General features: G+C 40.5%; 1 protein-coding gene across 1 annotated transcript; it reads right to left on the bottom strand.

Annotated features, from left to right (window-relative positions):
- Positions 1-35,654: 35,654 nt before the first annotated feature.
- On the bottom strand, positions 35,655-114,865 carry LOC124789284 (tRNA pseudouridine synthase Pus10). Its single transcript, XM_047256590.1, has 9 exons — positions 114,618-114,865; positions 114,429-114,548; positions 114,017-114,327; positions 104,414-104,625; positions 104,178-104,303; positions 101,653-101,845; positions 73,406-73,638; positions 54,329-54,468; positions 35,655-35,870 (listed from the first exon to the last, which is right to left on the bottom strand). The coding sequence occupies exons 1-9, from the start codon at positions 114,777-114,779 to the stop codon at positions 35,832-35,834; spliced, it is 1,536 nt and encodes a 511-aa protein (XP_047112546.1). The 5' UTR covers positions 114,780-114,865; the 3' UTR covers positions 35,655-35,831.
- Between the last annotated feature and the right edge of the window lie 29,314 nt (positions 114,866-144,179).

Genomic DNA, 144,179 nt, shown 5'->3' with positions numbered 1-144,179 from the left:
TAAATGACACGATTGGCCTCCTGTGGACGGAGACGTGCGAGGGGAAATGCTGACGTAAGCGACGCTGGGCGGTACCAACAGAAACTGCAATGTTTAGATTCATCATGCAATTTTGAAACTACAACTGCTAGGTCACTGGCGTTGCAGAAATGAAAAAATAGAGAAGTCGACATGAAGTGTTCTGGACAAATAGGATATATGACGAAACCGAACGGTGGACTCCTCAGACACCTTTTATTGTGCCACTTACATACAGTTACCATTGTTAGTAATGTGGTTATCGCCAAGCTTGAACGTGCATCGTTTTCCGTTCAATTCTTGCTCTAAGGGAGATAGGCAGGCTGCTAGCTTGTGGATGTACAGAATATCTTATAATAAATCAATACTTAAATATACAGCTCTAAAACTGACACTATAATCTGCACCCGATATTTTTATAGGCAGGTACGTCGATACCTCTTCCGTCGATATATCGATACTTTTTCAGATATATTAACGGTCGATAATGATATCTTTTTAAATATCGATATATCGGATTCCCCATATTTTTAAAAATACCAACAGTCCTACAATGAGGTTCCTTTCAAACTCGGCCAGGTGCTGATAACGCTGTCTCACACGTTAAACATTGTCTCCGTATCCCTCACGGTGATCACTCGCCATCTGACGCTGTTCATGTCCGTTGTACTCCCTACCAGATCTGGTAACAACAGTAAATACGAACACCAATAACGAACGCACTCTGGTAGCCGTTCTACCTGTCACAGAAAATTGCAACTCTGATCATTTACGTGACCGCTGTGTTGTGTAGCCCCACTTGTACGAAGTTACACTGATATCAGTCATCCATTCAGCGTGCTTCACTTTTTTTCAGGCAGTGTAGTTCTTAAATAAATTGTACGATATATCAACATCTCAAATTTTCGGACTCAAACCTTTTAAAATAATGAATTTTTCCGAAATGCAATTTCTTCTAAGTTTTGGTAAAGCGATAACTAAGCTACAATGTAAATTAACCATTATTATTATTATAGTACAATATTTATTCTATAATTTATTGTCAATATTACTAAAATTCTATGCACGTAAGGTATGTTAAAGTCAGGGATAACAACAACTATATTTGGGCGGGGGGCAGAGAATGTAATAAACGTGACCCCCCCCCCCCCTCCCAGAATCCAACACTAGTTCCGTGTCTGTTTGCCATTGCCTTTTATAAACAGGAGGTGAGCAACAATTCCCTTGTGGTTTGCTTGTGTGTTTTAGATGTATACCTCGTAGCAGAGAGGTGATTCTGATCGTATGTCGATCACAGGATGTTGCAGGTGTTGTTCAGTACTGAACTAAGGAGTGATAAGCTGCACTCTTGAGCCACTACCTACTTTAACAATTTATCATTGTTGACGGTGATCCCTGTCACCAATATGTTGTTGGTTACGGCAGTTGATTCTGGCGGACGGAGTATCTGCCCGATTCGAGGTGCACACAGTAAACCAACCGCATCGGGTTCTGCGGCGAAGTCCCGCAATGGTATTTGCAGTCCTGCATTGGAAGATTTAACAAGTCCCTCAAAATGCCTAATACGTTCCGCATTCCGGTAATTTTCACATTTCACCAATCACATCTTACTTCCATACATCGTAGGAAGAATCATTCAACTAATCAGGACAGAATCTCTGTGTGACTTTGTGCAATAGCATTCGTTGTCAGGTGCAAATGAAAAAGAAAGAAATATAGCATAAGAATATGTTAGGCAAGGTGAGAAAGCGCCAGTACAGCTTCCGTGAAAAGTTGGCCTTTTAATCCGTTACTCGTGGGATGCGAAGGGGAAGTTACCTGGTTTTGCTTGGAACGGCAACGTGAGAAGGAAAATGCTTACACAGGCACCAACCAGCAATCAAGGCAGCGGCTATCGAATAAATTTCACGCAGGTGTAACATGTATTGTTGAAAGCGGATTATGAAGGTCTTCATGTGATACTCATTCGTAAAAGAGAAAATGAAATTGAATTAAGAGTGTTTTAGCACAACGCAATTCGAATAAGAAAAATTGCGACCACTGTTAGATCACAGAGGTTGGCAGCTATCCGAAAAACAATCGGTCTGAAAAATAAGCGATTGTTTGGAGCGACACGACATTGTTAACTTTTGTGTGTGTGTCTGTCTCGCCCAATTTCGTGAAGTACTCTGCTTGTTTTACTTAGCAATGACGCCGACTACAAAAACAGAAGTTGTAAATTCACGCAAGACTTGTAAAAAGAGCTGACTCTTTTAAAAGAAGAGTTCAACAGATGTTCAGACTTTCACACCACAAGGACATGAAAATATTTCCATTGCTAGTCCGGTACTTTCACCCTACAACTGGATTTACAAGTGTAACGTCAAAATATTAGACATCCTGAATTTACCTGGTGAAATTTCAGTCACTATACCGTATGTGATTCTTCAATGGACATTCTTCAAAAGCACGACCTTAAAGAGAAAGTGACTGGAATTTGAGCTCATAATGTAACACAAATTTTGGTGGGGTTCAACGTGAAGGGTTACTTCAAGACGGCTTAGGAAGAAAAATTTGGTGTGGGGTGCGCAGCACACATTGCACACAACACTTTACAGACATCAGCAGATCTGTTAACAGAGGACGTCGAATATGTCGTTACAAAGTATATTCGTACTTTTATCTATACACAGAGCGTGTAGGAGCTCTCAAAGATTTTTGCGAAGGGCAAAGATGCAGTACAAAAGAATTTCGGAATTTAGTAAACCAAGATGGCTTTCACTTTTGCCTGCATTTGAGAGAATCTTGCAAATGTATGTACCATTGAAAACTTACTTTTTATTACAAGAAAAGTGTCCAGCTGTATTACATGCAGTCTTCTCTAATGAATGCTCAGAGGTGTGGCAAAAATTCGTACAGGTTCAAGCGGCATTATTTAACGATTCCGAGAAAATGATGGAAGGAGGCAAAATTACCTTGACGGAAGTTTCTCAGTTGTTCATGGATCTGAAAAACACGTACACAGACCGCTTAGAAAACTATCATATTTCTCTGAGCATACGGAATAAGTTAGAAAAGCGTGTGGAGAGTGGGCAAATCGACATAAATTATTTTACGGCATGTACGTAACTTCTATCACAGCTGCATCCAGTACCTTCACCGATATATTAATCGGTACAGCGAATTCGAAACATACAATTAGACTGAGCTAAAACCGTGCTAAAATGGGCTGGCGTAGGTCAGACTTACCAATAGTTAACGCAGCGGATGACTACATGGGCAACGACAATAGCAGAAGGCAACCTATTCGATGAAGTACGCTGTGTATCCAATCACGTAGACCACTATGTTCTGAAGAGATGGGAAGAGATGAAGAGCAGTATGGAACAACGGTGGTTAGTGGTGTTCGGAAAACTTAATGAACAGCAAATACTACATAAAACCTGTCTGACCATCGTCCAGTACCTATTTTCATTGATGAATGCCGTGTGGACGCGTAAAAATCGCCACTTAAAGGCGGAACGCTAACTGCAATGCTCATTATAAAATTTAATGTGGGAACTTGTGAAAATTTTTATGATATTCTAAATCAAAACCCAGAATTAATCCAAAAATGTCACTCACGTCAGAAATATGAATTTAAGAATAAATACTCATATGTTTGATTAGAGTAAACTTGTAAAATCTACAGGCAGTTCCGAAGTACTTCACCTTTTCCTGCTCCTACTCGCGTCCTTCACTCTCGGCCTATTTTGCAGAAGCAGTTCACAGGAGCAGATCCACGCGCCGTCTACCCAGGCGGGATACAAAAATCAAAATACATGGTAACAGCGTTACTAACAAGACAGAGCCGCCCTAGCCGGCCGAAGTGGCCGTGCGGTTAAAGGCGCTGCAGTCTGGAACCGCAAGACCGCTACGGTCGCAGGTTCGAATCCTACCTCGAGCATGGATGTTTGTGATGTCCTTAGGTTAGTTAGGTTTAACTAGTTCTAAGTTCTAGGGGACTAATGACCTCAGCAGTTGAGTCCCATAGTGCTCAGAGCCATTTTTTTTAGAGCCGCCCGATGGCCTTGTGCGTTAAACCACCGCTTCCGGGACTGGGAGGTGCGTCGGTACCAAATCTAATTCTCTCGGCGCATTAACGACGAGAGCCGGTCTGCCAAGCAGCCTGGGTGTGGTTTTTAGGAGGGGCACCCTACATCCCATTAGGCGAATACCAAGCTGGTAGCCAAGTCCTGCCTCAGGTACACGATTCGCAAATGTTTAGAAAACTTTCGATAACTTTCACATGAAAAACATTACACGCAGACAGTTGTGGTCCACATTTTCCATTCGGGGGGAGAGGGGTTGGGTAAAGGGCTGGCGACAGGAAGGGCATCCGACCATTCCTTAAATTAATCATAACAAATCCGTATATAACCTTGCCGACACGGCGCCGGTGCAAGACAAAGGCACACAAAAATGAAGATTTACTGACAAGACACATGCAGGAAATTTGTTATTTGAAAATTTCACAATGTCTTACTTGCACGTAACGCTTCACTGCTCAAGATTTAAGACTTTGCACGAGCAGTGCTAGATTTAGTCTACTCTTTTCTTTTCTTTTTTTTTTATAGTGAACAGTTCTGCAATCCATTTTAGCCTATCAATTGGTGGTATACCTCATTCCAAAGGCAATCATTTCAGTTGGGACGTGGGCTCGCTTCAGATCATTTGACTTCGGCTATTACCATTACGATATACAGCTCGGTTACGAACAGAGGCACTGTGATGCTGAAACTTAAAAAGGGCAATTTCACATTTTTATAAGAGCATGGATACTACATAAGGAGATAGTTCTTACAAAACCCTTGTTCGACCGATACTTGAGTATTGCTCGTCTGCCTGGGATCCTTACCAGATGGAATAGATACATGAAGTAGAGAAGATTCAAAGAAGAACATCGCGTTTCGTCATATGATCGTCCAGTAAGCGCAAAAGCGATACTGGGATGCTGATCTAACTCCATTGAGAGACGCTACAAGGAAGGCTATCGTTCCCTGTTAAAATTGCGACAGGATACATTCCTAGCACAATCAACGAATATATTACTCTCTCCAACCTCCCTCTCATGAAATGACCATGAACGTAATATGACAGAGCTTCAAGTCCGCATGGAGGCCTACCAGGAATAGCTCTTCCAGCGCAGCATTCGTGGGAGAGGGAGGGGGGCGGGGGGAGGGGTGTATGGGGGTGGAGTGACAGTACGTGGTACATAACATACTTTCCACCACACACTATCAGCTGACTTCCAGAATGTAAATGTAGAATTCTCTGATATTGGCTAATAGGATTCGACAATCATGACTTCTCGAACCAAAGCAGTCAGATCGAGACTAAATTAGGACAAATAGGTTTCCATCGTCAAATATCGCAATGAGAACAAAGAATTACGGTCAGGCATTCATCAGGTTCCACTTGTCCACACAATGTTGATGATTTGTGGCCACACTCGAATACCCCTAGAGTTATTAGAACTGTATTATACATTTGTAGCGAGAGGACGTCATTCATCCCTTTGATTCGCAGTCTGTTCGTTGAACTTCTTTGGTTGTTCGAATACTACACGCGCACTTTCTCCTGACTGCCTTAAGAGGGAGATGCGAGAAATGGAAGTTCCGCTCTCACAAGGACTGTTGCAAGGATTCAGCAAATGCGGTGGGGATAAAGTCCTCCTTCCTCAAGTTTATGGCCATGCCTCACGTTTCTTAAAAAGAAACCCTTCCTTTTGTAGTTTTCTTCGTGGATTTATACACTGGACAAAACCAGACCATGCAAATGAAGAGCAAGACGAAAGACATATGTCTCTGGCTTTTCTACCTTACTTGCGAAATATTTCTTCAAAAATTGCCATAATAATGAAGAAGCACTTAGTGGGTGCAATCTACGACCAGCCTAAACGGCAGCTCTTTTGGTATCTGTGAAAGATGATCTGGTTTACGTGAGGAGAGTATATATGAAATTCCTTATCATTGTGATAAAAGGTATATGGGACAAACAATACGCAGACGGAGCGTCGAACAACAGCGACACATATGCCGTCTGCAACCCAACAAATCTGAAGTGGTTGAACATTATATTTCCTCTACCTATTCCATTAACTACGGCAAAGTCAATATACTGGTCACAGCCTAATACTGTTGGGATTCTGTGGCCAAGGAAGCTGTGGAAATACTATTAGCAGACAACCAGCTGGACAAATCATAGAAACAACTCGTTTCACATCTGCGCTCTCAGAGGAACTGTTGTTCTGAGACTTCACTGCCTGGCATTTCAGCACTTGCGATCCATTTTATTACTGAACCACATAATTGGTAAGCACTGTGGATTTGCTGATTCTGCGCTTGCTTCATCTTACTCCTAGGCGGATCAAGTGTAACCATGACTGACGCTCTTGTTGCCGACATCGTTATCTCTGACGCACGCGTCTTTACTCACAGTACTGTGTCAAGTGGTTTAAATTCGACAGTGACTCGCCTTGAAGATGGCTGCAAGCTTATCAGCCGAAATAACGAAAGAAGAAGTAATACTGTCCCGGACGCACGCCCGAAAGACGATGGAATAAGCTTCTCACCAAGTCTTCAGCAACTTTTTTGGAAAAAAGAGCAGGCTCCTTGAATCCGTAGCGTATGGGTGACAGCCAAGGCAAATGCTTGTTCCAAGGATCTTTGAGACAGTGACCGGTTTGGAAGTTTTCACTGAAATCTCAGGCGTTTCTTAACGCACATGCTCACTGTTAACTCAAGTGCCACTTGGTGGCCCACTGGGCTCCCAGATTTCACGCTTGCTTGGTGTTTTTGGTAGTCAGTTCTAGCTCGCTGAACTTTTGTTTTATTCGACAAACAAATCGTGAATCGTAGAGGCCAATATTCCTTACACTTGCCGTGGCCAGACAGTAGGGAAGGTCGGGGCAAATTTCCGTGGATTTCTTTTCGGAATTTATTAATTTTTTTGTAAGGTTTACCCTTTTCAAAGCTGTTTAGTCTTATAACATGGTTGTTCAAGTATAACTTGATTTATTTACTTCTAACTCACCATCAAAATTTAAAAATTTAAAATAATTTTATCTACGCTCAAGTCGAGTGAGTAAATATGACCCGGGTTTACGCACCTCGCTCCTATGTAGGTACGTTTACACATATCATAAAACAACAATAATGAGCAAAAAAACTACCAAACTCTTCAAAAAATATTTTTTTTTTTTGGCAGTAACCAAAAGTACAGTCTTACTTAGGCCAAGTAACGTGGTAAAACACAACAGTTTTACTGACAGTAAACAATTTTTTTTGGCGAACTCCCACCTGTTAGCATAATATTTGAAAGTTAATTAAGAGTTCATTGATCATCATTGTCCGAACTGCAATTTACTTTTATGTTTACTGTAGCACAATCGTCGTGAACCGACCTTTTACCTCTAAGACACCGGGCACATTGTTGATTTCTTTTTAATTGGTTGTATAGTTTTAAGCAGTAAATAGAAAGGCAATTTTCATCCTCATCGTTACATTGGTACAGGTAATGAGAGAGATGAGGAAGAACAGGGTGGGACATTCTTTGAGATAGTAGTGCTTGTTAACAGACGCTTTGAAAGGACCAGCTTGTGGGAGCAGGTTGAGGGGAAGCGGGAGATACAAGGTGATAGGCGACGTAAAGAGAGGTAGAAGTTAAGTGGACCTGAAAAGAATGATAAAAAACAGGAGAACACGTGGAATTACCACGTGGAAATCTGTTTTCGGCAGAATAGTAATGACGACATCGGAAGCAGGCCTGTCCACATATTTCTTGGTTTTTGCATTTAGCAATTCACTACCCTTATCAGTGATAGAATTAATTCATTCTGCCTAAGTTTCATTTAGTTCAAATACTTTGTTAGCAATTTCTGCGTTTTATTTCCCCATGCCTTTTTTTTTTAGATTAAATTTCCATCTGCTGCTACCTTAAAGTTTCCTTGACTGGCGTGGCAATGCAAAATAGTGCATAAATGTGCCCTTACAGAGTTGCGTAAACGTGCCCCATCGCCATGTTTGAATTAGTTAAGAGACTACAGTAGTACCTTTCAGGCTTTCAAATTGTACAAATGTTCCTTGGAAAGTAGAATAACCTCCTGTAAACTGAACATACATTTATCTATTCTCAACTTTGAAAGGTATGCTCCATAGAAGGTTCGATATTTAAGTAACAAATTTACTCATCTAGCACAATAACAAAAATGTGTTCTTCGCGCTAAGACATTAAATCAGATGGCGCTTTGGAGTTTGTGAGAGCCCTAAGAAGATGGCAGTACTAATCTGCCTTCGTCGGTAGCGGTCTGGCTTGACTGGTTCACGAGGACAGTGCTCCATGTGCAAGTGTGCCCCGGTCTCCCCTAGTCTTTCTTATTCCTATTGAAGCATTATTATAAGCTTCTTTCATTTGAACCCAGCTCATTCAGAAGATTATAGTGACTGTAGAACTTTCCATGTAAATACTCGCAATGCGAATAAGACTAGGGATTATTCTTTTGCCGTTACATAGCTACACTATTGGCCATTAAAATTGCTACACCAAAAAGAAATGCAGATGATAAACGGGTATTCATTGGACAAATATATTATACTAGAATCGACATGTGATTATATTTGTGTGCATAGATCCTGAGAAATCAGTACTCAGAACAACCACTCCCGCCGTAATAACGGCCTTGATACGCCTAGGCATTGAGTCAGACAGAGCTTGGATGGCGTGTACAAGTACAGCTGCCCATGCAGCTTCAACACGATACCACAGTTCATCACGAGTAGTGACTGGCGTATTGTGACGAGCTTGTTGCTCGGCCACCATTGACCAGACGTTTTCAATTGGTGAGAGATTTGGAGAATGTGCTGGCCAGGGCAGCAGTCGAACATTTTCTGTATCCAAAAAGGCTCGTACGGGACCTGCAACATGCGGTCGTGCATTATCCTGCTGAAATGTAAGGTTTTGCAGGTATCGAATGAAGGGTAGAGCCACGGGTCGAAACACATCTGAAATGTAACGTCCACTGTTCAAAGTGCCGTCAATGCGAACAAGGGGTGACCGAGACGTGTAACCAGTGGCACCCCATACCATCACGCCGGGTGATACGCCAGTATGGCGATGACGAATACACGCTTCCAATGTCCGTTCACCGCCATGTCGCCAAACACGGATGCGACCATCACGATGCTGTAAACACAACCTGGATTCATCCGAAAAAATTACGCTTTGCCATTCGTGCACCCAGGTTCGTCGTTGAGTACACCATCGCAGGCGCTCCTGTCTGTGATGCAGCGTCAAGGGTAACAGCAGCCGTGGTCTCCGAGCTGATAGTCCATGCTACTGCAAACATCGTCGAACTGTTCGTGCAGATGGTTGTTGTCTTGCAAACGTCTCCATCTGTTGACTCAGGAATCGAGACGTAGCTGCAGGATCCGTTACAGCCATGCGGATAAGATGCCTGTCATCTCGACTGCTAGTGATACGAGGCCGTTGGGATCCAGCACGTCGTTCCGTATTACCCTCCTGAACCCACCGATTACATATTCTGCTAACAGTCATTGGATCTCGACCAACGCGAGCAGCAATGTCGCGATACGATAAACCGCAATCGCGATAGGCTACAATTCGACCTTTATCAAAGTCGGAAACGTGATGGTACGCATTTCTCCTCCTTACATGAGGCATCACAACAACGTTTCACCAGGCAACGCCGGTCAACTGCTGCTTGTGTATGAAAAATCGGTTGGAAACGTTTCTCATGTCAGCACGTTGTAGGTGTCGCCAACGGCGCCAAACTTGCGTAAATGCTCTGAAAAGCTAATCATTTGCATATCACAGCATCTTCTTCCTGTCGGTTAAATTTCGCATCTGTAGCACGTATGCAATTTGGTGCTAACTACAGTTAGTAATCATGCTTTCGTTGCTTGCTGTAACTGCAGAAAGCATACTGCAGATGAATGGCACATTTCAGGAAAATTGACAAGGAAGTGTGGTAAGGTCTGATTGACGCAGCCCTGTCATGTCTTCAGTAGCCTTCACGCGCCTTGTCACTTTTCTTTCTCTGTTTTCCTTACTATGATGGATGCTCCCACTATCAAGTGTCAGTCTTAGTTTTGAAGAGCGTGCTCTTTTCCGAGAAATGTCGTAGGTAGTTATCAATAAGAGCAATAAATTTCTGAAATGTGCCCTCGTTAATTATGAAATTTTGCGACTAATGGCTTCCAAACCAGAGATATAGCTTCAGAAATAGATAAACGGAAAGACGATTACAACAAGATTTAGAGAACGCTACTACGACGGGAGCGGTAATACATCGACGACTCCCTTAAAAACGCATAAGTACAAGTTTGGTCAACTACAGGAGTCGGACAAAAAAATGGAAAAACCGGGAGAAATGTATGCTTGAACATGAATTCAGACACTTACCGAGCTTGCAGCTTGTGCTGTTGTATTTGACCACGAACGGCACCTGCGCAACGTCCTCGATAGTTGCGTCAGTCGTGGTCAGAACAATGTCCTCTGCATCAAAGTACCTCCCATTAAGAATGTGGATTCACTCAACGACTGTGATATGTCTTCCAAAATGATGGAGCACAGCAATCCGTTGTTCTTTCCTTTCAGGTTTTACGAGGGTAATCCCAAAAGTAAGGTATCCTTTTTTTATATAAGTACAGAATTCTGTTTGTGTAGCAGTTGGTCACACTGTTATGAATGAGTGCTTCACGCGCTGTGTGTTAACATGGGCACGCCGCGCTCAGGCGCTCAGTCTTGGGTTGGCAACCGTTGAGAATGGAGCTCCCGTTGGATGTTACCACTAAGTGCGAATTGCGCGCAGTTATTAGATTTTTGAACGCAAAGGGCACTGCGCCGATTGAAATCCACCGCCAATTGACGGAAGTGTATGGTAAGTCGTGCATGGATGTCAAAAATGTTCGTAAGTGGTGTAGAGAGTTCGCAGCTGGTCGGATCGAAATTCACGACGAACAAAGAAGCGGGAGACCGTCAGTTTTTGAGGACACAATGTTGAAGGTTGAGCAAAGCATGCGTGAAGATCGGCGGATCAGACTGGATGATCTCTGCACGTTGGTTCCTGAGGTTCCCCGAAGCACCGCTCACAGAATTTTAACGGAAACATTGGACTATCGGAAGGTGTGCGCAAGATGGGTGCCACGCATGCTGACTGAAGACCACATGCGGTAACGAGTTGATGCTTCCCGCGCATTTCTTCATCGCCTTGCAGCCGAACAGGACAACTTTCTGGACTGGTTAAAAGAACATTTGGCCGGAAAGCGATTCAGTTCCAACGACGAGGTGAAAGAAGAGGTTCATAACTTTCTGAACAGCATGGCGGCGAGCTGGTATGACATGGGCAAACAAAAACCGCCACAGCGTCTACAAAAATGCATCGACAGAAATGGTGATAATGCCGAAAAATAGCTAAATGTTCAAGCTGTAAACTGATATAAACCGTTGTAGAAATAAACAGGTCTATGTGCTTATAAAAAAATAGGAGACCTTACTTTTGGGATTACCCTCGTATTAGGCAAATACTGATTTCGGATAGTGCCTAGACATTATCAGTGCACTATTTCATAGTATCAATGCATGTCCTAGTATGTCAGTCCCCTGTTGTACGGGCCTCTGTCGACAGGACATGAACTGATACTATGAAATAGTGCATTGGTAATGGCTAGGCACTATCCGAGTTCTATATTTGCTTAATAAAACCTGAAAGGAAAGGACAACTGATTGCTGTGCTCCATCATTTTGAAAGTGTTCTCTACAGTTATGGGTGCATTATGTTGAAGACAGGTGGATTCGAGCGTGGGAAAAGTGTTAATGCTTGTGTGGTGGGTGCTTCCGCAACCAAGATAGCCGAAATGTTAGGTGTTTCAACAGGCACTGCATCGAACATTTATACTGCAAACAGGGAAAGTGGAAGACCATTCTCTGTTAAGTGACAACGCGGACGAAGGTGTGTGTTGAGTAATCGTAACAGATGGTCGGTGAAGATGACTGGCGAAAAATAAGAGAACGGCAGCTGCAAGTCACTACAGAAGTGAATGTCACACTCGCGAACCCTGTTAGTACCAAAACAAGAAGAAGAAGAAGAAGGAATTGCAGAATGGATTGGAATTCCAAACACTCATCAATGATGCAAATGCCTGTAACAGGGAGACATGGTGCCGAAGCGATGAAACGAGGGCTGTGGAGCAACGGAAAAAAATGATTTGGTTGGATGACTCTTGTTTCACTCTGTTTCCAACTTATGGCCAAGTTTGAGTCTAGCATACGCTATCCTAAGCCTTGGATGCAGACTGCTAGCTGCCTACAGTGAAACATGGCGGAGCTTTGGTGATGGTTCAAATGGCTCTGAGCACTATGCGACTTAACTTCTGAAGTCATCAGTCGCCTAGAACTTAGAACTAATTAAACCTAACTAACCTAAGGACATCACACACATCCACGCCCCAGGCAGGATTCGTACCTGCGACCGTAGCAGTCGCTCGGTTCCAGACTGCATTTGGTGATGGTTTTGGCGCGTTATTCTATGGGTCTCAGGGGTAGTCTACTCTGCGAGGTCTCATCACTGTTCAGGATTACGTGAGTAGTGTGCCTGATCAGTTCCATCCCATGGTACAGTTATTTGTTCCACGACGACAGGGCCCCTATTCACACAGCACGCATCGTCCAGGAATTAGGTTGAGGGAAACAGTATTACAGTTCTGTAGAACCACAACCATATACCATGTAACTAAAAAATATAATCGAGCCACACAGCAACTCGTCGCCTCTGTGGTTGATCCACAGGGCCATGTTCATAATACACAAAAGGCAATTAAAGATTACATAACAGGCCGCCATGCACTGTTGCCATTTTTTGGGGTGCACTCAGCCGTGTGATGCCAATTGATGAGCTACTTGACCGAATAGTAGAGGCTTCGGTCAAGAATACCATCACAACGACCTGGAGAGCGGTGTGCTGACCCCACGCCCCTCCTATCTGAATCCTCTTCTGAGGAGGATGACACGGCGGTCGGATGGTCCACGTAGGCCACTCGTGGCCTGAAGACGGAGTATATATATATATATATATATATATATATATATATATATATATATATATAACCCAGAGTCTTCAAGAACTCCACACCAGAGTAGAAGCCCCTGCTATAAAAGTTCCAGCACGGCATGCCCATACTGCTGACCATTTGCAGAAGATGAAGGATGCAAACCCCTGACATTCTCAACCCTCTGACCCAGAAGAACCAACGCAAATCTTAGAACAAGGTCTGGTTAATAACGCGCCTGAAGCACACGGTATTCTCACGAGCTTTTATAAGAGGTTTCGTCTTTTGTAGATCTATAACGAATTTTTAAATAGTATACCGTTACCGAAGACTTCCACTGAGGGAATCACTGTCCTTATAGCCAAGCAAGCCAAATCAACTATGTCAAAGAATTATCGATCTATCACGTGCCATAGCGTTGACATCAGGCTGTATACCTGTAGCTTAATGTAGGAATGCGGACAGCCCCCCCCCCTCCCCACCCTTCCCTCATCTCTGCCCCCTCTAATATTGGGAGAGTATCAGTCCAGTGCAGTACTGGGGCGATCCAAGAGGGAGGTTCTTTCACTATATAGAGATGCTGTGTCAACAGTGTGCCATGTGAACATTTTCTTGCTCTTCACATTTTTAGACTTTAAAAGTATTCTTACCTAAGACAATATCTACTGACTCACAGATGAGAGACCCAATTTGTTCAGACTATAATGGATGCATCTTGCACATCAAAACCAGAATCAGGGTCAATAAGTCCCACACATCTCATGTAACCTTCCACTGATGTCTGAGACAAGGCTGAGGTCTGGCTCCGTAGGCAACTGGGTTTATACATCTCAGCCAACCCTAAGGATACAAAATTCCACCATTTTGGATAACCTTACGATAACACTGACTGTGGTATTTTGACAGATTGCAAATGGTCTATTTAACAAACACCTATGCTTTACCTAAACTCCACCACATTTCATGAGGATTTCCCATCTCAGTCAGTCTAGTGGAAGAAATTCTGTGCCGGCCGCGGTGGCCGTGCGGTTCTAGGCGCTGCAGTCCGGCACTGCCTCGGGCATGGATGTGTGTGATGCCCTTAGGTTAGTTAGGTTTAAGTAGTTCTAAGTTCTAGGGGACTGATGACCTGAGATATTAAGCCCCATAGTGCGCAGAGCCATTTGAACCATTTTTGAACAAATTCTGTCAGTAATTTTTTGGCCAATCTGGTCCTCTAAACACCTTCAAGTTACCCTTTCTAACAATAGCCACATCCATTTCCAAAGGCAATTCGGATTTGCGTAATCCTCTACTGCATTTTAATATTATTTACGTCAAACTATTTTCAGTTTCTTATCAGCTACTAGGTAGTCTGTAACTAACACCCTGTTCAACACCTCCAGGCCAGTCGCCAAGTCTCTGCCAAAATTCATACCTGAAACAGAACCCCCGCCGCTTTATCTGTAGTGGTACTTCATTGTGGCAAGTTACATGGGGGAGGAATCTCTGCAGCGTTTCACAGATTTTTTTCATTTCAGTACTAACCAGTACATCCATTTTACAGGAGTTATCTGTCGACAGACTGGAGAGCCCGCATCTCGTGGTCGTGCGGTAGCGTTCTCGCTTCCCACGCCCGGGTTCCCGGGTTCGATTCCCGGCGGGGTCAGGGATTTTCTCTGCCTCGTGATGGCTGGGTGTTGTGTGCTGTTCTTAGGTTAGTTAGGTTTAAGTAGTTCTAAGTTCCAGGGGACTGATGACCATAGCTGTTAAGTCCCATAGTGTTCAGAGCCATTTGACAGACAGGAGCAGAATTTGGTGAAATGTTCTTCGAAAATCAGATGTCAAATCCACCTGGTTGTATATAATCTATGGCAAGATTCCAGCCGGATAGAAGTTACGCAACATCACTCTACTACCTAATCCTCGCGCAGATAGTTTCAGTTGGGGGATATACGTAGATTCACGTGCTCACATGAAAATGCAGTTTGGTCGAGGATAAAGAAGAAATTGTCTTTAATTACCAGAACAAAACCTACCTCATAGACTTGAACGTCATTATCTAGCCGGAAAGGCGCACGTTCCCGGTCGTATATTTGGTATGTGGTTCATATCACTCACTATCCGATAACCAAAGTCACTCCGAACAAACAGGCTTTCAACCTTGTCCGCAACAGTAACACTGGATCATGCGACAAAGGTGCAGGGAAGATACAGTGAGTGGTTCCGAAAATTTTTAATAAACTTTCTTGATTTACACTGACAGGGAATAGATACAAATTGGAATTCAATGAGGAGCAAGGACACTCTTTGGAGTTATGATGGACTTTACTGGACCAGAAAGAATATCCTAATCCTGAAGAAGGAACTTTTTTCCACTTTAACATGTACATATTTAATATCAAGAATTAAAATTAAAAAAGATAAAGTAGAGGAGGAAAAAAAGAAAACGTTATGAAATACGTAAAAAAGACATTAAGCGATCTATACGCTGTTATTCGCAAACGTGGAAGGCAGAGCCCAAGATTGCTTCATTATTGATTCTAACACTAGCAGAAGTCAGCTTATCTAGAAGAACCATAGACTTCGCAAATGAGTGCTACTTCACTGCGACTGCACAGAGTATTTTTGATCTCTACCGTTGGCAGTGACAGGACGCAGAACACCAGCAACGAAAGTCTTCCAATCGGTAGCGATGAAGAACTAGTGTGAGCACTCATATGTCTGCCATGTGCCAACCACAATTCTGTGGACATTCTTCGTATTGAAGCTAGCCGGTTCCAACGTTTGAAAATGCGTCAGAAGCATCGGCGTTCCCTACACATCAATGTTGGCCCCTTGGACGGTCGAGGTTGAGGAGCGAAATGGCATTTTTCTTATCACTTCACTACACCATTCCATGTCGAATGTGCTGTTTGAAAATTGCCTTTTATCTAGAAGATGGAACGACAATGGTTGGCACTAATCATCAGGACACAACCAGTTGCACTCAGCATCTACAATCATTTTCCGATCTTATCATTCTCATCAAAAACTGTCTTGTCCTATTTTTTTCTGTCATGTGCTGGAAAAGCTGAAGCAGACCAATAAAACAGTTCAGTGCAAACACAAAACAAGAGTGAACAGTGCCACAAGTAATAAACAACTTTTGGCAAGCACAGTACTGCAAAAGTAGCACAAACTGACATGAGTTACTCGTGTAGAACTGCTAAGGAACCTTCAGGTGGAAATGATGAAACAGACGCTGGTGTAGCATTCGAACTAAATTAATTTTCTGAATCTCCCCTCCCCAGTACTGCCACAAATTCAGACAAAGGCATTCCACAGCACCTTCTCGGTTTTTTCTTTTTTTTTCAGCGTTTGGATGACCCTTTCCTCATTCGGGTTTTCCAATAGCAACAGTTTCCAGTCAAGCAGCTCGTGCAAATACGTACATTCATTGTTCGTCTATATATGTGCTGGAGATTAGGAGTCCTTTCGGCTTAAGATCTGAAAAAGCGTTTAGCACTTGTATTACGGTCACCTTAATCAGCTATAGGCATTGATATTTTCCTTGTTCGGAGACGTCACGTAGTTATTGTCCTACTACTCCAGATTACATTATCTGTAGATAACAATAATTGTACATTGGTGCTGACATCTGTCAGAAATTTATTTTGCTATCTGAGCAGAAAATCTGACCGGCAGCTACATTGATAGTTACGAACACAATGTGGAGTGTATTATAATAATAGGGCGAAATCTCGGACCCCTTTGAAACCCACACTGACCTAAGACAAGGAGATGGACTATCCCCGCTATTGTTCAACATCGTCCTGGACAAAGTAATGAGCGAATGGGAAGCTGAAGTCAGGAGACAAAACACCTGGAGACCAGTCACATTAGGAAGGAAAAGACTGGAAATCCCTTCCCTAGCATTCGCAGACGACCTAGCGATACTGACCTATGACCCAACATCAGCAAAAACACAGATCGAAATCCTGAAAGAATGCGCCGAGAAAGTCGGCCTACAAATCTCTTTTGAAAAAACGCAAGTCCTAACAAGAGAAGGCGACGACATCACAACCAAGTACGGCAAAATTAAAGGGGTCACACACTTCAGATACCTAGGCGAAATCATCGAACCGACCGGAACAGAGAAACTGGCTTACGAAGACAGACAACAGAAGACACGGAAATCACTAGGCATGGTACGAAACGTCTACAACAAACAATGCATTTCCAGAAACACCAAGATCAGACACTATAACACAGTGATCAAACCCGCCGTACTGTATGCCAGCGAAACACTAGCACTCAACAGGAAAATCGAAATTGAAGAAATCAAAAAAGAAGAACGCAAAATCATGAGGAAAATTTTAGGAGGAAGACCCACACCAGATGGCTACAGACTACAGAAGAACTCAACAGTAGAAGCATATTCGAACATCGAGAACGATATGAGAAAAAGGCGCCTTAAATTCTACGGACATTTAGATAGACTCCCTGAAACAAGACTCACCAAGAAAATTCTAGAACACATCAAGACACTTAAAGTCTCGACACCCTGGATGGAAGGAGTCCGAAAAGACCTACAAGCAATTGGCACCACAAACACTACAGACAGAAGCACCTTCCGAAAACACATAGACAATTGGGAAGTAAAGTCAGAAGCGCTAAAACAGCGGACCAAACAAGAATGGTCTGAGGAGAGAAAAGAGGCCCTCTCCAAGAGAATGAAGGAGTACTGGAAGGACAAGAAGAACAAGCCTTCAAAGTCATAAGCTTAACGATTTCCTTTTAGGGAAAATTCGTCAACAATAATAATAATAATAATAATAATAATAGTGAAAACTGGCACGGCTGAAAGTGTAGAACAACAGAAGCAAAAAGTCAGTAAAGTTGTGTCTGAAACGACAGGTTTACGAGATAACGGCGAATATATGCTTATTTCAGTATTAAATATTGTTCTGTTTACGCAACATCACTCTAATACCTAATCCTCGTGCAGATAGTTTCAGTTGGGGGATATACGTAGATTCACGTGCTCACATGAAAATGCAGTTTGGCCGAGGAAATGGGCAAAACTTAATCCACGATCACATGAGGGTATCGAGCGAAATTTCTGACTGGATTAATAATTTATTGGTAAGGAGGATGCCGTACATTATCTTGGATGGAACGTCATCGACAAAAGTAGAAGTAACTCAATGCGAACCCCTGGGAGTTATGTTGGGACCCTTGCTGTCAATGTCGGATATTAATGACCCAACAGAATGTAATAACAGCAACATCAGACTTTTTCCACATGACGTGGTTGTCTGCAAAGAAGTGCTGCCGGAAAAAACTGTACTTACATCCTTTCAGGTCTTGATAAGATTTCAGAGTGGTGCAAAGACCGGATACTTGTTTTAAATACTGAGAAATGTAGAACTGTGCAATTCAGAAAACGAAAAAACGTAATATTTTATGATTACACTCTTAATGAACCACAACTGGCATCAGTAAAAATAACTAGGTGTAACAACTGAGAAGCATATCGAATGATCACATCGGTAACACAAGTGGTAGACTTCGATACATTGTTAGGATACTGGAAAACGCAGTGAGTCTAGAAAGAAGGTTGCTTACAAAATACTCGTAGAGTCCATCCTAGAGTTGTTCAAGTGTGCTGGAGCTGGAATGATATCAAACAGGAATAATCGGGGATAATGAATGTCTACAAAGAAGGGCAGCATGAAATGACACAGAATTGCTTGACCCGTGGAAGAGCGTCAAGCAAGCAAACAAATAAACACCGTCCGAACACGCCTTGAGGGCCCACTGGTACCGACCGACCGCCGTGTTATCCTCACCCTTAGGCATCACCGGATGCAGATACGGAAGGGCATGTGGTTAGCACACTGTTCTCCCAGCTGTTGTGTTTTCGTAACCAGCGTCACTACTACTCAATTAAGTAGCTCCTCAATTGGCCTCATAAGAGCTGAGTGCACCGCGCTTGCCAACAGCACTTGGCAGACCCGGATGGTGACACATCCAAGTGCTAGCCAAGCCTGACAGCGTTTAACTTCGGTGGTCTTATGGAAACCAGTGTTACCACTGCGGCAAGGCTTTTGGCCGAAAGAGCGGCAAGGCGATGTTATAAAACCTTAACTGGCAGACGTTTGAAGACAACGCCAACTATCCTGCGAAAGCTTCCTTATAACTCATCAGTAAACGAAGAATCTAGGAATATACAACTCCCTTCGTATCTGGCACAGACCGTAAAACAAGTTACACTAATTAACAAATGCACAGAGACATTTAGGCAGACATTCTTTCCGCTCTCCATATGCGAATGAAATGGGAAGAAGCTGTGGTACATATGGAAGTACCCCCTGCACTTTAAAGTGGTTTCATTCGTATACAGGGCGAGTCACCTAACATTACCGCTGGATATATTTCGTAAACCACATCAAATACTGACGAACCGATTCCACAGACCGAACGTGAGGAGAGGCGCTAGTGTAATTGTTTAATACAAACCATACAAAAATACACGGAAGTATGTTTAACACAAACCTACTTTTTTAAAAAAATGGAACCACGTTAGTTTTGTTAGCACATCTGAACGTATAAACAAATACGTAATCAGTGCCGTTTGTTGCATTGTAAAATGTTAATTAAATCCGGAGATATTGTATCCTAAAGTTGACGCTTGAAACCTCCGACGTTCAGTTGCGTGTTGCAACAAACACGGGCCACGGACGGCGAGCAGCATCTGCAGGGACATGTTTACGATGACGACCGTGTTTACGAGTGTGGCTGTAGTGCACTGTTGTGGTTTGGTCTAGCTGTCGCAGTGTGCGCATGTAGCGCTTGCTGCTATTGTTATTCTGCATTCGTCTCCGCACGCAGACCAACTGTAGTACACCGTGCTACCAGACCTCTTCGATAGTGTAGTGTTGTAGGAACTGTGACCATGGTGTATTCGAACTCTGAAAAGGCGGAAATGATACTCATCTATGGCGAGTGTCGACGAAATGCAGCTGAAGCCTGCAGGGTGTATGCAGAACGGTACTCGGACAGAGAGCATCCAACGTGCCGCACACTGCAAAGCATCCACCGCCAACTGTATGCAACAGGTATGGTCGTAGCACGCAAACGGGTCCGTAACAGGCCCGTCACAGGAGAAGCGGGTGCAGTTGGTGTGTTAGCTGCTGTTGCCGTGAACCCACACATCAGTACACGGCACATTGCGAGAGCCGGTGGACTGAGTCAAAGTAGTGTCATGCGCATACTGCATCGTCACCGCTTTCACCCGTTTCATGTGTCGCTACATTAGCAACTACATGGTGATGACTTTAATCATCGAGTGCAATTCTGTCAATGGGCATTAATAGAGAATGCGTTGCAGTTCTACCTGTTTACCGATGAAGCGGGTTTCACAAACCACGGGACAGTGAATATACGGAACATGCATTACTGGTCCGTGGACAATCCTCGCTGGCTCAGACAGGTAGAGCGACAGCGACCGTGGACTGTAAATGTATGGTGCGGAATCACTGGTGACCACCTCATTGGTCCTCACTTCATTGCAGGGGCCCAAACAGCTGCAACATACATCGCGTTTCTACAGAATGATCTGCCAACGTTGCTCGAAAATGTCCCACTTGAAACGCGTCGACGTATGTGATGTCAGCATGATGATGCAAGCCGGCCGGTGTGGCCGTGCGGTTAAAGGCGCTTCAGTCTGGAACCGCGTGATCGCTCCGGTCGCAGGTTCGAATCCTGCCTCGGGCATGGATGTGTGTGATGTCCTTAGGTTAGTTAGGTTTACTTAGTTCTAAGTTCTAGGCGACTGATGACCTCAGAAGTTGAGTCGCATAGTGCTCAGAGCCATTTGAACCATGATGGTGCACCTGCACATTCCGCAATTAACACTAGGCTGACCCTTGACAGGATGTTCGACGGGCGTTCCATAGGACGTGGAGGATGCATAAATTGGCCAGCCTGTTCTCCTGATCTTACACCTCTGGACTTCTTTCTGTGGGGTACGTTAAAGGAGAATGTGTACCGTGATGTGCCTACAACCCCAGAGGATATGAAACAACGTATTGTGGCAGCCTGCGGCGACACTACACCAGATGTACTGCGGCGTGTACGACATTCATTACGCCAGAGATTGCAGTTGTGTGCAGCAAATGATGGCCACCACATTGAACATCTATTGGCCTGACATGTCGGGACACACTCTATTCCACTCCGTAATTGAAAACGGAAACCACGTGTGTACGTGTACCTCACCCGTCATGGTAATGTACATGTGCGTCAGTGAAAAAGACCAATAAAAAGGTGTTAGCATGTGGACGTAATGTGCTGTTCCAGTCTCTTCTGTACCTAAGGTCCATCACCGTTCCCTTTGGACCCCTACGTAATTCGGTGCTCTCCGATACACACGATCGATCAGCGGAGGAGTGGTACTCAAGCGTCAACTTTAGGTTACAATATCTCCAGATGTAATTAACATTTTACAATGCAACAAACGGCACTGATTACGTATTTGTTTATATGTTCAGATATGCTAATAAAACTAACGGGGTTCCATTTTAAAAAAACGTAGGTTTGTGTTCAAAAACATACTTACGTGCATTTTTTTATGGTTTGTATTAACCAATTACACTAGCCCCTCTCCTCACGTTCGGTCTGTGGAATCGATTCGTCAGTATTTGATGTGGTTTACGAAATATATTGAGCGGTAATGTTAGGTGACTCACCCTGTATATGTGGATAGATATATTCACATTACGTGAAACACACCTGATACCAAGGGAATAATTTAAATGTTACCACAGTTTGTGAAGCAATGTGACTGTGTAATTCAAAGGACTCAGATAAAGATAAAACGGTTATATAAATTAGATTTTTTGTTTACAATTTTATTCACAAGCATTGGTTTGAGACTCTTATGATCTTTCACACTGTATATAGTATTTTGAAGCACTAAATTTGAATTAGCACACGGTATATCTGATGTACTTGTAGTTTGTGTAAGAAAATCCATAAAATCTTTCTAATCCCTGAATAACGAATGTGCAATGTTCTCCAGGGAAGGTGGTACGATTATGAATATCATACACAATGCCGGAAAAAATTAGCACATCTGAAAAGACGACATAGATTTTGATCTGATGATGGCAAATGGATGTACTGATAATGGTTTCAATGTCGTCTGCCAACAGACAGCATAGTAACATAGCTACCAGAGAGCCATCTGTTCAAATGGTTCAAATGGCTCTGAGCACTATGGGACTTAACATCTGAGGTCATCAGTCCCCTAGAACTTAGAACTACTCAAACCTAACTAAGGACATCACACACATCCATGCAGGATTCAACCTGCGACCGTAGCAGTCGCGCGGTTCCAGACTGTAGCGCCTAGAACCACTCGACCACTCCGACTGGCCCCATAGGTGAGGTCCTGGATGTCCACACAGCACGGACGCCAGAAAGGATTGTCATACTGTAAGGGCAGCAGTGACAGATTGTACAGCTACCACAAGCACAGAAAAGAGGGCTTGTGAGCCCAGAAGTATCTACATGAACTGCTGTGAAACAGCTATTAGCAGTGGGACTATGGTCATGCGCACCTCTAGCCGGTCTTCTGTTCACGCCACAGCATCGATGTACACAGCTCGACTGCTGACATCAGAGGATCACTTAGAAGATGGAATGGCACGGCACGATCTCCAGCGATGAAAGCAGATTCTGCCTGCAAGCAAGTAATCGCCGCTTGTGCACATGATGTAGACCTGGAGCCTGCTGTCTCGCAGAGTGTATTTGTTCAACATACTCTAGCCCCACCCGAAGTCAGGCAATAAGGTACAACTCTCGTTCGTCTTTGGTGTTTCTTTGGGGGGGGGGGGGGGGGGGGAGGACGCTAACCAGCGTTTGGTACATCCAGAATGTTGTTAGACCTGTTATTCTGCTGTTCTTGCAACAGGAAGGTGACATGTTGCTCCTATGGGATAATGCTCGCCCACACAATGCCAGTGAAACAATGTGCTCTGTAAGACGTGCAGCAACATCCCTGGCTAAGAAGATCTTCAGGTTTGCCTCCAATGGAGCACATGTAGGATATGATGGGTCGAGAAGTGACTTGTGTGACTCGTCAACCAACAACACTTGTAGAACTGCCGGCCGAAGTGGCCGCGCGGTTATGGCGCTGCAGTCTGGAACCGCGAGACCGCTACGGTCGCAGGTTCGAATCCTGCCTCGGGCATGGATGTGTGTGATGTCATTAGGTTAGTTAGATTTAACTAGGTCTACGTTCTAGGGGACTAGTGACCTCCGCAGTTGAGTCCCATAGTGCTCAGAGCCATTTGAACTTGTAGAACTACGTGAACAGGTCGAGCAGGCGTGGCATAATGTATCCCAGGACAGTATTCGCTATCTGTATGATCGACTTGATGCAAGAGTCAGTGTATTTATTGTCACGTGAGGAGGCTACACTACGAACTAAAATGGGTGTTTCAGCATGGGTCAGAACCTAGTACCTCAGAAAAGCTTGTGCTATTGATAACTGTAATCAGTTCATGTACTCTATATGCACTGTTGCAACAATAGATCTTGTGTGAATTGGAAACCTGTAAAAGGATGTACTAATTTTTGCGGTGGTGTACGTGCAGTAATAATTGAGTCCAGGGATCTCCAATATACAGCCCATTGGTCACTCCTGGCCACGCTTGAGCTAAAGTTTTTCAAAACTGTGTGCGATTCTTCCCACTCATTTCTGACTATTGTTATTTGAAGTTTTCTTCCTTTTGGGTACGTGTGAAATACATCCATTCAAGCTAAAAACATAAAAGGGGATAATGAGCGCCTTATATGCAACACAACGTGGGGAGTGAAATATTTCGTTATAAACACAATAAACCAATGAGTATTATCTATAACGTAGTTATTGCTGTTCTTAAGGAATACGATACTCGTCTCCCCTAAGAAAAACTGCAAGGGGCACAGTTTGATAATGAGGTCCATTTTAATTACAGCTTAAGAACTGTTTCCTGACAAGGCCAAATGCTGTAAACCAGTCACTATTTCCGCAAATGCAGAGGCGGTTTGAACTAAAGATATTGTTTGTAATTTATCCAGACAGTCAAGAAAAAGGGTATCTAGATGTTCTTGGTACTATATAGCCCTAGACAAACCTACAGGCTTCTCCGATACTGCTCAAGTCTTCCTTTTTTTTTTTTAATATATATACACTCCTGGAAATTGAAATAAGAACACCGTGAATTCATTGTCCCAGGAAGGGGAAACTTTATTGACACATTCCTGGGGTCAGATACATCACATGATCACACTGACAGAACCACAGGCACATAGACACAGGCAACAGAGCATGCACAATGTCGGCACTAGTACAGTGTATATCCACCTTTCGCAGCAATGCAGGCTGCTATTCTCCCATGGAGACAATCGTAGAGATGCTGGATGTAGTCCTGTGGAACGGCTTGCCATGCCATTTCCACCTGGCGCCTCAGTTGGACCAGCGTTCGTGCTGGACGTGCAGACCGCGTGAGACGACGCTTCATCCAGTCCCAAACATGCTCAATGGGGGACAGATCCGGAGATCTTGCTGGCCAGGGTAGTTGACTTACACCTTCTAGAGCACGTTGGGTGGCACGGGATACATGCGGACGTGCATTGTCCTGTTGGAACAGCAAGTTCCCTTGCCGGTCTAGGAATGGTAGAACGATGGGTTCGATGACGGTTTGGATGTACCGTGCACTATTCAGTGTCCCCTCGACGATCACCAGTGGTGTACGGCCAGTGTAGGAGATCGCTCCCCACACCATGATGCCGGGTGTTGGCCCTGTGTGCCTCGGTCGTATGCAGTCCTGATTGTGGCGCTCACCTGCACGGCGCCAAACACGCATACGACCATCATTGGCACCAAGGCAGAAGCGACTCTCATCGCTGAAGACGACACGTCTCCATTCGTCCCTCCATTCACGCCTGTCGCGACACCACTGGAGGCGGGCTGCACGATGTTGGGGCGTGAGCGGAAGACGGCCTAACGGTGTGCGGGACCGTAGCCCAGCTTCATGGAGACGGTTGCGAATGGTCCTCGCCGATACCCCAGGAGCAACAGTGTCCCTAATTTGCTGGGAAGTGGCGGTGCGGTCCCCTACGGCACTGCGTAGGATCCTACGGTCTTGGCGTGCATCCGTGCGTCGCTGCGGTCCGGTCCCAGGTCGACGGGCACGTGCACCTTCCACCGACCACTGGCGACAACATCGATGTACTGTGGAGACCGCACGCCCCACGTGTTGAGCAATTCGGCGGTACGTCCACCCGGCCTCCCGCATGCCCACTATACGCCCTCGCTCAAAGTCCGTCAACTGCACATACGGTTCACGTCCACGCTGTCGCGGCATGCTACCAGTGTTAAAGACTGCGATGGAGCTCCGTATGCCACGGCAAACTGGCTGACACCTACGGCGGCGGTGCACAAATGCTGCGCAGCTAGCGCCATTCGACGGCCAACAGCGCGGTTCCTGGTGCGTCCGCTGTGCCTTGCGTGTGATCATTGCTGGTACAGCCCTCTCGCAGTGTCCGGAGCAAGTATGGTGGGTCTGACACACCGGTGTCAATGTGTTCTTTTTTCCATTTCCAGTAGTGTATATTAACACAGATTTCAAAGGTACCAGAGTACAGATGGGGGCCGATATATAGAGATTGTAGAAAATTACGGAAACGCCGCGAGAAACGCATGCTTCAACATAAATGCAGATGCTAGCGAAGCCTGCATGCTGTGCTGCTTATTTGATCAAGAACAGCCCCTGTGAAATGTCCTCAATACGTCGGAAATGTCAGTTATGGTCGGAACAGTGTTCTATGTAGTCACGGCTACATTATATCGGAGGTAAGCGAACTTGAACTTGGGCAAATCGTTGGTGGTCGTTTGGTGAGTACTTCCTTACTCAAAGTAGTTGAAGTGTTTGGTGTTTCAAGAGAAATCGTAAGTGGTGCATATAGCGAAAGCGAAAATGTTCATCCACTAAGTCACAACGCTGACACTAGTGTCTGTCGAGTGATAGCATCAGAGAGTATTGTGACGAAAAATAAGAGGATGACAGCTACAAAAGTAACAGCAGAACTGTATGTTGTACTCGATAACTGTCACCATCCAAACAGCATGAAGGAAGCTCTATAAGAGGGAATTATAAAGCGGGCTGGAATTTCAAAACCACTCATCAGTGATGCAAATGCCTGTAAGATTAAAACCTAGTGCTGAAGCTGTAAAATCTGCACTATAGAGCAATGAGAGAACGTCATTTTGTCAGTTGAGTCTTGTTTCACATTGTTTCCAGTTTGTGGATATTCATGTTACGAGAGTGAAACATGGTGGGATTTAGTGATCTGGTCATCCATATTACAGTATTCCATGGGCCCCATGCATACTACAACTACATAAATACTCCGCAATCCACCATATGGTGCGTGGCGGAGGGTAACTTGTACCACAACTAGCATCTTCTCTCCCTGCTCCACTCCCAAACAAAACAAGGGAAAAATGACTGCCTATATGCCTCTGTACGAGCCCTAATCTCTCTTATCTTATCTTTGTGGTCTTTCCGCGAAATGTAAGTTGGCGGCAGTAAAATTGTACTGCAGTCAGCCTCAAATGCTTGTTCTCTAAATTTCCTCAGTAGCGATTCACGAAAAGAACGCCTCCTTTCCTCTAGAGACTCCCCCCGAGTTCCTGAAGCATTTCCGTAACACTCGCGTGATCAAACCTACCAGTAACAAATCTAGCAGCCCGCCTCTGAATTGCTTCTATGTCCTCCCTCAATCCGACCTGATAGGGATCCCAAACGCTCGAGCAGTACTCTACAAGGTGGCACTATTGCCTGGGATTATGTGACCATTTTAGCTGATCAGGACCATCACGTGGTACAACATTTGTTTCCCTGTGGTGATGCTGTATTTCAAGACGGTAGGCCTCTGTTCACACAGCTCACATCGTCCAGGACTGTTTTTGTGACCCTGAGGATGAATTGTCACATCTCCCCTGGCCACCACTATCACCAAATGTCAACGTTACTGAGCCTCTGTGTCCTACTATGGACAAAATGGTGAGTGATCGATGTCCACCTCCATCACTGTTATCTGTAGTTGCAACTATTTAGCAGGAAAAACTTTATAAGTTACCCTTCAAAACCATACACGACCTGTACTAGAATGCCAATGGTTTTCCTGGCAATACATGCAGCAAATATGAAGGTTTCACTGGGAGACCAAGTCATAATGTGAGGCAAGTGGTATTACCAGATTACCAGTGCTTTTTTGCTTAAATAAAAAAAAGGTTAAGGGAACTCCGACATTGGATATAATGCAGCGAAAATTACTTATAACGGAAGCATGGGATACCACCCGTCTGCATTTAGCCATGACCTCATCAACATATCGAAAAAAAAAAGTATCGGACTCTTCAGTTGACCTATAATACACCTCAAATGAAACAGTTGAGTCCAATCAACCCTCAACAGTCAATGACATCGCTTTTCCCACCAAAAACTGCACAAGTATTGTTCGTATTGCAATTACCAACACGAGAAAATGAAATAAAAAATTTACGTCCGTGAAATAAATCTTTGGCACTCGTCCAAGTTCTCAACATTGTAAAAAAATTACTTGGTAGACGAAAAAGTTTAGGGGTACGCATGCCTCAGCGTTCCCCCAGAAAAACAGCACTGGGTATTGCCAAACCATTTAACGTAAGATACACTACAAGGGTGGTTATAAAAGTTCTCGGAATCACCACGAGAGGTCAGTGCTAGTGCAACGAGTTGTTCACGTGATATTCATTGAACTGTTGCCTGTAAACACATGCCACGTCAGTGCTCTAGGAAAAGAGCCGTGGGAGTGACGTGGCTCTTTTGTTGTTCCTGCATAGTGATTTGCGAAGATGGAAAAAAATCGAGATTCGAGCAGTGATTAAGTAATTCGTAAAGAAAGGTATGAAAGCAAAGGACATTCATGCTGATTTCCAGAATACACTGGGGGGCTCTGCTCCTTAATTATTCAACTGTTGCCAAGTGGACAGTTGAATTTAAATTTGGTCGAGAGAGCTTAGATGATGATCCGCGCAGTGGTCGGCCAAGGTGTGTCAGTACTCCAGAAAACATTGCAAAAGTGCACAAAATGGTCATGGAGCATCGCCGATTGAAAGTGCGTGAAATTGCTCACGCTTGCCAGATGTCATCTGAAAGGGTATATCACATTTTAACTGAAGAATTAGAAATTAAAAAATTATCTGCAAGATGAGCGGCGCGACTCTTGATGCTGGATCAAAAACGCATGAGAATTAACATATCGGAACAATGTTTGGCGCATTTTAGGAGAAACGGACAAGATTTTTTGCGCTGGTTTGTGACCACAGAGGAAACTTTGATGCACTACTATACCCCAGAGACAAAACAACATTCAAAGCAGTGAAAACATGCTGATTCGTCTCTCCACTGGGTAAACAATTACTGGAGAATACTATGCTGACCTCCTGGACTGACTGCAACAAAAGTTACGCGAAGAAAGGCCATGTTTAGCAAGGAAAGAAAGTCATCTGCTATCAAGAGAATACGTGCCCGCATATGTGCCGTCGCCATGGCAGAATTACACAAACTAAGGCATGAATTGTTGCCACACCCGCCTTATTCACCTGATATGTCTCCGACAGACTTCAATCTCGTCCCAAAACCAAAAAATTTTCTTGGTGGGCGAAGATTCACGTCAATCGAAGAATTGATAGCTGGAGTTGACAACTATTTTGCAGGCCTGGAGGAAACTCATTTTCTGGGATCAAGGCACTGGAACATCGTTTGACCAAGTGCATTAATCTACAAGGAGACTACATTGAAAAATTTAAAAAAATGTTTCAGTGATGTAAGAACTTTCTTTTTCTGTTCTGTTAAAAGAACTTTCCAAACTACCCTCATATGTTGCTCATCGGGAAGACCTTCGTGAAAAGTCAGTGGATGTGTTCTGTTTTGTGAAGACTGTAATTTATGCTGTCAATTTCACTTGATCTCATGGACTCGAACGCTGTCAATTGAAGTCTTTTCTAAAAGAGGTAGAATCTTTGTCAAGTGATAGCTCATACCACATGGCAGTAATGTGGTTGACATGTGGTAAAATTTTGCCAAGCTCAGTTTCTTTGAGAATAAAGATTGAAATATTTCTCAATGAGAAAAGCAGTCCTTTGGAAGTCCTGTCGGACAAAGAATGGCTATGGAAACTAGCTCTCTTGGCTGATGTTACACTGTGTTTCAATGAAATGGATAAAAAACTTCAAGGAGAGGAGAATATTACTTCTGATTTTTACACACACCTTATAGCTTCCAGACAGAAATTGATACTTTTTGAACACAATCTCAGGCACAAAATTTTCTCATACTTCATCAATTTCCAGTCGTTGAATGTTCAACATGGTTCATGTTTTCCACTTTTGTTCACAATGAAATTTGTTGGTTATCTGAAGAAAGATTTATCTTCCATGTTCTCAGATTTCGGTGCTCACTCCAAGTTATTGAAACTGCCAGAATCTCCTTCCTTGCTAAGTGGAAAATGTTCAGGTAGCACTGCAAATGGAAATCATTGTTCTGCTAACTGATGACACCAGGAAGGGCAGGTTTAAAGAAGGAAATACTTTTAACATCACAAGTTTCTTCTGGAAGAAAAAAAACTACAAACTCAATGACCTTGTATGATATATGTTATCTGTAATTGGTACTACCTACCTGCTAAAATTTACAACATCTAAATACATACCTAACCTCAATGATGGGACATTTGATACTGTACTCATACAACCGACTAAGTTGGAGCCTCAGTTTGAGAAAATTTTGAGTGCGAATGATAAATTTCACACCTCTCACTGGGTATAGGTGAGAGTGTTGTAGGCCTACCTAGAGGGTAGCGTACCTAAGAACACTTGGTGTACTTCAGCCACTGATTTTGTCTAGTGTCTGATGGTAGAATCACATGAAGGAATGTGCACTAGAGACCACCATAAGCAGTTTTCACCATTTTCTACTGTTCTTGTTGCTGCTAGACATTGTGAAAGGTTGCTGAGACACTGAAGATAGGAGTGTGGTTAGGGACAATATGGTGTTTACTGACTCTGTTGCTAAAAGTGGGAAATGGATTGTGTAGTGTAGCCAAGGTGGTGAGGAGATGGAACCTTTTGATTCTTACCCCTCCTGCCACAAGGTAGATTAACAGGACACGTCACAAGGCCGTGACGTAAACAACACTTGGCTAAAAACTATTTTCCCCTTTATAAATCAGGTTGATTTGGTTTACAAACATAACACATACTAGAGCACGTGAGCATTGTTTCCTGTGCAAATGGAAACAAACAACATTATCAGATCTTACATTGCTTTGTGGTAGGAAGTTAAATACTGGAAGTAACTCAAAGAACCTTCATTTGAAAGTGAAGCCATTCATTACTGTCAAAATTTTCTTTATGAAGCAGCTGACTGTGGTAGAAAGACATTTGGTAGTTTGGTTCCTCGGGTTCTATTTTTTCCAATGCCTTTAAAATCCTCTAATCTACTTTGTCCTTTGTGACCAAGTATTGGAAAGAAGGTCTGCTTACCTCCATGTTACTGCCAGCATTTCTACTGACTAAATACAATTCTCCACTTTGGTATTTTTATGCTGAATGGTGTCTTTCAACTTCCCATGGAGTCTGTCAAAGGAAGTCACCAACGTTCTGAAGTAATTGAAGAATTGCAGATAGTAAGTACTGTTTTGTTTAGAAGAATATTGGTAGCTATGGAAAAGATTATGAATTGCTGATTTCTAACACAATCCGCTGAGGAAATCACTAGAAAGTATTTGAAAAAACTACTTGACAAAAAATGCCTACCACATACAGGAAGTCCAAAAGTGCCACATTTTTTTTGTTGGTAATGCAGCATTTGGTTTACATAAACATCCACTATGGCCTTATGTGGAGTCACATCCAACGATCAATGGTGCTGACCAAGAAGGAATACCGAGTGCACTTCATCATCCTCAGCAACAAATGAAGAATATTCCATTGACCATTAAATGTCCAACCACAATTTGATAATGACATTATTACAGCCAAACAATGGAAAATCCAGGATGGAATGTAACAATATTATGATAAGGAAAGTTGCTACTCATCATATAGCGGAGATGCTGAGTCGCAGAGGCTACAGTTGCCTGAGAGTGCAGTTGTGTGTGTGTGTGTGTGTGTGTGTGTGTGTGTGTGTGTGTGTTCTATTTTTCACAAAGGCCTTACTGGCTGCTACAGTAGGAAGCCTCAAAGCAAACAATGTGAGAAACATTCCATGTAAATATTTTGTTTTGAGGCACTTCCTTGAATTGAAATACAACACTTCACTGATGTTTGGAACAGAGAAAGACAATCAAACACATCTGCAATGTCTGAATACTGTCTCTGAAGTCTAGCAATTAGAGAAAGGTGTCACTGGTAGACATCCCAGGGTTCAGTTGCTGATGGTCAACTCAGATGCTTCTGGAATAGGGTCCACTAAGCCCCATAAAATAGAGCCTTGCACAGTAGTACAGTGTTCCTCAAATAATTCTGTGCAATCTTCAACAAGTAGCTTCACTGTGGAGATGGCTTAAAGCCAAGTTTTAGCTCTCAACCGACATGTGCCATAACTGTAGATGAGATCATACAATACTGATATCTCAGTCAGTTCGAGACCCAAAAATACCATCAGGATATTACGACCCAAATAGATGTGTTCAGTGGTTACAGATACTCTGGGCTGTGGAGGGCATGTACAGTATATACAAGGAGATGCCAACTAAGTTGTTAATTTTACACATTTCCAAACTTGTGGAACATATTCAAACTAAGTATTTAGTATTTGATGATTGACTGGTTAATTGTATGTATAGGGGTTTCAAAATTGTAGTAAAAGTGATTTGAGGCAAATATTGCTAGAATGTGTAAAACTACAGATTAAAAGGTAAAAAATGAAATAGAAATCTAATCTGCTCTGCTGCATTCTTACTCACCTGCACTCACTTTTTAGCACGGAAAACCAAAATACTTAAGACAGTCTTTAGTCACTATGTGAAATACATTGTTAAAATACACATTCTATAACAGCCCAATAGTTCAACGTACTTAAGAAGGAATTGTGACTGGTGGTCAATGGGGAAAAAACAGCATGACCCATTCATCCCAAAAGCAAATTAAAATCTTCTACCTAATAACACACATAGAAGGTACAAACTGCACAGAATCTTATAACACAGACTGCTCCTGTTTCATCACTTCTCAAAATAGGTGAAAGATCAGTTGGTAAGAAAGCTGCAGCCCCCTTTCTTAATAAGCTTAAATTAAGCTTACAGGAAATACATCCTGTTGCAATGTGGTGAGCAGATATCGGTAAACTACAAGAAATGCATTCTCATGGGTCCTCTCCCCCAGAATAAAATCACTGCATCACAGAAAAGTGTTCTCTCAGAATCACATTAAAAGTACTTCCTCCTGCCTTCGTGGTCAGAAGAAGGAATGCAAACACATTTCTCTGAGAAATTTTAATACCTGTGCTATCTGCCCTCTCCTCCAACTGTCTTATCTGTCACAGCTCTCAAATAGTGACTGAGATTGGAGGAGAAACACAATATGGTACAGTTTTTCATTAACAATGAATATTGAATAGGAGACTTAACTATGAATGTACCACTTATTGGTAAGGAAAGCAGGCAAGCTTGAAATATATCTCTTATGGAAACCATTCTCCTGCTCAAATTGCCGCGCGGGGTAGCCATGCGGTCTGAGGTGTCCTGTCACAGTCCGTGTGGCTCACCCTGTTGGAGGTTCGAGTCCTCCCTCAGGCATGAATGTGTGTGCTGTCCACAGCGTAAGTTAGTTTAAGTTAGATTAAGTAGTGTGTAAGTTTAGGGACCGAAGACCTCAGCAGTTTGGTCCCATAAGACCTTACCACAAATTTCCAACTTTCTTTCCTGCTCAAATTATTCTGAGAAAGCATCACCAACCAGGGTAGACATTCTCAGAAGCCAAATTTGTGGAGCTGCCGGTACTCCTGTACTCCTGGCAGTACAGCACATAACTTCAGAAACATATGTGACAGTTTACTGTCTCATAGACTGTATTGACTAAGCTGTTCAGATTTTACAATCCACACAGCTGTTTTCTAGTCACCGAAGAGCAAACATTTACCAAATTTCAAGAGATAAGCTGTTAGCATGCAGAAGAAATCAACAACTACTAATTTACATAAACATAAACTAATACCATGTTGTAATTATTTCTCAAATCACACAATAATAGACAGGAAAAAGTACACATGGTTGGAGGTGCATTGCTTGCTTTGTACAAGATAAACATGATGCAACTTCTGGTAACAACCTGAGCTTGTCTACTAATGTAATGTCATTCAGACTTGTATGATCCAATCCTTGTGGACCTGCGTAAATCGGCTTAAGTGGTCTTCAGTGAGAAGGTCTGACTTGCTCAGCCAGGCATAACAGGCTAACAATTTAATGTGGAATGCAAACCACACAGCAATTAGTCATCTGTCACATACACAGAGCACTGCCAGAAATGAACATAATGATAAGTGATATTCATTGTCTGATATTTTGTCACTCAGCACAGAGTCACAAATTAAGCTTACAGCAACTCAAAAAATATTGTGATTTTCTACTAAAGTAAGAGAAGATTTCAGCTGGACAACTCAAATGTGATGGCATTTGAACAGCACATTTAATAGGGCTGCAAAAATTTAAGAACATTTCTGAGCAAATTTATAAATATTAAATTTCTCCCAAGTGTTGCTTAATGTAAGACAGCATCCTGTACTCGATCGATGCCATGTTTGTTCAACATACAATGTTTAATAATTGACCAGTATCATTAAATTGCTTGTAAACAGGAAAATGAGAGCTACTGAATATGAATCCTGTGTTGGAAACTAAAAACACAGTGCAAGAGATTTCATACATTTAATGTTATATTAGTACCAACTTCAGATGGACCTGGACCTCCCTTGCAGTCAGGAGACACCTGTCCCCTTCACTGCTTAATCAAGATGTATATTGATAACAACAGTCCTTCACCAATTTTTATTCATTTTCAAAGGTAACTATTTCTCTGTTGACTTTCTTGTCTCTCATTATCACAATGCATGCTAGATTTTTGTTAGTTGGAGCAAGTTTATCATTCTTAATCATTCTCTAATTTGATGGATAACTAGCATATTGTCATGAAAATTCCTCAATAGATTTGCAGTAACATTGTGATTGATGCTTCTGAGTTTCAACCTGCAATCAGATACAAAGTCTCCAGTTTCTTCCGTATAAACAGCCAAGAGCTACATCTATGATAACCATAAACACAGAACTTCTGGAAAGGCAAACTGAAACCCTATGTTTCTCACTTTACATAGTTGAAAAGGTAGTCAATTTTAATCTAGAGTGCAGATCGAGATTGCTGCCTCCAAGAACTGCCAGCGCTATGTTTTGGAGGCATTTGAGTCATTCTTTATGAATCAGTTGCCTGCCTTAATGCATGTGCAGAAGATAAGTTTTCAGAAACACTACTTTCCTTTTAAAATTAGTACAGCTTGACCATGAGACTACTAACTCAGTCTATACTGGAGAGAAATGCACAAGTTGGATGACATGTCAGCAGAAAAGAAGCACCACACTCCCTTAGTTATGCAGAAGCTGAGACTGAGTATAAAATTCATTCTTCATGTTAAACTAGTTTCAATATAAACTTTTCAGACAATAATTTAAATTGATCCCTTTTTACGCCTTCCTCTCGCTTATTTATTTTACTTTATAACCCTTTAATGTTATATGATTTTTCTCTTAGTTACTGCATTACACTGAGTATTTAATTTTACACACAGTGCATAAAATGTAGATTAGTCGTGACCAGTCTTTTCAAAAGAAGGAAAAAATTGTTGCCCAATAGAGATACTAGTGTGGGGGGGCGAACTAGTTATATTCATTTTATTGGTAACTTTCTGCAATTACTTTGTCAATTGCTTCAGAAAGTAAGCCACGTAATAAGTAACACGTAATTATACATTTATTTTTCTATTAGTTTATGAGAGTGCTGTTCATTATATTTCACATCGTACTTACATTCCATTTTGCTACGACAGCAACAGAAACAAGCGTCACACCAGAACCACCTCACAAAGATAAATCAACAAAAAACACTTTCAGCTTTCTTTGCAACTACACATGTCAAAAGCAGATAAACCACTGTTGGTACCTTGTTAACATGGAAGTCAAACAGATAAATCTCAAATGATAAGAGCTTTCTTAATGCACCTCTCACAAACTGATAACTACTCAAGTGTCACTTGGCTTAAGATAATGTCAGTCTGGATCATAACTGTCTGCTTTGATTTATGCCATTCCTAATTTCTTTGTTGTACGTTTTCCTCGGCTTACAAAAAATGACTGGTAGAAACGTCAACACACAATAAACTTACTTGGTCCCCAGGAAAAGGCTTAATGTTGTATATAAAGAAATAACCAAAACTCCACTAATGAGGATATACATATAAATTTTAGTTGGCCAGCAAACATTTCACAAAGATACCACAATAAATACAATACCATCATTGATGTTCAATATGTCTAATAAAATTTTCATGAAAATAGTACCCTTTTCTCAAAACAAATTTCACCATTACAATAGAAATGCAGACCTATATTTCTGCACTATCAGCTGTTGATTTGTGGTGGCCAGTCCACCATTATATCCTAAAAAAAAGAAAGAAAATACCATTTAATGTCATTAATAAAATTTCAGCACACACAAGCCTTTTTTTCTATGAACATCTAACACAAAAGTTTTTAAACATTTACATTCACCCATACGACTGACAGAAACATAATGAGAAAGTTATGGCAGAATGTAAATGATTTATAAGTAAAGGAGACCAGTTAGAGTACAAGTGTGAGTGCACACGCCCCCCCCCCCCACACACACACCCCTATGCCTTGACATTATCCCAGCTCGACATACAATGCCAGGATTGCATTTTGGTAGATGGTCTAGGACGGGATGGGGGATTTGTCGGGTGGAGGGTGAGAGAGGTGAGAGGAAGGAAGAAGAGCTAAGGTGAGTAGCTAGTGGCTCAGAGGGCAGCACCAGGTTTGCTGGCCAGGAATGTGGGAGGGAGGGGTGACAAGTGCCCGCACTAGGCATGTTATGCAAGGGTGCCCGAGCCACGCAGTGGGGTGCAGAGCATGACGACGATGATGTGGACTGGGAGGGGTGACCGGACAGAGGAAGGGGAAACTCTTGGGTGGAGTAAATTTATAGCCTGAATTGGACACTTGAATCAGCCTCTACTGAGATCGGATGATGGTAACCCTGTTTTACCAAAACTGGCCATTGTAAATAAAGGATTTACAAATGTGATTTTCTCTGAGTTGTCTTCCTTGAAGTTGAATATTTACAGAGTGGCCCTATTTATTTTCCTGTCCTCGATATGCCAACATTGGTTGATTTGCCTTGGAATCTGATTTCTGTTGTTTTCTCAGACTGGTTAGCTGAAGCTATGTTTATAGTTCCTAATGCAGTTGATTGCATTTTTGCAAACAAGATGGAATCCTCAATTCAGTTAAAAAGTGAAAAAACACATGGTGTTCTTGTAGTTCTTACTAATTATCTTTTCTGGTTATGGGAATTACTGCTTGAAATCTTTCTGTGATTTATTTAGTAATATTGTGTTTAACAATGTTGTATCTACCAATTTCTGTTAATTGTGATGTACTGGGAGGCCAAGATGTCCTTAGAATTTTCAAAGCAAGATTATATTGTTAGCCTGGGAACTGGTAGTTTTGATCCTCTCTGCGTATTTGTTTGGCTCAGTATATGGAAGACAACCTACTGTAGCCCAATTGGGGAGGTGCCTGATGGGGGACCAACTACTACACGTAGGCCTCCATCTTCTAAAAGTAAAGGAACTTTTGTGTTCCAAGTTTCATATGAGTTCTATTATCTGTCAAAATATAAACACTGGAATTGTTTCTACAAAATTCCATATTTAAATACAAATACACAGTTAAAGATACAGCAAATCAGCCTGTTAAATTACAAACTTTACAAAATTAGCTGAATAATGAGTTATTTATTTAGTTCCCTATCACAGTTGTACATATATTCCATATTCCTTAATGTAAATTTCTTAATGTAGACTATTTTTGAACTACTCATTATTGAACCACTCTGTACCCCAAAAAGTACATCATCAATGAAAAATATGAACGTGCCTCTTTATCATGTGGTTGTAATATAATTCCAGTGTAATATATAAAAGTTTTGTTCTGTCTTTATGGTACACATTTCAACAGTCTGTCCTTGGCACAACTGGCTTCCTTACAGTAGGTCAACTTAGCAAATATGGTTGAGTGTACTTGATAGGCACCATCAGTGTTCAATACGTGTTCATGTATCGGTGTGACTCTTCTTATTTCAAATAGTACCTCTCAGTGTGTGCCTCTTAATTTCACAATTACATTTGCATAGAGACATCACAAATTTTCCTATTGTAAAAGCTTTTAATATTATTCCAATTCTCATAAAGAGTAACTGTGAAAACTCCAGGCTGGAATATCAACAATATAAGTAAGAGATAAGATTAGTATTGACCGTAAAGATGACGTGTTAAGTTGCAGACAGGCACAACGAAAAGACACTTACACATTAGCTTTCGACTACAGCCTCTGTCAGGAAATAAAATGCACATTCATTCACACAAGCAAGCACACCTCACACACACATGACTGCCATCTCCTGCAGCTCGGACCGGAATGCATTCTGGAAGCTAAAGTGTAAGTGTCTTTTCATTGTGCCTGTCTGCTACTTAACATGTCATAGAGGAGGAGATCAGCATTTGACATACTGTCAACAACAAGGTCATTAAAAATGGACCTCAACCTCAAATTAGGGAAGGATGGAGAAAGAAAGCAGCCATGTCCTTTCGAAGGAACCATACCAGCACTTGCCTTAAGCAATTTAAGGAAATAATGGAAAACCTAAATCAGGATAGCCGGACACAGGTTTGAGCCATCGTCCTCCCGAACGCAAGTCCACTGTGCTAACCACTGCACTACCTCAGTCATCTTAACAGCAAATAGGAATCTATGTTTCCCTTATATTGTTTAACAGAAATTGTAACATTAAATATTTGATTAAAAATTAAAATATTATCTGTAGCATTATAGTACTGGCAACAGCCCCAGGCACTGCCAGAATTGAAAATTTTATAATTTCTATTTTGAAAACCCTTGAATCACTCCAAATTTTGTAGAAAAACAGCACTGTATAATTGGAAAAAATATTAAAACTTTGCACTGTGTTAACAACAGCATCATGTATTGCCGCAAAAATACTTGCAGCCTTCAGATCACTGTGCTTTTGCGCTATGACTGTCAGTTGACTGGTGTACTGCCCAAAAGTTTCAAATTTCATAAAATCTTCCATTATTTGAAACAGAAATACAAAGAGATTTATGTATTCTCAAACAAATGCCAGTACTGAATCATTTAAACAGAAGTTTAGACAGATTATCAAAATATAATAAACACTACATGAAGCCACTTAAGGGTAAAAAATTTTATGAGCTGATGTATTGTGCCTGTATGAAAGAAAAATTAGCACACATTTTCCCTGAGCAGTACTAAGAAGCATTGCATTTCAGACAACAGGCCATTTGAGGTATAGATTACAACGTCGATCATGTCCTAATTTTAACACTGGATTTAAGGAACGTATCAGTCTGAACAACAAGACTGTTTTTGGGCTTCATTAGAGAAACACACAGTCCATAGTTTTGAAAATACTACGAAAATTTTACTCACAGTGCCTAAGGGGTTGAAATTAGACATATTATCGGAATGGGAGATGTATAAATGGAAGGTGAAGGACCTGGTCAAATTAATAAATAAGTAGTCCTTATTTAAATACGATAGTTTCTTTACTTTATTTAATGAGGTCAGGGTGTATAAGCAGACAATAAAAAAGTTCCCAGATCTCATAGTTAAAAATGCATTTTTTTCCATGTGAAAATACACTTTTCCCCAAGTGAAAATACACTTTTTCCACGTTAAGCAATAATATATATTCCCTCAGAGCTGTAAAACCTATAAATCCTTTGAACGGTAAACGTATAATATAATGGCATAGAACTTCCCGGCACTTTAGGATATGAAAGCCAGCAAAAAACAACACAGTTTGTATAGCACTTTGATGTGCAGCAGTAAGTACATTGCAAATTTTTGTATTACAAAAGTATAAATATGAATTCCACCAATTACAGCATGGTAACTTTGAAAGCACTGAAACTGAGAATGTGACACCCTTTTGTGAGTCAATTATAGCTCATGTTATGTGATTCACCAGCCAATGACAGCAGATATTCAGAACATAGGACTTGTAATGTAGTCCGCCATTAGCAACATCACTGTTAAGTAGTGCGAACACACAAGTTAATGGTTTAAATTAATATACATTTAGTATAGCTACATGACAGGCCAAGTTTTTAACTACAATACTGGATGTCTGAGGGTGTGGTTATGCAGGATTCTAATAGCACAGCTTAAATTGCTGCAGCTAAATACTTCTGACAAGCACAATTATAAATTTCACTGCTCTGCACTGATCATTTTGTATATTATCTGTCTGAATAAATGTTCCGACGAGCACTTCATCGTTTCCATAGAAAAGTCAAGTATGTGTGGAATTGCTCAAAGATTCACCTCACCTTTTTGAAGGATAATTATAATTTTTGCCATTGGTCACACAATATTTAATCTATGAAAGAACCAAAATAAATATGAAAAACTACCCTTCAAGCTTGGTCTTTTTTAGCATGTTACCCTTTCAGATATATCAGACACAAATATACCAATAAATTTTAAATAATGGCATAAATGGTTGGTCTTCTGAGTGCAAAATTTTTCTCAGCGGCTGGTCCTCACAGTGTTATGTTTTGAATGAGAGTCAAATGCTCTATCATTTAAGAAACTAACTGCACATTCTCACTCATAACATAATTCGTCTTTCGTAAAAAGGAAATTTACTTTGAAAGTAATGCTTCTCAAAAGACTAATCTCAATACTCTTCCTGCAACTTGTTATAAATGTAAACAGTTGTGACATGACGCTCATCAAAAGCAGTTTATTGTTACAAAGTATTGCACAGGCTTCATCCTAAAGCCTTTGACATATTTTGCTGTTGGCAGTGGCTTGTGTGTGCAGGTTGTTTTGTTGTAAATGGCACATTTTCTCTGCAACTACAATTTTATTTTGTTATTTTCCTCTCATTTATGTTATCTTGCTGCAGTATTTTTTGGCAGTAGTGTGACAAAGTAAATTTTTTTGTTGGAGTATCTGATATTACCAGTCAAAATTACAAAAATTTAAATGTAAATGAAATCAATAAAAAATTCCCAGAATTCTAAAAAATGCTTGTGTTTTTCTCAGATTAAAAAATTCCCAGATTTTTCGCAGATTTCCTGACGCATACACATCCTGGAGGTGAAATAATTTAATATAGCACCCAGCTGCTGGCCGTAAATAGAGATGGGCAAAACTGTTCTTTTCAGAGATCAGATCACAAGTGGTCACTCACTGCAATGAACTAATTCTTTTTCATGATTCAGCACTCACTATTCACTAACAGAAATAAGTAAAAGGAAGATGCATTGCCTTTTCAACTCAGGTCACTAATCCTGTATTTTTATCTGATTTGGTCCTATTTTGAAAGAACATATAAAAAGGAGAAATAATTGTTCTGGTGTAACCAGAAGCGCCTGAATGAAGGTGAAGAATGCAAGAGAAGACAAGGCAGTGGAACATTGGTGGCCAATAGTGTGCTGATTAGGACTGCACCATGACAGAAGTTGCCTCTACAAGAGGAGAATATAAGCAGCACTCCTGCCAGCCTTGGCTGCTCAGTATTTGCTCAGCATCAGCTCAGTACTGGGACAGTATTCAGAGAGTATTAGTGTGGCCTAGCAGAGAGTGCTACAATAGAAGTTATTAGTGATTTACAAACTGTGTCAAACTAGCATAAACATTATATGTAGCAGAAGGCTGGGATTTATGATGCATGTCGCTCACTGCTTGCAACACTATTGTTATTTCAAAGTCAAATATTGTCAATGTGTTTTATTGAAATAAAACTACTAACGTTACTTGCTTGAATTGTTGTATAGCATTCCGAGAAAGCAGCATCCCTCAGGCATGCTATATGAAACGAGTGGGCAAGTCCCCACTTTTGGTGATGAGTATCCTCCAAACCCAGTGCCCGATGGCCACGAACTTTTCGTTTATATAGTGCTGGCACCTTAATTCTCTCTTGTCTTTACTTTGCAGTGGCACTTAATTGCTTTAAAAGTTTCTTGTCATTTTTTCTAACCAGTATTTTCAGATGGGCATTGCAGAAATTTTCTTTTCTTGTCCTTATTTTACTTGCTCGCCATATCTGTTTTTGCATTTGTCACTTCCAACATGCCGACATCACCTGTCTCGCCCCATGCTGAGACACCACAGATGCAAGCATTAGATGCAACACAGCTAATGCAGATGTTTCAGTTCCAGACGCAGTAGATTTCTGCATTACTCAACACGGAGCAACAGCTACTGGCCAATGCTGCGCGCCTGCCGGAACAAGCACCGCCTACTACAGCTTCTATACCACCTTTCAGACAATTTCTTGAGTGGTTGTCCCAGTTTGAAGCCCATACCCTCGCTCAGCAAAATGTACTAGGTACTGTGAAACTTCCATATCTATTATCCACCATAGGAAGTGCACTGTTCAGATTAATTAAAAACCTTTGGGTGAACTGTCTTATGAGCAAGTAATCGCTTCATTAACTAACTTGGGAACGAGGGTGGAGGGGGGGGAGGAATGTTCTGGTGTAACCACAAGTGCCTGAATGAAGATGAAGAATGCAAGAGAAGACAAGGCAGTGAAACATCAGTGGCCAATGGTGTGCTGATTAGGACTGCACCATGACAGGAGCAGCCTCTACCAGAGGAGAATATAAGTGCTGCTCCTGCCAGCCTCGGCTGCCCAGTAATCGCTCAGTATCGGCTCACTATTGGGACAGTATTTGCAGATATTAGTATGGCCTAGCAGAGAGTGCTATGATATAAGTTATTAGTGATCCACAAACTGTCTGTAAAACTTGCATGAACATTATATAGCAGAGGACTCGGATTTATGTTCCATGTCACCCATCGCTTGCTACGCCATTGTTATTTCAAACTTAAGTATTGTCAATCTGCTTTACTGAAATAAAACTACTAATTTTATTTGCTTGAATTGTTGTAAAGCATTCTGAGAATGCAGCACCCCTTAGGCACCCTATACGAGACAAATGGGCAAGACCCCACAATAATTTTGTGGTATGTCCCTAGTAATTTTCAGATACAAAAGTTTTAAATTTTGTCTGCTGCAAAAATTATTAACATTACAACAAAATCCTAAATATTTTTTATCAAGTAGAAAAATTTTAAGAATAGAGACTGAGTCCTGTTACATTTTAATACTTTTATTGAAAAAACAACTTCAAAATAATACCCACTATAAATGAAATGTACCTGTACTCATCATTTACAGTCATTATTAACATGTATTTTCCCACAAAGGAAAAATTAATCAGTCTTGTTATTTATAAATAAAATTTAACCCATTTTAGTCAATGAGAGTCTCTTTCTCTTGTCAGTGCACATTTGTCTTGCTTTTGAAAATATTAGTTCACAGGCCACTGACGTTGCTGTGATACACAACACTTTTAGAACCAGTTGATGCAGTGCTGGCCACAGCAATTTTCTTGTTTCCCATCAGTTTAAGGAATTGCTTTCTAGGCAAATATCTCTCCACTAAATATTTGTCCAGTCTGACAATTGCACACTTTCTGGGACATGACTTGCTTGCAGCTGACTAATAGTTTCATTACTCTCCTCCGAGATTGAAGAAGTCGCATGTGTCACAGTGTTAACTGGTTGAGAAATGAGCTCTGTTTTTTCTTGTTGAACAGCCAACACTTTCATTTCTGCATTATCCTTCATGTAGCAGCCCTGGCACGTTTTGCCCTCTGAAAATCCTTGCCTATGAATGGGGGGTCCAGTAACGTTGCCTGACTAATCAGTTCATTGGAGGAGGTAACCCCAAATCAATCAGATAACTCTTTAAGCAAGTTATCAACCAATGACTATTTCTTGAGGATATTCTGTATTTTTGTCTTTAAAAGATTTTAGCTGCCATTCCATTAATCTTGGCAAGATTTTCATCTTTAAAAGTGAGACTGTTTGAGGACACTTCTTTGGTTACATCATTGAAAACTTTCAAAATCCTTAAAGCCTGTTGCATTATCTCCCAGTCTGTACCTTTTTTAAGTTTAAGGTGATTGATTTTCCATGTAAAATAGCGAGGCAAGAAATTATATGATCTTTATTTAGAGTAAATCTTGCAACATTTCGTGAGTAACAGTTCCATCTAGTTGGGACATCTTATTTCAGTTTCAGTAGGTCTTTTTTAAAATTTTCTTGCATTTCAGCAACTTTGCTTAAAGCAAAGAGTCTCTTCTTGAGAAACATAACAACTCATTCAGCCTCATCAGTGGTTTTCTGTATGGACTTCTGAACTGCGTGTTGTGCAGTGTGGTTTAAAGAATGTGCAAAGCATGGGGTATGTGGAAGTTTCAGAAGCATGGCAATTAATTTGAGTACAGTAGTGATTTTAAAACTGATATTATATTTGGGATACCAGACATAACCCAGTTTGTGATGTTTTCTGCAGTGTGTCTGTCTTAGAATTGTAAGCACTCTAAAAGTATGACTTTAGTTCACTCTTCCCATCTATGAAATGTGCAGTGAGTGGATAGAAATTAATGTTATTTACACTCACTCATGCATTGGAAGAAAGGCAGATTGCCTTTGCGGTGGTCAAATAATTTTTAAGTTTATAAAATAACTCATGATAATAAACTGGACATTGGAGAGTTTGACAACTTTTTTGACTTGGTTAATTATAATTTGGGCAATGCACATTAAATTCTGTATCCTCTGTCAATCATTTTTAAAAGCTCTATATCTAATGCTTTACTTTTATTCAATGTGAACGGCTTTATAACACAGTAAAACTTTCTCAAATTGGCACGTATATAATTCAGAAATCTGCCCAAACCATAGAAGTATTTCAGTCCCAATGCGTTCAGTCCACTTTTATTTGCAGATTTTTTGTATGAAGTGGAACATGCCTAATGCAGGAACAGAAAGCAAATCTCAGAACAAACTTAATAATTCATAGTATAATGCAGAAAAGAGCCTATACAGTACTACTGTATTGCATTTCGTCAGTTATTCATGACTCTACAGGGACGTTACTTATAACACCTCTGTTAAGCGGCGCAAAACCGAGAACGAGGTTCAGTGCAGGGGCAGTGCTGCTGGTGTGGACCTAAAACCACGCTGCTCCGTGTGATGACGAATAAGTTACACTCAGTGTCAGTACAGTACATCAAAGGAAACAGTTCGTTTGTCAGCGCTCTGTTTGTCAGCTTTCTCATTTTCCTCATTATTGACATACAGTGCATACAGGAACATTGTTGCACATCTGCCCACACACTGCTGAAATGTGCTTGCAGTGAAAGAGGTGGGTATTATTCCATTAAACAGTGGTTCAACCCAGCAAAGTCATCATTTTCTGCCAGTTTCAGTTGATTAGTACCACTTTATGAGATACAGTAATATGATGTCGAACAAATGGTATGTGTCGTTAACACTAAACGAAAAGATTAATTTAATCGAGGCGAGTGAAAAAGACAAATTGTCTGTGCACAAAATTATGCTGCATTTCAAATGCGGTAAAACGCAAATTTACGAGACTTTAAGAAATAATGATAAGATTCAGGATGAACGGATGAAAGGGAACGGGCAGATGAAAAGAGAGGTGAAGAAGACCGGAAATGAAGAAATTAACGAAACAGAGTGGGAATGCTTCGTAAGGGCGCGGCCAAAAAACTGATCTTTATCTCAACCCATGTGGAGTGAGGCTCTGAAGGTCGCTAAAGAGCTTGGATTAAGGAGTTCAAGGCATCCACAGGATGGCTGGACAATTTAGTTCTAAAGTTAGGCACAATATCGTGTGGAATGAAATGTGTGGGGAAGATAAGGATGTGCAGGAAGGTGTAGCAACAGAATGGAAGACAATACTGTCCAACTTCATTGTGGATTATGACCCGAAAGACGTGTTCAGTGCTGATCAAATGGGGCTGTTTTATCGTGGGCTGCCTTCAAAATCACTAGCAACTCGAGGGGAAAAGTGCACTGCAGAAAAATGTCCAAGGAAAGGCTGACTATACTGCCATGTGGAAACATGTTAGGTGAAATGGAGAAGCCACTGGTGGTCAGAAAGATCGCAAAACGAAGATGTCAGTAAGCTTCCAGTCAAATGGCTAAGCAATAAAAAGGTGTAGATGGTGAGTGGTCTTATGGAAGAATGGCTGGGCTCTTTAAATGCCAAAATGAAAAAAGGAAATCACCAAGTTCTCCTTTTCCTAGACAATGCAAGCTGCCACACAAAAGTACCGTTATCGAATGTTAAATTGGCTTGGTTCCATCCAGGATCAACCAGCCTCACAAAACCCATTGACCGGGAGGTTATGTACACATTCAAGTGTCATTATATATGATTACTGATGCAGTCTCTTATTATTAGTGTTGAAGATGCAGAAAGTTTGTTTGCTCTTGCACGGTCAGTTTCTGTCCTGGATGCAGTAAATTGGATTGGCTTGGCAGTGAAGGAAATAAAACCCAAAACTGTCACCAAGTGCTTCAACAAAGCAGGGTTTGGGGGAGGGGGGGGGGGGGGGGGTTTAAGAACAAAATGCTTTTGTGGCCATCGAAGTTCGAGAAAATAAAGCAGCAATTGCCGAATTAATGAAAATGCGAAACATTTCATGTAGTGCAGATGATTACATTTGAAGTGATGACTCTCTGTAAACTCACTCCACTTTCACTTCAGCAATGGATTAATGGATTTAATAGAAATCTGCAACACAGAGGATGAGGAAGAAGAAACAAAGGAAGAAGAAGAGGAGCAAAATTATGTACCTAAAGAAATTAATATACCTGAAGAAGTCATTGCATGCATAAACGATGTTATCCAATTGGCTGCACACACAAATTCTCCCAACTTTTTGGAACTATTGTATGGAGCAAAAAATTGCCTAGAAAAAAACAATTTTGAACTGGAAGTTAAAACAAGTTTCCCTCCTTGATATGTGGCAAAAAAGAGAAACATAAAGCAAATAAACATGGGAATAATATGTATGTACATACCATAATAAACTAATTTAAAGTTTGAGTAAAAATATAGAAATGGCGTGTTATTTATCAATCAGTGTAATAGTCCAGTGTTCTATTGTCCAATATACAGCAACTGAATATCTACTGTGCTGGAGTGAAGGTACATAAATACAGTATATGCATAATTAAAAATTTTTACTTACTTTTGTCATAAATGATACCTAACAAATTTTACATAGCCCAGTGAGTTTTGTGTAATCCGGAAACTTGCCCTATTTCAAAAATTATTTTAGTCCCAGGCAATTCCGTTTTGAGCAAGTTTTACTGTATTAAAAAAAAAAAATTCTTATTGGTTGTTGTAAATGAAAAGCAGTAGAGGGTGAGGCACCACAAAAGGAAATAAATCAGGACTCGATCCAGAATGTGACGACACGCATGGGCTAGATACAGCTTGAGACACAATTTGCCTTTCTGGGAAGACACCTTCACCCAAAGTGGAAGCAGACATCAGTGAGGACGGTTCACAAGAAATGATTTCTCACATTTCTGCATCAATTGATGGTGATCTTGATCTGTTTCCTGACCCACATCGTTCCAGAGGTACTGTACAATGCTTTGATTTTAGATGGCTCTTCAGGTTTCATGACGAGCCAGAAGCCATGGCAGTTATTTCCTGAGAGTAGCAGCATTTTCCTTTTTCTTCAATTTTGGTAAAATGGTACCGAACATCACTCATAATTCTTCTACACAAAGACAATGTGGATGACATACTGTTGTGCAGCAGTGAAAAGTACACTGGTAAAATTAAAATATTTACTATTAAGATACTCATTTTAAATTGCAAAATTTTAAAGTGAGAACAAACATACATGCAGTACATCCTACAATCAGAAGTTATAGAGTAGGATGTAGAATGTTACGATCTGCAAAATCTAGACCTACAATCATGAAGTTCGTATCATATATGAAATGGTCTGAAACAGTCATAGTGATTAAGAAACTCGTGAAGACAAGCCTGATAATATGAGAAGATTTCACTGAGCAGAGACAAAAATTTTGAATAATATGATATCCAAATTTGAGCTACATAGTGTGTGGACAAGAACTGGCAGGATAATGGTGAGGATAAAGGCTGCAACAAACCAGTGCAACTCTAAGCCTGTGCTTTAGGAACTACAAACTTTTCTACTCATGCAGCCACTAGTTCTACTAGTGTATGTGAACTGTTAATGTAGAGCATATGTGATCATCACTTTAAACTCATTTTGACGAGCTCCAACACATATTTCAGAGTATCAGCATCCATGTCTTTCACCTAATGAATGTGGACACTTAGCTCAAGCCAAGCATGTTCTCCGGTTACCTAAATATAGACTGCACTGTCCTAAGTCACTACAGAAAGCAGGTGAAGTAGTGGCATACAAACACTTTGACTTATTACCAACCGTGCTACTCACATCCGTTAGTAATGAAGACAAACAAACCAAACACATGTTCATAGATATCAAATCCCTTAAGAAAATTTGACTAATGGGCATTCTCTACAGACCTCTGAAAGTAGGCGTGATAGTCTGTTTCAAAACTGCCTTTTTCGAAATTCAATTTGACTTAGGAGCATATAAATAATGCTAGGAACACTAACATAAATGCTCTGCCCCTTCATTGTGAATTTCAAGTGTGTAGTTTCTTCTTCAAATCTAATAGTATTTCAGCTTGCACCTACCCACAACGCAGCCTATAGTCTGGCCCCCATACATATATTTGCCATGAAATCCACAAGCAAAGCAATTCGTACCTGGAATATCAGCACACAATATCATATTTATGACTTACTCTTAAAATATGTAAGGAATAAACTGTGCCAACATACAGAAACTTTAAGTGTATCAGCGCACCTGAACTTGCAGCAAGACACAAGACATAATTTGGGAGACGACTTCCATACAATTCCTGAGCGTGAAAGACCAACTCCATCAATTTACTACCAAACTGACTCTATTACACAATAAATATGTTCCTCCAAAGACTGGAAACCAGAAGGGAAAACCTGAACCTTGGCTAACAGAAGAGCTAAAACAGTTCATGAATCTTGGAGACACTGCACATTGGACCTACAAACAACCTCCTAACCTTGAAAATAAAACTAGAAAGCAAACAGTCAATCAATCTGAGAGAAATGATAACTAAGACATGCCAATACATTAACCTGAAACATAAAGACCCGTTGCTCTATGGAAAAGCTTGTGTGGTCTAGGGAATAGTAGGCATAGTAGAAGCTGCAGCTGATCCCATTGTCCCAACCAAGAAACTAAACCAGTACTTGACTTTAGCGACAACCTTCACTGAACTGTAAACAAAATACACACTTACTGATTATTTCACGGAGCTACATGATGGTAATCACGAAAAATTCTTTCTTGAATTGACAACACAGTTGAAAAATCCTTCAGCTCAGCATTACTGTACAGGACGATATCACAGTCCAAATGATCAAGCTTAATGTTGACCCACTACTGCTTATAATAACTACTGCTCCCTAGACCCTGAATCTCTTGCTTGGACAACACAGCAGAAACACTCATCCCCATCAGAATACAAGTACTATGGATCCGGTTGTTAAGAAGAGTAGCTGAGTACATTCTGTCTGACAGGAGAGTGAATGTAGACATCAGAAAAGAACTAAAAGTGAAAACATAAATGAGCAGGTTAAAGAATACAGAAACAACTGAAAGGATTATGTCACAAGAATGGAAGATGACCAGGGTGTATACATGGACAAGGAAAAAATAATCCCGGATTTCCCGGTTAAAAATACACTTTCTCCCGGGTGAAAATACACTTTTTCCATGTTAAGTGACAGTATACTCTTCCTCGGCACTGTAAAACTCATCAATTCTTTGAATGTTTATGTTTTTATATACGGATGTTTTGAAAGACCTTTGATGGCAGCAACATGTACACTGCATATTTCCGTGTTACGAAGGTATAAGTTTGAATACCACCAAACACTACATGTCGCTTTCCGAAGCATTGCAATTGAGACTGCGAGGTGCTTTTGTATGCCAGTCATAGCTCATTGTCACGTGATCTCGCCAGCTGATGACAGCATGGACATGTGATATAGTAAGCAAATAGCAAGATCACTCTTTAGTAGCGCGAGCACACAAATAAGAAAAGATAATGGTTTAAATTAATATACATAGCATTCACATATAATATTGGTCTCTAAGATTAATAAGCTGGAAGAGAAGCTGAGCTTCCACATATAATGTTGATCTTTTTCGAGTGTGTTACACTTTAAGATACATCACATAAATGTGCCAGTAAAATTTTTAATAACGACGTAAATGTTTGATCTTCTGGGCTCGAAATTCTTCTAAATGGTTGTCCTCAGAAAGAGCTGATTTTTAAATGAGAGTCAAACATTTTGTGATTTAAGTAATTCATCGTACATTCTCGTGCATAGTTCATATTGCGTAAAAGGAAATTTGGTTTGAATGTAATGCTTTTCAAACCACCATTCGCAATATTTTCCTGTGACCTGTTAGAAATAGGTTCGTTTCAGCAGTTGGAAGAGAGCGCCAGATAATAGGCATCACCGCGCATACGCAGCTATGATGACGCAGAATGCCCATATGTTCATACTGTAAAACACTAAAAGATTTTACATTATGTCATAAAAGAGATAAGACATCAGAGGATACTTCAAGAGCATCGAAATTTCGTGAACCATGCGAAAATGCATAATTCGGCTAATAATGCACATTCATATGTCCAGATTCGTACGTAAATTTTCTTGCCGTACCAGTACTGTATTATCTCATGTTTGGTTCTTTATTATGGCTCAATGCCATATATGACTTGAAAGGAGTGAAATTAAACACTTCATTTCAAATAAAACAGAAAAAATTAATGAAAGCCAAATCTCTTTAGCAAACCGACAATAATAACTTCATTGTTCTGCAAGGCGATTAATGCTTGACTGTCAGGAAGGTGGAAATAAAATCTAAAACTAATAACATATTTTAGCCTTTCGTAATTATGCGAACGTATTTTAATTCATTTGATAAGTCCCGACCGCAAAAATCCGTTTGTTATCATTTAACGTGAGAGCAATAAACTAAGAGAAAACAACAAAATCACTGAACGTAAACACAGGTCACGAGCAGACGATTCATCTCCCCACCACAACTCAGACTGTTCTGAGCATCAGCGCCAGATTTACTATATTTCCTAACCGGGGCAATATTAAGTAGTGGCGCCCAGCCATACTTCTGTAACCAGAAGCGAAAGAAGGTACTACTCATATGCTACTCAACTGCGCATGCACAAGAGCCCGCCCGCCACTGCTCAAACGAATCTAATTTCAACAGTTGTCACGTCACGGTCATCGGAGGCAATTTATTGTTAGGAAGCATTGCATAGTCTTCCTAAAGCCTTTGACACACTTTGCTGTTGGCAGACACTTGTACGAGCACTGTGTTTTGTTGTTCTATACGGTGCATTTCCTTTGCAACTTAAGTTTTATTTTCATTTTTTTTCTCTTGTACATGTTTTGTTGCTGCAGTATTATTCTGCAACAGTGGGATACAGTAATATCCTTTGTTAGAGTGTTGGTTCTTACCAGTCAAAATGACAAAAATTTAGCTGAAAACTAAAACAATGAAAAATTTCCGGAATTCTAAAAAATTCCCGGGTTTTTCCTGGTTTTCTCCCGGATGAAAAAATTCTCGGGTTTTTCCCGGATCTCCCGGTTGTCCTGGGTCGTATACACCCTGATGACAGACTGCCAAAACTGATTATAATTATTACCCAGTGGGCAGAAGATATTTAGGAAGACCAAGGAAAATCAACAATTTCAACCAAGAGGGCATAACAGGCAAATGACTGATACATGCAGAGAGAAGAAGAAGAGACACCATATTAAAAATATTATGATTTTTTTAAGTAACTGTGATTTTAATACGTTTTGTAATTATACATAAAACCCTGGTCTGATGTAAGAAGACTCCTGTTCAGATTAAATGAATGAATAAAAAATTAAACATAATATACAGGTTGTCTCAGGATGAATGGTCAATATTCAGGGGTATGACAGGAACAATCATTTGAAGCACAAGACTTCCTGTGGACATATGCACTATTCTGAATTGTTTCCGAGACAGAACATATTTAATGTACATTGTTACTTATTTTGTTTATTGTTCAGTACATTGTCACTGTCTACAATGTACCATAGTAGTGTAGGACATGTGGTCTATCAAGTTGGGAAACTACCGCAAGTTGGCTTACCTACACCTCCACACATGCTCGTCACACAAGATTTTCTGTTTTCTCTCGCTCGCTTGACACAACCTGTAAGTCCTTGAGTAATGAATAGGAGCTTTTTAAAGGAAATATAATATAGTTTAATTTTATACTGTGACAAGTTTTCGCTAGAGGTCACAGATTTCGTTTTATTCAAGAAAAACATACAACGGTAACTTTAAATATGTTCCATCTCAGAAAACAACTGGGAATAGGGTATATTTTCAGATATAGTTTTTGCTTCAAATGATTGTTCCTGTCAGATCTCTGAATATTGACCATGGCTCCTGAGACAGCCTTTATACATGGACTACCACTTACGCTAAAATAACTGTGTGTTATACGTACCATTACATTTAGTATCCTGTCCACCCACAGTAATTAAAACCTACATAAATGCTAACAACACACCAACAACAGCAACTATAAATGCAAGGGACATAGAAGAAGACATAATAATACACCTAACAAGAACGCTCGCAACAACAAATCAGAGGAGCGACATCACAATACGATAACTAGAACAAATCAAATAAGCTTACAGAGAATAAAGAGCTGAATTTGGATGGAGAGGCGCTCAGTCAAGAAAGTGAGATGCAAGCTGTATCACTTTGCCAAGAGCGTAGACAACAGAGTGATGCCGCAAGTCACCGTGTGGTCTGCTCCATGCGGTCTCATCCATTAGAGCAGCGTGGAGCAATGAGCTAGCTTGCGATCCGATCCATGAGAGTGGTGAGGAGTAGTAAGCTAGAGAGTTACCCAGCAATCTAATTCTTGAGAATGGTGGGGAGTAGTGAGCTAGTGAGTTAGCCTAGTGTCTGACTGGTGAGAGTGGTAGGGAGCCTGAGCTGCTGGGAGGGGAGTGACGCCTGGATTGCTTCGCCCGAACAACGGTTGAAGACAGCAGCTTTTATGATCACTGGCAGTGCTAAGTCAAAGGATAAGAAGTAACAACTCACTCAGAAGTATGTAAACCTTTATTTAGCTTCTGAAATCTGAGATATTCTTTTGAAATCAAGAGCAGAACATGATGCTGGAAGTGTTTTCTGCCTTAAAGTATCGTAGTGAAGCACTTCTGTCTCGTTTTCCCCGGTAGCTGTGCAGTCAGTACAGCAGATCGTGAAGCGAAGGGGCCCACATTCCATTCCTGATTTGGTCAAAGAGGTTTTTTCCACTCGGAGACTGGATGTACCATTGTGTTATATTTACTTACATATCATCATAATTAGTATTACTATTCAGTTTGTTCTATGATTACCACCCGACAGCAAGTATATTGAAAGAAAAAATGAGCTTTCTTTATTTTCTGTTTTCATGAAAGAGAAGAGCATCATGTACTAGTAAGGTACGCGAATCCACATGTGTATAACACACTTTTTCTAGCTTGGGAAATGTTTTCTTAAGGATGTGAGGTGTGGCACCATTGCAGCAGCCTAGCGTAGAATTTTCACCCCCCTCATTACAGCCACCATAGACACACTTTGAAATCATTCATTTGTTCTGAATCATCCAGTAGCCACTCTTTAGAAAGATCTGGCTTGCTGAATGAATTCAGCAGCAGACTGCCCATCTCTAGCCATACGACGACACAGCAATCTGCAGAGTATAAAGAATTGTGGTAGTGATTGGGACTGTTGTCAGTACAATGTGAACACAATTTTATTTCAATTAAGCATGCAATGTTACTAATATTTTTTTATGAAATTTGGAATATTTTTAAAAGTACAGCAGTCAACTAATGGCCATAGTACAACAGCTCAATTGCCTGTGGTCACTACAACATAAGGTTCCTAATTTTTTAATCAAATATACAATTTTCTTTACAAAAGTTTGGAATGACTTAATAGTTCTTAAAATAAAAATTGTAAAATTTAAAATTACAGATGCACCTGCGGCTGTTGTCAGTACACTAGCGTTATGGATAAAATTTTAATTTTTTACCAAATGTGTAATGTTACAACTGCTTCTTATCAAGATTGGAATAATTTTAAAAGTTTTTAAAAAATGAAAATTTGTAATGTTTGTATCAAATATAATTGTGAAATTGATAGGCACACAACAATGAGAGGTACTATTTGAAATAAGTGAAATCATATTGGTGCTGTGGCATGACAAGAGTGTGCAGGAGCACAAATTAAACACTGGTGGCACCTATCAAGTATACTCAACTACATTTGCCAAGATGACCTACTGTATGGAAACCAACTGTACCAAGGACAGATTGTTCGAATGTATACTATTAGAACAGAACAAATCTTTTATATATCACACTGGAACTGTTTTACAAACACATGATAAATACACACATATGTCACAGCTGTTGTAATGAACTTCTGTGACCTGTACACATAGCGCATACTTGAAAATGTTTATATATTTCAACCTTCTGTATTTATAGTTTTCATCACTGATGTACTTTTTGGCATGGGCAACAGTTCAAAACTAAATGGACCATTAAGAAATATGTATGCAGCTGTGACAGGAAACTAAATAAGTAATAAAATATACTTGCTGCTCCTTCATGCCACCACAATGTCATTACTAAACGAATAATGTTTTTGTGAAGATTTCATTGTGAAACTTACCAAGACATCAAGGGCCAGTATGTCGACTTGCACACCACCAAGTAACTGGCCTAGGTCAGGTGTTGTTCGACCAAAATCGCCATGCACAAACTCCTTAATGTATGTTCCAGCCTGTGCCATCACCTCCAGTTTGAAAAGGCCTAAACAGAACCAGAAACCATTTTGTAGATTATCTTACTACCAAATAGTTACAGAGATTGGTAAGGTACAGTGACAAACTGAGTACCAGTCCTTCTCATTGTTAATTATGCTTCAAATGATACCAATTATTTGTGGTGACACATCAACAGAATGAAATTTCAGAAGCTAGCAGCAGCTAATTCAAGTAAAGTCAAACTGGCCACATTTATTTTATAATGAGTAACAACAGAGACAGTTGCTCTTGTAAAAGATTCTCCTGACACAGTGTGCACAATTAAAATACAGATTGAAGTAGTTGTGTGAGTATACTCATCTTCTACCATGATTATCAGCAATTAAAGTGTATGAAACTTTCTGGCAGATTAAAACTGTGTGTCAGACCGAGACTCAAACTCGGGACCTTTGCCTTTTGCGGGCAAGTGCTCTACCAACTGAGCTACCCAAGCTTGGGTAGTTCAATTGGTAGAGCACTTGCCCGCGAAAGGCAAAGGTCTCGAGTTCGAGTCTCGGTCCGAAACACAGTTTTAATCTGCCAGAAAGTTTCATATCAGCACACACTCCGCTGCAGAGTGAAAATGTCATTCTGGCATTAAAGTGTATGTTTCCAAATTTTTGATACTCATAAGCCTATAAAGAAAATACTGCCCCCTTCTCAATAGTTTCTTCCACAAATATTAGGAGCACCAGAAAAAGCACAAAATATTTGTAAAACTATACAAGCGAATAGCTGCTTTTCATTTATTCCTCTTTATGCACTATAAGAAATACAAAAGTCACACTTCAACCCTTGATTTTCACATAGTATCCATGTAATATTGTGAACCCTCCCCCTTTCTTCCTTGTATCAAGAATGCTACTTTACAACAGCGGAAAATGTCCATAACTTATTGTAACACTGTCAATTATGATACTGCAATGCCTGTGTTGTTAAGAACAAAGCAGTGTTCCTTTGGACAAGCATGCTTGTGTGAAAGAACAGGCACTGTGGTGACTTCAACTGTTATCAAATACACGAAATGTATTTGCAGGTATGAATATGAACAACCATCAGTTGTATAAGGGAATGACAACAATGAAAATCTGTGTCAGACTGGGCGTCAGACACGGATTTCTCACTTTACATAAGCAGTGGACTTAATCACTTTGGCTTCAATGCACAACCCACAGCCAGACCCAAACTCATATGCCCACATTCCTGCATCACAACCTGTACTTCTAAATTTGTGCCAGACATACGTAGAGCTGATGTTTGTTCATATTCACAACAGCGAATACATTTCCATAGTCACTCCAGGAGAGCAAACATGTCTGAAGGAATACTGCAATGTTATTCTTAACAACACAAGTACTGAAATATTGTGTTCAACCCCCGATACCAGGTGGCAACTTTCAACTGAAATGTCCTCTCCTGCACAGGAATTATGTAATATGTGTGCAAGTACAGGTTCTGATGCAGGAATGATGACATAAGGAAATCTGTGTCTGGTGCAAGATGTGGTTAAGGCTATCGCTTGCGTGAAGCAGGAAATCTGGGTTTGAGTCCCGGACCAGCACAAATTTTCATTATTGTCACTCCCTTATACAACTGATGGTTGTTCATTTTTGAATACATTCCATGTACTGCAAAATATATTGTTGATGGTGGTTTTTGTGAAACCTTCAATTCCAATATGCTGGTACACTATCTGTCAAAGATTTCATGCTTGTGGAAACTGGCATGACGATTAGTCACTGCTGGATTTTGAGAACATGAACTGTGGCGGTAGGTGTACACAAAATACATTATACCAAGAGAGTTATCTCAACACAAATGTTAGCTGCAAAAACTTACAATCCTTTTATGGCCACAAACTGTTGCTCCCAACTTGCTGAAGTTGTGAACATTCCACAACCACAATGAGCATCTGTAATTTAGGAGAGAAGAAGTAATATGATGTCCTTGAGTGGAGCACAACAGTGAGTTACGGGCACAGACTTAATGTCATAAAAATGTGTTTGTTATTTAGAACAGAAGGAAGTCCACATGACAGAGTGTCATTTGCAGTGGCTTCCATGTAGAGTTTGCCTACCTCTGTTGTTTCATTGACACAATTTCACCGTTTCTGAGTTTTGATACTTGCTCACTTTCTTACTGCCTTGGCACATCTCATTATACCATGAGGTGACAAAAGTCATGAGATACCTCCTAATATCATGTTGGATCTCCTTCTGCCCAGGGCAGTGCAACAATTTGACATAGCATAGACTCAATAAGTTGTTGGAAGTCCCCTGCAGAAATACTGAGCCATACTGCCTCTATAGCCTTCCATAATAGCAAAAGTGTTGCTGGTGTAGGATTCTGTGCACAAACTGACCTACTGATTATGTCCCATAGATGTTCGATTGGATTCATATTGGGCAGCCTGAGTGGCCAAATCATTAGGTCAAATTGTACAGAATGTTCTTCAAATCAATCACAAACAATTGTGGCCTTGTGACGTGGCACACTGTCATCAACAAAAATTCCACTGTTGTCTGGCAAAATGAACCCATGAATGGCTGCACATCGTCTCCAAGCAACCAAACATACCAGAGGACCAAATCCATTTCAAATAAGCATATCTTACACCATTATGGAGCAACCACCAGCTCTTACCAACTCAAATCCGGACTCATCTGACCAGGTCACGGTTTTCTAGGTCTAGGGTCTAAACAAAATGGACACGAACCAAGGAGAGCTGCTGCAGGTGATGTCATGCTGCTAGCAAAGGCAATCGCATCATCTGTCTGCTGCCATAGCCCATTAACACCAGATTTTACTGCAATGTCCTTATGGATATGTTTGTCATACGTCTCACATTGATTTCTAAGTTATTTCACACAATGTTGTTTGTCTGTTAGCAACGGCAAGTCTACACAAACGCCGCTGCTCTTGGTTGTTAAGTGAAGGCCAATGGCTAATGCACTGCCCATGGTCAGAGGTAATGCCTGATACTGAATTTGCTAACATTTTCTGAAATGCTGTAATCACTTTGGAAATGTTTTCACATGAATCATCTGAGTACAAATGGCAGCTCAGCCAATGCACTGCACTTTTATATCTTGTGTACGTGATACTACTGCCATCTATACGTGCACATATCATCAGCCCATGACTTTTGTCAACTCGGTGTAGATGACATTATTTTCAAATTATTCTGATAATTATGAATTCAATTTGCATACTTCATACTCTCAATCTCCTTGATAGCATTTCTTAGGATTTCACACTATCCTCTATAGGTATGGCAGCAGTCTCTTGATTCTGTCACTAGTTCAGATACAACTCCCACTCTCGCGTGTGATATGTAGGGACTTTAAAAAGTAAATGACACTTTATGGCAAGCCGAGTACTTTTACTAAATGCTGCACTACACTTCAAAGTGACAAAGAAATGTGATATTATTTCTCAATATAGTCACCAAGTTTCCCCGTTAGCAACAGTCAGAACATTCTGCCAACCATTCAACTACTTGACAATAAAAATCTGCTCCTTGGTCATGGGCTCATTCAAGAACCACTGCGTGAATGTCCTCATCGTTGGAAAGTGTTTCCATGCCGATGTTCCTATAGTCTGCCAAAAAGATAGAAATTGCATGGTGCAAGATTTGAACTTCCCAATCAGCATCATCTGTGTCTTGTGTAGCCTTGGTCAAATTATTGGCATCATTCCTTACGGCTGGTGTGACATTGCATTTGGTCCATATATTGCCAATATTTAGTGAATCTGGGTGCAATTTTGACATTTTTCCCCACAACAATTACACTGTTCTGCATACTTTAATGTTGGAATACGTTTCCAGTTGCCGCACTATTTCATTTCCATATTGTAATGCATCTGTTTTCTGTACTGCACCAGAACTCTCTCTGCAGGAAACCTGGAACATGTGCTCTCTTCTAACAATGCACCACTCTTGTCACACAATGTTCTTAGCATGGGACAATGTGAAACTTACTTTCTGAAGTAACCTACATACCTTTTGTCATATACAGTAGCACCCTGGCAAGAAAAGTGACACAAGTCCAAAAATGGCAGTTTTTAGTTTAGTCACTGAAAAATGTGTGTGAAGTGCCCTAAAGTGCACAAAAAGTCTAATGGAATTTACACCAACATTACTTACCTGAAATTTAAAGGAAGGTTATACTATTTCACCATAAGTTTTAAAGAATTTATTCTTTATATTGTGATTTCTCAGGTATTGCTTTTCTGAGCTGTGTCACTGTTCTTGCCAGGGAGATATATATGCTTGCTGTTTTGTCACCGTATGAATTCAGAGATACCACTACTTAAAATTTAATGGCAGACTACAAGCAATTGCAAAAAAAAAAAGGGGGGGGGGGAGAACAATCGCAATAATTGCCATAAAAAAGAGCACAAAACAAACCATCAATCGATGGTGAATCTTTGGTTGATTAATTTGACACTTCATTGTCTGATTTCACTTTCAAGCTGTTTGACAATATTGGAAATTAACTCTCCAGATATGCATTTGATACTGATTTAATTCAGTTTCTTTTCTTTCAGTGTGACACCACTTCTACTGTACTTATACATTCAAGGATGTGCAGATTACATACAAAAAGGCTGATGTATCACTGTTTAGTTATTCATTCACTGTGCAACTAAAGGGGGGGGGGGGGGGGGGGAAGGACACATCTCATCCTCAAAATGTCATATGACCTCTCAATACCGCAGGACTGGAAGCCACGTGTTGTGGAGACATTGAAGAACATAAAATTGTACAGTAAATATAGTATTCTAAAATTAGATATCCATGTTTATCATTAACAATGCTGCTGTAAATAAACACTGTATTTTAGACAACTGAAATAGACGGCCACATAAAGAAGTAGTTATGCAGCAGTTACATACCTTTAAAAGTAGACTACTGGAACATATGAGCTTTCAAAGTTCTTCATCGGACAAGAGACAAAAATATACACATTCATACACCCACAACTCACATACACATGGTCCTCTCATCTGTTGAATATGATATTTTCCAACAATCTAATTTCAAGTGTCCCTGTCTGCTAGTCAATCATATTTTAAGGCACGGAGATACAAGAGTTTGGATCACTGAGAGATTATTTTGTTTTGCATGTACTCTGCCCTAAAAAGAAAACTGAATTGCACAGAAGGGGAGGAGAAAATGAAATGAAACTTCACTTGCTGAGAGGGTATGTGATGCTATTACAACAAGTCTACAAAGAACTTGGCAGTATGAGCCCACTTATCAGCATGATGTTGTACCACGTCAGTTCTGGATGCATGCACTGATCCATTTAGAAAGGGAATCATAAAGCCATCATGCCCTCTCCTGAAGCCCACAACTGTTGTCCTTGATATCCTGGATAATGGTGCCGAGACAGAGTTGATGTCCGAGCCTATCCAACATGTTCCATCAGGGAGAGATCTAGAGTGTTATTGGCCACAGAGCCCCTTAAATCATGAAGACAGTTCAAAGACATGTGTCGTGCGTGAATAAGCACTGTCCCATTGCAAAATAGTAATACGATACTGTTGCATCGGAGCTAATATAGTATGACACATGATGTCTGTGGACGTACCGTTATGTCGTCAGAGATACCTCAGTCGCAATCAACCATGACATGAAGTCATGCCAGAGGGCCCCTACATCATCATATGAGGAGTAACAAACTTGTATCTTTCAAAACGTTGGAAGGATGGGACCTGTCCTCAGGTTGGCACCATATTCGCTGTTGATAGTCACCAGGGCAGGGCAGAACCATGATTCATCACTAAACGCAATTTCACATCATTCATCTGCAAGCCATGCTTCCCAGTCATGGCATCACTCCAAACGAAGCTGTTTCTGTTACGGTGCTGAAGGTAGCCTACCCTTGGGATGGTAGAACCTGAGACTGCCTGCTACTAGTCTCTGACCTATGGTGCAGGATGACACAGAATTTTGAAGGGAGCTCATTTCAAGCACAGATAAGAATGGGTTACAATGTGGTTGGTGCATGATATGGCGATCTTCTGTTGTGGTCAGACATGGTTAACTGGAACTTTGACAAATATTAGGTCTGCCTCCACATTACAATGCAGGCCAACACTGTGCCACTCTCACATTTGAACACCCTAAACCTCTAGATAATGCACAATTCGACAAGCTGGCCAAATCAACACACGCAATGAAGCCTTGTTCAAACTGTTGGGTGTTAATAATGCTGTCCCACATTAGTAGGTAGCACCTCAGTGTCCTTTACATTGATCACTTGACACCTGATGTTGTTCACGCCCATTATATACCCTACCAGGCCTGATAACAATCCTAACATGAAAACCACTTACACACTTTGGTGGCTGTCTTACCTGTCGCAGAGAATAGCAACATTTATCATTTACATACCCGACCTTGTGTTTGGGTGCTTCACTTTTATTTTGTCAGACAGAGTGTAATTAAAAACCATAAGGCATACTGCCACCCTCCATGAACCATGGACCTTGCCATTGACGAGGTGGTTGCTTGCATCAGCTATACAGATAGCCATACCACAAGTGCAACCACAATGGGGCAGTATGTGTTAAGAGGCCAGACAAACATGTGGTCCCTGAAGAGAGGCAGCTACAGGGGCAACAGTCTGCGTGATTGACTGATGGATGATTGACTGATCTGCCCTTGTAACATCAACCAAACCAGCCTTGCTGCACTGGTACTGCAAATGGCTGAAAGCCACGGGAAACTACAGCCATAATTTTTCCCAAGGGCACGCAGCTCTATTGTAAAATTAAATGATGATGGTATTCTCTAGTGTAAACAATTCTAGAGGTAAAATAGTCCGACATTTAGATCTCTATGTGGGGACTGCTCAGGAGGATATTGTCATCACGAGAAACAAACCTGGTATTCTACAGATAGGAGCGTGGAATGTTAGGTCCCTTAATCACACACGTAAGTTATAAAATTTAAAAAGGTAAATGGAAAGGTTGAAGTTAGATATAGTGAGAATTAGTGAAGTTCAATGGCAAAAGGAACAGGACTTCTGGTCAAGTGAATACAGGGTTACAAATACAAAATCAAATAGGGGTAATGCAGTAGTAGGATTAATAATGAATAAGGAAATAGGAATGCAGGTAAGCTACTACGGACAGCATAGTAAAAATATTATTGTAGCCAAGATAGACACAAAGCCAACACCCACCGCGGTACTACAAGTTTATATGCCAACTAGCTTCGCAGACGATTAAGAGGTTGAAGAAATGTATGATGAGATAAAAGAAATTATTCAGATAGTTGAGGGAGATGAAAACTTAACTGTGGTGGAGGGCTGAAATTCAATAGTGGGAAAAGGATGAGGAAGAAAAATTGTATGTGAATATGGACTGAGGGAAAAGAATGAAAGAGGAAGCTGCCTGGTAGAATTTTCCGCAGGGCATGATTTAACCGTAGCTAACACTTGGTTTAAGACTCATGAAAGAAGGTTGTTCACGTGAAAGAGACCTGGACACTCTGGAAGGTTTCAGATTGGTTATGTAATGGTAAGAGAGAGATTTTGGAACCAGATTTTACATTGTAAGATATTTCTAGGGGCAGATGTGGACTCTGACCACATTGGTTATGAATTGTAGAGTAAAACTAAAGAAACTGCAAAACAGTAGTAAATTAAGAAGATGGGACCTACATAGCTTGAAAGAACAGGAGTTGTTGTAAGTTTCAGAGGGAGCATTAGGCAATGATTGACTAGAAAGAGGCAAGAAATACAATAGAAGATGAATAGGTAAGTTTGAGAGATGAAATTGTGAAATCAGAAAAGGATCAATTAGGTAAAATGACAAGGCCTAATAGAAAACCTTGGATAACATGGGAGATATTGACTTTAACTGATGAAAGGAGAAAATATAAGAATGCAGCAAATGAAGCAGGCGAAAGGGAATACAAATGATACTGACAGGAAGTGCAAAATGACTACGCGAGAATGGCTAGAGGACAAATGTAATGAACCAGTCCCAAGTAAAGAAGAAAAAGCTAAAAGGTGGAAGGAGAACAAAGTGGGTCTTTCCAAGAGAGATAAACTTGAAGGCAATATTATAGAAATGGAAGAGGACGTAGATGAAAATGAAAAGAATCTGACAGAGCACTGAAAGATCTAAGTCGAAACAAGGCCCTGCAAGTAGACAACATTCTGTCAGAAGTACTGATAGCCTTGGGAGAGCCAGTCATGGAAAAACTCTTGCATCTGGTGTGCAAATATGAGACAAGCGAAATACCCTCACACTTCGAGAAGAATGTAATAGTTCCAAGGAAAGCAGGTACTGATAGGTGAATATTACTGAACTATCAGCTTAGTAAGTCACAGCTGCAAAATATTAACACAAATTCTTTACAGAAGAATGGAAAAACTGGAGGACATTGACCTCAAGGAAGATGTTTGGATTCCGGAGAAATGTAGGAACACCCGAGGCAACACTAACCCTACAACTTATCTTATAAGGTGTACAACTTTGCTTCCGCCGTTTTTTCCCCAACATTTGAGGCTTTAATGAAACAAATTGGTCACACATGTATCATTCAAAGTATTTTCCATCACTGGCCACTACTTTCTCCCATCTTTCAGGCAGTGTACGAATCCCCTGTTGAAAAAATTGTTCATCTTTTGAAGCAATCCACGAATCGATCCAATTTGTGACTTCTTCATGAGATCGGCAGTGTTGGTCACCCAGGCCATGCGCCATTGATCTAAATAGGTCATAGTTGGAGGGAGAAATGTCTGGATAATATGGCGGGTGGTGTAGGATTTCCCATTTTAATGTTTCCAAGTACATTTTGAGCTCTTTTGCAATGTGGGATTGAGTGTTGTCATGCTGCAAAATCACTTTATCGTGCCTCTCGCTGTATTGCAGCCGTTTGTCTTTTAATGCTCTGCTCAAATGCATTAATTGCTTTCGATAACAAGCACCTGTGATTGTTTCACTTGGTTTTAACATGTCATAGTATGTGATGCCAAGCTGGTCCCACCAAATACAGAGTATGATCTTGGAGCCATGAATATTCAGTTTGGTCGTTGACGTGGAAGTATGGCTGGGATATCCCAGTGATTTTTTGTGTTTAGGGTTATTATAATGAACCCATTTTTCTTCCCCAGTCACAATGCGATGCAGAAATCCCTTCTGTTTTTGCCTCTGAAGCAACAGTTCACAAACACACAAATGCCATTCGACGTCTCTTGGTTTCAGTTCACATGGGACTCAAGTTCCTTCTTTCTCAATCACACCCATGGCCTTGAGACAGTTTGAAATGGCTTGCTGTGTCACTCCCACTAATCATGTCACTTCTTCTTGAGTCTGACACGAGTCTTCAGTCATCAATGTCTCCAATTCTGCAACTTTGAAAACTCTCTCTTCCGCCACTATGCCAGTCTACAACGTTATAATCACCATTCTTGACGCACTGAAACCACTCACGAGACGGTAGCACCTCCCGCAAATGACGAGAATTAGGCTCGTAAACTGACATTTTCAATCAAGAACCACTTTATGATGCAGACACAAATCCACTAATGTTTGAATGAGGTTATGTTGACCGAGGTCCAAGCTAACTGCCTGACATCTGCGATCTGTTTCTTTCGACCGCTACTTACCGCTGTCGCCACCTATCTGCAAATGGCAGAAGTAAAGTTGTACACATTGTAGAAGATAGGTAAAGGAAAGGCAAACATATGTTTATAGCATTTGAAGACTTAAAGAAAGCTTGTGACAATGTTGATTCGAGCGCCATCTTTGAAATTCTGAAGGTAGCAGGGGTACAATAAAAAGAGTGGAATGCTATTTACAACTTGTACAGATCCAGATGGCAGTTATAACAGTCAAGCAGCATGAAAGGGGACCAGTGGTTGAGAAGGGAGTGAGATAGGGTTGTAGCCTATTTCCAATTTTATTCAATCTGTACACTGAGCAAACAATAAAGGAAACCAAAGAAAAATTTGGAGTAGAAATTAAAATTCAGGCAGAAGAAATAAAAACTTTGAGCTTTTCCAGTGACATTGTAATTCTGTCACAGACAGGAAAGGACTTAGAAGAACAGCTGAACAGAATGGACAGCGTCTTGAAAGGATGATATAAAATGAACATAGACAAAAGCAAAATGAGGATTATAGAATGTAGTGGAATTAAATCAGGTGATGCTTAAGGAATAAGATTAGGAAACAAGACACTTAAAGTAGTAGATGAGTTCTGTCATATGGGCAGCAGAGTAACAGATGGTGGCTGAAGTAGAGAGGGTATAAAATATAGACTGGCAATCACACGAAAGGCGTTCTGAAGAAAAGAAATTTCTTGACACTGAATATAGATATAAGTGTTAGGAAGACTTTTCTGAAAGTATTTATATGGAGTGTAGCCATGTATGGAAGTGAAATATGGATGATAAGCAATTTAGACAAGGAGAGAACAGAAGCTTTTGAAATGTTGTCCTACAGAAGAATGCTGAAGATTAGATCGGTAGGTCATGTAACTAATAAGAAATACTGAACAAGTTTGGGGAGAAAAGAAATTTGTGGTATAACCTGACTAGAAGAAGAAATCAGTTGACAAGACATCAAGAGAAAGGGAGGGACAGCACAGTAGATGTGAGGGATAGTAAGGTGCTACTTGTGGAAGCATACAAGGATGAGGTGGAGAGAGGATAGGGCAGCTAGGTGCAGTCAGGAGGTTAGACGAAGGGTAGGGGAATGGAGGAGTAGGAAAGGAGAGAAGTAAAAAGACTGTGGGTGCATGGCCATTGCATATGTGGTGACAAGCAGTCCCTCTCAAAATATACCAAGGATCTCCCTGAGGTCTTCACAGACTGTAATTAACCTTACAAAACTTGTACAGAAACAGATCTTCCATGCCTTACGTCTCCATTCACCCACCGCCTCCCAAAGTCCCACTGTCTGGCCACAGAGGCGCATCCCGCTTGTGATTCAGTACAACTCAGGACTGGAGCAACTGAATCACATTTTTTTCGACTACCTCTTCTGATGATGTGAAATGAGAAATGTCTTACCCATTATCCTTCCCAGCCCTCCCACAATGGTGTTCTGCCATCCACACCTACATAATGTCCTCATCCGTGCCCACACAACCCCTACTCCCAACCTCTTGCCTCATGGCTCATATCCCTGTAATAGACAGAGATGCGAGCCCTGTCCCACCACCTATTCCAGTCTGGTTGCAAGCATCACCTATCCCATCACAGGCAGGGCTACCTGCGAAACCAGCCGTGATCTACAAGCTACGCTGCAGCCACTATGTTGTGTTCTAAATAGGCATGACAACCAACAAGCTGTCTGACTGCATGAATGGCCACTGACAAATTGTGACCAAACAACAGCTGGACCACCCAGTTTTTGAGCACACTGCCCAGATTGCACCATTGGGATCCTTCCCATTAACACCAGATTTTCTCAACTGTGCGGATCGCAAATCTCTTTGCAATATATCCAATGTTCCCATAACTCTCATGCACTTAAACTTAGTTAGTCATTGTCCTCCACCCACCTATCTCTTTCCGTGTTTCCACTCCATCACTACGCAGTCTTCTATTCCATAAAGGCACCTACCGTCTGTTTACTTCTCTCCTCTCCCCCACCCCCCTCCCTCCCATGCCCTCTTTCTAACTTCCCGAATGCAACTAGCTGCCCTACCCTCTTTCCACCTCGTCCCTGCATGCTCCCACAAGCAGCACTTTACCATCCCCCACCCCCTATCCTGCTATCCCTTCTCTTCCCTGCCCCAGCCTCCTCCTTATCCCCACAACACACGTTGCTTCTCCCATCAAGCATAGCTGTTCGCAGCCTGGCATCGCCAGAAATAGTGGTCATATGTGTGTGAGTTGCGTTTGTGTGAATATGTGTGTGTGTGTGTGTGTGTGTGTGTGTGTGTGTGTGTGTGTGTGTGTGTGTGTGTGTCTAATTCAGTAATTTGGAAGAAGGCATTTTGGATGAAAGCTTACTTGTTTAGCAGTCTTTTTGTTGTGTCTGTCTGTGACTCAACATCTCCACTATATGATGAGTAACAATGTACACTTTTCATAATACTGTCATTATAAATGGAATTAGTAGCTTGTAACTTGTTGATAATAATTAATTATTTTTCTTTATTTATGTTTTGTCATTATATATTGTGCATAATGTTCATATAAATGTTACCTGTCTTTTCAGGTGTTGTTGTAATAATTACTCTTGGACCTATCAGTTAGTTATTCTCGTTAAGCACATTGCATGAGAATGTGATCTATTGGAGTGTAGGCCTACTCTTTTAAACATTGTTCAAATGGTTATTTATCACTGAAATCACTCAAGGGCACTGCATAAATAATTCTGCATGAGAACTATCTTGAAAACACTAGAATCTATCAACAAGTTATTGGCCCAGGTATAAAAAAGTGAAAAACTGGATACATCATATTTGCACGTTTTCTTAAAGAATTACACGAACATGTCAGTAATGCACAGCAAATTAGCAAATAGTTGAAAGTAGTGTCAGCTGTCAAGTTAGCATCACTAAATGAAACGCATAATTATTTTGTCAAACTTCAGTTACAAGGCAGCCAGGTAATTGATGTGTTCTATTAAGTTGCAATTGATGATTTAAACTAGACTTAACAATGAAGTCAAGAACGTCTTTGTCAGTAGCAACTAGACAGAAATTAAACCAAGAAGGAGAAATAAACTGAATAACATACAAAGTATTGGATTGATACATATCTTGAGTCATAAATTTTTACAGGTTTAAATGTGAGCAGCAATATAGCCAGGAAAATATCAAATTGCAAGTTGGCCAGTAAAATGATTAAAAATTTAGAAACATCGTATGGCAAGAAACCAGATTAAATACAGTTCCTGTTCTTCCTGTTAAATAGTGGCAACTTCAGGTAATTATGATGGAGGCAGATAGCAATCACTCACCATTCACTCCAAAGCAGGCAACAAAAGCTCAATAATATTGAGCTCTGGTGACTGTGGTGGACAGTAGAACTGTGACAATTCAACCTCGTCCTCACAAAACCGATCATGGATGATGAGTTGTGGACAGAGGGCCTGTTACCTTGGAACACAGCATCTCCATTGGGAAACAAACTTTATACCACAGGATGCACCTGATAAGCTACAACAGTCACGTAGTTCTTGACAGAATGTGACCTTGCAGAATAACAATGAGACCATGGGATGTCACAATACGGCTGCCCAAACCACCTTTGAACCTCCGCCATGGTTTACTCTTGGGACCTGTCTTGGACAGAAGTTGGAAACAGTGTGAAACAATACTCATTGGGTCAAATGACACAATGATTTTTGTATATCCCTATGTTGGATGTCCCCAGTGACTTTCCTCCATTGCTCCGTAGTCCTTGATTTATGGTTTTGTCACTATGTTTTCCTATTAGAGGTGTTGACACTAGTGATGAGTGGTTTTGGAATTCCAGCTCGCCCTGCAAATCCCCACTTATGGAGCTCCCTTCACGATGTTTTGGTGCCAACATGGTTCACGAGTGCAACATTTAGTTCTGCAGTGACTTTTGCAGCAGTCATTCTATTTATTTTTCATCACAATCCCCTTCAATGAGCCTCTGTCATGATCACTCAAGACACATTTTCATCCACATTGTGACTTTTTTCGTCCACAATGTGACTTTGTGGATGATGTTTATTCGCTTTTACTGCACATGCTATAAATTTTCGATATGATGCCTCTTGAAACTCCAAACAATGGTTGGTTATGGAAGCACCCACCATACGAGCGCCAATAGATTGCCCATGTTTGAATTCATTTAGCTCTGACAATAATGCACTCACAACTACGTAGAACACTGTTCTGATGACAGCTGGCACCTGCACTGTATTGAGGACACTGCACAGGTACTATTCATAGTAAAATACAACAGCATAAGCATCAGGCTTGGCTAACATCTGCATTTATATTCAAACATGCATTTCTTGCAATAATTTCACATTTTTATGAAACCTCTGTATTTGTTGGTTGCCTCTACAGCAAGCAACATAACAAATCTCATCCAACAAATATGTAGGTTGCTGAAAATACTCTGGTTAGGACTTCTTTGAAACAAATCTCATGTTTCTCAAAAGACATCATAGTCATCGTTGACTGTACAAAATATTTATTGTTACTATTGCAATTTTGGCCTCATGGCCATTTTCAAGTAACACTGCAAAGTTACATTATGTCAGAATATATAACGATCTGACATGAGTACATGTTGTCATCAAAATGCAGCCTTTTGACTGTGAGAGTCCCACAAGATCTGATGAGTATGACACTTACTACATCGTAATATGTTGTTAACTTTGCAGTGTTACTTGAAAATGGCCATAAGGCCGAAATTGTAATAGTAACAATAAATATTTTATACAGTCAATGGCAACTATGATGTCTTTTAAGAAATATTATGACTGTGAATCCCAACCATGAGAAGTTAATTGAATCTCATGTTGACAGGATGAGCAACGTATTTTTGTTGTTTCGAGATTTTCCCATTTCTGCATTGTTTATGTTCTAGAGATGAAAGAACAGCTTTTCCAAATTAGAAATGGTAAAAAAATCAGTTTGGGAAGAAAGTAAAATGTAAAAAGTTAGATAATGGGATCAAGATCAAGAATGCTCTCACCAATGGTCTTCTAGATGAATTTGGAGTTTCTCACATCAAGACTAACACTTGTACACCAGAGCAAAATGAATGAGAACTTGTGGGTTGAAGTGATAAATATTGCAACTGGAAGAAGTTCAATAAAAGAAAAAAAGTCCTGCCGTAGTAATTTGAAAAGTTTTGGTTGTGAGTGCTACATTCTGATTGAGAATTGCAAACAAAGATACACTGAAAAGCAATCAAACAAAGGAACCTATGTCAGATACGGTTTGGATTTGACCCGATACAAAAATCTAATTACCTGATGAAAAAGATGTTGCCTCTGATAAGGTCATATTTGACAAAAAAATTGCAGGTGCAGAAGAAGCTATTGTAGTCAAGACTTTCTCAAAGGGAAAAGAAGAATGAAATCGAGTATCCAGAGGAAACAAGATTGATAAATCACTCTGTGATGTCTCTGAAGGTGGCAGCATGTCACTTATCATATAATTCAAAAATAGTCTCACCACCAAAACTATGTGATTGACAAAACTTTAGGCTATCTATAAGATTTGCAGACTATGAACTGGATACTGTTTAAAACATTAATAATTAAAACTTTGGCATGAGCAGTGAAGTTGAGGGCATTTCTATTTCACATGCCTTGAAAGACAAAAACTGGTGTAATGCAACAATGTCTGATGAATACAAATCTTTAACATAATTGAAAACGTGCACTCTTTTTAAAACTTCCAAAGAATGTAAAACTTTTAACCTGCATCAGGTTTGCGTAAAAGCGCACTGGATGTTATAAAGCCAGACTAGTTGTAGGAGGTTTTGAGCAAGAGGAAGAACTATATTACTCAGAAACTTTTATGAATCAGTTAGATTGTGTCTTAGTCTTGCAGTTATAAGTAAAATTAAAACAACAGATTTTTATGTAAAGATAGTATTTCTATACTGTGAGCTGCAAGAGGAGATCTTACCTTCAACAATGATACAAGTAGAGTTTGTTAGCTAGGAAGAGTTTAAATGGCCTAAAACACCCTCCAAAGAATTGGAATGAGAAATTGTCATATTATCTAATGACATAGGGATTTGTAAAGACCAATAGTGTTCCTTGTATCTGTTACCATCAAGTATCATTATAGCTCTGTTTACTGATAATGGATTACTTATTGGAAGGAAGGCAGATACTTTTGAACAAGTTGAATCAAAAGTTTGAAATAACGTTTGAGAGGATATTTCAAAATCAAATGTCATATCTTGGAAAGGAAATTAAAATAAGTTCACATGGAATTTTTGTAAATCAAATTATGTTTACAAAGGAAATCTTGAGACTTTTTCAAGGGGATTTAATAATAAATCAATGGTTAGTCACTCAAAAACAGTAAACACACTTTTCAGTACCTAAGTGAACTATGGAATCTAGGATATTCTTTGATGAAGACTGAACACTGTTCCCTATGCTTACTGTGATTATGGTGGGATAGCTCAAAAAGATGCTACATCAGCTGAGTTTTTATCATATTAGGAGGACCTACTGTTTGGTGTACTTGAAAGCAAGTGTTATGTCAACATCAAAGCTGCAGCAGAGAACAGAACTGCTGCTGCCTTTTTGATCCACAATAAATATTGGATATGACACCTTGGTGAACAACTCGAAATCTCAGGTTTGAATCAACTGACAGAAATATACATTGAAAATCAAGCTGCCATATATATGTTGAGGAATACCTATGGAAAAAAAGAGTCAATAAACATATTGAAATTTCACACAAATTCCTTTAGCAACACATAGGAAGGACTTTAAAATTAAACATGAACATGGTGTGAGCTAAAATCAACTTGCTTACACACTGACTAAACCACTGACTTGTAAAGTGTTTGCCGGCCACAGTGGCCGAGCGGTACTAGGCACTTCAATCTGGAACCGCGTGACTGCTATGGTCGCAGGTTCGAATCCTGCCTCGGGCATGGATGTGTGTGATGTCCTTAGGTTATTTAGGTTTAAGTAGTTCTAAGTCCTAGGGGACCTCTGATGTTAAGTCCCATAGTGCTCAGAGCCATTTGAACAATTTGTAAAGTGTTGGAGAATTAAGAAGTAGAATAATTACGAAGGGTGCTGAGAGTTAATTACTTGTCTTTATTTATGGTTTTTGTCACTACATATTGTGTCTAATGTTTATGTTCACATTTCTTGTCTTTTTAGGAAGTGTTTTAATAATTACTCATTGATCTGTCAGTTAGTTATTCTTTTTAAACATGTTGAATGAGAATGTGATCTATTAAAGTTTACTCTTTTTTGAACACTGTTCAGACAGTTGCTTCTGTTATGGCAGAAAATACAAAAGGGGCAGAAATTAGAAAATTTTATTAAAACTCATTCACACTGCTGTAGGCAAAATCAAGAGGCGGAAAGAGAAAGGAGACTGTGACAGAAAACCAAAGGAAATGTGACAAGGGCATTGTTTAGCTCATAAGACATGTTTCAAGGAACTCTATCTCTTCACAAGAGCACAGAGCAAGGAACTGGCACAGCAGTTAACAGGCTGTTAAGAAAATATAGCAGAATTTGAGGAGAAGACATGCGATCATTACAAACTGAGCCTTGCGTCATAGGCACATGCCAGCTCCTTTTAAATACTCCAGCTCTCATCATGAGTTGATTATTGGGATTGATGGCAAGCACAGTAATAGCACTTGATTTCATGATTACGGTACTGTAGTGAATACATGTCCTAGATGCTTCAGCACAGTTTGTGAACTAGTCGAAGATGCATTCAAGATGACCAACTTCATGCTGCTCGCCACTTATCGCCTACTGATGGAGAAACTGACTGTCTTCCAACAACATCACATTGCACAATGCTGCCAGTATGATACTTCAATGCAGAGGTCAGTAACAGGACCTCCTGGACTCCACTTTCCTGTTCAACACACAGGTGCCTCCAGATGTTGAAACCTACCAAGGGTAAGGAGGAGATCAACCGACTACATGACTACCGACACCATGTGCATTACAGACAGGTCACCAAATGTCACTGTAGAATTCAGAGTGGGACCAAGGATACTCCAACAGCCAACATGAAACCATTCCGTGCTGGACACTGGTCGCAGCTGCTTGCCAGCAACACGCTGCAGTGTCAGGCATCACTAACACTGCCTGGGCACGTAGACACTGAGCTGACTCAATGGACGTCAGCTAGAATCCAATATGCAGCCGAATGAGCAACTGCCAAGGCTGGTGCAAAAGAATGACAACTTGTAAATTGTAAACTGAACTGCAATAATGTATTACTAGCATCATTGACACTTCACAGGTTCCCAACAGTTGTCCCGGCTTCACATGTGTCTCCGCTCAGCCCTTCCTACTTATCCTTAAAATCAGTCAAGGATACTGCATAAATGACCTGCAAGTGAATTTCTTTGGTAACATCCAAATTGTTAAATGCTTGCCCACAGAAGCATAAGGCGCAGTCAAATGAAAACAAGGCAGACGAGAAAAAAAAAGTAAATAAATTGTTAAGTTTTTCAAAAGTAATTGCTATAACTGATAATACATTGATCCCACTGTGAGAAAATATGGGCAATGACTTCATGGAAAAATGTTTGCGATTGCCTAATCGCACGAACACACAATATAAATAGAGCACGAACACACAATATAAATAGATCAATACCAGATGAAATGTCGTGTGACGAGAGCCTCCCGTCGGGCAGACCGTTCGCCTGGTGCAAGTCTTTCGATTTGACTCAACCAAATGTGTATGACTGTGGTTCAGTCAGGGGAGGGAACTGACCTATTTGCCTGTCGGTGGCAGAATTTCTCTACATGAAGTATTCATGAAAAATGTTCAGAAAAAAAGATTTGCGCAGATTGATTTTGAGATGTGAACATTTCATAATTATTATAATTGCAGTATTTTACATGAAATGAGGAAATTACACCTTAAACTATTTGCACTAGTCCTTCGTTAGGTAGTCTTTAAACTGATACAATTTTCCGTACATCATCAGGGCATGCACATTAGATAATGCATTTCTGCCATTTGGTCTCCAGATCTGATGTGAACATGAAACTTGTTTAAATGTCCTGAATATCATCACACCATTCAAAAGCAATTTGTAACTGCTAATTTCTGCAAATTTATTTCAATGTTTGTACAAATATGGATTTCCATAAACTTACCAGAATATTTTGGAAATAATAAATCTTGAATAACATATTTGATGACATATTTACTTCCAGTTGCTAATCCTGATGTAATTGACTCATGTAACTCATTAAGTAAATATGTACGAACATAATATACTACATTCTTACCTGGCTGTCCACTGACCTCCTTTGCTGCCAGTGAGTGTATGGTTCTGACTCTCTCTGCCAGTGGTCGACGATGTAAAACTCTTATAGGTGTCCACTGCTGCAATTGCAAGGGGGCTGCACTTGATAAGCAATCTAATTTCTCCTGAAGCAATGGTACATCATGGCAGATACAAAGGGCTTCATACAGTTTCTGTTTTTCTTGCTCACCTTTCTTGAGCTCTGCCAAGCACTCCCTGTAACAACATTACACTTTACGCAGAAGAATACTGACTGCAACACAAAATACAGACATAAATGAATGTTTAGTATGTTACAGACTGTAACTTTGTAAAAGGATTTTTCTTCTTGTGTGATACAGTCTTATGTCAATATGATTCTTCTTTCCTGCTAGAAAATCTTTTTTTATACTGATATCAAATTATGGTAAATAATTACATGTGTTGGAGAAACAAACGCTTCTGCACTGTTTTTTTATAAACCTATCTCAAGAGTATTACGAAGTATTTGACAATGAAACCAAACATTAATGTGGTCAAGTTTTATGATGCATTCTACTTTTTGTCATCACATGAGGTCCTGCATACACTTCTGCATAGTTGTTCTATAAACTATCTCAAGAGCATGACAAAGTATTTGATAATGAAATCAAACTTTAATTTGGTCAAATTTTTTGATGCACTCTACTTTTTGTCATCACACGAGGTCCAGGATAATTAAAGTTAGGGATCGAAATGTCTTGTTCATGGGTTTACTCCACACTACAAGTCAGAAGGAATACTTCTATATAAAGAACCTATAACAGAAACATGTAATGTATAGTTGCTGCGTGAGGTCTGGTCCGCAACAGCAAGAACTGGGGCTTGTTTCATCATCTCCCTTCCAAAATTGGTGTGCCTTAACTCCAAAAATTGGAAATAGCTCTCTAGCACACTTCTCTCTCACTATGTACCTGTTTCACCTCCCTCTGCTCCCATTCGCCCCCAGTCTGTATCTCTTAGTACTTCCTTTATTTTCTTCTGCAGCTTATTTATTCCTTTTATATGCTTACCATCCACATTAACTCTTTACACCAGTATCAGTCTTCATTTTCAGTATTTATTATTTAATGTTGTTTCTTATTTCTTTCAACAATCTTTTTCTCATAATCTGTCTGCCTCTATTTACATCTCTTTGCATTTTCACCCTGAGACTTCTTATTACAAATTTAGGTCTCTTGTCTGTAATACCAACTATTTAAAGAGCCATATATTACTCTGGTTTCCAAATCTCTTTCTCAATGAATTGTTACTTTCAAACGCTTTCCTGGAATTTATGACTCTCTTGATTTACTTTCCCTCCAAATGCTGTAAGCTCTACTTTCTTCATTTTAAATATGGGGATGGGGAATTCCAATATAGGTGATGTGCAAGTAACCATACCATACAGCAATCAATCAATAAATAAATTAAAGATTAATAAGGCTTGTTGTGAAGATCTGATATACACTAAGTTATTAAAGAATAGATGACCACAACCACAACTGTAATTAGAACTACAGTCTATAATAGAAATGATTTGTAAGAGTGAATCCATACCTGCAGACTGATTGTGTGTCCAATATTCAAGAAGAACAACCTCCTTGTGAGTGATAACTACAGAGGAATTGCTTCATTGGATGTCTCTTATAAAATCCTATCAATTTGCCTATTAAACAGACTGATCTCAATAACTGAAGAATCAGTAGGGGACTACCAGTGCAGTTTCTGCAGAAATGGATCCACATTAGATAATTTATACACTCTAAGGCAAACAATAGTCAAGGTGTGTGAATTCAATGTAGATGTCTAATATTACTTCTAGATTTCAAAAAGACCTATTATAACATACACCAACACAAACTCCTGAATGTAATGAGGGGTTTTGAAATACCCTCGAATTTAGCAGGTTAGTTAAAATGTGTACAGATTAAACTTTTGTCATATAAAGACACCTGTGAGTGAAATGGAAAATTTTAAGGTGTACAATGGATTGAACAAGGGGACATCATTTCATTTACTTTATTTAATGTCATCTTAAAGAAGATAGATAGACGATTTGCTAAAATTAATCCACAAGGGATCCAGATGCATGAGGTGAACATTATTAGACTTACTATGCAAATTATGTACCATTGTGGTTCCACACCAGAATTAAACAAATTGATGCAAAATTATTACAAAATTGCTGAGAAAACAGGATTATCTAGTCAAAAGAAAGAAAATCCAAATTGATGCACCTTTGGTTGTAGATGGATTAACTTTTAAGACAGTTGACAGCTCCAAGTACTTAACAACAGCAGAATGGATATAAAAACAGATGCCTATCTAACAACAGTGAACAAAACACATTTTCGTTTAGGCAAAATCTTAAGGAAAAAAAAGAGTTCTTAACTTTAAAATCTGCTTCTTCCTTTCAACTGTTATACTGGTAACACTATAAGGACATGAATCATTAATATTTAGAAGGAAAGATGAAGAAAAACTATTAATATTTGAAAGACAAATACTAAGGAATATTTTCAGACCTGTATATGATGAAAATAACATGGACTGGAGGATAAGAAAAAAAAATTAAAGAATTGCAAGAGCTGTGCACACAAAGTAATAAGGTTGAAGTGTTACAGAAGAGAAGGTCAAACTAGCGAGGCCGTATACAGCAAGCATAACGGAGAATAGACTACCTAGAGTAGTATTCTACAGAACAATAGATGGAATGAGAGGAAGAGAAGACTCACAATTAGGTGGCAAGATAAGACTGGGGAGGTCACAGGCAGGATGAACACCAATGCCAATGGACAACAGTGCACTCAGCAGAAAGAAACAGAAGATCCTTGTACAGCCCTTGCCACGTGCAAAGTAAAATAAGTAAGGATGAGCAAACCAGAAAGGAATATAAATCTGTTGAGTACATATAATTCTAGTCACCAAACAGAGGCAGCATAGAGCAGCAGACATGTAAGAAATGTCAATATGCTACTCAACTTTTGGACAAAGTCCTTCAGCAGAGAGCTAGTAAACATACACAGCCACTAACTATCTTTATGCTGCAACTTATTAATCTGTTAGCTCTCTGACACACGACTATCTTAAAGCTCAGCTTTAGCCTATCTGCTGCTCCACATATTGTCCTTTTTGGAGCATTCTCAGCGCAAAATCCTCTTCCATTCTTCTATTAAAACTCTTCCTTTCCACTAGATTAAATAATTATTTTTCCACAAAATTCTTTACGCCTCTGACTCAGTTATTCATTTGTATTCAGCACTCAGTTATAAGTAGTGTACAGTAACATGATGTTTTCCTCTCTTCCTCGCAATCAGATGAAATATGTTTGTGGAAAAACATTGTTTAGGCAGTTACCATGCAGAAAACTTTCCACTGTGCCCACACTGGTGTGATGAACGTACAGAGTTGGAATGGGACATGCAAGACAGAGTGCCACTGAGCTGCGACAGGGACTTGAAGTCTCCACAAGTTGTGAAGGAGTCACTTATGCTTTGGTGTCATGTTTTGTCAGTATTTTGGAAGGCAGAAAACAAGAGGCATTGCCTACAACAACAACACCCAGAAACAGTTGAAAGAAGCTGAACAGATATGTCATTCTCTTCTGTTCTGCTCGGAAATTCGGTTTGGAGATGATATACTGATTAATAAGAGATCTGTTTGCCCAGTGTTGTAACTGTTACATACGAGGAACAAAATACAGAAGAGTTCTTTAAAAAGCAGTTATGTCATTTCGTAGCTAGAGTACTTCAAAGCTCTCTTCCAGTTCTCGACTGCATAGGGAGAAGAAGCCAAATGGGAAGAGTTGGTGGCATTGCATAGCAGGCCCATTGCATCAAGAGAATTCTGGAAAGAATAATTAAGAGAATAATTAAGGTAAAAAGTATCATCAATAGTAACAGGGTGAGAGAAAACAGGGAAGCGAATAAGTCTTCAGGGTTCAGTACAGCTACACAGTGGCACTGTTACACACCATTTTGGCACCCTAAGTACAGGACGTGGATAAGACGTGCAAAGAGAGGAGAGTTTTATCACAAATGAGAATAAGTTTCAAAAAGCAGTTGTAGAAAATATGACATTGCCTACAGCAGCTGAAGTAAACAGTAAAGAAGACATAGGCAAGCACTCATTGTTTTATTGCCCAACGTAATTACAATATTTAAGTAGCAATTTTGTGATCTGGTAAAAATAAAATAAGTGTGAATTATAACAACAGAAGGGATAAATGAGATTAGTTGACCATAGCAACCAGGTCAACAACATGAAATATTTATATGTTGAAATAACTGTCAACAAAAGTCAAGAAACATTATATTGATGAAACAGAAGATTTTGATGCACTGATCCCGAGGCTACAAGTGCAGCAGTGATCCCTGAGAGTGCCTTTGCAGCAGCCAACCAATGCAATAGCAGTGCAGCCTCACTTCGCAGTGCAGTGGCCCTTTACTTAACTACACAATAACCACACAGTTACTGATCATGACATCACTTTGCCCTCGCACAACAAAGCAGCAGCGTGCAACTTTCCCAATTAGATGAGCTGTAAACAGCCCCAAGCTGATTTTTTTTTGGTGGTGATCTGTTTGTGCAGTGTTGTCAATAAATGTTCTACTGATCTTAAAACAGAATTACAGGATTTCAGGGCTCTTGGAATATATCAAATATTGTTATGAATACTGTAAGCCCTGTACCATCTGCAACATGGAAACTAGTTTAGCCAAAATGTTAGAACAGCTAAAACCATTAGACAAACTGTCAAATAGTGTCAAACACTTCAAACTCAACAAGTGGAATTGGGGGGAAGGGGGCGGGGGGGATCCTGACACTGAAACCATCAAAGACGAGTTGGTGGACAATATGAAAATTAGGAAAGTAGAGCTATCTAATAATATTAATGGCCAGGACAAGCATTAGATAAAGTATCTACAAAAGTAGATAAAATTTCTAAAATACAAGAAACTTTAGTAAAACTACCTAGGAATTACAGCATAAAATAGAAAAAAATCATGTGATTTAGTACAGAAAGAGATTGAAGAGCACTTTAAAGAGGCACACAATGGATTGAAGACACTGAAGGATCAAATCTTAGGCACGCAAAATCATATAAATGTGCTGGAAATTGGCTTTGACTAGTTCAGAAGGACGCAAGTTCAAGTAAAGGTAGACACTGCCAGTGCTACACCAAATTTTGTGGGCAGCCCTGTAGTATACAAGAAGGAATTTCTAAAGTTCAAACCAGATGGTTTTGTACACCGAGCAGCATTTTTGAAGCAGTTTAAAGAAGTATTACATAAGGGTTGGGCAGACACCATGAACACTAACTTTATTGTTAAACATTTAGAATGGGAAGTACTAAATTGGAGTTCTAAATACAGAAATAAGTTTAGACTTTGAGTCAATTTGAAGTAGTGTTCAAGTGAGAATTTGGTTCTATTCTAAAGTCTAAGCCTAATTTTGAAAAATATTCAAGATACAATGATGATTATTTGAGCTGTGGAAGCAGCATATCAGGGGACAGTACATGTAGTGATGCTAAATTGTGTCTGTATTTTAAGGTTTATTGCAATAAGTATCTGTGCCTTATCGATTACCTGTGGAAAGCTTTATGTTATGATTATGTAATATGTAAGCTGTCATGTCATTTATTGTACATTGAAGGACAAAAGTTTATTAACATTGAAATCCCTGCTGTATCAGGCATCCTACATTATTTAGATGTCCTGTACTTACTAAGAAGAAGTGTACTAATTAACACAGACATAGCTGGTACAGATTTACAATGCATTTTCTCTCCTGATCCAGGAGGTGGTTATAATAGTTAACCTAGAGGACATTACAACTTATTATGGATGTAGTATGCCTCATATTACCAATCACAAATCTGGAGAAACAGACTTTTATTTATATTACTTACACAATTATATTTACTATAATTACTTACCTAAGGCAAAGAAGGTCTTATTTGTTTGTTTAATGATTTGTGAATAAAAGAATTTAATTGAAAAGTTTACATATTTACATAACAGAAGGAATGTTGTTATGTATGCTGTGGCAGAAAATGAAGTGTTAAATACTCGTCTAATCACTGGTTCAGTAGCGCCTAAGCCTATCCAACAGACACAAAGGCGTTGATGCATATCAAATCTGATATTCAATTTATTGAATCTGGATATTAAAGGAATATTACAACTGTTGGTACAAATATCTTTAGTTATACCTGTTACTTTATTGTATTTCTAGTTTGATTCTGATTTTAACTAACCGAAGCTTTACAGCCACACTATCTTTTATTCAATGCTTAGTTAAAGCTAAAGGAGATGTTTTAGATTATATTACAATCAAAGTGAATCATGCATTCAACTGTTACAAATCAGTTACAATAAGTGAATTAAACATTATCACTGGCACAATGGCTATAACACTTTTGGATTATCTAATCTCTAGTAGAAAAGATGCAGCATTTTTGGAGTAAATATCTTACACAACATTGATTTGTTGAAGAAATTGAAATTTCCAGAAGAATTTGCACCATTTGCAAGTTTGGCGGACGACATCTGTAGGCAGTTCCAGTTAAGTGCTTCATTACTTCATATTTAGTTTTCCATGGAGCAATTCCTTCCTCTTCAACTATCCCCTTGCCTATAATTGACATCCCTCCCTTACTATCCTATCTTGCAGTATTAAGGCAATAGGAGAAGCTTGTTATTTGAGTTTTAAGAACAACATTATTAACTAACACTTATTAGGACTGTATGATTAGAAGAAAGGTAATGTTGTACATTTTGTACGTTGAATTTTTTTACATTTCCTTTCCTTTCCTTTTATGAAAAATGGTTGGGTTTTGAACGTTTTTATATGGGAGGTTAGGTAATATAAGATGTTAAGTACTTAAAGTAAGCTATTAAGTACAGACGTACCTACAATCAAATACATTTTTTTCACAGTGATGAAATACTGAGAGAGACCACTGATTACAGAAGGATGACTAAAAGGCTAGTTACCAAGGACAACTGATGTGTTGTTACCCAGTCTCTACTGGCTACTGACAGTGGTCTAGTTAGGGTCAATATTATGGGACTGTATGGGTGAAACGGAGACAAGTCTGTTCTTTATGACATGCTGACCAAATTTTGTCGTATGGCATCTCAGTGAAGAACCCATTAAGCAGAGTACCTTGGGCTGTGGTGGGGGATTGGGGGGGGGGGGGGGGGGGGGGGAAGGGAATTTGTGTACTTTATTTCTTTGGTCCTAACAAAGATTTGGGATTTGAAATCATGGAAAGATGTGCAGAGGAAAATGTCAGCATGTAACTCCTTATTATAATTAAAGATGTAAACCTTTTCTAAGTCAATAAACTTGAGAACCTTACACTGCTGTAGTCAATGATTTACACAAAGTAAGATGCAAATTATCTGGTAGGACAAATCTCTTGTGTGTTTTCTTCATCTATAAAATTCTAACTACGTAATTATGAAGTAGCTGGAGGTAAATAGTAGTTTACGAAAGTGAAAGAGGACAGAGAAATGATCTTACACTGGTTGACAGGGTTTTTTTCGCAAAAAATTTGATTACTGAGTCTAGGGCATGTTTTTACATTGCTATTTTTTCATCTGGCACAAGTTTTGTGACAGCTACACTTTAAAATTTGATTTTAGAATTCTCTTTGACCTGTCATAGGAGTCTGATACCTCTTATGTAGTGATTTTAGCACCGTTGTATTTAAAGAAATGATGTGTAATGTCATGCCAAAGCACCACACGACAAGACTGTGCAGACCTGTCAATCTGGTATTGTGATGTGTCAGTACTGAGTGACTGTGAGTGCGTTAGGGACACATATCACTAATGAAATATTATTTCCTTCCATTCTGTGTAGAGTGTATTGCGTCAATGAAACTCCATCAATACTTGTAGTGTGTACCGTTGATATGAATGAGAAATATGACAATATAGAACTAGTTTTAGGGAAAATCCATTATGAAAAACATAAATGGAATATCTGTGGTGAAATAAAGGTCACTGCTTTATAGCTTGGTTTGCAACTTGGGTTCACCAAATTTCATTTTTTTTTTTATTTTTTTTTTATTTTTTTATTTTTTTTTTTTTTTTTTTTTTTTTTTGTGAGTAAGACAGCAGATATATGAAATCTCACTACATTATAAAATCATGGCCTAAACATGAATCTCTTATTGCTGGCTAGAAAAATGTGTCACATTTCCCTTTAGTGAATATTGAGAAAATATATTTGCCTCCACTGCATATTAAATTAGGGGTTGTGAGAAATTTTTTGTCAACGCTATGGATAAATTTTCTGATTGGGTCTTGTATTTGAAATTGAAATTACCCAAAGTTGGTGATGCTAAACTCAAGAGGGAATTTTTATAGGACCTCACATATGGTCATTAATGACTGATGTACATTTTGAAGGATTATTAAATCTGCAGGAAAAAGCAGCCTAGCAGTTTTTCAAAAATGTATGTTGCAGTTTCCTTGGAAACCATAGCGGTTGATCAGCATTCTTATAAAGCTATGGGATGGAACATTTCCTTAAAATTTCACTTCTCGGACTCTCACTTACGAATTCTTGCAGAAAATCTCGTGGTTGTTAGTGATAAGCACAGTGAGCATTTTCATCATCAAATTTCTACATTGTAAAAGAGGTACCGAGGCAAGTGGAGTTCTCATATGCTGGCTGACTGCTGCTCAACCAAGAAGAGTTATGTTCCAGGTGGAAAAGATGCGTGAAAATCACTGTCCACCACATTCTAATTAAGTCAGATTAACTATGATATCATTTACAGTTAGATAGCTAGTTATTGATTTTATTACAAATTACCAAAAATTCAAATGAGTACCACACAAAACTCCTACCTGATGGCAAAAACAGAAAAACAGAACATGCATTCAGCATGGCAAATACTTTCAGAATTGAATCTCACATATTTCTATTCTTGTGAAAGAAAGCAGGTCAGTTTTGTCAACCAGTGTTATTAAAAAGACATTTTGTCCCTTAACTAAATAAGCATAAATACGTGCTAAAGACATAAACAAAATGGAAATACAATTGTTGTTGAATCTAGTAATGGCAAACTGCAAAGACAGAACTAAGAGACATGCTCGCACAAGTTTTGTATTGTGAAAGAATAAAATTGAGTTTGATTTTAATAAACTTTATTTAATTACAATGATATGTTAACAAATGTTGAAAGTTGTAAAATAATTTAGTTAGATAAACAAGTAGTTTTATATGAAATCTTTCTTCTTAGTGGGGATGTGCGTGGTGTACCATGATGTTCCACCTCTTCCTTGCAATCATATGAAAGATGTTTGTGTAATAAAGTTGCTTAGGTAGTTACCACATAGAGAACTTTCCACTGTGTGCAAGATGGTTTGTTGAATGTACGTAGTCAGAGTGAAATGTTTGAGCACAGAGTGTCACCAAGACATGACGGCAACTGGCCATCTCCAACTGCTGTGAAGGGGTCACTTATGTTTTGGTGTCATGGCTTGGTGGTGTTTTGGAAGGCAGAGAACAAGTGGTGTTGCCTACAATGACAGCACCCAGAAACAATTGAAAGAAGCTGAAGAAAAATGTAATTCTCTTCTGTTCTGTTCTGAGATTTGTTTCAGAGATGTTCTGGTTAATAAGAGACCTGTACACCCAAAGAAGAAGTCACAGAGTAAGAGTTGGTGGTACTGCATAGCAGGTCACTGCATCAAGAGAATTCTGGAAAGGTGACCATAAAAGGAAATGGTTAAGGTAAAATTTATCATCGATAGCATCAGGCTGACAGATTGTTCGGAAGGAAACACATCTTCTGGGCTCAGTATGGTTATAGAATGGCACTGTTATATTCCAACAGAGATGTTTGATTTCAACTTGAGTTACATTTTCCTTAGACATGAATCGGTTCAATTAATACATTCAGATTATCGTGAAAAACTAAACAAGGCACAACCTTAAAGATGTAAAATAAAGTTTTTAAAGACATAAGATAAATTTTTTGGTAAAGGCACGCAGCCCTATCTGTTCAGCACTCTGAACAAATTATGGTCACATACCTTCACAAAGAATGTTTACCTTATGTAATTAATTTGTGTATGTGCCAACCTTGTAGCTAGCTGCTCCTGCTTATAACTTCTGTTGTATTTACAGTTTTTCCTAGTTTTTGTGCACCACATCTGTCTTAAGTTATTTATAATATTTTTTACCCCTCTTAATGTTACCTCAACTTCTTTTTAAGTATCTATTCATTATATTCATCTCAATTGCCTTTCTTACTATTTCATAACTGTATTGTTTCTAAAACTGATCTTTGCCTTGCTTTTACCCCTGTACTCTCCTCAAGAAAGAAAATAATCCACAGCACTGAAGATCGTTTACTATCAAATTTTTGTGTCTGGCTTAACCAACTGTGAGGGGTCTGTCACAGCATTTTTTAAAAATGAATGTTATGTTATGTTTTAATGAATTAAATAGGACTACATCAAAACATCTATTCAAAAAACACACTGGGAAAATTACTTCTATTTGTTACTAACATGACACTTTCTGGATGACAGATATAAGATGTAAAACCACTTTGTGATAAAGGATGTGGCACTGTCAGTATAAAAATATGATGCATGAATTACTGTTTCCTATCTTAGACATTTATTTTATAATACGTTTAATGATTACAGGCGACTTCCTTCTGAGGAAGATACCCTTAGTGGTATCAAAACCTGGTTAAGGTTTTTACATTAAACTTATGCAACCACTTGGCTGTAAACTTTATATATTGAAAATTAATTTATGATTGCTGCTGTCAACCATGTTTAAAATTGTGAGCTTCCTGATGAATGAATGCAATATCATGGTAAGACCACTACTACTAAACAGCTTTGGTATCAACACTGTAATGACTATCAACAAGGACTTGATGTAAATATGTTCAGATAATCGAAATGTAGTGCAGTGCACTTAATAGTGCTAGACCCTATGGTTAAAGTTATGAAGACCAATGGGTAGTAAACTGATTTGATGTATTGTGCCACAAGTCAAAGCAGGAAAAAGAATTGGGAAAAATTAGAAAAATTCGAATGAAAATCATGAGAACAGACAATGATTAACAAGAGGCAATGAGTGGGCAAGAACTCCCCCACGGAATTATCTGTGTCATCTAAGGATCTCACTTTCAGCCCTAAACCTGCATTTAACCATGCTGCTCTGATGAAGAACCTACTTTCCTTTACATGCAATATCAACTGAAAATATCACTTTGCAACTCAATACCAAAACCTTTGCAATAGCAAACCTGACATTGAACCCTGCATAGAACAGTTCCAACCACAATTCCAACTTCATCTGCCACCACTATCACCTCAGAATCATCCCTTCCAAGCCTTCCAAGAGTTCTTCACATCCAGCATTGCTTCACAACCTTTCCTCGGGTACCTACAACATGACCCTAATGTGCCCTCTATAGAACACCAGGCTCTAGGTTCACTTAAAGCTGATGACTTCATCATTATACTCCCAGCAGACCAAGGATCTGCCACTGTGGTACTTGAATGACAGGAGTATGTTAGTGAAGGTCTGCACCAGCTGTCTCTCACCTCTACTTACAGCATCTGCCATCAAGATCCCATCCCTGTGATTCAAACTGACCTGCATGCCCTCCTAAAAATCTCAGGCACCTCACAAGGACTTACACCTCAATCCAAAGAACTTCTTACCCCACCCAAACCATACACTCTCATCTTTTACCTTCGTCCTAAGATCCACAAACCCAATCATCCTGATTCCAAACCTATGTTATCCTTCTTACTCATCTTAATCAACTTTATACTTACCAATAATTATTTCACCTTTGAAGGACAGACAAACAAACAGATCAGGGGCACAGTCAAGGGAAGCAGGATGGCTTCTCCCTAGGCCAATGTTTCCAGGGGTCGCACGGAGGGGGCTTTCCTGGGATCCATAAGCCTTCAGTGCCTGGTTTGGTTTAGATACACTAATGACATCTTTGCTGTATGGACTCATGGTGAGGCTGGCCTGTTAAGATTCCTAGAATCTCTAAATACCTTCTCCCATTTAAATTTCACATGGGCATATTCCTAATCCTATGCCACTTTCCTTGATGTTGATCTCACCCTCCTGAAGGCCAGCTACACTCTTCCATTTACATCAAACCTACTAATAAACAACAGTATTTACATTTTGACAGTTACCATCCTTTCCATGTGCAAATGTATTTGTTTGGATGCAGATCCTTAACAGCAATACACCAGTACTCTCACTTCAGCTTTCACTGGACGTAAGTATCCCAACAGCCTAGTTCAAGAGCAGATTTCTCGGGCCATTACATCCAATCATGGTACTGCTGATCCCTCCAAAAAACAACTTCGGAGCATACCACTTGTCACCCATTATTATTCTGGTCTTAAGAGTATTAATCAGCTACTTCGACAAGGCCATGACTTCCCAAAATCATGCCCTGGAATGAGATCCATCCTGCCTGACATTTTGCCCACCACACCTAGAATAGCTTTTTGTCTCCCTCCCAGTTTCCGCAATATCCTAGTCACACCCTATGCTCCTTCTGCACTCATCTCCCTACCCTATGGCTCATAGCCCTGTGACCAGCCCCACTGCAGGACTTGCCGTATGCACCCAGCAACCATCCCTATTCCAGCCCTGTACCTGGTAAAACATATTCTCTCAAAGGGAGAGCCACCTGTGAAATGACACGTCACATACCAGCTGTTATGTGAACACTGTTCAGCTTTTACATCAACATGACTACCACTAAGTTATTAGTGAGGATGAATGGGCATAAGACAGAGGGTGTATACAGGCAGCGCACAGTATCCTGTTGCAGAGCATGCTGTTCAACATGACCTCGGTGCCTGTTTCATCACACGCACCATCTGGATACCTTCCCCCAGACACTAGTTTCTCAGAACTCCGCAGGTGAGCACTACCACTACAACATGTCCTTGGTTCTTGCCACCCACTTGGCCTGTTGTTGTTGTGGTCTTCCGTCCTGAGACTGGTTTGATGCAGCTCTCCATGCTACCCTATCCTGTGCAAGTTTCTTCACCTCCCAGTACCTACTGCAACCTACATCCTTCTGAATCTGCTTAGTGTATTCATCTCTTGGTCTCCCTCTGCGATTTTTACCCCCCACGCTGCCCTCCAATGCTAAATTTATGATCCCTTGAGGCCTCAGAACATGTCCTACCAACCGGTCCCTTCTTCTCGTCAAGTAGTACCACAAACTCCTCTTCCCTCCAATTCTATTCAATACCTTCTCATTAGTTACGTGATCTACCCATCTAATCTTCAGCATTCTTCTGTAGCACCACATTTCGAAAGCTTCTATTCTCTTCCTGTCCAAACTATTTATTGTTCATGTTTCACTTCCATAAATGGCTACACTCCATACAAATACTTTCAGAAACGACTTCCTGACACTTAAATCTATACTCGATGTTAACAAATTTCTCTTCTTCAGAAACACTTCCCTTGCCATTGCCAGTCTACATTTTATATCTTCTCTACTTCGACCATCATCAGTTATTTTGGTCCTTTACTACTTTAAGTGTCTCATTTCCTAATCTAATTCCCTCAGCATCACCCGACTTAATTCGACTACATTCCATTATCCTCGTTTTGCTTTTGTTGATGTTCATCTTATATCCTACTTTCAAGACACTGTCCATTCCGTTCAACTGCTCTTCCAAGTCCTTTGCTGTCTCTGACTGAATAACAATGTCATCGGCGAACCTCAAAGTTTTTATTTCTTCTCCATGGATTTTAATACCTACTCTGAATTTTTCTTTTGTTTCCATTACGGCTTGCTCAATATACAGATTGAACAACATTGGGGAGAGGCTACAACCCTGTATCACTCCCTTCCCAACCACCACTTCCCTTTCATGCCCCTCAATTCTTATAACTGCCATCTGGTTTCTGTACAAATTGTAAATAGCCTTTCACTCCCTGTATTTTACCCCTGCCACCTTTAGAATTTGAAAGAGAGTATTCCAGTCAACATTGTCAAAAGCTTTCTCTAAGTCTACAAATGCTAGAAACGTAGGCTTGCCTTTCCTTGATCTTTCTTCTAAGATAGGTTGTAGAGTCAGTATTGCCTCACGTGTTCCAATATTTCTACGGAATCCCTGATCTTGCCCGTGGTCAGCTTCTACCAGTTTTTCCATTCGTCTGTAAAGAATTCGCGTTAGTATTTTGCAGCTGTGACTTATTAAACTGATAGTTCAGTAAATTTCACATCTGTCAACAACTGCTTTCTTTGGGATTGGAATTATTATATTCTTCTTGAAGTCTGAGGGTACTTCGCCTGTCTCATACATCTTGCTCACCAGATGGTAGAGTTTTGTCAGGACTGGCTTTCCCAAGGCTGTCAGTAGTTCCAATGGAATATTGTCTACTCCGGGGGCCTTGTTTCGACTCAGGTCTCTCAGTGCTCCGTCAAACTCTTCACGCAGTATCATATCTCCCATTTCATCTTCATCTACATTCTCTTCCATTTCTATAATATTGTCCTCAAGTACATTGCCCTTGTATAGACCCTCTATATACTCCTTCCACCTTTCTACTTTCCCTTCTTTGGTTAGGACTGGGTTTCCATCTGAGCTCTTGATACGCATAAAAGTGGTCCTCTTTTCTCCAAAGGTCTCTTTAATTTTCCTGTAGGCAGTATCTATCTTACCCCTACTGAGATAAGCCTCTACATCCTTACATTTGTCCTCTAGCCATCCCTGCTTAGCCATTTTGCACTTCCTGTCGATCTCATTTTTGAGACGTTTGTATTCCTTTTTGCCTGCTTCATTTACTGCGTTTTTATGTTTCCTCCTTTCATCAATTAAGTTCAATATTTCTTCTGTTACCCAAGGGTTTCTACTAGCCCTCGTCTTTTTACCTACTTGATCCTCTGCTGCCTTCACTACTTCATCCCTCAGAGCTACCCATTCTTCTTCTACTGTACTTCTTTCCCCCACTGCTGTCAATTGTTCCCTTATGCTCTCCCTGAAACTCTGCACAACCACTGGTTTAGTCAGTTTATCCAGGTCCCATCTCCTTAAATTCCCACCTTTTTGCAGTTTCTTCAATTTTAATCTGCAGTTCATAACCAATAGATTGTGGTCAGAGTCCACATCTGCCCCTGGAAATGTCTTACAATTTTTAAAACCTGGTTCCTAAATCTCTGTCTTACCATTATATAATCTATCTGATACCTTTTAGTATCTCCGGGATTCTTCCATGTATACAACCTTCTTTTATGATTCTTGAACCAAGTGTTAGCTATGATTGAGTTATGCTCTGTGCATAATTCTAACAGACGAGTTCCTCTTTCATTTCTTACCCCCAATCCATATTCACCTACTATGTTTCCTCCTCTCTCTTTTCCTACACTCGAATTCCAGTCACCCATGACTATTAAATTTTCGTCTCCCTTCACTATCTGAATAATTTCTTTTATCTCATCATACATTTCATCAATTTCTTCATTATCTGCAGAGCTAGTTGGCACATAAACTTGTACTACTGTAGTAGGCATGGGCTCCATGTCTATCTTAGCCACAATAATGCGTTCACTATACTGTTTGTAGTAGCTTACCCGCCCTCCTATTTTTTTATTCATTATTAAACCTACTCCTGCATTACCCCTATTTGATTTTGTATTTATAACCCTGCATTCACCTGACCAAAAGTCTTGTTCCTCCTGCCACCGAACTTCATTCATCCCCACTATATCTAACTTTAACCTATCCATTTCCCTTTTTAAATTTTCTAACCTACCTGCCCGATTAAGGGATCTGACATTCCACGCTCCGATCCGTAGAACGCCACTTTTCTTTCTCCTGATAACAATGTCCTCTTGAGTAGTCCCCGCCCGGAGATCCGAATGGGGAACTATTTTACCTCCGGAATATTTTACCCAAGAGGACGCCATCATCATTTAACCATACAGTAAAGCTGCATGCCCTCAAGAAAAATTACAGCTGTAGTTTCCCCTTGCTTTCAGCCATTCGCAGTACCAGCACAGCAAGGCCGTTTTGGCCTAAATTTACATAATTCCACCTCAGAATTTCTTCACAGTAACTACTCCTTTCTTCACTCCATTTTAGTTTTCTGCATCTTTTATTTTCTGACCAGTCCATTTTTCACTGTCCACCCTACCATCTCTGTTACATACAATGCACTTAGCTTTTCACTCTTATTAACCCATGCACAATGTTTTAGTAGCAATCTCAGTCTTGCATGTTACCTTGTCTTCCACCTTTAAGTTCTCAGGTTTTCAAATCTTGTCCAGTGCAGTCCCCAACAATCAGTCTTTTCTTCTCATACCATCCGGTAAGTCTCCCCTGACCTGGGTTTCTGGGTGACTTTTCTCAACTGCACCGTCTTCCTTCCCTTTCAACTCTTCTGACAGAAGAAGGAACTACTGGCTGCAAAAGCTTGTAAAAGAGAATACTTTGATTTTAAGGATTTTACGATGGTTACTACTTCTCTGGGAGACGAGAGTCTCATTTCCATTTTACTGAAGTTATTTTTAGAGGCTGGTCTCAGATATTTCACTGCACTGTTTACTGAACCTGATGTCCCCTAGCTGTTGGAAACAGAAACAAAGTACCTGCTTGAGATGTTTGCAACATTATATGTGCTTGTTAGCAATGTCTCATTTTATCTGTTCCTCTTCATTTTCAGCCCCACAAAGAAGGCTGTGAGTGGAATATGCTAATAAATAATACAAATATTGACACTCAAGTTAGGAAAGGAAGACTGGTGTTTAACATACTGTCAGTGACAAGTTCATTACAAATGGAGCACAAGCTCAGAATGGGTAAGGATATAAAAAGGTAATCATGAAGCATGTCCTTTTCAAAAAAGAAACAATGCCAGCATTTGCCTTAATTGACATAAGGAAAAGCTTGTAAAAACATGACTTCGACGGGTGGATATGAATTTGTGCCTCCTTGCTCAATCTGTTAAAACATACATTCCACAAATGGCTAGATTATTACTTTCTCAGAATGAAACAACAGAGGATAACAACAGTAAGTGAATCATTATGGCCCTCTGTCATAAAATATATAAAAATAATAATATATCTTACAGGCACATCAGGAGCACCTGATGATGTCAGCAAGATATGTCAACAATTCTTTTGGCAGTCAAACATGATTATCTGGCTGAAAACGCAGGAACAGATAAATCTGCGAAAGGAGAGCACAAGATCTTGAAAGCTGCATTTTTTTAAAACTTGGATTTACCACTGCCAGCCTGTTGTTGTAGTGTTCATAATTTCCACTTTGCTCAAATTGGTCCAACTGCCTCTCTTTCTCTCCCTAGTACATCTATTATTAAGTAAAATGTGGACATATATTAAATCTGTAGTGACTCTCACTATATACAGTGGTACAATACGGTAGTCTGTACAAGAGTTCCACCGCTCCAAGCTGCATTGTGTTTATTCTTTGTTTTTTATTATTTAGTTACTCCTTGTTTTCATCTCACTGATACTGAAAGTCATGCAGACTGCATACTTCTGTGTAATTAATTTACATGTGGAAATAAGTCTTTCCATGAGTTAACCACATATAATTGGCATCACCCGACATGGTCACGCATAACAGTACTTCAGCACCGGCTGTGATGCTCTGCGCCACAACAAAACTACGATTGTTACTCCCGTGCCAGCCACATTGGTTTTTCTTTCAGCACAAAGGTGAACACCTCGTCAGTGCCTACCAAGCCAGTCTTAAGTAATGGACTTATCAGCAGGGTTACGATCAAACCACCGCCTTTTTGACAACATAACCCGTTGCTTTGGTTCACGCAATTATAGAGTGATTTACAGCAGATAAAATTAAATTTAGTTATGTGGTAGCTGAGTTAATAGAAAATCTTGACACATAAATTTAAGACATTCTCACTACACCTCTGGAAACTGAACGATAAGCTGTCCCAGTCTGAAGCCAAATATCTGGAAAACCTTTTACAGACACAGGAATTAGGTGACAAAACTCCGTCCCAACTACTTTTTCGCCTGCATACTCTGGCAAGTAATGCTGTCAATGAAGATGTATTAAGCAATCTATGGATATCTTCCTACTGGCAGTTTCACAAAAGATTTTAACGGTTCAGAGATCTGAAGGCATTAGCACAAACAACTGATTGGATAACAGAAACGTATCAGATGACAAGCACCGCAGCAATGGCTACTGCACAAGACAGCACAACCTCAGTGACTTTGTTGTTACAACAATTTCAATTAGCTGGGCTTACAATGCAAGTGACTGTGCTACAAAAAGCACATAAAAAGCAATGCACACATTGACAATCAAGGAGTTGAAATAGTTTACCAGTGACACACAACATATACCGGTACCATAGAAAACTTGGCGAAGAGGCATGAAAGTGTATAAACACCATGTAAAGTGAATTGTGATGTGGATATGGTAGCAGCTGGAACAATAATATTTTTTTTGTTAAGGACTGCCCCACAAAAGTGCAGTACCTGATACCCACCAGAGCAGAAATATCAGTGCCTCCCATGACCAAGAAATCATGTCACAGCCATGATGATGTTTGCCTGTATGCTGCAAATGACACAGAGATTACGACAGATGGACACGTCACTTTACTACTCAACTTCAGACTGCATCTACCTTTGAGTGGTGGTTAACCATGGCTGATGTATCACACCCCATACTATGAGCAGACTTCCTGGCATTCTACAATTCAAAAATTCCCAGAGATCACAAAGCAATCACTAATGTTAACACATGTCAAACACTCAACTGTTCATCATATCCTCACTACCCCAGACCCGCCCTTGATGTTTAGCACCAGATAAATTACAAATTATCAAACAAGTGTTTCGTAGCATGTTAGTTCAAGGCATTTGTCACTTTTCAAGTAGCAGCTGAGCAGCCCCTCTTCATGTGGTACCAAAAAAGAAGAATGGTTGGTGCCCCTGCGGTGATTACCAGCAATGAAATGTGAGAACCATTCCAGGCAGATATCTTGTGCCACATATTGAGGACTACAAGACAAACAATTTTTAGAACAATAGATTTGGCCAGAGCATACTATCAGATTCTGGTTGCTCTTGAAGATCTTCCCAAAACAGCTGCCACTATGCCATTTGGTTTATTTGAGTTCATGTGAATGCCATTCAGGCTCTGTAATGCAGCACAGGCTTTTCAGCAATATAACCGTTATGTCCACTTCTGAAGAGGAGCACATGCAGCATTTGATGAAGTTGTTTGAATATTTGCATGTACAAGAACTAGTAGTGAACCCATCAAAATGTATTTTTCGCATCAACGAAGTCCAGTTTCTTGGCTACACAGTGGATGCAAGTAGCATCCGACCACCACAAGACAAGGTGGAAGCCATATGTGGATACCCACAGCCAGTTACAACTCAGTAGTTGCAGATTTATCTTGGTGTAATAAATTTCTACCAGCACTTTGTGTCGCATCATGCACTGATAATAGCACCATTGAATGAACTCTTGAAAGGTGCACATAGGCCAAACGATAGATTGCGATGGACAAGTGAGGCAGACCATGCTTTCCACGTTATCAAAGCAGCAACAGCAGATGCAGCTCTACTAGCACACCCTCATCAAATTTGCTGTTAGCATTACTGATTGAAGCTTCTGCTAAAGCAGTTGGAGGAGTGTTGCAGCAGATGATAAACCAGAGTTGGCAACTGCTTGCTTTTTTTAGCCAAAAGCTGTATCCTCACAACAGAAGTGGGCGACAGGCCATTGCAAACCATGACAACCTACACTGTAGTAAAAAAAAATTCAAGCATTCTTTGGAAAGCGGCAATTTCAGTATCTTTACAGGCCACAAGTTATTAACATATGCTCTCAAAGTGAAGCCAAGCAAGGCATTGCCAAGACAACTGAGGCATACTGACTACATTGGCTAATTCACAACCAACATCATATATGTGCAAGGCAAACTTAATGTCAGATTGAGGCATTGGCAGTAATCAAGCATACATCACTGCACGCTGAGGCCATAGATGCAGCTATTGATTTTGATGTCGTGGCATGGGTACAACAAGCTAATGAGGTGCTGCATTCAATGCTTGTGCAAAAATCAGGTTCCCAGCTATGAAGAGGAGCAATACCAGGCACAAATGTGCAGTTATAATGAGATGTCACCAAGTTAAAGTCTGGGCCATTTGTTCTGCAGCAATTTCAAGATCTGGCAATCACTTCAATACATAATCTAGCACATCCTGGAGTCCGAGGAACCACGACAAAGTATGGCCTGTCAAAAGAACAAAGTCACACAACATGTCAAGGGACTGGTAGGTACATTTATCAGGGTGTATACGTGGACAAAGAAAAAAATTCCCGGATTTTTCCCGGATTTCCCGGTTAAAAATGCACTTTCTCCCAGGTGAAAATACACTTTTTCCGTGTTAAGTGACAGTATACTCTTCCTCGGCACCGTAAAACTCATCAATCCTTTGAATGTTTATGGTTTTATATACTAACGCAGGATTTCCAGGCACTTTAGAAAACGAAACTCCAGGGGGAAAAAAACGTTTTGAAAGACCATTGATGTGCAGCAACATATACCCTGCATATTTTCGTATTACGAAGGTATAAATTTTAATTCCACGAAACACTGCATGTCACTTTCCGAAGCATTCAAATCGAAATTGCTATGCGCTTTTGTAAGCCAGCCATAGCTCATGTCACGTAATCTCGCCAGCTGATGACAGCATACGACACGTGATATAGTCAGCCAATAGCGAGATCACTCTTAAGTAGCGCGAACACACAAATAAGAAAAGTTAATGGTTTAAATTAATATACACAGCATTCACATATAATATTTGTCTCGAAGATTAATAAGCTGGAAGAGAAGTAAAGCTTCCCCATATAACATTGATCTTTTTTGCGCATTAAGATACATCACACAAATGTGCCAGTAAAATTTTTAATAACGACGTAAATGTCTGATCTTCTGGGCTCGAAATTCTTCTAAATGGTCGTCCTCAATGAGTTGATTTTGGAATTAGAGTCAAACGCTTTGTGATTTAAGAAATTCATCGTACATAGTTCATCTTGCATAAAGGGAAATTTGCTTTGAATGTAACGCTTTTCAAACCACCATTCGCAATATTTTCCTGCGACCTGTTAGAAATAGGTTCGTTTCAGCAGTTGCAAGTGAGGGCGAGATAACAGGCGTCACCGCGCTTGCGCAGCTACGATGACGCAGGAAGCCCATATGTTCGCACGTATAAAACATTAAAAGATCTTACATTATGTCATAAAAGAAACAAGACATCAGAGGATACTTCAAGAGCATCGGAATTTCGTCAACCATACTAAAATGCATAATTCAGGTTAAAATGCACATTCGTATGTAAATTTTCTTGGAGTACCAGTAAGGTATTATCTCATGTTTGGTTCTTTATTATGGCTCAATGCCATACGTGCACTTGAAATGCAGCGAACAGTTGAAACTAGCCAATAGTGTGAAATTAAACACTTCGTTTCAGATAAATTGCCTGCCTCAGCAGAAAAGATTAATAAAAGCCAAATCTCTTTAGCAAACCGGAAAAAATAACTAATTGTTCTGCAAGGCGATTAATGCTTGTCTGTCAGAAAGGTGGAAATATCTGAAACTAATAACGTACTTTAGCCTTCCGTAATTATGCGAGCATATTTTAATTCATCTGATAGCTCCCGGCGACAAAAATCCGTTTTGTTATCATTTAACGTGAGACGCAATAAACAAAGAGGAAACAACAAAATCACTGAACGTGAACACAGGTCACGTGGAGACGACCCACCTCCCCACCACAACTCAGACTGCTCTGTGCATCAGCCCCAGATTTACTATACTTCCGAACCGGCGCAACATTAACTAGTGTGTGCCCAGCCACACTTATGTAATCAGAAGCGGGAGATGATTCTACTCATACGAGACTCAACTGCGCATGCGCAAGAGCCCGCCCGCAACTGCTCAAATGAATCTAATTTAAACAGTTGTCACGTCACGCTCATCGGCGGCAATTTGTTGTTATGAAGCATTGCATAGTCTTCCTAAAGCCTTTGACACACTTTTCTGTTGCAGACGCTTGTACGAGCACTGTTTTGTTGTTGTATATGGTGCATTTCCTTTGCAACTTAAGTTTTGTTTTCGTTTTTTTTTTTCCTCTTTCATGTTTTGTTGCTGCAGTATTATTCTGCAGTAGCGGGATATGGTAATATCCTTTGTCAGAGTATTGGTTCTTACCAGTCAAAATCACAAAAATTTAATTGAAAACTAAAACAATGAAAAATTCCCGGGGTTTTCCCGGATGAAAAAATTCCCGGGTTTTTCCCGGATCTCCCGGTTGTCCCGGGTCGTATGCACCCTGATTTATACTGCCTAACCATTGATTTTACCATGTCCAAATGGATGTTGTAGTCCCTCCATCAACGTCTGAAGGCTGAAATTACTGCCTTATGATTGTGGGAAGATACTCGAGATGGCCAGAAGCATTACCTACGGCAGACATCACTTCGGAGATAGTGGCAACAATGTTTTTCAGAGGATGGATTGTGTGTTTTGGCATACCATAGTAAACAATGACAGATCAAGGGCATCTATTTGAGGCATACCTCTTTAAGGCCCTTGCCACACTGTTAAGTGTCAAGCAAATAAGGACCACCACGTATCAACCCGCAGTGAACGGCTAGATGGAACTCCTACACTGACCACTGAAATCAGCCATGGAATGTCACGCAGCAGACAACTGGACAAGAAGTCTACTGATTGTTTTACTAGGATTGCGGACAACCTTCAAGCCTGACTCACAAGCCACAGTGGAAGAATTGGCGTACCGCCAATTGTTACATCTGCCTGGAGAGTTCATCTATGACATGGGTGATGAAATTATCGCAGTGTCAGACTTTGCCACCAAGTTGTGTTTACCACAGTTGCACTTCACTGTATCAAACCAGCATTTTAAGATTCATGGCCAACAGAAAAAGAATTGGCACCGAGAAACATGGAGAAGGGAGAAGTAGCAACGAAAGATCCACCTAGCATGGCCAGCTACAGAGGAGGCTTGACGAACATTGTATGCTGCCACACAGCAAATACCAGCAGGCGCTACCATTTTGCAACTAGAAGACCACATTGATCCTAAGGAGAAGCCCCTGAGTTTCGAGAAAGGCGTGATGATCCGATCTGGATGGCATATCAAATTTAATGAGACGTATCGCTGACACAGGAGGGGGGGAACTGTGTAGTGACTCCCACTATATACATTCTGCAGTACAGTGGTGTAGACTGTATTGAGAGTTCCAAGGTTCCACGCCACACTGTGTTTATTCTTTGCTTTTGATTATATAGTTATTCCTTGTTTTTGTCTTGTTGAAATTGGATGTTGTGTGAACGGAATACTTCCATGAAATTAATTTATATGTGGAAATAAATCATTTCACGAGATAACCACAAATTCATGCACAGGATCTCCTGGCTCAATCACTTTCATAAATTTGCAGATAATTCACTTCTCAAGTATATATGTCACAAATGGCACTGGGAACTTCTGAGAAAGGATTCTGCATTACTCTGAGGAACTAGTCTGTGATAAGCTGTGACCAATTTCACCAGTTTTGCTTTTCCAACATTTCAAATCATACTACCCATAAACTGAAAAGAATCCACCATTTTATCATCGCTCTACCCATCCCATTAATACCACCTTTTTTGTAAATCAGTGGCAAGGTAGAGGTACGACATTTTAATTTTTTTTAACTGTCTTAAAATATTATGCAAGGGGAGGATAAGGAATAAAGAAGAATGGGAATTATTGTTGTATAACTCTGCTTGTTCTAAGGATTCCCTGTACCATAACTGTGTGCTGCTCCAACAATAACCACAGACACATATTTTTCTTATGTAGTTTATGCACTGATTGTCCATTATATACTTCCTCAGAACAGAGAACGTAATTAAGTCCTTGCTTTCTCCCTATATTTCAATTATGCATCAGTGTGACTACAATTTCATATTTCTTTGAAATAGATCAGTAATCTATTTGTCAATCATTCTTTCAATAATAATACAACAGTCAATTATCCTCAGGCAGTGCAGAGAAGGGTGGCTGTTAGTAAGTTGTGATGTCGGAAAGGCAAGGGGCTTTCTCTTACCCCCTTTATCAAATAGTGGTACTGCAGCTTACTAACACAGGCAAGGGACACTTTGTTCTATTTACTAGCCACACTTCAAGCCAGTTGAGAAACCATGCACTGCATACTGTACGCCAGAGATAGGTGACGAGACAGACCAAACTTTTGAACTATGAAGTTGGCAGGCGATGTACATAATGTTTTAGAATTTGCAAATAAATTTTAAAAAATGAATGTTAAAAAAATCTTCAAAAGACCAATGGAGTTAGTCCTAAAAGGAAACCTTTGTAAGTATTGGATTAAACAAGTCAAACCAAGGAAATATATTTACTCTCAGTGGGCCAACAACAGCGAAGCTAAAGTCACTATTGCATACATCTTTTCTTCCAATCTTGTTACACACATTCACATGGAATTATTCTTTCTTTATATACAGGGTGTAAACAATAACTTTACAATGTACCAGTGGTTCAGAAGAATAATTTTATATGGAACACTGTGGTCTGACAAGCTGGAGTACAACCTCAAATTTGTTCACACTGTGCGCCTAGGCAATGGTGCAGTATCATGTTCTGCCTCCCAAACTGCTAACTCTGATGTAAAGAGTGAAAGAAAGAGAGTGAGTGAATCTCTCTTGGTAGCTACACAAACGATGAGTTAGCGTCTCTTGTGGTGAGCAAGCTACTACAGAACTATGCGACATTCTGGTAGCCCTAATCATATGTTTTTCACTTTGATTTTGCTGCTGTTTGATTAGTAGTGACAGTGATTGTGAGTCAAAAGGGTGTTGCATCAAAATGAATTGGTTCACACCCAATGAATCAGCAGACACGCATTTGTACTTTGGTCTTACACATTCCAACACACATACAGAATGTTTTCCTCAGTGAGCTTTACCTACCCATGTTTTCTTTTATGCCACTGATTGTACATTTTGAGGAACAGTTTCTCTTGAAATAACTAAATCTCTATGATGTTGGGTTCAAATATTGCTTTTGATGTCATAATTTTTTTTTTTTTTTTTTTTTTTTTAGGTTTTTCAAGAACTTGCGGCATGCCACAGCATTCAAACTAAAGTCAAAGAAAATTTGTTTCAACTAGCTGAAGAAAACCCTTGCAGCAGTACTGAATAACTGATAACCTTTTATCCCACAAATAACAGCAAGGAAAATTTAGAATGAAAATGGATACAAAACATTGAAAAATTCAACTGGCATGATTACAAGCAACGCACTGTGCTTAGCCACTGTTAAAATGTTGAATATCAATGCAATCCTGATTTTGCATCATTTGTGTCATTTACTGATGAAGCACCTTTTAATGAAAAAGTATCTTTAATACCAAAATCAATATCTACTTCGCTGTCAAAAATCCTCAAACTTCATATGAGCGAATGTTGGGAAAAATTTAAAGTCAATGTATATGCAGCCATTTTCTGGCATACCTGATATGGATCTGAAGCATGATGGTGCTCTGGTGCATAGAAACATTCTGGTACGAAATTACCTACATGAAGCTTACCTGCAATGTTGGACAAAGTTTTAGTCTATTTCCTTGAGCTGCAAGATCAGGGAAATTACAACCCCCCCCCCCCCCCCCCCACCCCCAGGGTTGTGCAAAAGAGATTGTGTACCCACTGACAAGGAACAAGATCTACTTGTTCGAATCATTGCTGCTGCATTAATTATTTACAACAAACAAGGTATTTTGCCCACGTTCATTGGGCAATGACACAAAAGTGCAATGCGTGGTTTCAAGTACACAGAGCTAACTTTGAGATGCTTTTTTAAAACTGTAGTAGTTACTGTAAACAGTGATAAGATTGGAATTTTTATTGGTGTTTTTCATTTTGTACTCTGTGGGAAATAACAATTTGTTTAATGTAATTGTTGTTACTTTACATATTGTTCACTGTTATTTTCTAAACTGGATGTGCAATACATGTGATGAACAGATGTCAGAGTTTTCAAATTTTATATTTCTTTAACATCTGTAATTTAAACTTTTTCACAAGAGTGAGGAAAGAAAAAAAAGACTTCTGTAAATTTTATGGAAAAACCAATAACATTTACAACTGATCTAAACTTAACCCTTACAAGGAAAGTAGTCTCGTAATAAGAAGGTTAGAGAAACCTAACAATTTAATTGTTAATTTCAAGTTGTCAAAACTTACAATTTTTTAAGGTGTCATTTACACAAAAGTCAATTTTTAAGTGCAAGAATAAGGCCTCTTTAATATTCAAGGACATTTTAGTGAGAGAAAGAAAAGAGCTCCAAACAGTAAAGACCTCCTAGGGCAGTGACATACGAAGGTAGTAGGATATTCAACAAAATTTTGCAAGGCTTATTAGCATTATAGCTTAGGTGGCTTTTGTAGGTCAATGGGAGGTAGTTTCCAGGCTTAATAAACTACAAGTGTCCTGAATAAAATTGTTCATCTCACCTTCCCCTACAGCACAGTGGTACACTGTTAACAGTTATCATTTATACCCCATACAAGTTTTTAAGTCCTGACAAAACTCTACCATCTGGTGAGCAAGATGTATGAAACAGGCGAAATACCCTCAGACTTCAAGAAGAATATAATAATTCCAATCCCAAAGAAAGCAGGTGTTGACAGATGTGAAAATTACTGAACTATCAGTTTAATAAGTCATGGCTGCAAAATACTAACACGAATTCTTTACAGACGAATAGAAAAACTAGTAGAAGCCAACCTCGGGGAAGATCAGTTTGGATTCCGTAGAAACACTGGAACACGTGAGGCAATACTGACCTTACGACTTATCTTAGAAGAAAGATTAAGGAAAGGCAAACCTAAGTTTCTAGCATTTGTAGACTTAGAGAAAGCTTTTGACAATGTTGACTGGAATACTCTCTTTCAAATTCTAAAGGTGGCAGGGGTAAACTACAGGGAGCGAAAGGCTATTTACAATTTGTACAGAAACCAGATGGCAGTTATAAGAGTCGAGGGACATGAAAGGGAAGCAGTGGTTGGGAAGGGAGTAAGACAGGGTGTAGCCTCTCCCTGATGTTGTTCAATCTGTATATTGAGCAAGCAGTAAAGGAAACAAAAGAAAAATTCGGAGTAGGTATTAAAATCCATGGAGAAGAAATAAAAACTTTGAGGTTCGCCGATGACATTGTAATTCAGTCAGAGACAGCAAAGGACTTGGAAGAGCAGTTGAATGGAATGGACAGTGTCTTGAAAGGAGGATATAAGATGAACATCAACAAAAGCAAAACAAGGATAATGGAATGTAGTCGAATTAAGTCGGGTGATGCTGAGGGATTTAGATTAGGAAATGAGGCACTTAAAGAAGTAAAGGAGTTGTGCTATTTGGGGAGCAAAATAAGCTGATGATGGTCGAAGTAGAGAGGATATAAAATGTAGGCTGGCAATGGCAAGGAAAGCGTTTCTGAAGAAGAGAAATTTGTTAACATCCAGTATTGATTTAAGTGTCAGGAAGTCATTTCTGAAAGTATTCGTATGGAGTGTAGCCATGTATGGAAATGAAACGTGGACGATAAATAGTTTGGATGAGAAGAGAATAGAAGCTTTCGAAATGTGATGCTACAGAAGAATGCTGAAGATTAGATGGGTAGATCACATAACTAATGAGGAAGTATTGAATAGGATTGGGGAGAAGAGAAGTTTGTGGCACAACTTGACCAGAAGAAGGGATCGGTTGGTAGGACATGTTCTGAGGCATCAAGGGATCACCAATTTAGTATTGGAGGGCAGCGTGGAGGGTAAAAATTGTAGAGGGAGACCAAGAGATGAATACACTAAGCAGATTCAGAAGGATGTAGGTTGCAGTAGGTACTGGGAGATGAAAAAGCTTTCACAGGATAGAGTAGCATGGAAAGCTGCATCAAACCAGTCTCAGGACTGAAGACCACAACAACAACAACAAGTTTTTAGCTGCATGAAAAATCCAGACAGTCAAATAATAACAGATACAACAAAGTTACCAATAAATACTTCAAAACGAAATGATCCTGAACTATACTTTATAATGTAACATTTAACATAAGCAAATAAAAATCTGTCTAACCTTGTAACAAGTTGCAGGTCTCTAACGATTACACTATCTGGACTTCCCATGTTAATATCAGCTTGAAGAGCACAGACTTCATCACGGGAGAAACACGTTCGGTGTGGATTCAGCAGCTCCACAGAAAATGGTCGACCACGTCCTAACATACGTACATCAACATCTTCACGGCCCGAAGAAGAAAATCGTGACCCTATAAAACAAAATTTATTGAACAAATATTGCTTAAGATTAATTTTGTTGTTTTATTTAAAATTACAAAAGCTTTCAATTCAAAATACTCATCCATTCGGAAACAATTTCACATCATATGTTTATCTACTTTAACTGATATCAATAAAATCAAGCAGAAAAAGACATGCAAACACAACAAAAATAATTTCATACTATTAATTTTCTGTTCTCCTGCCACTAATGGGAAATGGGAGCAGGAAATAGATGGGAGAGGTAAGTAGTGCACACGGAACAGTAAAGACCCTGAGCATCACAGCATTCATTGTGAAACAACATTAGAAAATTACCATGCTGAGCATTGTGCTCTTCATCTGGGTGGTCAAAACTTGCCCATGAGCATAGTTCATAACTGAATTTTCATATAGACCAATTGAAGGCAGCTCGTGAAGCTCTTATAAAAAAATGTTGTTACTGCATTCAAAGGTGAACTGAAAATTATGGTGCAAAATAACTCATACATCTCAACCCAGTATTAATTCTGTCAGACTGTAATTCATCTGATTTGTCACGTTTCAGAGCTATTTCTCCATGACAGCTACTCTTAATTCACAGATGAATTTCTGAATAGATAACAGTCTTTGTGCAGCTGTTTCCAGCAAATAAATTTAAATGTAGGTTTAGATTAATGTAAAAGCCACTTTTGTAAGTTTATTTATCGTATGGCAATACACAGTACATAGAATTTGGAAACATACAAATATACCATTATATAAATATACCATATGTCAGTAGGTAAGAATAAGTACAGAAAGGAGGTAAAAAGAAATGTTAACTATTTTACATGCATATGTTACTGGTAGTTATACAGTTTTATATTAAATTTCTTAGTCCAGTGCCATCAACCAGGTAACGACAGAATTGATTGATACAATCAGATGCTGCATTGGTCCTTGCTGGGCACTCTAACTTGCACTTGCGGCTAACAGTTTGTTCAGGTTCATTATAGTTACACATTGCAGTAACTGATATAGCCCACCTATGCTTCATGGAGTTGCACCTAACATGTTCTGTTCATATTCTAATCCCCTTTGACCATATTTTCTTAAGAATATTCATTACCGGAAGTTGTAGCGTGGGATCTGTGATATCTAGGTGGTTGATATTTGTTGTTGATCTCCCCTTTCATTCTTTACTAATGCTGAAATTTGATTCTGTGCTATTTCCCAGACTGGTTTCTGGGACTTCAATCAATGTTGTAATCAACTGTTTGTAGTCATATGGATGGCCAGGTATTGTGGTTGGTACGAATCATGGGATTTCTTTGACATTCATGAAACTGTCTGTCATCCTAGATCAGGTGGTGCAATGTTCTTGGGCACAGGTAAACACAGTGCTGGGGTAGATTTTAAGGTACAGGCTGTCATCACCATGGTTTGATTTAGTCGCATATCCAATTTTTTGATGTGTGCACTCTTGAACCAAATGATAGCACAATATTCCCAGGTTAAATAGACCAAAGCAGTTACTGTTGTGAAAAGGGTTTCACTTGGACTATCCAAATACTGTTTCTAGTTTTTATTTTTTAGCTTGTACACTCAAGGTTTTCATAATATCAAAGAGCAGTTTAGCACAAAAATGAAATGTTTAGGGTGGAAGCTGTATCATAATCTCTTTCAATAGGAAAGTAGCATTTAGTTGTTTAGCTGTCAGATGGTTATTTTGGTGAAATGCACACATCTCAGCTTTGGAGAAGTGAAGGAGTAACCCTAGATTTTATAATAGTTATGGAGTGAGTCCAAATCTTCATTAAAATGTTCTTTCTGTCTCTGAGTGATTTATATAGACTTGGGGTGGGTTGATCGTTTATGTACCTGAATTTATCACGTATAATGGATGGCATGTTGCTGATCCTCAGGGCAGCCAATTTTTGAATTTATATAACTTGCAACTGTGACTTTGAAGGATTGATTTATTCAAATATTTTAATCTGATCTGCAAGTTGTCTGCTAGGTACATATTGTTTGAGTTTTAGGGTTAGATCTTCATGCCAAACTGTCCCACATGCAGGTTCAGAAGTGTGATACGGGTTTTAGGGCTATTTTGAAGTCCTCACTCTATGAATGAAATACATGCTAACACCTGCTGACATGTTCTACATCATAAGAAAATACTGCACATATGATCTACGGAACACACAAACATCTAAAGTATACCAGATGTGTGATTGTATGAGATGTATGACAATAAAAATTAGAATGAATGATACAGAAAACATTTTAACCAATTAAATAAAATAAAATGCTAAATATTTCATTAGGATATGTTTCAGGTGCAAGATAAAAGTATGTTACCCTCTGATTGTGTTATTGCTTCCAGTTTGTCACTAATTATCTCTTGAACGGATGATTCCATTCTCCTTTCACCATCAATGAGCCATGGTGTCTGGCTGAGAAAGCGGGAGAACTTATTGTAGCGACCTGCATACAAAAGCAAATATTACTTCTAAATTAATGGCTAATGATCATGCAATATACAAGATGACGTTGTAGTAGACATAAGTAATGAATATGTGTTTGTACCAACCAACCTGCGAAGTAAATTGAGTTATGAGAACAAGCAACAGAAGTGATGGCAACTGGAACCTGTGGCACAGATGGGGGACAGGGAAAATTTTCCTTGAAAACTTTTGAATCAATGGTTGGAAGTAGCTGTTCTACTCCTTTTCGTGTATACAGTTCACCACGGAACTTCCGTCTCTGTGTCCGACGTTCTGCAAAGAACTTTTTACACATCTTCTGCCTGTTCAACAGAAACAGGTTTATGGTGCCTGTCTTAAAATAGTTCCCAATGTATCAAACCTACTTTTTATAAAACACAACCAATAATTAAATCAACACCTTTAATACTACTTTAATCAATAACCCTCTTATAAGTTACCAACAGTTATGAAAAGGATACATTGCTACGCACCGTTAAGATGAAATGTTGAGTTGCAGACAGGCACAACGGAAAGATTGTTCCACATTAAGCTTTCGGCCAAAGCCTTCATCAGAAAAGAAAAACACACACACATTGACATAAGCAAGCACACCTCATTCACACACGACTGCTATCTCTGTTTGCTTAGGCTCGAATGAAACTGAAATGTGTCAGGTGGGAGCAACAAACTGCAGTGGGGTGGGGAAGTGGAAGGAATAGTAGAGGCAGGGTTGAATGGTGGGATTAGGTTTACTTTGGATGGAGGGTTCCATGGCAAAGAAGGTTTCTCATTGCAGTGATTAGGAGGACAATAGGTTTTTGACAAGTCCAGCAGGGTTAAACTGGGGTATACAGCTGAAGGTAAAGCATTTGGATAGAACTGAAATTTCGGTGGGGCTGAGGATTTTGGTGAAAAGGTTAACAACAGTGTTCAGGGATTGTTTTGGCTCTGGATTTAGTTATGAGTCAGAAGACAGCTTTGGGGGATGTGACAAGTTGAAAAGGTCAGCTAAGAAGGGCCCAGTTGTTATGAGGGGTCGACAAGGAGGAGCACTACGGGTAGGTTAATGGTTGGATACTGGTGCCCAAAGGTGGCAACATGATTTCAGCACGGTGGATAACTTATGGAGGTAGTGTCTCAAGCGCTCTTCCATGTGCTGCAGTGCAAGGGATTTAGTGTGAGAGACGCAGCTGAACATAACATCTTGATTTTAATGGCAGCATCACAGCCCAGGCCATCTGGATCCTACCCTTCACCGCCAGCTTTTCCGAACTGCGAAGATGGGAGTTATCCTTACAAGACATTCTCTACTCCCAAAAATCATCCCAGCCCTAACCTACAGTACCTACTGTCCCCACATCATCCAACCTCCTCCTAACTCACATTTCCTCACCCTTATTGTGCAATTCTCTGTGCCAATGCACCCACTGGTCTTTTTCCCATCTCTGCTACTCTCCTTCCCACTCCCATTTTTCCCTTCCCTCCCTCCCTCTCCCTTGGCTTCCCAACACTGCACCAGGTGGCCCCTTGTCTGCCATTTCTAGCAGCTGCATGCTCTGCCAGGCAGCACTGTTTCCTCTTCTACCACTGGTACCCTGCTATCCATGCCACTTTTCCACTCCACCACAAGTTGCTGCTCCCATTCAATGCATTTCAGTTTCAGTCTGGCCTGAGCACCCAGAGATAGTGACCATTTGTGTATGAAAAATGCTTGCTTGTGTGAATGCATGCATGTTTTTCTTTCCTGATGGTGGCTTTGGCCGAAAGCTTAATGTGTAACAGTATTTTTGTTGTGCCTTTCTGCAGCTAAATGCGGCATCTTTCTGGTGAGGATCAACCTATCTTTTCCATGATGGTTGATACTGCAACCTGGACTTTTCACTTAAAAGTTATTTATTTCAGCACCTCCAGAATAACAAATGACGAGTTTCCAAAAAACACAATTTTATGGTGTACAAACTACTTAAATATAATGGAAGGAAACATTCCACGTGGGAAAAATTATATATAAAAACAAAGATGAGGTGACTTACCGAACAAAAGCGCTGGCAGGTCGATAGACACACAAACAAACACAAACATACACACAAAATTCAAGCTTTCGCAACAAACTGTTGCCTCATCAGGAAAGAGGGAAGGAGAGGGGAAGACGAAAGGAAGTGGGTTTTAAGGGAGAGGGTAAGGAGTCATTCCAATCCCGGGAGCGGAAAGACTTACCTTAGGGGGAAAAAATGACAGGTATACACTCGCACACACGCACATATCCATCCACACATACAGACACAAGCAGACATATGTCTGCTTGTGTCTGTATGTGTGGATGGATATGTGCGTGTGTGCGAGTGTATACCTGTCATTTTTTCCCCCTAAGGTAAGTCTTTCCGCTCCCGGGATTGGAATGACTCCTTACCCTCTCCCTTAAAACCCACTTCCTTTCGTCTTCCCCTCTCCTTCCCTCTTTCCTGATGAGGCAACAGTTTGTTGCGAAAGCTTGAATTTTGTGTGTATGTTTGTGTTTGTTTGTGTGTCTATCGACCTGCCAGCGCTTTTGTTCGGTAAGTCACCTCATCTTTGTTTTTATATATAAACTACTTAAATAGCTATTTATTACACTTAAGCAACACTTTTTTGCACCAAACCAAATGTACATAATTGTAGGCTACCCATTCTGGCACAACATTCAGACAAAGTTACTTACCATTATCCCAAGTGCTTTCTGTAGTTTGCCCTTATGAACAGAGCAAGTTAAATTGTAACAATATTGTGCCAATAAGACACAAGAAGCTTGTGGCGTGATCAAGAGGATATCATGCACCAACCAAACTGGTGAAATTTGTGATCTTAAACATCTGTAACCTATCACATCATAATGCTGATTTCAATAACAGCTCTGTTCTGAATAATTATAAATACACACAAGCTTATGCCATAAAAGGAAATCAGAAAAAGCAATCATGGCACTGTACAAAAATTCACTTAGTCAAACATGCATTAGTACCATTATATTAATGATTGTTCAACAGAAAAAGTAAAGTTTCATGAAGAATTTTAGTCCCCCTCCAATGCAATTTCATATACATACAAGTCACAAAGAAGGGACTGGTTGGTAGGACATATTCTGAGGCATCAAGGGATCACCAATTTAGTATTGGAGGGCAGCGCAGAGCGTAAAAATTGTAGAAGGAGACCAAGAAATGAATACACTAAGCAGATGTAGGTTGCAGTAGGTACTGGGAGATGAAGAAGCTTGCACAGGATAGAGCTGCATCAAATCAGTCTCTGGACTGAAGACCACAACGACAACAGCAACAACAACAAGTCAAAAAGAATGCTGCACCTAAACTCAGATTTAAAAAAGTTGTTTGAAAAATATTTTATTAACTGCAAAAATAAGTGTTTCTTATTGAGGCAGCTGTGTCCATAAAGAGTTAGGAAACGATGTTATGATTAAAACAATCAAATCACAAATTATGTGTAAAGAGAAGCAAAGATGGCATTCAGTGGATATTGCACTTAAACAATACAGAATATGCACAGAACTACAGGACCCATACAACAAGAATTCTAGAGCACAGTTCACATTTAAGCATGAGATGTTTCCTCTAATCTAAATAACCATGTCAAAACCATCATGTATTTTGGAGGCAATAATGATGTGAGACACATCTTTCTTTTCATTCTGGAGATCCAACAGGCTGTGTATAGTAAAGTGAAACATATTTATATATTTCAAAATCTTAAACATGGCTGCAAAATAGCCACTGTATAAATCTGACAAGGTTGAAAAATCAGCCAACCAGTTGCTAATAAAGGTTTATTAGCCCTTGACCACGGTTTCGATATCTGTGAAAATATCTTCTCCAGAAGTAGTGGCCTTGTTACACCACATGATGGCACAATAGATTAGAGGGAGCCGAATGGCTCTTGTCATAAACAAAATTGATAAAACAAGAATTATTGGAAGCCATCGCTTTAGATAGCACCAGATTACATATATCATACTTCAGAACGAATGTTCATTAGTAAATGTCTACAGGTAGATGCTCTCGTCAACATAAAACTGCAACAGGCATCACAGGATAAAATATTTTCATAAGTTACTTGTACCTTATGCCAGAGACTAGAGCAGCTGGCCTTAGTCTCTGGCATAAGGTACATGTAACTGATGCACATGCACACTACATTTGCGATGGAAACTAATATCTGGAACACAAGGCCATGTTTCTGCTGCAGTATTAGTGCTTGCGTATCACCAGCACAGCTCAAAACTTGAGATTCAGTCATTCTTTACTTCACGCCAATGAAAATAACATACTCAACTAGCTGACAGGAATATTCCTACAGCAAACATAGCCTTACACATTAACAGTGCTACAACATTGGTGCAACTCCACTTGGGCTTACACCATATTAAGTAAACCATCAATTTCTGGACCTATGTTTATTTTGATTATTTGTATTTTTAAATGTCCTCTACTCACCCCTCTCATATGTACCTATAATAGTCAAATAAACCGATTAGTGTCAGTCTACACATGATTCTGATTGCAATAATATCCAACAGCTATCAACTACATCCCCCCCCCCCCCCAATGAACCATGGACCTTGCCGTTGGTGGGGAAGCTTGCGTGCCTCAGGGATACAGATAGCCGTACCGTAGGTGCAACCACAATGGAGGGGTACCTGTTGAGAGGCCAGACAAACGTGTGGTTCCTGAAGAGGGACAGCAGCCTTTTCAGTAGCTGCAGGGGCAACAGTCTGGGTGATTGACTGATCTGGCCTTGTAACACTAACCAAAACGGCCTTGCTGTGCTGGTACTGCGAACGGCTGAAAGCAAGGGGAAACTACAGCCGTAATTTTTCCCGAGGGCATGCAGCTTTACTGTATGGTTAAATGATGATGGCGTCCTCTTGGGTAAAATATTCTGGAGGTAAAATAGTCCAACATTCGGATCTCCGGGCGGGGACTACTCAGGAGGACGTCGTTATCAGGAGAAAGAAAACTGGCGTTCTACGGATCGGAGCGTGGAATGTCAGATCCCTTAATCGGGCAGGTAGGTTAGAAAATTTAAAAAGGGAAATGGATATGTTAAAGTTAGATATAGTGGGAATTAGTGAAGTTAGGTGGCAGGAGGAACAAGACTTTTGGTCAGGCAAATACAGGGTTATAAATACAAAATCAAAACGGGGGAACGCAGGAGTAGGTTTAATAATGAATAAAAAAAATAGGAGTGTGGGTAAGCTACTACAAACAGCATAGTGAACGCATTATTGTGGCCAAGATAGACACGAAGCCCACGCCTACCACAATAGTGCAAGTTTATATGCCAACTAGCTCTGCAGATAATGAAGAAATTGAAGAAATGTATGATGAAATAAAAGAAATTATTCAGATAGTGAAGGGAGACGAAAATTTAATAGTCATGGGTGACTGGAATTCGGTAGTAGGAAAAGGAAGAGAAGGAAACGTAGAAGGTGAATATGGATTGGGGGGAAGAAATGAAAGAGGAAGCCGTCTGGTAGAATTTTGCACAGAGCACAACTTAATGATTGCTAACACTTGGTTCAAGAATCATAAAAGAAGGTTGTATACACGGAAGAAGCCTGGAGATACTGACAGGTTTCAGATAGATTATATAATGGTAAGACAGAGATTTAGGAACCAGGTTTTAAATTGTAAGACGTTTCCAGGGGCAGATGTGGACTCTGACCACAATCTATTGGTTATGAACTGTAGATTAAAACTGCAGAACTGCAAAAAGGTGGGAATTTAAGGAGATGGGACCTGGATAAACTGAAAGAACCAGAGGTTGTGCAGAGTTTCAAGGAGAGCATAAGGGAACAATTGACAGGAATGTGGGAAAGAAATACAGTAGAAGAAGAATCGGTAGCTTTGAGGGATGAAGTAGTGAAGGCAGCAGAGGATCAAGTAGGTAAAAAGACGAGGGCTAGTAGAAATCCTTGGGTAACAGAAGAAATATTGAACTTAATTGATCAAAGGAGAAAATATAAAAATGCAGTAAATGAAGCAGGCAAAAAGGAATACAAACGTCTCAAAAATGAGATCGACAGGAAGTGCAAAATGGCTAAGCAGGGATGGCTAGAGGACAAATGTAAGGATGTAGAGGCTTGTCTCACCAGGGGTAAGATAGATAGTGCTTACAGGAAAATTAAAGAGACCTTTGGAGAAAAGAGAACCACTTGTATGAATATGAAGAGCTCAGATGGAAACCCAGTCCTAACCAAAGAAGGAAAAGCAGAAAGGTGGAAGGAGTATATAGAGGGTCTATACAAGGGCGATGTACTTGAGGACAATATTATGGAAATGGAAGAGGATGTAGATGAAGAAGAAATGGGAGATATGATACTGCGTGAAGAGTTTGACGGAGCACTGAGAGACCTGAGTCGAAACAAGGCCCCCGGAGTAGACAACATTCCATTAGAACTACTGACAGCCTTGGGAAAGCCAGTCCTGACAAAACTCTACCATCTGGTGAGCAAGATATATGAGGCAGGCGAAATACCCTCAGACTTCAAGAAGAATATAATAATTCCAATCCCAAAGAAAGCAGGTGTTGACAGATGTGAAAATTACCAAATTATCAGTTTAATAAGTCATGGCTGCAAAATACTAACACGAATTCTTTACAGACGAATGGAAAAACTAGTAGAAGCCAACCTCGGGGAAGATCAGTTTGGATTCCATAGAAATATGGGAACACGTGAGGCAATACTGACCCTACGACTTATCTTAGAAGCTAGATTAACGAAAGGCAAACCTACGTTTCTAGCAATTGTAGACTTAGAAAAAGTTTTTGACAATGTTGACTGGAATACTCTCTTTCAAATTCTAAAGGTGGCAGGGGTAAAATACAGGGAACGAAAGGCTATTTACAACTTGTACAGAAACCAGATGGCAGATATAAGAGTCGAAGGACATGAAAGGGAAGCAGTGGTTGGGAAGGGAGTGAGACAGGGTTGTAGCCTCTCCCCGATGTTATTCAATCTGTATATTGAGCAAGCAGTGAAGGAAACAAAAGAAAAATTCGGAGTAGGTATTAAAATCCATGGAGAAGAAATAAAAACATTGAGGTTCGCCGATGACATTGTAATTCTGTCGGAGACAGCAAAGGACTTGGAAGAGCAGTTGAACGGAATGGACAGTGTCTTGAAAGTAGGATATAAGATGAACATCAACAAAAGCAAAACGAGGATAATGGAATGTAGTCGAATTAAGTCGGGTGATGCTGAGGGAATTAGATTAGGAAATGAGACACTTAAAGTAGTAAAGGAGTTTTGCTATTTGGGGAGCAAAATAACTGATGATGGTCGAAGTAGAGAGGATATAAAATGTAGACTGGCAATGGTAAGGAAAGCGTTTCTGAAGAAGAGAAATTTGTTAACGCCGAGTATAGATTTAAATGTCAGGAAGTCGTTTCTGAAAGTATTTGTATGGAGCGTAGCCATGTATGGAAGTGAAACATGGATGATAACTAGTTTAGACAAGAAGAGAATAGAAGCTTTCAAAATGTGGTGCTACAGAAGAATTCTGAAGATTAGATGGGTAGATCATATAACTAATGAGGAGGTATTGAATAGAATTGGGGAGAAGAGAAGTTTGTGGCACAACTTGACTATAAGAAGGGATCGGTTGGTAGGACATGTTCTGAGGCATCAAGGGATCACCAATTTAGTATTGGAGGGCAGCGTGGAGGGTAAAAATCATAGAGGGAGACCAAGAGATGAATACACTAAGCAGATTCAGAAGGATTTAGGTTGCAGTAGTTACTGGGAGATGAAGCAGCTTGCACAGGATAGAGTAGCATGGAGAGCTGCATCAAACCAATCTCAGGACTGAAGACCACAACAACAACAACAACAACAACATCAAATACATCACAGACCATTAAATAGTTCCCCACAAAGTAAAATTGTTTCCTGGGTGTATGTGGAAAAATGTAATAACTGCGGCAAAGTATTCCCTGTTTCAAATAGGCATGTCATTAAAAATAACAAAAAGCAGTGTATTAGACATTTAGTAACTCACACGTGTTTACACATTTGTTCAGTTTTTTATATAGTTTACAATATAATGTCACAAAAGGCATCAAAACTATAGTCAAGATGGCGTATGAAGATCTATGACAGCTCACACTGCTGTTGTCAGGTTTGAGTTGTGAAGCACTAACAGTTGTAGGCAAAAAAGTAGCTGTCTACATAGCTGTGACCATACTGATGTATTGGTACAGAGATGTTTAGGACATTGCATTAGATTATTTACTGACATAGGCCTGCTAAGCTGCCACAAGCCACCTACTGCATCTGTCAGGAATCAACTTATGCTGACTCAACTATAGGCCTATTTTTGGATGAAGTTATATAGTGGACCCCCCCCCCCCTTGCATTTTTAATATGGTGCAAAAGTAATCTGTTACCACAATCAGATTTTCTGCTTTCACACTGGTCAGCTTCATCAGCTTACAACCAAACTGTCACCTTCCAACTTAACCTAGACCTCGGACTGTGCTACAGATCATTCTGTGACCATAACAAAGATTTCAGGGAGGGATCCAGTACTTAAATTTAGCACTCTTTATTTGCAAGGTAGAAACCCTGCATGGCTTCAAGCATGTCAGACACAGCATTTTCTCGGTAAATTGGTTAAAGCTTCACTTCAGCATTTGTCAACAAATTGGAGACAACAACATATTTTTTGTAACCCAGTACAAGGCAACCAAGAACACTAAAACTAAAAATAACTAAACTCTGCCATGAAGGCACAAAGACACCGACAGGCTGCCAGGTCATCCTCAGCCCAAAGGTGTCACAGAATGTGGACATGGAGGGGCATGTGGCCAGCACACCACTCTCCCGGTCATATGTCAGTTTATGAGGCTGGAACAGTTACTTCTCAATCAAATAACTCCTCAGTTTTAGCTCACAAGGGTTGAGTGCACTCCGCTCGGCTGACCAGATGGTCACTCCTCCAAGTGCTACACCCAAAACAGCTGATCTGCATGCCACATTTCTTGCAGTGTTCGCGTCCTGTTCACATTAGTGAAGTGACAGAGCTCTGCTGTAGAAGTGTTAACATTGAGATTGTACCTATATTAATGAAAGAAGGTATTTTTCATAGCTGTATCTGCCTCCAGATCTGGATCCTAAACAGCACATCTGGGCTACAGAAAAAAAATCACTCCTTGACTCTGAATAACCTTTAAACTTTGTGGTAACTTGTCTGGGAAATTAGCAGCTTATAAGCCACATGTAAAACCAAGGTTAAATGTTACTCACTTGTTTGCGTACTTTAGCATGTTCAATTCAGGCATAATAATAGATACATTCATAGTAAAACCAATAAAGTATTTAACATTCTGAGATAGGTGCAGTCTCATTCTAAAAGTTCGCCTTCTGAGGTAGATAAATAGGACTTCTTTAGTCTCACTCATACACATACAATACAAGATCAAAACTGAGAAAGTTAGTTACATTATGCACAGCAAAAGTATGACAGAAGCTATTTTTCATGCAGCCTCCGTGAAAGCAATTGGACATCAAGTACAAAGCACTGCCAACAAGTACACTTTGCTATAAATTAAAATGTAGGTTACGAGGTATAAATTATGATACAACTGATTGCAGAGAAACATAGCACAGAACATCTGTAAAATATATGCAGCCTACACAACTGTCACACGATTGTTACATACATGTGTGCACATTCGTCTTCGTCATTGGCGTATTCCACATTCACGTTAACGAAGAAATTACATTTATCTCCAGAATCAAAACTTTTGTTGACTCGTTTGGCTATTGCTGGTACAACTGTCCACTTCCATACGTCTTTTACTGGCACCATATGAGTTTCATAACGTGCAAAATCAGAATCAAAATACTCGGGGAACTTGTCCCTTATAAACAACCATAATGAATGCGCCCTGATCTGGAAACAGACCGGCAGTGACAACGCGCAAGTGAATGTGGTGCTGTCGAAGGATCCTTCTAGTATTTTGTTGGAAATCTGGGGAATAAAATGTCAAATCACACTTCCTTGACACATGATTTTTTTTTTTTTTTTACAAAAATATATGTCAGCAGATATTATCCAAAACAGTACAGTACCTTCTCAGTTATTCCTTCAAACAAATTATCTTGTAATAAACCCAAACAAGCTATGCATATGACTTCTGAAACATTATCTTCTCCACATTCATTAGTTTCAACCGGTGACTCGAGTCCTTTCTGTAAAACAATGCAGGTTAAAGCCGGTTCTCATGCCTCATGTTCTTTAAGTACTGAAAATATGCGCACCTTTCTAAGTGTTTCTGGTACATCACTGTATGCTGTAGATTCTCTTTCACCGATAACTCGCAGACAACAGCGTTTACAACAACCAACTTCACGTAAACTTTTAAACACGTCTTCGCAACCCATTGTATATTGCCGCCAGTAGTCAAACGTAAACAATAACATAAACACAGACGTTGTTGGCACACACACAGTATCTTTGAAGCAAATACATTAATACAGTGTTGGCAAATGAAAACGGTAAAATAAACTCTGGGAAGTTAAAAGCCCGTGTATCTGCTTCGAAAATTACAAAATAAATTCGAAGAGAAAAGGAAGCAGACCTTCGAAATCGAGATACCAAAAGCCATCATCTATGGTACTTGTGTAACTACTACCACTGATTCAAAAAAAAATGAATCACTGGTAGAGCTGTAGTCTACACATAAATGATTCATTTTTGGCAGTAGATGACAAAATAAAAATGTAATTATACGAAAGATCGCTCATAGCAATAATGCATCCGACAGATGAGTTTGACTGAAGAGTTGCTCTTTACATTTAAAGAGACTACACAATATAGCAACAACACGTTTTTAAATGTAAATTAATAAATAAATATAAACACAACCACTGCAGATGAACACAAGCAGAAAACTACAACGAAATGATACCTGTCATAAGCTTGAACATTCAGTTCTAAATCAGGCAATAAATTACAAATTTCTGTGTAATAGACTAGCTGTACAAGCACTTGATTTATGACAATAATATCAATAAAATTTGCAGAAAATAGAATAGACTTCAAATGCAAACTGAAATCATATCAGCTTGAAACTCTATCTACTCCAAAGAAGAATTTCTGTACAGGGAACAGTGTCACAAGTTTGTGTGTGTGTGTGTGTGTGTGTGTGTGTGTGTGTGTGTGTGATAGAGAGAGAGAGAGAGAGAGAGAGTGGGGGGGAGGGGGAGGAGCTAAAAAAACTGTTATTAGAAAAGTTAAGACAATCATATAAATGTTCAGCAAGTTACCATATTTTTTTGATGAAGTTGCTACAGTTGTACACTTGATAAACTAACTAAACCCGCTCACAGTGAGAGGTCACAATTGTGTTCCACAGAACATGCAAATAACTAACTCACACAGCATCATTTTTTCTAAAATGAAAAATGTATTGGACAGTAAACACATATATCAATAGCACACTATGGCCTAATCTATCACATTTATTATAAATTATAAGAGCAGAAAAGTCTAGGAAAAAATGGAATTATGTTATTTAATTAATATTTTTAATGTACATGTTACACAAAACACAATTAAAAAAGAAATGGAATACAGTGCTGTTACCGATAATGAATTGCTCAATGAATCGCTGTTACAGTAGCACTTGATCAAAGAGGGTATGCAAGTCATAACAAAGAATCAGGCAGATCTTAATAGAATTTTGGAGTAGTAAAAAGATTGCCAACTTGATTTAAATATTGAGAAACGTAAAATTCTGCATTTCATAAAACACAGAAACATAGTATCCTATATGAGTAAAACATCGATGAGTCACATCTGGAGTCAAATATATTGCAATAATACCTTGATGTAACATTTTGTAGGGTTATGAAATGGTATGGTGTTAGAGGATCAGTCAAAGTTACAGCAAATGACAGACTTCAGTTCCTTAATAAGATGCGTGGGAAATGCAGTCAGCCTACAAAGGGAACTCTCATGCACGTCACAGTAGCATGCAGAATGTGGATGAAGATATAGATGGATAGCAGGCAGCGTGTCCAGTCATGGTTTTAATGCACAAAAATAACTTTTGTGAAAATTAGCTACACAATATACTTTAAAGCAAGTTCCTTGTATTTGTATATTCGAATTTCTAATTACGTTAATAGCCAACATTGGAGTCCTACATTGTAGTCTCTAAATAACACATGTAGACCTAATATACTGAGTATTTACATGACACTGATACAATCTTTGAGTAATGATGGGAACTTATCTCGAATATGAAACTGGTAATTTCGGTTTAAATATGGGAAAGCAATAATTTTGTGCTCGTGTTTGTTGACTCCGAGAAAGCAAATAATTCAGTAGATATCCAATACTGATGCAAATTTTGAAGGATATGAGTTTCCATAGAAAATAAAGTGAACTGTTTAAATAGATATTAACTGGCCTAACATCCAATGGTAAGTACAAATCTGAATTATGTGACTCTAAGATAGCCAGAACGATAATGAAAAAGAAGATGGTGAAGAAGAAGAATAATTACACTGTAGAACACAATGTCTGATTTCTTCATATTGTGAGTGCCTATCGCTAAATGGTTGACATGGCGCGGATACCCTCTGCTTTATGCCTCCAGACAACATAATAACCGCAAACCTACCATGTCTACTTCTCAAGAACGTCTGTTTTCAAGTTGAAGTATATGGTCATTTTTATTTAGTGAAATGATATATCGAGTTAAGGAATTAGCAGACATAAAGTTTTGTGTACAAGAAGCAAATGGAAACTGTAAGAAGGCTGAAATGTTGTACACAGTCAGTACTTCAATAGAATTCATAGAACTTTCGTGCAATGATGTCATGGTGGCATAGGAACAGAAGTATGCTGCTTTGAGCAGCTGTTATTAATGTGGCACCTTTTGGTAGTTGTGCAGATAAATTAGAATGCAAGTGTGTACACGGATTTTTATCGTCAGCAGCAACAGTAGTAATTTTAAGTGTTTTTACTTTTGTTTATAACTTTCAACTCAATCATTTCTAGACCAGAGTTCCCTCCCTCAAACTGAAGCTCTTTTTGTCATCCCTAAGAGATTGTCTGATCCATATATAAAGGGATGAAACAAATAAATGATTGGTGTGGTGCGGAAATAAAAAAACGAATCACTTTCTTCTTTTTAAATACTGTTGGAATGTTAGTGAAGGTACATAATATGACATTCAGATAAATTGTTTTGTTGAGCCTCTTTTATTATTCTTTGCACCAATATATAATAAAAATGAGAAAAGCTGGACTGGATACTTGTTTCCAAACGTTTTTATGAGTACATAGTTACAATTAACTAATATTAATCACTTTATAATTGTATTACAAAGTTTTATATCATCTCATAATCTTGGAAGATACTTATAAACAAATGAGCACTAGAAAAGAAATGTAGTTTGTTCATCATTAGTCTGTCCATATTTTCTGAAATACATAACTATTAAGAACTACATAAAGACTTACATACAGTCATTTAACATTAAGTTGTGATGTTTATAATTTATATACATTTCGATTATAGAATATGTACTACATCTGGAATTATGATTCGAGTTAAACACATGGAATTACGCAAATTAAAATCTCTCGAACACAAACGTTGGCACGACTTTGTCAATTTCATAACAGAAAAAAAGTTCACTGCCATAGGTTGAACCAAACGTAGAAATAACTTTAGCGGCTTCTCTGTTGAGTCTAGGACGCTGCTCTTGGTTGTCATACAGATCTTATAAATTCTTGGACTGGACAAACAGGTCGCTGAGCTGGGTGCTACCCTTTGTCTGTCATCTCAAGTTGCGTGTAATGAGGTAAATTAGCAGCCAAAAGTGAGAACAGTGTGACAAATAAATCGAAATCCGTCTTCAGTCTTGCAGTGTCTTGGAATCTCTTGGAGAACTTATGATGAAATGTTTCAGTTAGTGAAACGTAGTCAGTCACGTCAACTCCATAAATGACTGCCTTGAGCTGTGTAAATGTTCCAAGTTATGAACCTGAATTCGATTTTTTCCATAGGCTTATTTTTGTTTGATAGCATAAATCTTGTCCACCATATCTGTTCCAAAACCATTCTCCCCTTGCATTAAGATACTTAATGAATTTAAATAATTGATGATGTCGACCATAACAAATTTTGTCACCACTCTGCTGGCCTCTGGTGGCCGAGCAGTTCTAAGCGCTTCAGTCTGGAACCGCGCGACCGCTACGGTCGCAGGTTCAAATCCTGCCTCAGGCATGGATGTGTGTGATGTCCTTAGGTTAGTTAGGTTTAAGTAGTTCTAAGTTCTAGCGGACTGATGACCTCAGATGTTAAGTCCCATAGTGCTCAGAGCCATCTGAAGCATTTTTTGTCACCACTCTATTAACAATTCAGTTTTTTCCCTCTGTCTCTGTAAAGGACGACTTCAGTTCAATCTGCATCACTATCATTCGTCAGAAGAGAAGTGCGTCACATCGTCTGTGTGGCTGGTGTTATAATGACATTCCAATAAAAAATTTCCAGCTCATAGCGGTGTGTTGAGATATTAAGCACTTCTCATGGCCTTTGAAAGATACGAGAAATAAGGCAATTCCCATTTGGGACTGAAAGCTATGCCTTCTACATTTCTTCTTTTTCGGACAGTGCGTTGACGGCATTGTATTCCTAATGCAGAACATAAATCTAACCCAAGTAGTATTGTGATCAAACTGCTTGGCATCTGACAAGATGACTTCTTTGCCCTATAAACCATATGGCGAGAGAAGAGCTCTGACCGTTGACGCGGCCTTGGCGTACTGCTTTGCGCATCCCCGACGGCCAATCAGATCGTGAGCTTTTTTTACGTTACCGTGGCAACGCCCCAGTGCTGTGGTAGTGCTGGGCGACCGCTGCTTTCAGGCAGTCGCGCCATGTGCTACGTTGAGGTTTGTGTATATACGTGTGCATTCCGCTACTTCTGCGAGTTTCTTGTCGTGTGCATAAGTGGAAAAGTGTGTATAAGTGGAAAATGGCTGCCCGTAGTGCAGAGAAGAGGGATTTTTGGAGGTAACCTACGCTGAAATCCCAAGCATGGGAATTTATATACAGATTGCATGTTTACTTTGAAATTGAAAGGGACAATGGTGGGCCTTTGATATCAGTGAGAAAAGTGGTTGACAGAGTGGCAGATGCTTTGAACATCTCTACAGCAACAGTGAAGAGAGTCAGAAATGAATAAGAGGCCGCCAATCCAGCTGTGAGCCCTGTTATTGTGACGCCTGGAAAGTCAAGGAAGAGATCGAGATGTGTGACTGAAACAGACAACTTTGGCGAAAGTGCTATCAGGCAACACATATACATGTACTACAGCAGGAAAGAGTATCCAACACTTAAAACGTTGATGGCATCACTGTCAGACAGTGGTTTGTTCACAGGCAGAACGACAAGTCTCTCCATTTTTTTAAAAAAATTGGCTTAAACTGGAGAAAGTTCTCAGGACGAAAGGTATTAATGGACCACGGAACCATTGTAGCTTGGAGATGTCATTTCCTGTTTGAGTTGCTAGCACTGAATCCGGTAAATGTAATATGTATTGACAAAACATACGTCATGAGCATTTCATCTCATGGACAGACGACACGTGTCATGGGACTATGAGTGTGCCAACTGGTAAGGGAGGGCGACTAATTATAATTCATGCTGGCTCTATTAACGGTTTTGTGCCCGGTGCTATGATGATATTTCAGTCGAAAAAAGCTGTTGACTACCACGAGGAGATGAATGCAGATACATTCAAAGACTGGTTTGTTACTCGTTTGCTACCAACCGTCTGTTCTGGTAGTGTTTTTGTAATGGACAATGGGCTGTACCATTCTGTACTATTAAATAACGCACCAACGGCTGCTGCAAAGAGAGGCGAAATAGTCAGAGCTGGTTGATAGATAGTAAGAAAGACTTTGGACAGAATATGCAGGAAGCAGAACTTCTGGAATTAGTGAAACAATACAAGGCACAGAAGAAGCATTATGTGATTGATACCTTGGCAGAGAGACACGGCCACAAAGTTATATGTCTTCCACTGTACCACTGCCATCAAAACGCAATTGAACCCATCTGGCCTCAAATAAAATCAGATATTGCAGAGCGATGCAAAACCTTTACATTGTGAGACACATAGAGGCTTGTAAATGAGGCTATCACACGGATAACGCCAGAAAATTGGAAGAACGTCGTGAACCACTTGTGGAAAGAGATTACAAGGTCAAACATAGAAGAAGGTGTAAGAGAAGAATCCGTTCTTAATATCATAATTTCTTTATCAGGCGATGGGTACAGTAGCAGCGATGATACCGAAGACAATGTTGTTGTGACAGGACATGACCAATCAGATGTCGATGATCTTGGGGTTTCCATTCTCCCACACGAAAAATAGAAGTAGCGCCCTTATTCGATATTTTACACGTAACATTTGTGCAAGTTGCTTTACCTTGTTAATATTGAAAATCTGATTGTGTGTAATTTTTATTTTGGCTAGGTCCTTAGTCATGGTAATTTTTTTTAATGATGCTACCGGCGTTTGAAGGTAATAATTTTCATTTTATTGTTATATGATCCAGAGTTCGACCATAGCCCATTTTCAAGTACAGTAACTTATTTATATGTCAAAAGATATCAGACTGGTATGAAATACAGCGAAATCTGAAAGGTATAACAGTAAAATAAAAATTGTTGCAGTCAAATGGTTGCAACATCATTAAAGAAAATATTCATGTGTGTGTTTGTGTAAGGTGACAGACACTAGCAGCGCATGTGAAAAAATATTCCATCAAGGAACGCATCGGTCAGCAGGACGCTGCCTCTACAGGAATGCTGCAATGAATAACACGACATTGTTAGGTTCTGAAGGAGCCGAGTGTTGCCGCAGGCCGAAGGGTGACACGGGAAGGTCTGTCGCCTCACTCCCCCCCGCCATAGGCTCGCTGACCTTCCGTGTCGAATAGTGGCAACTGGGCTGCCAGCTGTCAGAGCTGTTCTCTCGGCGTATGGAGTACTGCGGCGTCTGGCTGCAGCCTACATTTCCCTCTTCCTCTTCTTCCACCAGCCCCCCTCTTCACGGCGTTGTGAGTGCTAAGCAGGAGCAAGGCCAAAGCGCTCGCGGAGCACCGTTTTGCCGGGAGTGCCCTTAAGTAGCTTCACAATTTATCGTATGTTCTTTCTACTATATTACGGTATATAAGCACTAGAAGAAAAATTTCGTTATTTGCCATCCATTTTGATGTTGTGGTTTTAATGACCAACGGTGTATATGGATTGCTTCGTGAAGAATGCATTCATTTCATGAAACAATGACATGATAAACATGCCTTCATGCTGACTTTGTAAATTGAAAAAGAATAAACTGATTTCGTACTGTATATTAGGGTAACCTGTTTCTTATCTATTTGTTGTAAGATAATATTCCTTTTTAATAGGATACTTTTTATATGCTTAGTTTAGATATTTATTTTCGTTTATGTTGGCTTATAATTAGATCTACACTTCTGGAGACATCATTGGTATTCATTGGCGCTACAGATGTCTCGCGATCACTGGACACAATCTCTCTGTAAATGTTCTCATAGATAACAAGTCCGATATACTCCTATTTCCATCTTTGATAGGGTTCCAAACCAACTTCTACATCTAAATCTATATTCAACTCTGTGAATTGCACAGCAGAGGTCACTTCCAATTGTACCACATATTAAACTTTCTTGCCGTTCCATTTACGTAATGGGTGTGGGAAGAATAACAGTTTAAATGCCTCTGTGCACATTGTTATTTGCTCTAAACATGTGTTCACTTTCCCTATGGGAGCGATACATAGAGGACTGTGGCATATTCCTGTGATGGACAGTCTCAAGTTTTAATTATCACCTCAAAAAAACAAAGTGATGTAATGAAGCTTTTGTTCATTTACCGGTATATGTCTGCAGTGCTGGTACATACTGAAATCCCTGAGCCACTGCACTGTAGCACACTACTACAGAAGCTAAAACAAAACGGTATAGCCCATTGATAGAGTGGAATCACCTTGCACTAATTCGTTTGCTGCATTTACACTGCAGAGCCAAAAAAACTGGTACACATGCTTACTATCGTGTAAGGCTCCCGCGAGCACACAGAAGTCCCGGAACATGACTAATGTCTGAAGTAGTGTTGGAGGAAATTGACACCACGAATCCTGCAGGGCTGTCCATAAATACGTAAGAGCACGAGGGGGTGGAGATCTCTTCTGAACAGCACATTGCAGGGCATCCCACATGTGCTCAATAATGTCATGTCTGGGGGGTTTGGTGGCCAGTATAAGTGTTGAAGCTCAGAAGAGTGTTCCTGGAGCCAATCTGTAGCAATCCTGGACGTGTGGGGCGACATATTGTCCTGTTGGAATTGCCCAAGCCCATCGGAATGCGCAATGGACATGAATGGATGCAGGTGATCATACAGGATGCTTACGTACGTGTCAACTGTCAGAGTCGTATCTAGACGTATCAAGGGCCCGTATCACTTCAACTCCACATGCCCCACACCATTACAGAGCCTCCACCAACTTGAACAGTCCCCTGCTGACTTGCAGGGCCCATGGATTCATGAGGTTGTCTCCATACCCGTACACGTCCATCTGCTCGATACAATTTGAATCGAGTCTCGTCCAACCAGGCAACATGTTTCCAGTCATCAACAGCCCAATGTCAGTGTTGACGGGCCCAGGCGAGGCGTAAAGCTTTGTGTAGAGCAGTCATCAAGCCTTCGGCTCGAAAAGCCCACCTAGACGATGTTTCGTTGAATGGTTCCGACACTGACACTGTTGATGGCCCAGAATTGAAATCTGCAGCAATTTGCGGAAGGGTTGCACTTCTGTCACGTTCAACGACTCTCTTCAGCCGTTGTTGGTCCCGTTCTTGCAGGATCTTCTTCCGGCCGCGGCGATGTCGGAGGCGTGACGTTTTACTGGATTCCTAATACTGACGGTACACTCGTGAAATGGTCGTACGGGAAAATCCCCACTTCCTCGCTACCTCGGAGATGCTGTGTCCCATCGTTCGTGCGCCGACGATAAAACTACATTCAAACTCACTTAAATCTTGATAACCTGCCATTGTAGCAGCAGTAATTGATCTACCAACTGCGTCGGACACTTGCTGTCTTATACAGGCGTTGCTGAGCCCAGCGCCATATTCTGCTCAAAAATGGTTCAAATGGCTCTGAGCACTGTTGGACTTAACATCAGAGGTCATCAGTCCCCTAGAACTTAGGACTACTTAAACCTAACTAACCTAAGGACACCACGCACATCCATGCCCGAGGCAGGATTCGAACCTGTGACTGTAGCGGCCGCGCGGCTCCAGACTGAAGCGCCTAGAACCGCTCTGTCACAGTGACCGGAGCCGTATTTTGCCTATTTACATTTCTTTGTATTTGAATGCATGTGCCTATACCCATTTCTTTGACGCTGCAGTGTAAAAGGAAATGACGCTGCATCAATCTATTCTGAGTTGATGGGACTATTGGGCAACAACGCATTGTCATATGTCAAAAAGGTTAGGTGGAGTAGATGCTTCCAGTGTGGTCAGAAAAGTCTGAACGAAGAAGTAGGCAACCTCTCTGTGAAGAAAAGTGAATTGAATCGCAAGAGAAGTGAACGCTCTGGCACTCGAAAGTCAGTGTATCGTAACAGACGCGATAGTACACGACATTTTGCACACGATAGAGGTCGTCACCCAATGGGTTCCTCGACTGCTGGCACCTATCCAAAAAGCTCGCCGAACCGAGGCAGCTGCGGAAATGATGTAATAGTGTCAGCCTGATCCAGATGAGTTTTTGACGTGGCTAATTACAATGGATCACTATTCCTCAGTACGAAGTAGCGATGCAAGATCTGGAAACTTGTGGAACACAATCGCCGATAAAACGAAGATCCGACCATCATTCAGCAATACGATATTGCAGTGCCTGCGTTGCTCAAAAAGTACCATGCAATGTTCCTTCAGACATGCATGCAATGAACAGGCACTGCAGCGACTACAACCGTTATAAAACATGGACAGCCATCAACTGTATAAAGGAATGACGGCAATGGAAATTTGTGCTGGATCGAGACTCGAACTCGGATTTCCCGTTTATCGCGAGTGGTCGTCTTATTGTTAGGCTATCCAAGCATGACTCACAGCCAGATACAGACTTTCATAGGTCTTCAAACATGTGTCTACAACCTGCATTCATACATCCATTATGTACACTACTGGCCATTAAAATTGATACACCACGAAGATGACGTGCTACAGACGCGAAATTTAACCGACAGGAAGAAGATGCTGTGATATGCAAATGATTAGCTTTTCAGAGCATTCACACAAGGTTGGCGCCGGTGGCGACACCTACAACTTGCTGACATGAGGAAAGTTTCCAACCGATCTCTCATACACAACAGTTGACCGGCGTTGCCTGGTGAAACGTTGTTGTGATGCCTCGTATAAGGAGGAGAAATGCGTACAATCACGTTTCCGACTTTGATAAAGGTCGGATTGTAGCATATTGCGATTGCGGTTTATCTTATCGCGACATTGCTGCTCGTGTTGGTCGAGATCCAATGACTGTTAGTAGAATATGGAATCGGTGGGTTCAGGAGGGTAATACGGAATGCCTTGCTGGATCCCAACGGCCTCGTATGACTAGCAGTCGAGATGACAGGCATCTTATCCACATGGCTGTAACGGATCGTGCAGCCATGTCTCGATCCCTGAGTCAACAGATGGGGACGTTTGCAAGACAACAACCATTTGCACGAACAGTTCGACGACGTTTGCAGCAGCATGGACTATCAGCTCGGAGACCATGGCTGCGGTTACCCTTGACGCTGCATCACAGACAGGAGCGCCTGCGATGGTGTTCTCAACGACGAACCTGGGTGCACGAATGGCAAAACGTCAATTTTTCGGATGAATCCAGTTTCTGTTTACAGTATCATGATGGTCGCATCCGTGTTTGGCGACATCGCGGTGAACGCACGTTGGAAGCGTGTTCGTCATCGCCATACTGGCGTATCACCCGGCTTGATGGTATGGGGTGCCATTGGTTATCGGACGTTACATTTCAGATGTTTTGCGACCCGTGGCTCTACCCTTCATTCGATCCCTGCGAAACCCTACATTTCAGCAGGATAATGCACGACCGCATGTTGATGGTCCTGTACGGGCCTTTCTGGACACAGAAAATGTTCGACTGCTGCCGTGGCCAACACATTCTCCAGATCTCTCACCAATTGAAAACGTCTGGTCAATGGTGGTCGAGCAACTGCCTCGTCACAATACGCCCGTCACTACTCTTGATGAACTGTGGTAACGTATTGAAGCTGCATGGGCAGTTGTACCTGTACACGCCATCCAAGCTCTGTTTGACTCAATGCCCAGGCGTATCAAGGCCGTTTAATAACGGCCAGAGGTGGTTGTTTTGGGTACTGATTTCTCAGGATCTATGCACCCAAATTGTGTGAAAACGTAATCACATGTCAATTCTAGTATAATATATTTGTCCAATGAACACCGGTTTATCATCTGCATTTCTTCTTGGTGTAGCAATTTTAATGGCCAGTAGTGTATATTCCTGTACAGGGAACACACATTAATTGAAAGTCGCTTGGCTGGTATCGGTGGATAAATCCAATATAGCAGTGCCTGTGTTGATCGGACGTGCATGCACACATGCAGATATACAATGGATGAATAGGTGCAGGTGGTAGACACGTAGTTGATAACACCTGGAAGTTTGGGTCTGGCTGACAGGCGAGCTCGGATAGCTTAATTATAAGGCGAGCACTCGCAATAAATAGCAAATCCGGTCAAGCACAAACTTTCATTGTCGCCACTCAATTATAGTGCTGGTGGTGGCGGGTATTCGCAACTGAGAATACATGTCGTGTATTTCATAATGGCTGTAATCCCTGCAGTGAATAATTTTTCAGACATCCCTGCATGTCCAAAGGAACATTGGATCGTACTTCTGAACAACACAGGCTCCACAATATCATATTTATCCACAGAGATCGGGAAAGTGACTTAGAATATTTCCCCTGTACGGGAATATAAATAATGGATGTACGAGCGCAAGTTGTAGACACATGTTTGACGACGTGTGGGAGTTTGGCGCAGATAGCCTAATGGTTGCCGGCACGGTTGCTCAGCGTGTTAGGTCGGAGGGTTAGCTGCCCTCTGTAATAAAAAAAAACAGAACGAATGGGTCAACGAGGAACTTGAACTGGTGGCATCGAGCATCCGCATCGAACAAATATAACGAAAAAAACGAACAAAACGAGATTTTAAAAAAATGGTAAGGTGGCTGCTCGCGATAAGCGGGAAATCTGGGATCGAGTCACGCTCTGGCACAAATTTTCATTGCCGTCATTCCATTTTATAGCTGATGGTTGTCCATATTCGCAACTGCTAATGCATTTCACGTATACCATCGAGCAAAGTGATGGGCGGTGATTTTTGGGACAGCCATGGTTTGGTGCTAACAGACTATGCTCGTAAGGGGTAAACCATCAGAAGTGCATAGCATCGAAATCTCCTGGCGAGGTTTTTGGAAACTACCAAGATGAAGTGTCTTAGGGAGCTCTCCAAAAGACTTCTTAAGTCCACGACAGCGCACGAGCACATTCTACATAGGACACAGTAACACATTCTGTTTCTTTAGGCTGTCAAACTTTGCTTCATCTTCCATATTCTCCTCACATGGCACTCGGTGAGCTCTTCTTTTCATCTCAGATGAAGGAACCATTGCTATGCAGGCATTCCCAGAATGACTACGAGGTGGTTTTTTCGTGGTGGAACTTCTCCTGAACAGCCAAAACGAAGACTTCAGCAGCTGAAGTCTCCGAAAACTAGTCCGCTGTTAGTAAAAATATGTTGTATGGAAGGCTGAACATGTAGAGAAGGACGAACATCATCGCCAAATTTCACGATCACAGGCGACGACAGTTCGTCAGTGTTATGACTAGTCGTAACTATAAGCGTTTGGCCATAACTGTGGGCTTTTTGATTGCTCTGGCAGATGACTCATTGGAACTACAACGTATGATAACGGCCTATTAGTTCACTTTATTGGATGAATGGATAAAAATATTCATTTAAGTCGATACAATGCTTTGCCACAGGAATTCTTGATAATTTACAACTACCATGGACTATTAAAACATCACAAGGTGCACTAGTTAACAAACTAATGTATTGAAGCAAAATGTTCAGCATTTACAAAAGTACATTTCCATCTGAGACTTAAATAACTCTTTAGTCCTACTCGATGATGCTGACTGCTTCAGCTGAGATCACGAACTGGGTCAGAGTGCTTCCATTCTCGGCTCTACATTGACCTCTGTGCAAGTGCTCTGCTGTGCTGAGAGTGAGGGCCTGTCTTATTCATCCTCTTCCACTCATCGTCGTCGACTGCAGTGAGTCATGGGTAATGTCTGTGGTATCGATGCACGTTGCCGACTGTGGTGTGGTACTGCGATATTTGGACGATACCACACTCAGAACTACTGATGTCCTAGGGAGAGCCAGCTATGATGACGCTATTACACGTGGTGTGCAAATTGTGTGAGACAAGTGAAATACCCACAGACGTATATAAGAATGTCATAACTCCAATGCCAAAGAAAGCAGGTGCCGACAAGTGTGAATATTATCGAGCTATCAGTTTAGTAAATAATGACTGCAAAATACTAGCACGAGTTATTTACACAAGAATGGAAAACTGTTAGAAACCGACCTCAGGGAAGATCAGTAGCCGGCCGAGGTGGCCGAGCGGTTCGAGGCGCTACAGTCTGGAACCGCGCGACCGCTACGGTCGCAGGTTCGAATCCTGCCTCGGGCATGGATGTGTGTGATGTTCTTAGGTTAGTTAGGTTTAAGTAGTTCTAAGTTCTAGGGGACTTATGACCTCAGCAGTTGAGTCCCATAGTGCTCAGAGCCATTTGAACCATTTTTTAAGATCAGTAGGAAAATGCAGGGCAGTACTGATCCTACGACTTCTTTTAGAAGATAGGTTAAGGAAAGGCAAACCTACATTTATAGCATTTACAGAATTTTGACATTGTTGACTGGAATATACTCTTTGAAATTCTGAAGGTAGCAGGAGTAGAATACAGGAAGCGAAGGACTATTTACAACTTGTACTGAAACCAGACGGCTGTTACAAGAGTCGAAAGGTAACCAGTAATTGGGAAGGGACTGAGAAGTCATTGTAGCTCATCCCAAATGTTATTCAATTTGTACATTGAGAATCAAGTAAGGAAGATCAAAGAAAAGCTTGGAGAAGGAATTCAAGTTCAAGGAGAAGAAACAAAAACTTCGAGGTCTGTCGATGACGTTGTAATTGTTTCAGAGACTGCAAAGGACGTGGAATGGACAGCGTCTCACATAACTTTACACACGGCCCAGTCACGTCACTGTGACCATTGCCTATGTTCGACATTACCGTCAATAACCACTCACTGACAGATGGCAGCACTATCAGTGGATGGTATATAAAGCGTGCCAGGGTACGCGGCAAACAGTGCAGTCGATGTCGTAATGCGGAAAAGGAGCGATTTATCTGATTTCCAAAAGGGGATGACCATTGGATTTAGAGCCAGGGGTGAAAACGTTTCAGAAACAGTTAAGTTTGTAAACTCTTCGTGTGCCGCCATGGTTAAAGTATATGTGAATGGCAAAATGGCGCTATCCAAAACCGGCGCCAGGGCAACTGTGGTACACCATGGGCCATAGGTGACAGGGATGAAGGCCGGCTGCGATGATATGTAGAGGCAAACAGTCGTGCAACCGCTGAGCAACTGATTACAAAGATGAACCGAGGGACCACCTACCGTGTCTTTTCAACGACAGCTCATCGAAAGATACTGCATATGGGCTTCCACAGGAGGCGCTTTGTTTATGCACCTAATCTGACTGCGTTCATCGGTGACGAAGGCTGGAATTTGCACGGCACTTCCGCAAGTGGACGTTCAATGAGCGGCAACAGGTGGCCTCTTCAGAGGAAACGTCTGAAAGCAAACACCTTGCAACAATCGTCGGAAGTGTCCAGGCTGGAGGAGGGAGTCTTATGGCCTCGGAAATGTTTTTGTGGCATTATCTTGGTGATATTGTCATTCTGGAAGCCACGATGTATCAGCAAAAATATGCATGTATTTTTGGGGACCATATCCACGCCTACATGCAGTTTTTTTCCTTGGCACGATGGCGTCTACCACCATACTCCCCTGCCCGTCAAACTCCCGGATTTAAACCCAAATGAGAATAGGTGGGACCACCTAGATCAGATTATTCGCGCCGTGGATTCTCAACCAAGAAATCTAGCGCAGCTGACCACTGCATTGGTGTCGGCAGGGCTCCACATACTTGTCGGTACCTTCCAGAACCTTCACGTCTCGCAGTGGTCCAACCAGCTTTTGACAGGTGGTCACATTAATGTGAATGGACAGTGTAAAAAATGGCTCTGAGCACTGTGGGACTTAACATCTGAAGTCATAAGTCCCCTAGAACTTAGAACCACTTAAACCTAACTAATCTAAGGACATCACACACATCCATGCCCGAGGCAGGATTCGAACCTGCGACCGTAGCGGTCGCACGATTCAAGACTGAAGCGCCTAGAAGCGCTCGGCCACTGCGACCGGCATGGACAGTGTAGATTAAAGTTTTAGGAAGCCTGTTGTGAAGGAATTTGTCTGGAGTGTAACCTTGCATGGAAGCGAAACGTGAACGATAAACAGTTCAGGCAAGAGGAGAATGGAAGCTTTTGAAATGTGGTGCTACAGAAGATTATTGGAAATTAGATGGACAGATCAGATAATGAGGAGGTGCTAAACAGAACTGGGAATATAAGAAATTTGTGGCACAGCTTGACTACAAGAAGGGATCGGTTGAATGGACACGTTCTGAGACATCAAGGATTCCTCAATTTAGTACTGAAAGAAATGTGGGGATAAAAATTGTAGAGGGAGACCAAGAAATGAATATCGCAAGTGTGTTCAAAAGGATGTTGGTTGCAGTAGTTACTGGAAGTTGAAGGAGCTTACACAGGATAGAGTAGCATCGAGAGGAGCATCAAATCAGTCTTCAGATTGAAGAGCACAACAATAATACAACAATAATTAAAATTTTATGACTACCCCTCGTAAATTTCGCTCCTTATATAGTACTTGTTCTTGAAACTTTATAATTAGGCTAACGAATAGTTGACATCTATCTTCGGATCTCCTGTGAGTCAAACAAACCTGCGACTTCTTGAATAATAACCGCTTGGCAGCTCTCGTAAATAATTTATTTAACGAGCGGTTTCGTAGCCTAGAAGCCGCATCATTAAGTTAAATTACAAAAATTTCGCTACAATTGTGGTCGAATTACAGTTACAATCAATAGAGAGAAATAGAGCAAATTGCTTGCATGGTGAATCATGACATTAAAGTTGCAACATGTGACGGGACAAAACATTCGTCATCTATGAATAAATGACGCACTCGGCTTGAAGACCCGTGGAGCCACACTTCAACGACAGCTCAGCGAAAGTTCCAAGAGCACCTACACCTGCGCTGTGCAATGCGGTCGCCATTGTCATCCATTAAAATGAAGTCAGGGCCGAATGCATCCCTGAAAAAACGCACCCGTGGAAGCAGTACAGTGTCACATAACGTCAAACCGTGAGTGTACCGTGTCGAAAGATTATGAGGTTAGTACGCCCAGGCAACATTATGGCTCCCCACACTATAACAATTAGACCACCAAAACGATCGTATTCGATAATTTTTGTGGGTGTATGGGTGTATTACGTGTTCCCACCTCTTGTCATAAGAGAGTACGTCCAGAATCACTACTGATAGTGAATGTGCTTTCAGTCGAGAACAGCACATGACCCCAATACTCGTTGGTTTGGTCCCTGTGGTCTTGGCAACATTACAAACGGTGGCGCCGATGTGTGTATGTCAACTGAACACAATGTACTGGTCTCCGGGCAAAGAGGCCTCTCCCATTCAGTCGCCGTTCCATCGTGCAGAGTGAGATTCCGTGTCTTGTAGTCCTATTAAATATTGTTGCAATTGCAAACGCTGTTTAGCGTGGGTCCCTTCTGGACTGTTTGGCAGTGTAGCGGTCACTTGCTGCTGAAGTTGACCGTGGTCAACCACCTTCTCTGCTTCAGGCAGCAGTGCCTGTAGTTCGGAACGCTCTCTATGCGCGTGAAACAGTGCTGTGAGCAGTACCAAACTCCTGGGCTTCACTCTACACACTTCGTCCTTCTTCCAGTTTTCCAGTGATTCTTCTCCGTGTGAAGTCATCCAGATGTAGTCGCCGGACCATGCTGAAGTGAAGAAACCGCTACAGTAACTACTCCCTGATTAACACACACTTTCTTTCCCCGTTCCTCCAGCTACCTCGTGTCGCGGGGCCAGACCCATTTGGCGCTATAGTCACGCTGGTACCATGTCATGTGACGTCCACCTTTCCGTATACGACTGGGACATTTCTTCACTTCCGCCCAGCAGTTAATATGTTATGGTACTTTACTTATCTAGTCCTTATGTTTTGCAGAGCAATGTATTATTGTACTATCGAACTTCATTCCATATTGCAGAAAATATTCACTGAAATCATTACCACACACGGAGAGGAAAAAGCTTGGACAGGCAAAGTTATATAAAAAAATAAAGACACTGGGAGATAATGAGGTTGCAAATGGAAATTATTAGACCAGAAGGATGAGCAGTAAAAAACGAACTAGCACACATATTTATGCATTCTTTGCAAAAGAAGACGAATCTTAAAAAGAGAGGAAAAAAATTAATTTTTGGTTATGTGAGCTGGCTTTAGAAATTAATATTGCACTACAGACCATTTACAAGTCATGAAAGAAGCTATAGAAAATTATAGAACGGAACAATGAGTACTACTTCTCGCTTGTTTGAAATTCATAGATAATGAGAAACTTTTGACACAATTTCAATATAACATGTATTAGCAATCCTTGAGAAACAAGACACAGATTCAACCAATTTTAGTACTCTGAACAACATGCTTCAGCTTCCTTTAGATTTCATCAGGATGACGAGAGACTCAGGACTGAAGGAAAAGTCAACCAAGGAGATTCCGTACCACAGTTCTCAGAAGGATCAGAAAGAAATACAGGTTACTTTAATACATCTGAAACACCACTGGTTTGCTAATGGCATTGCATTGGTTTTGTCTAGTGCAAACAGGTTTCACCAATGGACTGAAGAATATAATAGGATAACTGGTAAGTATTTAAAAATCTTAAAGTCGTTATGAATATGAGGAAAGGGCTCAGAGATGTTACTAGTGACTATCTGCAAAGTGACAATCATACAAAACAAAACCACTGTCTGACGGAAGAAATCGGGTAACTATTACGGTATTGTACAGAAGGAGAAACAATAAAATTATCACAGAGAATAACTTACTCGTTAAGCAACGGGGAAGGACGTGGACTGTACTGTATTCTACCACTGCAAATTCCAGCATTGCATCAAAAGCCTAATGACGCTGTAGTTATGACAGACACACTCGCGCACACACGAATTAGAAATGATATTCAAAAACATTTATTGAGTAACAAGAGATTTAGAAAATCGTGATAGTTTCTCCCTTAACGTGCTGCCCGGTGACACACGTTACCTTTGTTTGTTAAGTAATGAGTAAGTTGTGCCTTGCATTATTTACTTTCGTTAGCTAATGAGAAGAAGGCTCAAAACATTACTGCTAAAATAATAGCAGTGTCTTTATAGAGATTTAATTTGGTGCAAAAACTGACCCTCCTCTCAGACTGCGTAAATAATGATCTGAAGAAAAGAAAACTAGTCAGTTGAATTAATCTGCATAAAATTTGTATACACTGCTAAAGAGCAGTTGCCTGAAGATAACTGCTTTAAAGTGGATTAATATTTACCTTCAGGTCGAGCGTATAATTGCCACGATATTATTATAACAGTATTTTCGTCATCTACCGGTAGCATATTTACTTTTGTAACTACTACCGACATATGAAAACAATGATGAGCCAGAACATCACGACAACCGCCCTCTATCGATATAAACCAGTCCATGTGATAGCAGCACGGTGTATGTTGCATCATTGAGCGTGCTGTCCGTGTGCAGAATGGGGAAGGCGCTCCATCAATCTGAGTTTGACCGAGGGTAGACTGTGATGGCCCTGAGGCTCGGCACAAGCATTTCGGAAACTGGACGACTTTTCAGGTGTTCAAGGAGTGCTGTGGTGAGTGTCTGCAACACACAGCGAACCCAGGTGGAACCTCGTCCGCACGTCGTGGGGTTGGACGGCCATCCCTCATTACAGATGTCGGACGTCGTAAGCTGGTCAGTCTGGTAAAACTTGGAAGGCGGCCAACCGTGGCGGAACTATCAACAGACTTTAATGCTGGGCACAGTTCAAGTGTGTCTGAACGATGGGCCTCCACAGGCGACGACTCATGCATGTGCCAATGTTAACACCACAACATCGGCAACTACGACTTAAACGGGCATGTGATCATAGGCACTGGACGTTGGCACAGTGGCAGAGCGTTGCTTAAATCCCAATACCCTCTTCATCATCCTGATGGGACGGTGGGAATCCGTCGTATTTCAGGGGAACAGCTCTTTGACAACTGTGCTGTGGGACAGAGACAAGCTGGTGGCGGCTCCATTGTGCTCTGGGGAACACTCACGTGGGTATATATGGGTCCAGTGGAGCTCGTGTGAGGAACCATGACGGCCAAGGAGTGCTGACCACGTAAACCCCTTCATGACGATTAAGTTTGCCGACAGCCGTGGCATTTTTCAACAAGGTAATGCGCCATGTGACAAGGAACACAGTGGCGAGTCCCAATTGATGTTCTGGTTCCCCTGTTCGCCAGATCTGAACCCGATCGAACACATATGGTATGTGATTGAACGTTGCGTCAGAGCTTATCGCCCTCCTCCCTGGAATTTGCAAGAATTAGGTGACTTGTGTGTGCATATGTCATGGCAACTCCATCCAGCGACCTACCAAGGCCTCACTGCTTCCATGGCATGACGCGTCGCAGCTGTTTTCCGTACCAAAGGTGGACATACCGGTTATTAGATAGGAGGTGATAATGTTCTGACTGATCACTACGTATGTTAATTTCATTCAAAACACATCAAGAATTTAGCTGTTGGTTCCTAATTATTGATAATTAATGATAGTGTTGAAACTTCCTGGCAGATTAAAACTGTGTGCCGGACCGAGTCTCGAACTCGGGACCTTTGCCTTTCGCAGGCATGTGCTGTACCATCTGAGCTACCCATGCACGACTCACGCCCCGTCCTCACAGCTTTACTTCCGCCAGTACATCGTCTCCTTCTTTACAAGCTCCACAGAAGCTCTCCTACGAACCTTACAGAACTAGCACTCCTGGAAGAAAGGATATTGCGGTGACATGACTTAGCCACAGCCTGGGGGATGTTTCCAGAGTGAGATTTTCACTCTGCAGAGGAGTGTGCGCTGATATGAAACAGGGCGCGAGTCGTGCTTGGGTAGCTCAGATGGTAGAACACCTGCTCGAGAAAGGCAAAGGTCCCGAGTTCGAGTCTCGGTCCGGAATACAGTTTTAATCTGCCAGGAAATATCATATCAGGGCACACCCCGCTGTATAGTGAAAATCTCGTTCTGGAATAATAGTGTTGTTACTACTGGATTAGGTTCATGAACAATGATGAATTTGAAATAACAGAAAGAAAGGTAGTGAATTTCACTCTGGACATGACTTTGACACAGCGTAAGCACGAAATAAAGAGATTCTGAGTACAGTTCTAAATTTGCACAATTACATTCCTGCATTTTCTGTGGTGTTCATTGTCTACACAGTAGCGTATAATTAATCAGCAGTATTGTCCAAACGCACGACCATTCTCTACAGACCACGACGGAGCTAAGCTTCTGCACCAGACAACTTCATGTGGAATCAATCTATCTTCTCCATCTCCCATAATGCGTACTTTTCCTGGGCCGATTTTGTAAAATGTCCGCCCTCTGATATAGCCAACAACAATCGTTCTCTCGCTAATGTCTCTGTTGCAATAGATTATCTTTGATATCAGCTTGTTCTTTCGATTCAGCTACTAAGTTCACCCTAGGGGAACTACCTTTTGCAAAATATTTACAAAATAGTTTACAGTCAATTTTTGTACATGACCTACCGTTAATGTAATATGGAAGGATAATACGAAATATGGAAATATCTTTACGAGTTTGAATATTGATTTTACAGACAGGCCGGCCGCGGAGGCCGAGCGGTTCTAGGGGCCTCAGTCCGGAACCGCGCGACTGCTACGGTCGCAGGTTCGAATACTGCCTCGGGCATGGATGTGTGTGATGTCCTCAGGTTAGTTAGGGTTAAGTAGTTCTAAGTTCTAGGGGACTGATGACCTCAGATGTTAAGTCCCATAGTGCTCAGAGCCATTTGAACAATTTTTTTACAGACATGTGGTAATAAATGCGGGGTTATACACACTCAGTTTAAAATGACGAGAACTTATGCACTTAATTATGAAACAAAGGCAAAAAATCTACGCTGGTGTTACTGTGCGATAGACGCTGTCTTGTCAAAACTGGGTAATCTCCGGAAAAAGTGCCTTGGCTTGAAAGAAATGCACGTCGAAAATAAACACAGTTCTTCCCCACCAGGCCTAAAGTTTTCGCTTACCTTGATTGACAGGAACCACTGGGAGAATGGATAAACCGGAGGCTGGCTACAATAGCAGGGATCTGCCACAGTATATACGCCTGTAATGAAACTTTCTGCCACACGGAAACTGGGCTCCGGAGCGACACTCGAAACTACACATTTCGTTTCGATAGTAACGGTCTCACTGCCTTAGCAGAGTCTGCTGCAAAGTAAAAGATTCTGTCCGGGCTCTGAAACTCTTGACATTTCTTCTGCTCTTTTATAACTTGGTCTTTCTTTAATTATCATTTTTGTTTCTACGAGTTGATTAGCGTCTTGAGTGCATCATATAAGTCAGTAGCAAGATTATTAAAAAGTGTCTTAAGGCAATAGCTAACGCCATTTCATACTATGAATACATTTCAGGAACAGACACTCCTGCTCAGGTATTGCTGTTTGAGTAAAAAGACATGGATAGGCACTAGGATGTTTTTATACATCACTCAAAAGAATTACGGGAACATGACTTTGGGCGTCTTCCACACACCACTGAGCAATAATAGAGGATTGAGTATGTTACCAAATTATGCTTTTATATTTCACATATTAAGTACACGATAAAACATTATTCTTGGATAAAAGGTACTGAGATGTCCAACAGGTGTCGAAAACAAAGTGGAAACAGTCGTTCAGCCCGTTATCTTGGGTGCTTTTCACTGGACTTTGAGAGTTTCAATAACGTGTCTGCTCTTCGTGGGCGTTTATCACTGCCTGACACCTACGTGACATACTCCGTATAAAGCCTAGTTTACAGGACGACATTGGGTCGCGCCACTCGTTGCGTGGAAAGAGTTGCACGCAAATGGTTCCGTATTTGACTGTAGACACGGCTAAACCAGTATATACTTCAGTTTCGTCGTTTTTTGGGTTTCTGAATCGTGTGTGAAGTGAAAGATTTGGCAGCTGCACGTCGCACGAGTTGTGATGGAGTTAAAGCTTGTTGCGTGGAATCGCTGCATAAGAAAAAAATAAGAAACGTGTTTCGATTCATGACAGGATGAAGAAAAGACGTCAGCTCGGTTGCTCATCATCCTTGCTGAAATAAATTGTAATGGAAGACTCAAGAAGTTCTTTTAATTATCTTAGAATGTTACCAGAACTGTTAATGTTTTTTTCTAAATAGAGTTAATTATGCGATAAGGAATAAAGATATTGTAATGCATGAATCACTGTCACCAGAACTGAAATTACATATTACATTGCATGCATTACTATCAATAACACTCGGCATGCTATTAGATGTGGTTTTAGTTGGTGATGACGCTTTTTAAACACCAACAATTATTAACAGTAATAATTATTAATATTAACAGCAGTAATTATTCGAAGCAGGCCGCATTAAGAAGAGAATGGTATGCAAACTACTCTCTTGAAGATAGACCTGTACAGTGACAATATTTCAATATTCCAACACATGTGAATGGGGAGCACTGCTACGACGTTTTAAATAGATGAATATTGAATAAAGAATGTAGCTTCTTGATTTGTGTAGACTTCCCTCCAGTCAACAATTTCCTTAAAAAAAAGAGTCGGCCAACTCGAACGATGGGATTTTAGTCTTGTAGACAAGAGCATTTCTACAGCTAGAATTACGTTTGCTTGTATTTTTCTTGATTCAGTTGTATATGTGCTTCTAATTCAATAAATTTTGTCCCGTAGCTCAGATATTGTCAAACTATGTATGTTCTGATCGCACGTGACGGTCTCAGGAGCAGCAATATGTTGCTTATTTTTGTAATCAGCATCACTGGAATCCCACAAACACCCATGCAAAGCATAGATATCCAAAAAGCGAACATTATTCTCCGTTCCCCACTTCATATTTCAGTTTGTCTACATTCTACGAACATATATAACCGCAAAACGCATGCAACTAGTGTCGCCAAAGTTGGAACACGCCGAAACTGCTTAGTTTCACCGACGAGTTGCGCAACGTGCGGCGCGCATGCGCAGTGGCCGGTAGCGCAGTTGCCTGCAACCTATAGTGTCGTCGTGAAAACTAGGCTTACGTCTACGGAGATCATCCAGTGATATCCATTTCCATTCTTCAGTGAGAACCCATGAGAGTTATTGGAGAATTTTGGGGTGGAACAGGACGACCACGAACACGTCTCTCTAACATGTTCCATATGAGTACGATGCGGTTTAGATCGGGACTCACCGCCAGCCATTCGATTACTTCAGTGTCCAGGCTTCGAAGACACCCCTGACGACTCCCGCCACATGGGCCCTGACATCCAAAGTAATTCAGGGCCACCATCGTATGCAGCATTCACCACATGGTTCAACGGATCTGTTCCATATACCACGTTGGGTAGACAACCATTGACAACGATAAGATTCACGACTGTCGACACTGCAGTCCCTACATCAGAGAACCTGGACCACATTTGGGAGGTACCGCTCACCACGTGTCTCCACACACGAACATAGCCATCACCTTGCGTCAGAGGATATCTGAACTCGTCTGCGAATAACACATTTCGGCAGTGACGAAGCTGCCCGTTGACACGGGAACGGCGGAACTGAAGGTGAGCCGCCATATGTTGTCAAGTGGAGCACTCGAACAGGCCATCGCGGTCGTAAGATCCTTTCTCATAATCTGTTCATTACAGTCCGATCGGACACAGTGCCTCCACTGGCCGCTTCTGAGATCGTTTTGCAGTAGCTCTGGCGACGTCGCGACGCAGGGGTGGCCGGATATCGGTCACCACTTGGGGTTTAATGCGTCGGCGACCCTGTCCAAGTCGCCTTGTCTTCTGACCTGTCTCCCTGTAGCGTGTCCTATGGATGACACATAGGGAGACATTGACATCTGCAGCAACACGACCGAAAGTCTAAGCTTTTTAGAGCAAACAGACCGCCCTTGCAACTTGCATTGCATTAAGGTGTCACATTGCGTGTGGTTGGTTGAATCCACGTCCACAAATGACAACTGACAGCTGTGTACATCTCTAGAAAATACAGAGACACCAACACTCACTTTCTTCCGAGGAATCACCTGACACTGTAATACTTGACGCAGCCAGTAGATAATTTTAATTGTTGCACACACTGAAAGGGAAGATCTCAAGCCATGCACGAAGACCACAAGTGCCGTCTGTATTAAAATAGATTTAACATAACAGACGCTGATTCACGTGTTCCCCTAATTCTTTTGAACAGTGTAGCTAGGCAGAGGGAGCCTAAGTTAGGAAGTAATAAAGCCTTTATTAATTTGAAGAAGTTGTCGAAGGAGTAAACGGGAAGACAAAAATTCTAATATAATTAAATACACATCAGAAGCTACTGAACAATTAAGAAATGAAGCTAGATTAAAATCTTTTCGTGACATATTTAGACGATATCTTTTGAGAATGATATTTTAAGGTAGAACTGGACACTAAGTGGAAAGAGAGCAAAATGTTGAATTACGAAACTGAAACTGAGCTCCAAATGGTATCAACCGAATCTAGAGTGCAGTTAATACATTATAAAAATATCAAAACAAAAACTCATGTTCATGGATTTCAAAGGAATGAAGAGCTGAATATATACATGCAAAAACAAAAAAAAAAAAAGAAGCAGTAATATTGACAGAAATGGAAGAACTATTTCGAGAGAAAGTATGACGACCGATTAGCAAGGCATGAGTTGCTGCTACACCTTCGACTGATCAGAAAGAATGTAGAGAGATCACATAAAAAATCCGAGAGTAGATTCATAACAGGCGTAATCCTAATCCCGAAGTGCGGATGAAGATGACTAGAATACTTCTATGACCGGATGCTCTTCAATCGTCCCACAGCAAGGATATGTATCGAGAGGTTTCTTTTGTAGTTAAGATATTAAAAGTAAAATAAAATGGGATTTTCAGTTTGGTCGTTTACTATGTACCACGGGATTGAAGCATTATTGTTAGTAAATTAGTATTGAAGCAAATAAGCGTAACTCTCTAGACTTTTAAAAATGATTTATCACAATCACTGACATGCAACAAGGCTACACATGAGCGCCTAAGTGCATATCGCCGTAAGCAACCAGTACAGCTTAGTGACTACGGCAACCGATTGGTTTCTCGAATTTCTCAGAGAGGTCTTGCTGTGTAGCAATGTAAATAACAGAAAGAAACAAGCTCAAAATTGCGAAGATTACTTTTCCTGATTTGTAAACGATAAACATTAAAACACGACCAAGAACGTGCTAGTGTGGAAACCGAAGAAATCCAAATGTCCGTCGTAGGCGAACCTGCGTGACAGTGGAGTTTGGCGGGTTGCCGTGTGACCAATTGCAGGCGCTTCGAAGCTGCCCTATATTAACAGGGTACAGTACTTAGATTTACTCAACTCACAGGTGCTACTACTTACATTACATATCTCTCTCCCGATTGCTTCACTATGAGTTTTCAAAAACTGGAGAGCACAGATTAAATTTTAACCAGACTTGACTGCAAGCCCGATAAGATTACAATGATGTCTTTTCCTGTACAACTGACTTGTGTTTTAGAAGATATTTTTTGTTGGACAGAAGGAAATGACTACACGCCTGATGAACTTACAAAGTGTAAAATAAATTGGTACATTTTACATTCTGGTTACTTTCTCTGGTTAACAATCAAACTTTCCGAGTGTAATGTCTGATGGTGTGATGAAGTTGCGTTAAATCAGTTTCAGTCTTTCTGTTATTCCGCAGAAACGTTATTTTCACCGGGGACTCCAGCAGAAATTATTCTAGAATGAGATTTTCACTCTGCAGCGGAGTGTGCGCTGATATTAAACTTCCTGGCAGATTAAAACTGTGTGCCCGACCGAGACTCGAACTCGGGACCTTTGCCTTTCGCGGGCAAGTGCTCTACCATCTGAGCTACCTAAGCACGACTCACGCCCGGTCCTCACAGCTTTACTTCTGCCAGTATCTCGTCTCCTACCCTCCAAACTTTACAGAAGTTCTCCTGCGAACCTTGCAGAAATAGCACTCCTGAAAGAAAGGATACTGCGGAGACATGGCTTAGCCACAGCCTGGGGGATGTTTCCAGAATGAGATTTTCACTCTGCAGCGGAATGTGCGCTGATATGAAACATCCTGGCAGATTAAAACTGTGTGTCCGACCGAGACTCGAACTCGGGACCTTTGCCTTTCGCGGGCAAGTGCTCTACCATCTGAGCTACCGAAGCACGACTCACGCCCGGTCCTCACAGCTTTACTTCTGCCAGTATCTCGTCTCCTACCTTCTGCAAGGTTCGCAGGAGAACTTCTGTAAAGTTTGGAAGGTAGGAGACGAGATACTGGCAGAAGTAAAGCTGTGAGGACCGGGCGTGAGTCGTGTTTCGGTAGCTCAGATGGTAGAGCACTTGCCCGCGAAAGGCAAAGGTCCCGAGTTCGAGTCTCGGTCTGGCACACAGTTTTAATCTGCCAGGAAGTTTCATTTAGATATTATTCTGTTTCACACAATCTGTCTTCTACAATTTTTCTCGTTTTGTAAACATTTTGTACGGAATGAAGCGCAACTGATACTACATCAAGACGCAAAGGAATAACAAACATTGGCTGCCAGTGGGCATTGATTTAAGTCAATGGAGAAAGTTTGGCCGGCTGGGATTCGCACCCGGTTCTCCTGCTCAATAGACAGAGTCTCTGACCGCTAAGCCTTCCAGAGACAATGGTCATGAAGCTGTACGGACTGCCCTAGCACGCCTCCCGACTAACACAAATTCTCAACTTATCCACACACTACTAACGTAGTGCCCCTTGCCCATTATCCTCATTACTAGACGCATTTCGCCGGTTCCGGTAAGAGTTCGAGCCTGGTGTGCATTCGCAATGGTCATTCTTGCTCAGTTATATATACAGGGTGTTTCACTAAAGTTTTTTGCCTCTGTAAGTTACAAAGTAATAGGCGACGGAAATATTTATTACGGTGGGTCACCATAATAAACGTTACACTGTCTGCGGAGCTATGAACATAGTTTATTGTGTTATTATCCAATGAGTTATAGCAAAAAGATAGAATTTTTTAAATTGAACAGTAGTTGTTTCTATCATGCACTGGAATCAGTAACACCAGCTGTGTATACATCAATTTAAATTACATTCCTATCACTTTTAGTTTGGGAGCTACAACCCTTCAAAGTTTCAGGGGCAGATACCACACGCTGTACATTACACATAGCTGTGTGGTGGGTGATAGATGTTCAGGCGGTGGGAAGCTGATTTAAATGAGATGTTCAAATGTGTGTCCATGTTCCTGAATGCACAATGCAATGCGCCTTCTAAAGGATCTGTGGACGAGAGGTAATATCGCCGGCGTCACGGAGCAACATGCGTCCACGTTGCACCGTTTTAGATCATCTGGGGATGTGGGCTCAGTGACATAAACACGATCCTTTAGATATCGCCACAAAAAGAAAGCTAATGGTGTTAAATCGGGCGACCTTGAGGGCCATGAATGAGGACCATGGCGCTCCAACCACCTTCCTGCAAACCTGTTGTTTAGCTCTTCCACAACAGCACGCGCAGAATGGGCTGGGTGACCACCGTGCTGCATCCACATATGGACTCTAGTGTGTAGACACACATGTTCAAGGAGACCACCCAAACTATCGACTATAAACGCGCGATATAACTCAGCTGTCAGTGTACCTGGGAAGCAGTGTGGACCGATGAATTCATGCCCAAGGATTCCACACCATACATTAATAGACCACCTACGTAGACGGTCGACAGGTCGGACCCACCGAGGATTGTCTACGGCTCAGTAGTGCACGTTATGGCGATTCACTGCACCATAATTTGTGAACGTGGACTCATCAGAGAACATAACACCTTGTAAAGACTCCAGCGTGAAGTTACGCATGGCCCATTCAGAGAATGTAACTCTCGCACGGAAATCGTTTCCATGCAGCTCCTGGGTCAGTGACAGGCAGAGCGCGTGAAACCTGTGGCCGCGTACTATACGCCACACAGATGTGGCTCGTAAGCTGACATGAGGATCGTGGTGTAATGCAGGTAAAACAAACACCTCCGTCTCCTCACTTCTTGCATTTCTTCGTCTGTTACTGCGGCGCATTACCAAGCCTGTTTCCCGAAGTCGTTGTTCGACACGTAAGAACGTGGTGGCTGCCGGAGCTGTTCGCCTAGGATATCTCACGGCGTACGCCATGGCTGCATCAGTGGCATCGTGTCGGCACTCACAGAGCATCAGCAACATGTCAACGTACTCGTTGTTCATGTATGCCATCTTCATCCGATGTCAGTAACTGTGGTATATTGAGCTCCGTTTGTTTGTGTGGCTCGACCTGTCGGGTATACGGCCGTGTGCGGCTACAGTCGGCAGTCTAACAGCGCATCGAGGAAGCTTGTCGCTCTGTGACACCGGCGACGTTACAACTCGGCCGTACCACATTTAGAAGGCGCATTGCGTTATGCGCAACGTGTGTGGTATCTGCCCCTGAAACTTTGAAGGGTTGTCGCTCCCAAACTAAGAGTGATAGGAATGTAATTTAAACTGCTGTATACACAGCTGATGTTACTGATTCCAGGGCGTGATGGAAACTACTATTGTTCCATTTAAAAAATTGTATCTTTTTGCTGTAACTCTTTGGATAATAACACAATAAACTATGTTAATAGTTCCGCAGACAGTGTAACGTTTCTTATGGTGACCGACCGCAAAAAATATTTCCGCCACCTATTACTTCGTAACTTACAGAAGCAAAGAAAGTTGGTGAAACACCCTGTATGTGGTGTAAAAGGTACCACAAATATTGGTCCATAACCGAAAAGATACGCTCTTTCATCATTACGCCTTCGACACCTACATGTATAGTTCGCAAACCACTATGCAGTACATAGTGATGGGCATTTCGTGCCAATATTAGCGATTGTGTCCTCTTCTATCACCGGACTGACCAATGGAAGAAATTATTGACTAGATGCGTCTGTTACAAACATTAGTCGATGTTCCAGGTCACCGAACTCTACTGACCGACCCATTCTGCTGTTACTGTTTCACTAGTGACAACCACAAGCTTCCCCACCTTTTACACTGGTGGGCTGATTTCTCCTGACATTTAGTGATCAGTTCCG

The sequence above is a fragment of the Schistocerca piceifrons genome, chromosome 3 (genome assembly GCF_021461385.2).
Source record: "Schistocerca piceifrons isolate TAMUIC-IGC-003096 chromosome 3, iqSchPice1.1, whole genome shotgun sequence".
Classification (NCBI taxonomy): Eukaryota; Metazoa; Arthropoda; class Insecta; order Orthoptera; family Acrididae; genus Schistocerca; species Schistocerca piceifrons.
The sequence above is the reverse complement of the archived record's forward strand: the minus strand, read 5'-3'. Positions and strand labels throughout refer to the sequence as shown.

What these genes read in the sequence shown, in the direction of transcription:
- LOC124789284 (XM_047256590.1), bottom strand. Translation starts at nt 114,779, where the DNA reads ATGTTATTGTTTACGTTTGACTACTGGCGGCAATATACAATGGGTTGC. An exon ending in AGCAATAACACAATCAGAGG is followed by an intron (nt 101,846 to 104,177) that starts GTAACATACTTT and finishes TTTGTTTTATAG; the next exon opens with GGTCACGATTTTCTTCTTCG. An exon ending in GACCTGCAACTTGTTACAAG is followed by an intron (nt 73,639 to 101,652) that starts GTTAGACAGATT and finishes ATGTTGTTACAG; the next exon opens with GGAGTGCTTGGCAGAGCTCA.